Consider the following 144,179-nt stretch of genomic DNA (forward strand, 5'->3'; position numbering starts at 1 on the left):
GACTTGTGACACGGTGCGTTGTCTTGATGAAAGATGACTTTCTTCTTCTTCATGTGTGGCCGTTTTTTCGCTATTTCGGCCTTCAAACGATCCAATAACACCATGGAGTAGTCGCAGCTGATGGGTTTTCCTTTTTCGAGGTAGTCAATGAAAATTATACCATTCGCATCCCAGAATACGGACGCCATCACTTTGCCGGCCGACTGTTGTGTTTTTGGACGCTTCGGGCGGTTTTCACCGGTCGTACGCAATTCAGCTGACTGCCGACTTGACTCCGGGGTGAAATGGTGAATCCATGTTTCATCCACTGTCACATATCGACACAAAAAATCCTGTTTATTGCGAGTAAACAGTGCCAAACAGCTCTCCGAATCAGTGATACGTTGTTGCTTTTGTTCCATTGTGAGCAAACGCGGCACCCATTTGGAAAAAACCTTTTTCATAGCCAATTTTTGGTGCAAAATAGTAAATGCACTACCAGTTGATATGTTCACCATCTTAGCTATCTCGCGCAATTTCATTTTGCGGTCACCCATCATTTTCAATACTTGCTTGGTGTTTTCGGGAGTTACTGCCTCATTTGGCCGACCCAAACGCTTCGCATCATTTGTATCAGCACGACCGCGTTTCAAGTCAGCATACCACCGACAAATGGCTAACGTTTTTCAAGCCGTTGCTGAGCTTGAACAGTGTTTTTTCCCATTAGAAAACAATGTTTTATCAACACACGAAACTCGTGTTGGTTCATTTTTTCACGATTGCAAAGGTAGCGTCACTTTAACCACTATAGCTTTCTTGGTTATGTTTCGAATTACATCAAATTTTGACACATCTTATCTGAAGGTTGGTACTTCTGAACATTGGTATATAAATGGCATTATTAGCGCCATCTCTACGTTAGTCCCGGGACTTATTGAACGATGTGTTATATGCCACCAATGATGAAACGATAGAAAAATCAGAAATCCAAAAACCTCCCACCTTGATTGCTATGGTCGCCAAGGCCGTGTATTACCATAACATGCCCGAGTAAGGTGTAGTCAGCGCTCACATTGGCATTTAGATCACCGATCATGATAATGTCACCTTTAGGAAGCCTAATTATGGGTAAAAAGCATCCTTTTCCACTATATGGGAATTTTCCGTTGGTGCATAAGATTGTGATGCTCCTTTACCTGGGCCGGCATCAAGCAGTAAACGCCCAACACCAGACTTGCGTCTGCTACCACCTAGCTTTTCAGAGTACAAAAATAGATTGTCGCGAGTGAGAAGGAAGTACTCTCCAGAGTCCATCTTACTTCCCTCAGGCCCAGAATGCAGATTAATAGCCTACAAATTTCTATCCCTTTTAATCATGTTGTATATAAAGCAGGAAACACTTTGCATGTATTCTTTAAACCCAACTTATTCCCTCAGCTTCTTTATAACTTTCTCCGCGTAAAGTTGAAGCATTCCCTCTTACTGGCGCAATAGTGCTTAAGCCTACTTCGAAGGTTAGCATATGCGAAATGTTTCTTGCCGACATCCACTCTAGTCGTCTAGCGTAGCACGCTTTTGTTATGAGCCTAGTTTTTTGTGGTACCGTTTCTGAAGTCATACCATGGAGACGTCGGCCTTCCGACAGCATCCTTAAGAATTAAACCCTTTCAAATAATTTCACCCCTGATTTCCACTCTCCACCCGCGGTAATGTTCACCACGGCAGCGCCCATTGCGCCGCCGCATCGCCACTGTGAGTACAGTATTCGCTAACATAATAATTTAATATACGGCAGGCTATTGTGCACAAGTCTATCCTTGGAGACGTGGATATATTTCCAGTGTTTCCAAGCACTAGATCCAACTCTGCAAAACCTCAGGCAGAACATAACCCCTTTACAGTTCAACTATCCCAATCCCCATCAGCAGACATGATTTTGAGGCATCGAAAGCCAAAATACTTCGCATCTACCGTATTTTGCCATCATCGCGATTGGAGGAAGATAACGCCTGTAAATATGGATTAGATTTTCGGGAACTAAATAATTTCTGGGCTAGTTTGATTTGCACTCGCTCGTTGTCAACGTTTTGTAAAACTCGCTAATTATGACCGCATCCTTTTCCTCCCCATAAGTGGTCTGTGGGAGTAGGGCATACGCTGCCTCGCAATGGTTGAGGTTGATTTACAATCGCTGATCTCTTTCTTTCTGCAAAGTATGCATTCAGTTTCATTTTCTGAATACTTTTGACGTGTCACAGTCATCGGTGCAAGCTGTCGTTATGTGAGCAGATTCATGGCATGTGAAGCAGCGCTTAAGGGACACCTGCTCTCTGTGTCCGCTTGATTACGGGATCTTATAATCGAAACGGTTGGAATAATTTTCTAAAGCCTTAGTAAAAAATTCATCAAACTCTTTACATTGTTGCTCAGCTGGCCTTCAGCCTGCTCCAACGTTAGATTTCCTTTTTGGAAGCACTCATCTGACATTCTCTTCAATGTTTCAATAGATTTCATTGTTGTAAGTAGTTATGAGGAGAAAGACAATTTGAGTGAACAGTAGCCGAAGATTTCTAGCATTGTTTAATCTTGTATAATAAAATTTGCAAAGAGCGTCTGAATACCTCAGAGACTCAAATAGTCAAATATGGACTGATTGGCGAGTTTTGTGAGTGCATCGAATGAGACGTTGGTTGTAGCTCTATTTGACCAAGATTACCCCATTTCGATTATCTACCCCATCATCCCAGGAAGTACGCCTCTAGTTGAAGTCTCTCATGTCCCATCTGAAGTGAAGTAGAACAGGTTGTCGATAAGGATTTTCTAGAATTTATTGTTATTTCTGACTAACAGGACAACACTGGTGTTATGTTATATCCGTAATCCGTAATGTAAAACTGGCGTATGTTTGCTTTGAAGCATTGATGGTCATGTGAAACCAGGAAGAAAGAATTGAATCTTGTTACATTTAACTCCAGCCTTCAACTACTATTTTGAAAGCATTTATTTCTATAGAGCCTTCTGCCCCTTTTCCTGGCAGGTATTCAGAAATTTGGTTACATTAATATTATAGTGTATTCAAATGGCTCAGTGGTTAAAGCGCTAGGCTGTCGCCGCGGAAGGCCGCGATTCAAATCTCACTAGTGGTTTAACGATCATAGGTTGAAATCTGATAAGCTAGGTGTACTCTTTTCAAAAGTGCAGCTCTTACCATCTATAATGTCTTAGCGCGGCAAAAATTCAGCCGATTTTAATCAACTATGTTTATGATAGTAATAATATAATTCTCAAGAATTTTTTCAATAGCGTCACTTATACTTTCGTACTAAATAAACGAGTCACCTTCTTTTGTCTTGTCCGCAGCGCAAAATAAAGTTGGTGTATCCTTTGCAAGCCACGCCAAAGAACGCGGATGCAATTTGCATATTGCAACCCGCGAAAATATGCACATTGAATTTGGGCATGAAAATGTAAATCGTGATTCGCGCTCCCTTCGTGGCACTTGATACAATTTCAATCATACTATCAAATTGTGAGAGACCTCAGGAGTCATGAACTTCAAGTCATGCCAGCTATTGGACGGTAAATCAACAAATAGAAACTTTTCTCTCCAGCCTACCATTACGAAGTGTTCTTCGAAACTGTTCCGGATATCTCTCTAAAAAGGATCATCATCCGTACTTTTTTTGTGATTTCAATCTTCCTTTCACCTTACTCGATCACATTAAACATATTACTAGTTATTTTTTCACATATATTTTAAAAAATCTTAATTTACTTTAATATCCGAATCTTTCTTATAAAGATGCAGACGGAGTATCAATCAGACTTTAAAGTTAATTTTTATTCGAAATATGTAACAATATTACAAAGTTTTAATTTGGCGTCTAATACAAATTTAAATTTATTAAAACGTTACACGGAGGTCCCGCCAACTAAGGACGACGGACAAATACTGCCACCACCAAGTATAGAAGAAACAGTTCTTGCAATTCATCAGCTTAGAGATCATAAGTCGCCAGGAGCCGATGGAATTACAGCCAAACTCCTTAAACCACACCAAGCGGTTCATCAACTGATGCTTAAGGTGTTGCCCAGCGAATTAATGCCTGACGATTGGCCATGATGGGTTATCTATCCCATACATAAAAAAGGGGATATCACGCAATGGAGCAATTATAGAGATATCACGTTGCTAAGTACCATCTATAAGATATTCTCCGCTATCTCGCTAGGTCGGATCTGGACCGTCTTGACCTAAACCTTCCTTAAAATGTTATTTTTACGTTACTATAACAGATTTTCAACTTATGCTCGATTATTTTCAAAAGCACTTTATGGAACGAATATAGCAGTCTCGTGTAGTGGATTACAACAATCCCCTAACAATCATAGTCGTGCAATAGTACACTAAACGAGCACAAGGGTAATAACTAAGTGATTGTTAGAATGACAGTGTACTTTCAAAAACAAATGATCAAGGATTATCGCCGAAATCTAGTACTAACTAATCTAGTACCACAGTAACCAAAAATCAAATATGTATATAATTTCAGCAACATCATCGCGGGACCTACATACATCTCCCATTAGTTACGTTTCTTTTACAGCTAACACTTGGATTTGCAGGATTTTCAACTGAAAAAGGGATATGCGTTCATCTGAAAAGATAGACCATCCCTATTTACGTTGCTTCCTAGTTGTGGTAGGCAAAACCCTAAGCACTCATGACCTTATTTTCGCAATCTAATCAATGTTTCCCGGATGTAAGTTAGTCTGCCTGTGTGTAGGTGGCATACAAGATGGCTTTAAATGTTTGTAACGATGTTAACTTTTGATGATTTCTGCTTCAAATTCTCCTTTACAAATTCAATCCTATTCTCAGAGTGAAATTATGCGGTGTTTCCAACGATTAATTAATTGAGGTAATAAAAACTTGTTGTTTCTTTTTCGTTGGTGTGGGTATTTATTCTTGCAAATACCTTGTTGCACTGATGAAGGGAACAAGTGGTTCCCGAAATATCGGTATTTGCAAAAATAAATACCCACACCAATGAAAAAGAAACAACAAGTTTTTTTTACCTCAATCAATCATATTCTATTACCAGCAAATTTAAATAGTTTTACCCAGCTCCGTTTTCCCAGAATATCTGGTTCTCCTTCCTGTTAGTATGTAGCGTTGTCCAGTTTGGTTATAGTTAGAAAAAAAGATTAATATTTCTGTGCTAGTTTTTGGATATCAACAGTGGGTTCGACACCACACTGCATGCGTAAATGCAGAATGCCCCTATTCACAGGGGAAGCATAAAAACCTTCTGGATGGAGACATTTCTAGAAATCATGTAAAAGTATCAACAAGTGCTAATTTTTTTTCCACGAATACAATTCAGGGGACAACCTTCGGTGAGGTAATATCACCGCTAATGGAGAGTATAGTTGTTGGCGAACAATACGAAAAGCTAACAAATTCTGGTAGCCCAAATTACTGATACCAGGGGATAGTATGTGAATGAAGTTTCATTTCGATAAAAAGATTGAAACGCGATTGAGCAATAGCATAGATTCGAAGATTATAGCGATTAAATCAGCAACTAATTGCCTGATACACCGTTGGGGCTTCTCACAGAAAAAGGAGCAGGCGTAAGAATCATGGGTCCAGGGGAAAAGAACAGCATATGCGTTAGCATACCAGCATATTTAAGGCGAAAATATATACCATAGACAGGTGTGTCTAGTTGAACTTCCAAAATAACTGTAGAGGCCAGAACATTAAACCCTAACCGACCGCAGCTATCAAACCACTCAAATCCAATCAAGCAACCAGATCCATCTGAATTTCAGGCCATATCCCCCCACAAATTTAGTTTCATATACATTTTTTATGGACGAAATCCCCCATAACCCACTTTGTAAAAAAAAATCGGACAAATCGGGAAACTGGAAGCTGAAGGCTTCAAGTATGAAAGGTTTTTTGTACTTCTTTTATAAACACATGAACATTTGTCCCATTAGTACCTAACACGTAATGTCGGCATATATTGAGTGAGAATATTCACTTCGCGTGATATTGACATTTAAGATCTTGAATTTGCATCAAAGCGGCAATTTTGTTAATAATGGTGCGATTTCCGCCAAACTGGGCAGGATCATGCTCCATGTTATAGCTAACGTTGCCCAATTTCGTGTCTTAAGGGGGGTGCAGGCAATTAATAAAGATTATAGTAAAAAATAAGTAAATAGTACTAAATTAGTAAAAATTATAGTAATATACTTATTATATATATTATAATTTATTTGAACAGATGTAGGTATGGAGGATATTTCGCAGTCTAAGCACCATGTAGTGGAAGCCTCCTTATTTTTCGGTTGGGTAGTTTCTGAGAATGACTCCGTGAGAGAAATGATCACTTTTGACCCCCGCACTCCCGCCTTTCCAGCAATTTTCAAAACTGAAACCGGTATTGGAAAGTACTAATCGAGACCTTTCATTTGATACCCCACATGAGTATATTTCCTGAAAAAAAGTTGACACCCCCTTTTGCATATATGGGACTCCGCCCGCCCTTAAGTTCGACCTAGAATGATGTAACTCACTGTATGCGTGAGCATTCATGGTTCTCACCTTTCCTCAAAATTTGGGTGTCAATCGCTATAACCGTTTCTGAAAAACTGCGTGCGACAGGCAAACAGAGACAGACAGACAGCAAACCGATTTCAACAAGGTTTTGTTTTGCACAAAACCTTAAAAAGGAGAGACAAATCGAGGCAACGGTTGTATTGGATTTGAAATTGGAGCAAATGGACTGTGTGTTTATTCCTGGTAATATTTTGACCGATTCTTCAAGAAGCTTTGGGTCATTTCGAGTTGCTAGAGTAATTTCTCCGAAGTATTGGAACTTTTCATTATTTGCGAATGTCCGTAGAATGCCCCAATTCTACAAAAAAGGACAAATTTTCCAAACAACTTGTATTTTGGGCGTACTATATGCAGCGCCTACACACATGCATGGATATATCGAATATCTTCAGTGCAATACTCCTTGAATGTAAACAAAATGAATTCGTTATGGATACGTACTAAGTATTTCGAGAGTAAGCATACGAGGACGAGGCTGCAAGGAAGAAATATTTACTTTCTTACGCGAAAACAACATATGTATTCGCAACAAATAACAGATAAGGTTAAAGCTCGAAATATTGAATTTCAATTTCAGATTTTCTCAGGCATAGCAGATGCTAAAATCATGTTAATGCCAGGAAGCAGTACGGCATACCAATATGTAGGTACACACGCAGAGTGTGAGATTTTCAAAAATATTTTAAATACTTCCGATTAAGTGAAATTTCCTGGAAAATATTTACCTTAAGCATGTACATCGGCAGTTGTTCGCTGAGTAAGCGTCAATATGAGAAAAAGTTGAGCTATGAAAATAGTTGCCCTGGGAAAGGAAACCCTATCGCACGGGAATTCACACACCAACACAGCCATCACTGAAATTTCACCCGGAGCAGTTGCCATGGCCATCGCTCCTATTGCAAATGTAGGCGAAAGTGAAGTAGTGGATGAGCGAAGCAAGGTATCCTCGCAGCAAGGACCAGAGCACCAGGCAACCTAACGCCACAGCCCAGAGAGCATCGCCTTCCTACAGATTTTACATGCACAGCTATATAAAAAGATCTATATGCATATACACGAATACGCACTTTAGAAATTGCTTGCACACGTGCACGCACACCAATAGACCAAACGCAGAACTTTAACGCCATGGCATCTATGTCCTTTTAGCTTTCCCCTTTCTTTATAATCGTTCAACGTGAAATAAATTCTATTACATAGAGCCAAGGCAACGAACAAAAGGATGTTTGCGCACGTAGTATTAGTTCCTGTTCTAGATTGAATTATGCTTTTTGAAATGTTGTCCAGAACACGCAGAGCTCTTAGTTATTACTTATGAGGATGGATTGCATGTACACGCGTAGTAATCAGGTAGAAAACAGCAGTTTCGGGAAGGAGTTCGACAAACAAGCTATGTAGAAGTAAAATAAGGATTTTGTGCCATTGGAAATTAAATTCCATGGCTTAATTTATTTTTCCTCAAACTTTAAAGTGCATTCCTTTTTGTTAGCACCTTCGGCAAAATCCATCACCTAAAGGCTCTTAATCCAAGCTAGAAAAGGTATTCAGTATTTTGCAAATTGGAGCCCTCATAACCTCACGCATCAAGGACCCCTACCTACTCGTCTAGCAAATAAACACAATTTATCAAAAAAGAGATTAATGAAATTGCAAAAGAAGTATGGATGCTTTGAAATCTCACGCAGGGATGCTACTGATTATGATGGGGATTCATTTTACTTCAATTACTACTACAAAAGAGTTCAAATTGCCTAAGCAATCAACGAGCTGGTTTTGCACCCAAATTGCAAGTTATTCCAGTGACTCATGTTAGTAAAATAAATAAAAATTCAAGTTTTTGGCAAAATTTCGCATTCCTGAATAAAATTACGGCAGGTAAGGACAATATTTCATTGCGGATTACTATGTTTCCTAATATTTATTACTATATAAAAATTATGTAATAGTAGATTAAACCTCCCAATAATATGCAAGGATATGAAACTGCAACCACAAAACGGTTCAAAAAAGTCTAAATCTATCGGAGGTATGTATCATCATCCCATAAGATCGCGCAGTATCTTATCCGCCAATATTACATAAAAACAAGTCGGGAAACCGGAAGCTGGACGCTTCAGGTACGAAAGGTTTTGTGCATTTCTTAGTACGTAGCACGTAATATATGCATATGTCCACTTTTGGGTCATATTGACATTGATAGTCTTCAATTTTCAAAGAAGCAACAACTTCGACGTATTATAAATTTGTTAGTAATAGTGCGATTACCATCAAACTTGGTATGATCATGCTCTACGTTATAGCCTACATTACTGCAGAACTTCGTGCCGCTAGGATGAATTAAAGGGGGGTTTCCAGCCAATTACAAAAAATTATAGTAATATACTATTATTAACTTTCTTTGAACAGATATCGGTATGAAAAGTATTTCGGAGCCAAGGCACCATGTAGTGACAGCCTCCTGATTTTTTTCAGATTTTTCGGTTTGGTAGTTTCTGAGAATGGCCCCCTTAAAGAAATGATCACTTTCAACCCCCCGCACTCCCCACGTTTCCAAGAAATGTGAAAACTAAGACCGGCTTCGAAAAGTACTAATCGAGACCTTTAATTTGATATCCCACATGACTATATTCGATGAAAAAAAATTTTACACCCCCCTTTTGCATGTACGGGGACCCCCCCTTAACTTCAACCTAAAAGGATGTAACTCACTGTATGTGTGAGCGTTCACAGTTCCCACCTTTCTACCAAATTTGGTGTCAATCGCTATAACCGTCTCCGAGAAAAATGCGTGTGACGGACAGACAGACAGACAGACGGACAGACAGACAGACAGACAGACAGACAGACAGACGGTAAACCGATTTTAATAAGGTTTTGTGTTTACACAAAACCTTAAAAATGAGCTCCTAATAGCGGGAAAAGTTAGAGAGTATTTCACCAAACGATTCAGATGCTATGTTTACAAAAATAAATATGTTATTCCGGAAGAAGTCCGAGAATGAAAGTCACTGGTAGCGAGATACAACAGCTCATTGGCTTAGGTATAATCATGAATAGTGTAAGTGCTGATGCCCAGTGGTGGGTGATGATCTTAAACTCGAGCTTATGGGAGAGCACTTTAAATCGGTGCATCGGCCAAGAACGGATTTAGGGCCAACGTGACTTTTGGAAATCGTGGAACGAAATGTCCATATTTTCAAAATCAGCCTAAATTACATTACAGTTTTTCTGTTCAGTCCTGCGATCCAGACTGATCTCATACCGAGTGATAGTCTGCTTGATTACTTCGTCTCATGTGGGGAACCAACCAACGTGGTCCTCAGGCATTCACCAGATATTGCCATTCGGAATTACTGCATCCTGTAATGTAAGAAAGCCCGGGTCTTCCTGATCTTAAAGAAAGGGAAGGATTCATCCAGTCCTAAGAGCTAGGGAATTACATAAGCTCCAAAGGCTGGCTTGCGTGTGTATCAGTGGGGCAATGAGGATATGCCCAATGACATTCCTGGAGGTCCTTCTGAGATTAACCCCTCTCCATCTGCACATACAGATGCAGGCAAGGAGATCAATATTCAGGATGGCCGGTAGTATAAGTGAGGCGGGGAGCTGCCTAAATCGAAGGAAGATTGATATTCTTTCTAGGCGGTATCCCGAATTACTGATACCGAGGGATAATATGACAACGAGGTTTCACTTCGATAAGAAGTTTGAAACACGTTGGAGTAACAAGGCGAACTGGGAGAGCGTGGCTGCGACATACGGCTTAAACCAGCAACTGATACTTGGTGCGCTGACGGATCCCTCACAGCAGAGGGAGCGGGTGCCAGTGTCATTGGTCCAAGGAAAATGTACTTTGAGCCAGTAGGCAGGTATACTAGCATATTCCAAGCGGAAATATACGCCATAGACAAATGTGCCTCCTTTAATCTGCAAAGGAACTAAAGCGGGCAGAACATAGCTATTCTCACCGATAGCCAAGCAGCGATCAAGGCACTTAAGTCCAACCAGGTGAACTCTAAACTGGTATGGGAATGCCTTGAGAGACTCAATACACTCGGCTCGTCCAACAAGGTCTGGATACTTTGGGTTCCAGGCCATGCTGGGTTGGAAGGCATCGAGGCAGCGGACGAACTAGCCAAGAAGGGAGCAGGGACGCCTTTACACGGGCCAGAACCCTTCTGTGGAATCGGCAACGGTTTCATGGCTATGAATCTAAGAAATGAAGAGAAACGGTTGAGGGAACTATATTGGGCGGGCCTACCAGGGATGGAGCAGTCCAGGGTGCTTATTGGGGGATACGAACCCATGCGCACAAAGGATTGCTTAAACCTCACCAAAAAGAACCTCCGAATCATAGTGGGAATTCTCACGGGTCATTGTCGGCTAAACTATCACCTGGGAAGTTAGGGATATCTACGAACACTGCCTGCAGGTTTTGTGAGGAGGAGGACGAAACCTCTATACACGTCCTGGGACAGTGTCCGGCATTTGTGCAAAGTAGGTCGAAACATCTGCGAGAACACTTAATACCAGATGCAAAGCTGAAACATTTGGAAGTGGAGAACATACTAAAGTTCCTAACGGTTACGGGCCTGCCTGAGATACTATGATCAATAGGTACACTATAACCAGTAAAAGGGGCACAATAGTTCTTCAAGGACGTGGTGCGACTTTCCCTTAACAAAATAATAATAATAAGAGTTAATGCCCAATCAGTTTACTACCCAACATCAGCAAGGTATTTGAGGTTTTGGTATTGAAAACCTGGAACGGACATATCAAGAGGGCGGAATCATTGTCCAATGCGCAATGTTTGAGTGCGAAGGTTCTTGCCTTATAGACATGGAGAAGTCTGGTTGGATGGCCTGCACGAGTTTCCCAATCACCTGGTAGTGATGATGTCTGGCATGCTGTACGGCAAATGCTTTGTCATCACAGATGGAATTTCATGTTCTGAATGGATTGCCCCAAGGAACAGTGACTGCACTTACACTTTTTGCAGTATTTACCGGCGAATTACTTAATTTGTTTGAGTTCAATAAATCTCCGAAAAGGTCGTTGGTTGCCTTTGCTGACGATTTGATAGCCTACACGGCACATAAAAAGGTAAGTGAGGAGCAAGTTGAACTTCAGAAGATGTTCAATGACATTAAGTTCTTCACGAATAGTTGGCGGATGAAAATCAATGGGCAAAAGTGTGAAACGATTCTGTTTCGAAATTCCCTCGCGTAAACCAGTAGGAACTTGAAGAGGAATTTGAGAGATTTCCACATTGGCGCGAACGAGGATAGTTATGAGCGCATCCCCCATAAGAAGTGCGTTAAATATCTGGGTGTGCGTCTTGACGAACATTTTCAATTTAACGAATATTCTTTTATACTCCACATGTTAATCGAAAAGGTATCATTTGCTACCTTACTCTGGTTAGACCAGTATTCATCGGCGGGTATCCAATTGGGTTTAACTTGAGTGCTAGCCAGATAAAAAAAAATAGGGATCTTTTAAAGGAAATGTCTGCGCGCAGACACAGTGCTGAACATGGCTGCTTCGTCAAATGGTGAACATTACGTAATTAATGAGGAGATGTATGCAGTTGCTTCTATGCCGAAAATTGACACAGCATCGTATAGTACGATCCGCTTCACATGGGTTTGGGTTTCGTAGCCATTCTACCCAAATGGCATATATTTCCAGGAAACTCTAACGACAGGCTTCATTCCTCCCGCTTTCGTGTATCTCAATAGAAACGGTTTAGTTATCGATTCTGCCGGTGACCAGGTTGTGTATCATATATATAGGCGAGTCGCCGACAAGAAGGTACAATGTCCCCGGAACTTGACTGCGGGGGCTCGGGGATTCGGTGGGGCTTTGGGATGCCGACTAGTACTCAGTTCTGCCATTTGTCTCATGGTAAGACGGACGAGTTTAGATTTTATGCCTCTTTTCTCCAACTTGAACGAAAATTCTGCCGTAAGTGTAAGATGGCCATCCTGGGTCTAAGCGAAGTGAAATGCTGGGACTCCCTAGACGCGGAAAACTCTAGCGATGGTAGATGCGAATCCGATGACTTACTGTTGCTAACGGCCACAGAAAGGCACGCTCTCATGACCTGGGAATCAGTTTCCGACAGGATCTTGACTGCAAAATTCAGGCCCAGCTTAGGATGAATCAGAATTGTGCAGTGTTACGCAATAACGAAGATTTCCGATTTATAGGAAGAGGATACTTTTTGTCGACCGTATCGCAGTCAGCAATAGGTTTAGGTGTTGTCTTATAAATTCAGTTAACAAAAGAGGTGCTGATTCGCCCTCGAAAGCAACTATCATCTGATGATAACTCGCCTCCGTCTACTCGCCGAGGGGTAAGGTATTGACTTCCCAATGAGTGAGAAAATTTTCTTGCTGCGCAACCTTTAAACATGACGTTCTTAAATATTGGGAAAAGTCGTCATATGACCTGCGGAGAATTTGGTCTCTGTTGATCGTTGCAAACAGGATGAGTGCGATACGCTGAAGTTCCGTTGCCGTGAAAGAGTACAAGAAGTACAACGTGGTGTATACCCCAACAAAACGAGTTCCATCATTACTTTCATGGGGGAAGCCACAACTGCAGCACTCCGAAATAACTCACAGATGATCATAAGCCTTTCGATGGCCCTGTGGGAACTTGAACCGTAGGCTACTCAGCCGAAATGATGAGCAACTAAAGCGATCGAAGAAGCATGTCAATGCAATTCTCAATCGTATCACTTCCCTTAGAATCTCTCTCGCGGATGGAAAGTACCACAGCATATGGTACGCACTGCTCTTCCAAACAAAGCCCAGAGTTACCATCAACGTGTTTTAGCGGAGTGAAGCCGCCAGCATTGATGGTCTCATTGCGGAATTGTTTCTTACATCCCTTTCAATCTTCTGTAGAGTTACAGATTTGGAGAAGCAGGTGAATAAGGTCGAACTGAATATAAAAATTAACAAAACCAAGGTTCCCCGTATTTTCATTAAGGATCATCAATCTATATCTATGTCGTGTTATTGGAGTTTCCTGGCTTGAAAGAGTAACAAATGAAACACTGTGGATATCGACTGCTTCCCTGAAAATCCAAAGCCCATTTCAACCACGAATCACATCCTTCGGAGTAATACTGCTCGGATGTATTCCTTGGTGATCCGTGCTGGAGTATGATAAGGTCTGGCATGACGGTTTCGTCTATAAAATCAAAGAAAAGCTACCTACGAATAAGCATAAAATCCTTGTGCTTCATCATCAGAGGATTTGCTAATAAATAAAAGTGTGTACTTAGTATATACTGCCCACAAACGAACGCTTCTCTACCTAGTGTAAACACTCGAATCGTAGTGATGTATCGCAAGACTTTATGGATCACATGAAAGAAGCTGAGCAATGTTTGGTCCACTGGAGAATCAAAGTCAACGAAACAAAGTGTAGTCATGCCTCCTTCATTGAAGAAAAATGTGTTAAACTTAACGGCATTTCCATTCTCCTTTTTAAGGAAGGAAAATTCCTTGCTTTTCTGAAAATGTAAAACAAATGGCTGCTAACTCTTGATTTAATGACATTAGAAACGTAAAGAAAAGAATAAAAGCGCAACACTTTCGTGTTGAAAGGTTTGCAGAAACTGCCAATTCTCTCCCTCCCACGTCTGCCACCTGCTCTCTCAGGTGGTGCGCTTCCAAGAGAATCTATACATCAGCTCTGGGGTTCGTGAAAGTTTCACTCGATTTTCTTAGAGAGTCAAACTTGGCCGACTAATCCCTTTTATGGACTCAGCACAGCCTCAAACCTGACAGCATCCCTTTCCCCTTCCAGTTACTCATAGTATGCGCTAAAGTAGTCTCGCTTCTTACGAGCCTCTTATATTCGTACTGTGAGTTTCGAAAGTTTGACCAGCCTTCATTCTTATTCAGAAGTCGTTTGGTTGATTTCCTGAGTTTTTGCAGTTCTCGGTTATACCATGGAAACGGTTTGTCGCTTTGGCCTCGAGAAATAGGACAAACCTCTTCAAAGCACTCAAAGTTGCGCAATTCAAAGTTACCAGTTGATCTTTTATCGTCTATTTTCTGTGATTTTATTTGAATACACTCGAAGTCTTCCCTCCTTGTTGTAAGAGGCGATTAAAATAGAAAGAAATTCATAGGCGAATTTTGAAACTTTCCTGCTACTTAAAGGGATAGCGACTGACCTTTAGCTATCGAAAACGAACAATGATTGGGTTCTGGAATGTGCGCACGCTCCTCGACAACGGTAGCGAGGGTCCTCAGAATCCCCGCTTTCTCCAACTTCAGAGGGAATGAAAGCCAAAAACGCTACCGGTTGAAATTTAATGCGCAGCATCCGCAACCTCCATGACAGCATCCACTATAAATTTCCCTACTCTGAAAGCGAATTATCTTGGAGATAAGTCCCGGCTGGACGTATCTACTTCTCATGAGCTTTTGGAATATTTTTACGCATTTACTCGATCCTTGCCAACTTCAAACCTCTTGAATGGACCAGGTGGTAGGTCCAGCCAATAATATAGCAGTAGTTTATATACCTCCACCGGCGGGTACTGCTGCCTCGTCCTTGTTTTTCATAGAGAGCTCCAGCTCGTTCATCGTGAAAAGTGGCAATCTCCGCGACTTTCATGCTTTTGTCATCAACCTGAACAGGATCCGCAGGGAATAAAGTCGGTATCATTCGGCCCATCCCCTCGCCATTAAAGTAATAGGGTTTTCCGCATAGCCTCAATTTATAATCGTTTCCCCACAGATCCCCATCAACCTCGTCGGGTAGCTCCAGCCAGCAACAAGCTTTGCTTTTTGCTTATCGCGCAGCGGAATCTTGTTTTAGTTGATCTGTACTCTGCACGTTGTGCTAAACGGCGGAAGTAATGTCATTTCCGCAATCTGTCCACCCATAAATAGAAGGCTTAACACCTTCGGGCGCCTTACGGGTTAGAAGGTCCCACAGGCTGTCATTGCGGGGTTCATAACTGAATTTACAACAGGTCGAACTTCAGCGCACCCATCCTGAAGTATCCTCCAGCGCGTCTTAACATAATCCAAGAACTGCGGCGAACCTCCTGATGTTCACCTTCGCGATATTCCGTCACCGGAAGTTAGAGTTACAATACGAGGTGAACAAACTTTTCGGCCACTGTGAGTAAGGCACTGTCGTGAAGACAATATTCCATTTGCTATGCCAAGGGTTAGACAGAAAGCATGGAACTGTTAAAACAGATAGAGCATGAGTTTTTCAAATGCCAAAACACACAAACTAAGGATTTCTGATTCTTGTTGGAAGTAACGGGTGCGTGGGCCGAAGAATGTAATGACGATATTATTGATCGAAAGTCGCAGTCGAAGCCGTAAGCTCGCCTGTAAAAGCTAACAACAGACAACTCAACATAAATAATTTCTCCACTTCGTCATTTTTTGAGGGTTACTTTCCTTATTAATTCATAAATTATAAATTATTCGAATTAATACATACATATGTACAGTTATAGACATTCGTACTGATTTTTTTCGATAAAAATTAAAATGATTTTTTTAGATGAAACTATTTTGTATTGTAATATCTTCTTGTTACATAATCCAATTAAATTTTTTTATTTTTTATATAATAATTTCTTTTCTAAATAAAGGATTTAACTTGAAAACGCAATATAAATATATAAATAAATTATTAAATAAATAAATAATTTATTTATTTTGTTTATTTATTTATTTTAATCTATTAAAACTCCAAAAAAGTGACAAAAAAAGTTTTTTTGAAGTTAACTTCACTTAGTGCGGTTCCTTTCGATTTTTTATAACAGACAAAATTCGCTCAGGCATTGAATTTGCCAAGTTTTTTTGGCAAATTTGTTTTGATATTCGCTCACTGCTCCTTCATGGCGTTTCTGAGGTCATTCACCTAGCCAAATTGACGACTTTCGCCATAAACCTTCCTTGCAGCAGTCCTCACAAATTTTCGATAGGATTGCAATCTGGACTGCATGCCGGCCAGTCCATTTCCTAATTTTATTCGTCTTAAACAAATCTGTGGTCGCCTTCGTGGTGTGAAAAATATTTTTATATAAGTTTCGCTTGGATCGTACCACGTTACGTTGACTCAGGTTCATCAAGCTTGAACTCCTCTTCGTCTGAGAATGCGACATCGCACCATTCATGTTGAAACCAACGACAGCGAGGCGGCAGACGGACTAGTGGTTTCCAGCCTGGAAACCACTGCCGTCGAGCTGAGTGTAGCAAAACCCTCGACGTCAGAGAATCCCTCAAAAGTAATGACCAACAAAAACGTCGGTCACTGGAATCCGACTAAGAAGTGAAGGTGTCCTGCTCAAGAGCCAGTGCCAAAAAGCCATGCATATTTTCAGCAATATTGCTATGTATAAGGAGGCCGATACTGTCGACGGGCGGGATGAAAATGACCTCGTTAAATACCAGGTAATTTTTAAGGAATATAACAGCAAACGCCTGGCAGACGAGCAGAAAGCGAAGCCCACCGCTCAAATCGATCTCAACACGAGGTCGAATAAAAACACAAGCGGAGCGGAGTGCGCAAAAGCTCGGACGCTAAGCTCTGGAGAAAAGTAAGCAGCAACAGCCAGCCGATGGGCCACAAACTGGAAAATCTTTCAGCGACGTGACCAATTCTCCAGGGACTTTCTCGATTTGTGTGTCGCCAAGATCAGCGACGCCTGAGACAAGATTCCCAATAGATCGGTCGCTCGCATCCGCTACCGAGGATCCGTATGGATAAGGGCAAACTCAACCAAAACCTGCACTTTGAAAACTCCTGGATTCCCGTGGACGACTGGGTAGTTATCAAGAAGCTCACCTTTTCTGCTCCGTATAAACGGAGAGTTCCTGGAGGCACTGGAAAAGATAGATTATAAAGTGCAGTTCGGAGTCAGAAACGCAAAGGTGAAACTGATCCGCCCTGCAAAACTAGATGACGACCTGGATCCAATCGACGCCACCAACGAGTTGTTCGAGTAGATGGGGAGCGACGGTCCGACGGAGATTTGGAGAGATATTATAATTTATTGCGCAGCACAGGAGGCGCAGATCAGGACAGACCTAGAGCATGCATCCTAGCGAAGAAGAGTCTGCACGCTTTCCTGTATCCGGACCTGAGTTCCAGCGACCTAGTCGTAGTCAAACTGGAGCAGGCGAGGGCAGAACGTATATTTATCACCGGCTTATATGGCTCACAACAAACAAACCTCTTAATAGGCTACGACGCCAATGCAAGGCATAGGCTTTGGGGCAGTTCGGACATCGACGGAAGAGGTGAGTCATTCTTTGATTTTATTATTGCTACAAACCTATCGGTGTATAACAGGGGCAGTACACCAACCTTCCATTTCCCCAGCTTGGAGAACTGATGGTTGGGAAGAGGACCTTGATATCACTCTATTAATCGACAATGGAATTCTTAGAGTGGAAAGCTGGAGAGTGTCTGACCAGAGATCCTTCTCAGATCACAGTTGGATACCTCTCAGTCTAGATCTCGCTATAGAGGTCTCTAAACCCTTTAGAGACCCCAGGAGGATCGACTGGAGAAGGTATGATTAAATAATTAAGAACTGACTCTGCGGTACGCAAATTAGCAAGATTGACACGACAGACGAACCGTAGTCAAAGGTCGGAAAAAACATTTGATACCGCCTTTGAAGCCTCGTGCTCTGCTAAATACAGCAAGAAGACACAGCCACCATGGTAGAATGATGATCTCTCCAACATCAGAAAGGTGACCAGGGAAATCTTCAACATCTGCTACAGGTATAAATGTTAGCAGCCACACAAGGACTGGCTAAAGAAGTACAATTCGGCCATCAAGATCTACAACAGGACTATTTTCAATATATCGAAGCACCAGCCAATCTGCGAGGCTTAGTAAGATTCTGTCCAAGGAGCCCATCATTTCTTAAAAAGTCGGAAGGCTCCTGGACGGAATCTTCTAGTGAAACCTAAGAGCTGTTGCTTCAGATGCACTTTCCCACGAGCGAGGAAGACTGTGTGCCAGAGTCTTGCTTGGAGGGTTTGCTGCCACCCCAGCCGTGGCAGACTATCAAATCGTTAATTACCGAGGATAATATCGGCTCGGCTATAAACATAATGGCATAATGCCAGTCATGCAACAGAAGCAGCAGGAAAGGGTTGTGCCGTGGTTTGTTGAGATTTACCGGATCTGCATCTGTTTAAGATACATACCAGTCTTGGAGACGCGCACGAGTGGTTTTCATACTGAAAGCGGGCCGTCGTGGGCATGGAACCGCGAAAGACTTTCGACCAGTCACCCTCACCTCATCATGGTGCGTCCAATCCCAATAATAATAAATAATCGTTGGCACAACAATCCATATTGGATCAGGGCCTTGAAGTGTGTTAGGGCACTTCATTCAAGACCGTAACGGTATACTACAGTACACTGTAGGAGGCAATGTGGTCAGCATTGCGCTCGCCCGGGATTATTACCCTGATTTGACTCAGGTACTCATTCACAGCTGAGTCGACTGGTATTCGACGTCAAACCACGATACAAATCCCATTGCCACCAGTGAGATTTGAACCGCGACCTTCCGTACGACAGCCTTGTGCTCTAACCACTGAGCTATCCGGACACTCCTAATGTCCAATCCTAATGTACGGCTCTATTGTATGATGGGAGGCTTTGAGCACAAAGTACAATAGAACGAAGCTTAATACGATTCAAAGAACCATGTGTGCAGGTGCTGCTGGGGCTCTGCGGTCCTGCCCGGCAGATGCTGCTAGTTTACTCCTGGATCTCCTCCCCCTAGACCTCCACATTAAATACCTTGTAGCGTGCAGTTTCGTCAGACTACGCGAGTCCGGTTGCTGGACAGTGAAGTCCTTCAGCCATAGTAACATCCAAGACGGCGTACCTCGAGAAATCTGGGCATTCCCCAAGGACTCTGCCACACGCAATCTGAACTTCACGAGAAAGTTGGTTGTGAACTTTCCAACCAGGGGAGAGTGGAAGACCAGAGGCGTGTGGCAAGGTGATGACACAGTATTCCTCACCAATGGATCAAAGATCGTCTGTGGAGTTGGTGCGGGAGTTTTCTTAAAAACACACAGTATATCCGGGTCGTATGGTCTCCCAGGTTTCGCCAGTGTATTCCAAGCGGAAGTACTGGCGATACTGGAAGTCTGCCAATGGTTCAAGCATGATCCGAGCGCCAAGCGTAACATAACCATTTTGACCGGCAGCAGTGGCCCATAGGAGACCATGTCGCCAGATTCGGCATACTCTACAATTCACATTGCCGAAGCTGCCGAGAAGATTGTCCAAGTCGAGCTAAAGTCAGGCTAATGACACCGGGTAAACCACTCTTTGGGGACCTGAGGGTATTTCTAGTTGCAGGGTGGGAGAGCTACTTTCCTTCGTGAATGCTACACGCTGGCTCTGAAGATTTGACCTGGCTGGGCTCTGCCTTCTTGCTCTCATAACAGCAGTCACGGTCTTAGGGAGTTTGTGGCATCAAAACGGCGCTAATTGGTCTGTTCGGAGCAGCCACCTACCATAGAAATATTAAAAATTATAAAAAATCAGCATTATCCAAAAGTTTTTGTTTTTAATTTTCGAGCTGGTGCCGTATAACCTACGTAGTTTTCCTGGCTTTAAAAGTTCTCACCGTTGGTACAAAAAGTCTCCGGGTTCACTTCAACAGTTGAAATAAAAGGTGCTGAAACTTGTATAGGCAACCGACACTAATTTTGTGCAGTCCCAAGCCAAAGGAGGCAATATTCAGGACATTGTGTCCTGCCGTTGACTTCCAGTCAGTCCCGCTCAACAGAATTATCAACTGGTCGAGCGCTGCCAAAACTCCGCGGCAAGCAGAAATGCATGCACTGCCGAAACCTAGACCAACTTCGCCAGCTCCTCATGCGCAACCCGCTCTTTCGGCTTCTACGCACTTGCTAGGTGACGGCGGTACATATGGACGTACATATGTACGCGAGTTCGCGCATATCATCACTCATCGCACTCCATCCCCTCGTGATTCCAAAACTTGTCCGCTGCTCTAACGAGTCAACGAAATTAACAAATGCAAGGGGAACTACACGCGTAACTCGTTTCTGCATAAGTACGCGCGGTGAGCGCGGTCCGGCCATACACGGAATGGGAAGCATTCACAAAACAAAAACGAGCCGAGCCGGCAAATAGGCGAATGCGATAATACATCACCGTCATATGTTCGCGGATGTTTACTTCTTTTTTCCCACACCCGAGCCGAGCGGCGAAGAGTGCGGCCTTCTCGCGAAGAGCCGCCAGCTGAGAGAGCCGAACGCCCGGCGAGCTCTCTTCGAGGCATTTCCCGAAAGCTTGCGGCCACTTAGCTTTTCTGCACTACTCGAGCTCGAGTACTTGCCTCCCATGCGCCCACTTGCACACAAGCACACGATTTGCGTTTTCTCGAGTGCGGTGTGCGGATGTGCTGCGACTTGCGATAGTGCGGCGGATGCCATATGCATGCGCATGTACCACCCTGCTGCCAAGCCGAATGAGATCAACGGGCTTCGCGAGGGTACAGGTGTAGTGGTGGCCGATTGCCGAAATTTGGCATTGAATTTTTGGGAGTTAGGAAACTTTGTCGGTGTTGCCCATCTGGTGAGAAATGCGTTGCATATATTTTCACTAGGATTTTTCTTCAGCTGTAATTATACGCTCCCTGAAAGATGGCAGCTTATCAAAAGTTTTAATGAATGAAAGTGAAAATGTATTTTTGTAGTTTATTCTAAATGACAGCATTTAGCTACATTAATGCAACGATTAGTGGTATTTGAGAAGAAAAAGATCTCCAGAAGTATGTTAAGTCCACTCAGCAGTAAAAGAGGGTTTGGAAAAAAACACGAAAGCAAGATGACGTTTTTGTTTTTTCAACACATGTTTATTGAATTCGAATGAATGAAATTTTTAAGACAACTGTCTCACAGTTGGAGGATGGAGATCTAAAACATGGTTGAAACCCCAAACTAACTTTAGAGTCATGCTAAATACAGTCAATATAATGGACTCGAAAATACGACTCAGTTGGAAGGTGGAGAAGAATAGTGTATTACCAATTCCAGTAAGAGTTTATAAGTCACATTTCTAATGTTGGTCAGCAGAAGAAGGGAACAAGTTCTTCCCGAAAAATCGATAAATGTTTGGAATCATTATTCTGCTGAAACAGATAACCATGCGAACAATTGAAATAAACTTCCGTTTACAGATGGTTAAAACCAATGGCTGAAGTGAGGCCACGTCCGACCTCCAACAATTTCTTTTTTCAACCAAATTTCGGTTGACAGTATCATTGACAGTATCTTTACCTGCTTCTGTCTCGAGTTCAAATTCCACTCATGAATAGTTATCGCAGTTTTTGTAGTTCTCTCGTGGCCAAGGGCTTACCACAGCTGATAAACAAACTGAAATGTTACAAAATAATCCCTAATTTGCATCGCTTTCGATGTGCTGTTATATTCATGAGAAGGAGAAAGATTAACACCATCGTGAATTACAGCGCTCCCAGAAAACAAAATTAGAGTCTCAGAAAATGTTCTTCTCTGGATCACCATTTGAAATAGATGGATACAAAAAATATCGGTCCAGAATCGAAGATCTATTGGCACCCCAATTTCGTTTGTTATATTTTCCCTCTAGCAAATTTCACCATGGTGCAACGTACTCCAGAAAACTAAGCAATTTATTGCTAATAATGAGAACATATATTGAAACGAATAATCATACATATCATACATATATTCGAGACAGAACATAATACGAGCTCATTAATATTTCTTCATCGTTGATTATATTTTTGGTTATGAAAAGATATTACGAAGATGCAACCCTGAAATTATGCGGAAGCGCCCCATCTTGGTAAAACTACATCCAGCTCTTTATGTCAAGTAGCACATTTTCTAATAAACTGAGCAAAACATACCAAAAAAATATTGATACCCTTCTACCCTTATAGTGCGATTTGCAGGAAACTTTCAAAGGAATATTATAGATTATATTATGAACTGCGTCGGGAACTACATCCATTCAGATTGAAACGGGTCCGGGTCTTTTCGGCCAATTGTCATGCATTTTTTTTTTATTATTTTCACTAAAGCTTGGTTTGTGCGGATCTGATTATGGTAATTTTTAATTTCAACGAAATTGCATTCAAAAAGAGGACATAAAAAATGACTTCTTAGACGCCATGAAATGTTTAGATCATTTTTTTTTTACACAAAAGAAACAAATTAACTGAATTTTATTATTTTGGTTAACACTAATGACTGGAAAACATAACTTCGGAAATTATACTCAGATTTCTTCAGAATGGCAATCGTGTAATTTCTAATTTTTTTAGTTAGATGGTTCCTTAGTCAATAGCCTTTGACTTCTAAATCCCCTAGTTTCCAATCCCATAGAAACTAGTCGTTCAGGCCAAGTATCATACTCCACACGGGTATATTATATATATTTGGGCAGAAATCGGCATAGGATATGTTGATGATTCTTTTAGGATTCTCGTAGGCGACTTGCCAGATAATCAGAGATCAGAATAAACTTCAAAGTTAAATATACGCCCTGTTTTTGTATGCATGCGTGGCATGACGCCAAAATTGGTGGCCTGAAACGCTGCTAACTGGAGTGTGTACATCCATATTATTATAATCAGCACCAGTTTGGACGCAGAATCTTCAAGTTAAGGCGTGCAAGAACAAACTATAGGCAGTGCATCTTCATCGCGGAGATTATGCCTCCGACTTTTTAGCTGATAAGGTGCAAAGATTGCACGGTTGTAAGATACACGACGACCATAATGCCGAAGAGCGCCAAAGGGAGGAGAAATTGCACGGTAAGGACGTGGCGGGACGCTGGGACGCTCACAAAGAAAAGTGGACACACAAGCTAATTCTGCCTAATTCCAAATATTTTGACTGGAAATTGAAAATACCAGCGGTATTTACATCGTTTTTGGGCGGTAGATCTAAGTAAGCATCTATTTTTCGGGCATCCCAGATTTACCAGTGAAAAGATTAACCCTATATCTATTCGCAGGTGATAAAAAAAAGTCCATGCCATTATCGGGATTCGAGCTCGAGTACAAGGTCGAAATCGCGAAGCTGTTGCACTAAACATCTCAGCCATTGCGTCGTCTAGGGGATGATCATTCAATAAATGTTCAAATCTCGAGAAGCATGGAATGGAATAAGTTTCACAACGAGCTGTATTCAGGAGGAGCATTCGAAGAACAGTATGTGTCCGCGGGAATAAGCAGGTAGAAATATATCCCGCTCGCAGGATGTAATGTGAATTCATAGTTCTGGGGCGCAGTGGATCAAGAGGGGTGGTTCCAAACTCCCTTACATGAAAAAGAACAAAAGCAACAGATTGGCAAACAGACAGCCAAATAGACAAACAGGGAGTAAATCGATTTTAGCGAGGCTTTTTTAAGCAAAACCTACTATTTAAGACAGAATAAAAATAAACCCAAATATATATTATTTTTTATGCTCATTTGTCTAATGCAGAAATAAATTCTTGGTTGACAGTGCGATTTTAGTACAATATTCGGAGCCCCAATGATTCTATTATCTATTTTTTTGTTTTTTAAAATCATACCTCATTTCAGATTAAAATTAATTAATTTATCAAGAGACCAATTGAGACAGACATGCCGCCAAATTCTCTTTATCAATAATTCGAAATTAGATAAAGTTCCAAATTAATCAGTGAACTCAGTTTACTTCATTTTAATTGTTATTCATCGTAATTGGCATTCTCAGCTGCCTGGGGGGGATGTGAATCACAATTTATCTAAGAATAAAAGGAAGATAAATCAGTATCGCAAGTTTACACTTTTTACACAGTTACATTGCATTAAATGCATCTAATCAAAGCTGAAATCGCTAACAACCCGATGAGCTATTGACCGTAATCGCCGATACCATTTCTCGCCATCCAGTGATTCCACTCAACCGCGCAGCTCCGCGCCAAGAGTGGTAACTCTTGCAAATAGTGTTTGATATGGTTGCCGTGCTTAGGGTAGGGTTAGAAAAAATGCCACGGCCGAACGTGTATGCGTGCGTGCATGGAGCAGGCGGTGGGTTCGTTTCGCGGGCGCGACGGCCGAGCATTTCGCGGGCACATTGTGCATTGGGATATTGGGAATTGCCAAACGAGGCGAGAGTGGCAAGTTGGTGTTTGGTGGACCGCTGCCGTCCCTCTCTAGCGATTTTTGGCCATCGTCACCGTCGCAGCGGCGAGGCCTCCGCGCGACGGCGGCAGCAGCATGCAAAAAGCATAGGCCGCATGCCTGTGTGTTGTCAAAAAATCGTGGTGGCTTTTTGTTGTTGCGCTGCTGTGTGGACGGCGGCGGTCGGCGCTGCGTTGATACGTTTTTTGGCTGCTTGGCGTGGATCGAAAACGCACGGATTCGGGGAAGCCTGGCATAGGCCGCGGCGGCTTGTGAATGGCAAACTACATGCGAGGCGAGCCCGTTGCCGCTGCCTCGTTTCCATGCGAGCTTTTTTCCAGTATGGTTGGCATGGCTCGGGGGGTGCGTTTGTGCTGGGCCTCGAGTGACACTGCAACGCCCGTCCCCGCGCGCCCGGCGTGGAGGGTCCTTGCGGATGGAAGGATTCTGGCGACCCCTGCGCCGCCTGCTCCCCGTCGAAGAGAGCTGCGAGCGGGCAGGCCTGCTGGAACGCAGTGCGCGGGGGCCGCGGCGGAAGCTCGGCAGCAGCGTGCGGCGACGGGCGCTACGGCACATTCAATTCAACAATACTCTCACTCTCTTGTGCCTTCATTTTCGGCAAATTCGTACACAGCCACTTGGTGAATTACAAGCATTTCTATATTGTGTATGGAGTATTATAGATTGAGGCAGAATATAGTTGCTATATACGTAGATGTGTACGTGTTTTTCATTCACACGCATTTTATGCTATCGCCCCATCTTCCTCTATCGCATTTTCGGCAGTGCTGGGCCGAAAAACGCAGCTCTCTAAATTCATGTTTGTCTATTCGGCCCTAGGTTTTGGAGGTGCTTGGAGCGTGCACTTGAACATAATAACAAAAAATCTAATATTATTATTATATACTACTTTATTTTGTTTCATCTTGTTTTCACTCAGTAAAAAATAAGTAAAAATAATCCGCGAATAAACAACCTGAACCCCGAGAGTTTTCAGTACACAGTTCCCACAGCAGCAGGAAGATCCGCAAAAGGAAGTCGAGCATAGTTGAACGGTGCGCCCTGTTTTGCAAGTCTCAGTGAAATCCGCGAATTGCATTTGGCGGTGAAGGGAGACTATTGCGCCTCGGCCAGCACTGACCGGGCTCCTTTCCGCAAGTCTGTTCCCAGCTCCACTTTCGCGGCTCATCTGTTTTCGCGGGCTCTTCCCAGTTTGCATAGCGCGAGTTGCACTTGGCGAAAAAAAGCAAATCGCATCGAGTTCTAGCTTCTAGCGAGTTTCGGCAATCGGCGTAGTGTGTTTGGTGTGTTATTCGCATTTCGCGCAAATATCCAAGTTCAGTTGTTCACTGCCCAAAAGTGGCGGAAGTGCATTGAGAAGTGCGCGGTATGCGAGCTGTGCGAGGTCCTCCTCTTACCCAGTAACACTCAATTCTTCCCTGTCGGATGCAGGCGAGCAGTTTGCGAGTTCTGTGCAGTGCCGTTGCCGAGCAGTTGCTGGACCTTTCAGTGAGAAACGCAGTCTCCAGGCCCCGCGCGAGGACATCCTGAGAGTTCGAATGCACCCCCGGATGCACCCTGGATTCATATATGCGCCGGAGAGTTATGTGCGACCGTGGAAAATTTACAGTGCGAACTACCCTCTCGAGTGAGGAACCGCGATGTGTCGACTGATCCCCAAATGCAAGAAAAGAAAATCTGTGAAATGTTCAGTACTTGAGACCGGAAATGCTGGCAGTTGCCGAATATCTGTGCCAAAATGCCTCGTTCGAGTTTTACTTTTCTACCGGAAGGATGCCAATAGTGCTGAGGATTGCCCGATGCGCGCTAGTGCGCGGTCGAGATCAGGGATTACTGCGACCGCGAATTTGCTTAGCCTTTTTGCGATGGTCTGCATTGGGTTTTCGCCTTATTACGTGAGAGTGATATGCAGTTCTGGATGAATTTCGGTTAGAGTACCCCCGGGCGCTAGTAACTGGACCGATGCAAACTTAAATCTTTCCGAATTTAAGCCAAAAAGTTTAAGATAAGAAGATTTAGGTCGCCCAAAAATGTTTGTTCCTGTTTTGTGAAGTTGTTGGGTGGAGTAAATCAGAACGGACTCAAGATAGGAAATAAAAATAAGAAATCACATCCACAAGTGACTTTAGCTCCAATAGTCAAAAGAGCCTTGGGCTCCACACACATCACTTAAACTTAATTAGCTCAAAGTTTTCCCGTGATATTGATCAATGCAATTACTTTCAAAATTGCTTAATTGCACCCGAGAAATTTTCATGAGTCCGCCTTTTTCTAACTTCTTGGACCACCCACACCTCTTCACAAAATCACGAGGGAATTCCCAGTTCGCTGAATAATTGTAAAAACAGCGAGGCCACGATCTAATCACACGCACACTTTGCTCCTTTTGATCTAGATCCCAAATTCACGCTGCGTCTCTAATTTTAAAGGAAAATACATTCACATCTGATAGTAAATCAAGGCAAATATCGTATGATACGATAATGTACTTATCAGATAGATTGGCGGACTAGTTACTGATTCGCTTCGCGATATTGTGCCTTTCTCATTTAGCAACCGCCACTCTAGACAATATTTCGCAGACAGGGTATAATGCTCTATTATTAGGATTCGATGGACAGCGGGAAAAAGTTCAGATACGAGATTAGATTGGGGAGTATGTAGGTGATAAGTGAGTTCCAAATGAGCCGTGTCCACTCCAAGCATCCGCTCTTCGCAAATAGGAATGACAAACAAGAGGTCTTGCTTTAAGCAAACTAAGGAAAATTGTTTGGGATGACATTGTACCTAAACTACATATATTTCAGCTTCCTCCACTTTAACCCTGTGCTATTTTGTTGATCCTGGCTCTTTTATTTGGTTGCTTCCCAGCGATGTGACCTATACACCTGAATCCAATCTATCTAAAATCTTCCAGAGTTATGCACTCAAAAAAAGGGCTGTTTATGTTCTGGTACTTGAATTGGATTTACGGTATCTCTGAGTTTGTTTATTGGACATGGCAAAAATGTGCTTAAAACTACCAACGCCATGTAAACATATTTTGAAAATCACTGACGTTTTCCGGAATACCTGCTGGACTAAATATGTAGCTTCTACTCTTTTACACTAGCTACTTTTCTTGGAATTTACTTAATTGAATTCAGGTGGTTCCATCCTTAGAATATTCCGTGCTATATGCAAAACCTTTCATATAGGGATATGTTCAAACCTAATAATAAGGCATCGCAATTCGGCTGGTTCTGCGACCAAGATATTAACTCCTGAAAATCCGAACAACCCTTGGCACTATAACTTCCGCGACAGAAAAGTATTTCACTCGAAATTTCTATAACATGGTTTATCTCTTCTTTTAAAGGTTAAAATGTTTTCATTAAAAATTTTAAAACCCAGAAGTTACAAGTGAGTGTTTACAATTAAATCGAATTTTGAAAATTTTCTGAAAAAAATAAAAACATTTTATAAATTGGACAAAAAATTGATATAATAATGCTAAAAGTTTGTGAAAATGAAAAAGACGCAAGACTTTTGTTTTCCTTGATTTTTCGACGATAAACAGTAGTGGTGTTTTGTCTTGTTCTTCAGCTGCAATTGCATCTACGAAAAATTGATTCAGCAGTTCTTCCGAGGAAAGTGCAAGTGAATCAATTCTTTTGCAAATGAATGCCACACGAAAGAAACAACGCAAATTTCTACAGCGAAAATATATAAGTAACAATTAATAATTAACACTCCACGAAAATGGATTGAAAGTGGATTGCATTAAAAAAATACAAATTCAAAAAAATCATATAACGTCAAAATTTGATTAAAAATTTGAAATCTTCAAAATTTTGGATAAAAGGTGATTGTTTGGGCTTAAAAATTATACTTTTTTCTCCTTTAAAAATTCTGACTGGTAGAAGAATCGAAATTTCAAAATTCAAATAGATGCCTAATCTTCCCATTGACAAATAAAATTCTTTATCAAAATCTGTTTTGGATCATAAAAAATTTATAAGAAAAAAAAATCACCTTGTAAAAGTACACTTTTCGGAATCACGTTATAAAGTTAAAAAACCAAATTTCAATTTAACGAAAAAAAACATCAAATTGGGAAACAACAACCAAACAAAGAAACGGATATACTTGGAACATACAGAAATAATTTTGCGATAAGAGCGAACACATTACGAGTCATAAGGTAAGTCAAACTTTTCTTTATGAAACAATTATATATTGTCCTTCATTTATCCACAACGTTTTATTAAGATTCAAGTAACAAATGCAATAAGTACTCCCTGGAAATGGAAGCACTACATTTTCAATTGAACTGTCTAATTCCATATTAATTAATTTTTAATAACATCTAAGTTATTCGAAATCTATACGATGTTCACATTCTATTAAAATCTTTCGAAAAACATTCATTTATTCTATTAAAAATTAGATGCTGGGTTAGTAGATGCCTATCTTCTTGAGAAAATTGTTCACGCTTTACATCTTATCCTCAAACCTGAATGACAGCTATAAAGTTTTTGCTGTCGTCTAATAACTGTGTTCAAGTGAACCTATTCGTTTGAATTTTCCAGTACTTCCTCAACATTGGGATTCTTGTCAAATCTTCTATTATTTCTAGAACTATTCATTATAAGCGGCTGAAATAGGGTGTGTTTTTCATATCGGATTCAGAAGGCTATTCGTGAGACTGTTGACAGCATCAATTGAAATTGTCAAGTCTTAGTGCCGCTAAGCTATTACCAATTGGAATTATCAGATCCTCCTGGATCTGTTACGGAAATTGTCGGAACACTAATATTTAAAAATTCAAAATATTAGCTTAGGTTCTTGTTGTTATGTGGGCCTTAACCTATTCGCTGACAGTTGAGTTGTGCCACTCAGTCCAATCCAATATTTGCCATCGGCCTCTTTGAAATTGTAGTCAAAGCAATTCAAGACATAAGAAACTTTCTGGTTTAAGAGAAGATCCGAGTAGAAATATCTTTGTTTAATTCTAATCTTAAAAGAAAGTTTCAGGTGTCTGGCTCTGTTGAAAATTACTCGTAACCGATTTTTAGTGGTTTACGTCGCTTTTCAATCTTTACATCTCGGGGCCGTTTTTTAGTTGGAGACGTAAAAAACTCCTTTTTGAGTTGCAATATAAGAATGAATTTCATTAAAAATATAATTTATTTTATCTTTTATCAGAGGCAACTCTTTAGACGCTGTCCTAAGAGCGGCATGCTCGATACCTGTTACATCTATTATTTCTTCCATTTTGATTGACTCATAGACATGTCGTCCCTGTAGAAGATATCGGGCGATACCATTATGGTCAGTTCTTAGCTGCCCTGTCCCTAGAAAAATTACTTAGTTGTTCCCATTTACTTTTTTTGTTAAATAGTAATCGGTCCCAAGCGATAAGTATACTCATTGTACTACATATCTTACTCTCTTTAGACAAATATCCACCACTGTGACCGGGATTCGAACCCAGGGAACCAGGTCCGGATCGCGAAACCGATGCGCCAACCACCTCGTTCATCGTTTCATCTCATATCCCCTTAATGCCCAACTAAACCAATTTTTTAGAAATTGTCTCTCTTACACACTATTTAAATTTCAAAAAGTAGATGAAGTAGTCCTTCAAGGCAGAGGCAACATTTTAGATGCTATATATTTTTATCGGAAATTATTATTGGGTTGATTTTTGTTTTTAAATTATTAGTGTTTACGATTACAAATCTGGACGTGGTATTTTTTTATCTTCTTCAGCCCAGAGAAACAAAAAATACACAAAATTTGAATAAAATGCAAATTTTACTACTCCACTAAATATTTTGAACTGCATTAGAGTGGAAGCGATTTGTATTGGTCGCTTCAGTGGCTTGTGAGAAAAACTAATTGGAACGCGCTATCTCCACATATAATCATTTGTAAAACCAGACTCGTCTCCCGTTTTTTGACAGGAGGAATCGCAGTTCTAGTACTGAGGACTCTAGGGATAGATATTTTTTCGCTTTAGACAATCACAACTGGGAATCAAACTTAGGGTATGAGGTCCAGATCGCAAAGCTCATGTCGCTACCACTTCGGTAATTTCAAAGTCCTACTCCTTTAAGTACTAGAGTAATTTGTAATTTTTGAGTTCATTCACTTTCATTCTCCATGTCGATGATATCAACTAAGTTCTTCCGAGATACAAGGTTGCGTTTCATAGGTGCAACAAAAGAGTATTGCCTTGGCGGATTCCTAGATATATAATCGGAAATGAATGGGATTTAACTTTAGCAAGAAGAATTTTTAGAAGCCAAAATAACTCTTTGTGATGTATCGTCTTGTGCTAAAATATATGTTAAATTTGGTTGCATAACTTAGCGGGAGTTTGGTTAGCTATAAAATACAGTTCTGGGTAGCACATTTTTTGTCACACCTTATTTGTGAAATCCTATAAACTATTCAATTCACCGTATGAAAATATAGCAACTTTGTCTGCATCACATGCAGGACTAAGCGAATCCTAGGGCACATCGTTTTCGTTTATTGGTCGATTTCGTTAGTTTTTCATTCCACTTTTAAGGATATGCGTTTTGCATCTCTTGCGGCTTATCAAAGCGAACAGTCAGAGGCGACTACAAGGAACAGACGACTCAAAGACGACGGTAATCTGTTTTTATTGGTAATTAGTGTTTTGATGTTTGGGCTTTTGCTTATTATCCTCTCTTGGTAATTTTGCAACGTATGTGATTTTAAAAGTCTTGAACAGATTAGAGTTATTGTTCACAGTCCAGAAAACTACTTCAAAACATTGTGTATTTTTACGCTCATTTTCTTTCTAACTTTATGGGGAAATTGAAATTACATAGGAGTGGGCCAAAGCAACTTTTGTCTAGTCTGGGTTTTTTTACGAACTTGTCTCGTATACCCGCAATCGCTTCTTTCTGTTCGTTTTCTCCTAGTAGTTTATTCTTTTCCTTCGGTGTCAAGCTTTCATCAAATCATCTTTGAAAAATCTCAAAATCTCAATCTTTTCGAATGTAGGAAAAAATATTTTTGCAAAATATTGAGCAGTTTCAAAAAAGCAACATAAATGGGGAAAAGTGAGTCTCGACATTGTCAGCTCATCATTTATTTGTTATATTTCTCAGTTAAATTTAGAAAAAAAACGTTTAAAAGATTGATTAATACTACAGATACAGGTGTCAAAAATTGTTGTGAAAGTGAAAAACCACAAATTCAATATGGCGCACATTGCTGTTTGTTTCAAGCAATTTTTGCAGTTGGTAGAGCTAATTGTCAGCTCGATAAAAATCTCAAGATTTTATGTTTTCTTTTACATCTCTATAAAAGCGAACTTTGAAGCATTTTTTATGATTGTTTAATATTGGCGGTAAAGTTTCTCAGATACTCCTGAAAAGGTATCGTATTTAGCAAACTCTAGAGACCTATATTTCACCTGATCTTCTTGTACCTTTATCAGTTGTATAGTTGGCGAGCTATCGTGAAAATTACAACACTGTTGAATTAAGGGGCAGCCATGTATATATTTTAGCCGCGTTATTCCGATGGTTTCTCCACCATCATTAGATGCACATTGGGCTTTTCTTAATTTTCTCTCGTTTTATTCTAATGAATTCGATCCTTGATTTCGTATCAATGTCTATTTGATTCTGTCTGTCACCAAAGGATCTTTTTAAATCTAGGCCTGAACTTTTTAAAGTGCACTATTTCATGGTGGATTTGAATTTTGAATTCGTCATTGGTAATGGGGAGTATTAAAACTTTGACTATCATCCTGGTTTTGGTTTGTCTTGTTTTTAAATTACTTTCGCGAATATATATTGTTAGACATTTTTTATTAGATGGGATCAGGAGTCGAACTCCGGTGTTTGAATCATTCCTTTCAATATAGAGAGAAGCATTGTGCTTGTTAACTATGCCGGAATTGAAGTTTGTTTTATTGAAAGTTTGAATAAACATTATGAAGACATAGTTAATTCTGGGATAAATCTCCAAAAAAAAGTTTGACGTGTCTAAATTTTTTGAAATTTGCCATTTACTTTACAATATATGAGTCGAGAAGATATCGGTAAACTTAGCATATCTGGAGACATTATTGTATTGCCCGGAAAGATGTCTACTCAGATACTATATATTTGGGTCATATTTATGGCTATATATATTTGTTTACTTACTTTTTTCTTCTCTTTCCAACAGTAATCCGAATATATACATGTTGGAATTACCCAAGTGCAAATCGTTTTGGACAATATTTTCATTAAATAATGCAGAATTTGTGCATTTGCTGCTCTTGATTTTTTTTGTGTGGGTGGGGGGATAACATCAAGCTGTTTTACTTAGGTACTTTAAAAGGCTGAGTACAGCTAGAAAACAAAAAAAAACATTTCTCATGAAGAAGATACGGAATGATCTGAAGGGTATAAGCAATAAATGCAACTGCATTTAATTTTACTAGTTGAGGATAAAATTGTTTTATTCCTGAATATCGGAGATAAGTATTATCCATAAATGCTCAAGTAGTTTGTCTCCAAGATTATTAAAAATACTTTTCTGCGATGTATAATTTAGCCTCGTATCCCACATCTTTAGCTTAACAATTCGAACACCTACTTTGGTTTTTTTGCGTACTTCTCCTTATATTCTTCGCAAACTGTAGGATTTTCAGGTGTTGGAGAATATGTTGAATTACTATATATCATACTTTAGGGTAGAAATAGTTATTCACAGCCAGCAAATTTGACTGTTTATGTCAGTTTGTCGTTAAACACATGCGAATTCCCATAGCTCGTTTCCCTATTCTAGATGTTAGCGAAATTTGTCCATGCTTCCTGGTATCCAGGTCCGTAGTCTGGGTTTCCGTATCCTTTCTTCTAATGAAAGACATTTAACAATAGAATTGATTGTATATTACTTATGCAGGATTTTTGAATGGCACAATTTCCAGTGAAAGATATCCAAAAATAACGTGGTTGTGAGGTTTATTTTTGGAGGAAATTTCGTTCTTCACTGCTAGGCATTTTAAAATTAATCAATTTTCTAGTGCGGTTATTCTGGGCAGATTATAGATTTGACACTGCAATCACCTTGTCACCAAGAACTACTTCCCCAGTGGCGGTTGTGTTTAACGGTGAAGTGCTCATTATCATATTTCGAAGCTGGAGATGCAGTTTTTTGGTTAACAATAAAACTAAATTTACGAGTATGCCTCTATTAATGTTGATTTAATTACAGGAAATCATATCTCTCTCCATATTCCAAATATTTTGAGGATATGAAGGTGAAACTGGTTAAAATCTATTCCTGGCTTAAATGATTATATCATTCAATATATGTATGAACAGAGCAGTTAAAAAATTTTATTGGTGATAATGTTGTTTATCTGTTCCAAGGAGATTATTATAGTTTCGGTTATTGTTGCCTCTCTCTTTTCATTAATTTTTGCAACACTATTTTAGATTTGCATTTGAAAGCAATTTAGGATGTATGCGATTTTTATATTTCGGAATGGGAATTGCAAGTGTGAAGTGTAGGCCTAATCCGAAAACTTAGTTTTTAAAGATACAGTACCCATTTTATTTTATTAAAATCCAATTGCCAATCACATACAATCCTTAAACTTCTTATCGAGGATTCTGATTGTTTGATTGATAGGCTTTCAAATTTTGAAAATACCCAAAGGAGGGAGAGAGGGAACAATAACCAAAAGAAATCAACGGTTTGAAAATGTATATAATGAAAAACTGATATCCTGTTTATATTATAATTAGTCATCATGGCTTTACGTAGAACTTCACTTCGAACGAATGAATGAATGAAATAACGAATGAAGTTTGTTTCTGGCTTATTTTTGTCAGTAACGAAATTTCATCCTTGGAATTTTTTATATATTCCATTGCATAATTGGACTCCTTTAATCACTTTTGAGGAGCCTGAGATTCGAGATATTATTTTGAAGACTTTATAAATAACTGAATGTAAAAGATTCGCTTTTGACAGGAATTTTTTGATTGCAATTTACCTTTTGAAGAAGTGGGGAACTTTGTGTTTTGTTGATAGGAGTGTAATGTAAAAAAAATAATAAAGGAAAATAAAAATTTTTCAATCACATGGCATTTCAATTTGAATAATTTTTCTTATAAACATTATATTCAAAGTTCTACTTAGCACTACTCTATCTATACGTCATTTCGCTAATTCACTACTTATTTGTAGGTTATTATTTTGTGTAAACTGCTATCTTCGTTATCTTATCTGATATTGTTGGGGGAAAAATCTTAAGATACGATAATGCAGCACAGAATTGTGGAGCGAAATTGAAAACTTCTCAGAAACTTATGAGACTATAAATCAGCAGCGGCCATATGCAGTTACAATTGTTTCGTACAGTTGGATATATACGTTAATTGGAAAAACTTCGAATTTATTATACAATAGTTTGTGTATTTTTAATTTTTATTGAAGTGAGTTCACAAGAAGATAATTGTTTGCAGAATTGCTGGTACTAATAAGAAAATATGCAGATGATAATGAGGACCTACCTGAACATCACTAAAACTCAGAATAGATTATTAGATTCTGTAGGGATTTTCTGAACGAAATGTGCCGCAAGACGATCCACTTTTAATCATCATCCCAACTATATTTTTGGCCAATTTCTATGATATCCGAGTTGCCTAACATGTCATATGAGCTTTTACTGACAAGTCCTTTTGATTACTTTGTAAATTTGTCGTTTCATTGGTTCACTATGCTGCTAAACAAAGCAGATAAGACACCGATGTGCCTCATGGATTGATGCTAGATTTCGGTGTTCCATCCCTTCTAATGAAAATTGAGTTTAATTTTTGTTTTTATGGCACTGCAATAAGAAGAGTTGAGAGAATGCCTAGCTTGTACCAGCGTTAATTCTAATGAAATTTTTCCATTATTTTGAAGGTTAGGTTTGACTATTTGGGGAATAGGATGCCTAGCTAAATACGGATTTCAATACCAGGTTTTGTTGAAGCTTTAAACATAAAGAAAAAAAGCAAAATGGCAGAGACAAAGCCGCCTGATTTAGTCACTGTTCATGCTAGACTGGGTCGTTCATTTTCCTCTTTCACTCCTACTCCATGGTTCTATAACTATTTCTTGAGTATCTAATATTATCCTAATACTGAAGATACTCAAGTTTCAAACAATTTAATTATAAGTTTTGTGCTCATAACTATTTTGATTAAATGTTTCTATAAATCGACAAGTTTTCTTTGAAATGTTTTTGAGTTTTTTTTGCAAAAGCAGTTGTTCTGATTTAAATTATTTGGAAGTAATTTCGTGTGTCTAAGCTTATCCCGATAAAAAATAAACATGAATTCTTATCGAAAACTATTCCCTCTGTTCCAAATGGGGGCTGCATATATGTTTTGTCTAATTTTCAATTTTAAGTTAGCCACATGGCTTAGCTTTGCATAGATGAATGCTCTTGTAAATGAGTCATCATTTATATTTGGATGTACATACATATGTGGTCACGCAAAAAACGCCGAATGAAAAAACGCATGCTGCAAAATACAATGATAAGTATATAATGCTTCTAACACTAATGAAACCTTTGCTAGTGCTGTTTGTTCGCATACAAAATAGCGCAATTCCGATTAGTAGTGTAAGCTAGGCTGCGTTTATTCTGTATTTTATAAAGAACTGCGTAATTCATTTTGGTGCATAGGATTTTTGAGGAAAAGGAAGTAGATAGAAGTGGGCAGTATTTCAGTTAAGGTTTCCAAGGGGATTCACCGGTGGGTTTGATTGATGAAGATTATTGAAGTTCGGCGTATCGACGTATGTAGATGATATGGTTGAAAATCAAATTTCCGCCATCCATGACAAGTTTAAGCTGTTGGGGTGATTATCTTAACGAATTCAAATTATTTAAGCCAGGAACATATCGTGGCCAGCAAAAAGTGGTTGCGGCCTATCCGCATAGGAGTTGTTTTTTTGCTCCAAAAGACCTTCACGGACCGAGCATAGAAAACTGGTGGCATGCTATCATAAATACACATACTCCCATGTGGAATTACGTCATCTAAAGAAGCTAGGCGACTTCTATGGAATTCTTACCAGCCATGTCGTTGAAAAAGCTTAGCTCGTGCATTTTTATTGCTGTTTTCCTATGTACTAAGCACATATGTGTATATTTTCAAAACTTAAAATTCATCAATGTATTAGGTTCAAAGTTTCGCCTTGAAAGATCGTCTAATATTCGTCGCTTCACTTATAATAATGATGACTTTTTTCTTGTATACCAAATCTATTCCGTACGCACACTCGTGCAAAAACTATTGCAAAACATTAGATCTGGGCACTTATCGCCTTAAAAGAAATGGATTTTGTTAGCTTTGTGTGTGGTTCCTCTCAGATATATTTCTGGAGCTTCTAACCTTCCCAGCAACTAGAGATAGTTTCGATCTTAGTTTAGTAGTTTCAGTCCGAAAGCTTGCAGTAGTTCTGCGCTAGGCCTGTTTTCTAGTTTCTAGCGGCGCGAAATACACACGAGAAGGTATATACAACTGTGTGTATGTGCGCGTGGCGTGCATGTACGCATCAAACGCTTGCGCCCGCAACTTTACAATATCGAAATAACAGACCAACTTGCAGCACACAAAAAGAAAAACCTTGAAGCTGTTTTTTGCGCGCAAGAGCTTAAGGCTTTCCTAAGTTTAAAAATACTAGCGAAGAAGATGAAAATATGCCTACTATTTTTTTCTAACGCAATGGCATGCGTGCCATTGTTTTGATGTATTCTATATTTTCGGAGAGCTTTACGAATGCGTTCCTTCTTGGAGTGTGCGTAGTCTGTCAGTGTGTTACATCTAAATTGGTTAGGTTGGGTTAGTATCTTTCTGATTAGACATTATGTTTTCTAGTAGTACTATCTATTTCTTTGGCGCTTTGCGGAGATGATGAAAAAAGTCGCTAATACATCCTATGAAATTACTACAACTGAAACAAATGGTAAACGTGGAATTGCATGATAGTCGTGAGTTGAAAAAATGTGATTGAAATTCTGGACATTACACCCTTTTCAAAAATTATGCTCTTTTTTGGGGCTGCGGAACATATTTTTAGTTTTTTACATTATCGACGGAATATGTTTTTCGTTCTTTACTTTTCGATTGTTCCCCTACGAATTCTCGATCGGGATTTTAGTCGATTTCGCATTCTATTTAGTCGCTACGTTGCCAGGTTTAAATCTGTGAGACAGTGTCTAGCTTTAATCCTGTATCGATGAACGAATACCTTAGTAGATTTATAGATACTATATTTGATCTATGTGAATATGAGTGTGTATTGGGTTTGCACGACAATCTCCACCTTCCTAATTAGTGGTTGCTTTTTTGTCTGTTGGCGAATATTGCAGCCTAAATTGCAATTAGATTATCAAATACGGTCGAATAATGAAAATTAAATCCACGGTGTTAGTATATATTTTTAAAAAAGTGAAATTGAATTTGAGAAGATCTTAATTTTTTGATCACTATATTCTACCATTAGGTGTTTTTTTATATTTTATCGACGTTTTCACAAATGGCGTTAGCGGAACTGCATGCGTGTAGTTTAATGATGGTAACGCACTTACGTACAAAAAAGTACTGGATGCAAGCTTGACATTTATTCAGCGTTTCTATAGTATAGTTCCGCAGTGGAAACCTTTTTTTCTAAATATGTTGTTTCTTTTTCTTCAAAAAAGAGCACAGATTTCTTTAGAGGGGTTAAAAATAGTGATCCAAGCTAGCCGCATCATTAGGAGTTGACTACAAAACAGTTTCCAAATAGTTGAATATAATAGGTGTAATTGAAAATTGAAAGTTTGAGTACCGTAGAAATTGAAATAGACTAGACTAATAGCTGTCGAACAGCTCCATTTTATTTGTGGACACTTACTTCAACGACCCTTCGTACTGGGAAAGTGGTTACATTATAATAACCCTAAACTCAGAAGACGGTAATCCTGCTCAACCCGAATGAATCTGGATTCAAATCGCCCACAATTGATGCGCTTGAACCGAGAATTCGGTCGCTATATGAGTAAAGACAAGATAAATTGGATTTACTATATGACTACGGTCAGCTCCATTTTGCACAATCACTGAAAGTGTCTTAAACGCCTTTTTTGGCTATTGTTTTTTTCCGATTGATGACACATGACCTGGCTGAGCAGTGCTACAGTTTCTTACAAAGATGAAAAAAAATGGATGTTTGCCGCACCTCGCACCGGCACCTCGATGAATCAGATATGAAGGGTTTGGTGCATTATTATGTGAGGAAACTTTAGTGGATGGCTGCTCCACTTATTCATGGATAAGAATTCAATTGTGCACTTATTTTTAAGAACCGTATACACATCTAATTTGTTCTGGAAAGCATTGTACCGACAATGGTCTACTTCCGTTAGTATCTGGCTTGATTGTGAAAGTTAAGCATTATTTAGCAATCATGCAGAAATTCACTTAAAACATAAAAACAAGCCGGAATACCCGAAGCTGGGCACTTCAGGTATAAATTTTTTGTGTTGAATTTATGTGAAAAACTTTCTATGTGCATTTTTCTTTTCGCAGTTAGCTACAAATTCAAAGAAATCCTTCATATATTTCCAATCTTTCAGATATACATATTGAAGATATTATAGATATTATGCTCAACCTAAACAATCATTGTCTATTACCACATACTGATGTGTACATATATATGCGCATATACCTATCTAAACTGATAGCACGCACGTATCTACATATATAAGTACAAAAGTTAAATACCGCTGATATTAATGTAGATATATATTCATCTGGATGAAACACTACTTACAAAAACATTTTGTGGGTAGTTGGTTTCGATCACAATGTGGAGACGACCTCATCAGACGCTGCCTCGCGCCTCTATCCTACAAAGTAGCGTGACCGAAAGCGGCTAAAGGTTGCATCTTGCTTTTTTTCTTTTGTTTAATTCACAATCCGACAAGGGTATAAATTATATTGTCCGAAACCGCCAGATTCGCACCTAAACTGCTTTCATCTAATACAGCTACTTTGTTAGGGTTAGGTGCCATTCACCATTTACTGAATGGTGGAGCTAGGCGCTTCTTAAATTGGTGCGGCCCGCCATTAATAGATGCCGGACTCAGGACCATTGGAGTACAATGAATTCACGTGGAATACTAAATTTGACCTTCTTTTTGTATCGATGCATTACTGCGATTTTTTTCAGATTTCCCAATATAAGAAAGAAGTACTAATTGAGCCCTTTCGTTTGATGCCCTACATGACCATATTCTTTGAAACAGATGTTGCTCCTCCTTGCGCGTATATTAGGAGACCCTCCTTAAACCCAAATAATGCACGTGTAGAAGTTCAAATTTTGCGACAGTCGTTTCGGAGTAAATCTCGTGTGACAGACGGACGGACAGGTATTGAATCGATTTTAGTAAGGATTCACACAAAACCTTAAAAAAGAATGAGGAGCACCAGCTACTTCATATGTGGCTCCTTAATACTACATGCTACCTATTCAAGTTAATTATAACGTAAGCATCACATTTCCATGGCTTGAAATATAGTTAATTTACACGAAGGTGATAATGCAATTTTGTTACTAATTGTAACATTTGCAAGAAATTTTCCAACATTATGGGCTGTCCTGTTCTTTATATATCTGCATTTGGTACTTCTACGATTAATTTAAGCCGGTTTTGTGGCCCATTTTAAAAATTTGTTAATATACTATTATTAAGTTTTTTTGAGCAGAAATCGGAGTGGGATGTACTATCAGGCCTTGATTTCATATAGGCGCATCCATCATTTTTAGATTTTTGGGCTAAGTGGTTTCTGAAAATGAGTTCTATCTCACTTGAAGTATATATTTCTTTACCATTTACTCGCCTTTGCACTATGGTCTGAATGCTCAGAAGCTTTGGCTCTCCTCTGCCTCATACATCCTTATTTTGCAACGGAAGCCGAAATTAAAAACTGCCTGTGATTGAGGCCTCTTATTTGATACCTTCACGGATACATTTTACATCCTCCTTTTGAATGCATTGAGAGCCGCTTTTAAAATTCCACGGACAGTAAAGGGAGCTTAATAAGGTTTTGTTTTATACAAAACCTTAAAAAGAAGCAACTAGTGGTAGCCAATATTTTCAGTGAAATATTGTTTCGGCTGAAAAAAAATAGTGCGAACTTATTAAAAATGTGTGGGACGGGTTGATTTCAGGTCAAGTACGTTTGATATATGTACATTAGGGATAAAAAAGAAAGCAGCTGACTGATATGAAAACAAATGCTTATAAAAGGATAGTATGTGAATTTTTTTATTCGGCTTTTACGCTGCTTGTAGAATTGTTTAAAGATCGCAAGATTTTTGTTTTTCTATTATAAAAAAATTGTTCAAATGCTTTTCCAAACTTAGTCAAGAAAGCAGTGAGTCAAAGAAATGGAAACAGTCTCTTAGTACTTATTTTAGATGACTGATAACGAAAAAATGTCAAGTGATGTAAAAATGTTTATTGTAGAAGAATGTGAAAGAGGAGCAGGTTTGAAAGACGTTGGGAATGTTTTAGGGTCTCTCCTTCACCGGTATGAAGAATGCATGCGAAATGGGAAATTACTGGCACCAAACACAGACAAGAAGCATGTTGGCGACCATCAACATATCAAATAGGGATTCAGTGACCTTTAGTACGAATTATCTAGAAAGATCTGCCCAAAACTAGTACAGATATTCGAAAAGCATTGGCCGAAAACCATAATATTTAGGTGTCCAAGAATCTATGGTCCTGTAAATTTTGGAGCAATAACTAGAATGGCAATTATCCCAAATCTCGTTTTTTAATCCTTGTTGCATTGACTGTAAATTATCATTAATGTCACCACCAACAACAATATTTCTATGTACAAAAGCTCACATTTTATATTTTTTAAATAGATTTTTCGTCTCTATAACGAGAACCACGTAACTATGATGATAGAAGTGAAGCTTTGATAATCTACAACAAAAGGTTACACAAATTTATTGCAGCTTGCATAAAAGTAAATCATTAAATAAGTAATTAGCAATGTTCTTCTCTATCCTTCAGGATGCCGACCGACAGAAAAAACAATATTGGGTCTAATTCTATCGAGTCTGGAAGGTTCAGCTTGAGGCAGAACTGTCGATTGATGTGTAGTTTACTCGTAACCTTCATACCAATGAATAAGAGGTCTATTAAGCATACCTGCGGTTTTTGAGTACCAAGGAGGCCCTGGTAATTTACTGTCGTGTAAGGGTAAATACATGGCTCTCTTCGGAGATAGATTAATTGAGGGCTCAAATCAGAGCCCTGCCGTGAGCAGTAGAGAGGTACTGGATTATACTGCCAGCTCAGCATTTACAGTAGTGGATACGATGCTAATGTGACACCTTTTGTTGCAATTGAGGAGTACGGCTCGATTTGTAAAGCACAACTTTCACCATTGAGCCCGCGAAATGGGCTTAACCGCGCAACTGCCATAGCACACACAAGGTTGTCGAATTGATGATTCCCCTGGAGCATATCCTCTCAGAAGGTATTCCGGTTCCTTTGCTACCAGATAGCCTCTTGTAAGGTTTCGTGGCAAGTTCCACTTTAGGATATCGATATTCCGTTGGAAAAAATGTATAATTCCTTATCTCTGAGACTCGAGGTATTAACCAAAGCCAGCATAAAATTCCCAAAAACAGCGAATTGCAAAGCCGGAAATTAACTTTCGAGAAAGTCTGTTTTCGGTTACCCTAGGAATAAAACAATTTATTTAGGGTAGGATAGTTTTAATATTTTTAGTTTTTCCATTTGCTTATTTCGCCACGTTCGATGTTTCGTGTTTGTTTGTGCCATTCATTCACCCCGACCAATGATGTGATATGTTCTTGTCTATACATTCTTCCGGTAACAGTTAATTGAAACTAGGGCTAAAAATTAAACATTCTTATCCGTCTAGCATGCATTCTTTGTTTTTTTTCTATCTATTTATGTATAGACGCAAAGTTTTTTGTTGACTAATGTTGCAACGTATCAGCAGAATTGATTGTACCGAAAAAAGTGGGCCGTCATTAAAGAGTTAGCATCAAACTAACTCGTAGACCATTGTACAAAGCCTGCGCCGCCATAACAAAACGGTTCGCGGTTCAGAAAAAATAAAACTTATCCACTAGTAGACCGTCTTAATTTTGTTAGCAACAAAGTGCGTACGATGAGAATATTGTTTCGTTATTGTTGCCTAGTGCAAACCAGACACATCAAAGTTCCGTTAGATGCGAGCAACTACGTGTGTATGTCTATCTGTGGGAAATGCAATTATCAGGTTCTCGGTTCTGCGAGCAACAACAATGAGAGGTGCTAACATTGCGCATAGCATTTTAATTCCAATGCTGGGCGCTTGTAGGCTTGTCTCCCCAACTCATCGCTAAAATGCATGCTTTCTTATGTCACCAAAAACTTTTTGAGATTGTTCGGAGCGCTTACGTTGTTAAAAAATGTGCCTAAACTAGTGTTGCATATGTTAATTAAATTAGTATCCTTGTTGCAAACATTCTTACCTTATTAATGCCACTGCAGAGGCTACCATTTCATTTCTTTAATTGTTGCGTACTCTAGTAGCTTGGCATTGTTTCAAATTGCCTTCTAAATTATCATTCATTGCGAACCTTAGAGGTATGTACAGTAGTAAGACAATGGCAACCTCTTCTTGGATCCGTCCGCTTCTAAACTTTCCAGTTCCCAGTTTTGATGACACTCAATTAAAGGGCAAGAAGATAAAATATCACGTTTAAAGCAGTGCCCAAAGGTGAAATTCAGTGTAGTACGGTCGAGTGCATTAAATGCGAAAGAAATAGAATGCACGCAAGGTTTGTTATTAGTCAACATGCTTAGTCTATTTTCGTTGAATAGGTGCATATACCCGAAAAAAGCAGGAACAGTGGATGCATTGAAGACAAAAGCGTATTAAATTGACGGGGCCAATTTTCTGGAGTGCCAGCATACGTATTATGAAGTTGGTCTAGCATAACTGTTGTTATCCAACGATAGATTCTTGAAGCTAGTAGGGGTCCCAGCCAGTACTTTGTTTCCCATTGCGCCGTTGATTCGCTGGGATAGAAAAACTTTGACTTTTTGCCTTGCTAGCAATTTTAATTGAAGTTACTGTACCGTAAAATCTTATGCATTTCGTTGACTTCAATAGAGCAACTGGCGTGTTATAGAGATAGTTCTGCGACGACATTAGCTACAGCACAGGGAAGAGCACGAACACGATTGCAGTTAGGTTTTCGGGCCCTTTCTTAAACAAAGACAAAGTATAAAAATAACATTTTTCTTTGTCCACGTTACTGGCGTTCTTTTATGAAGTGAAATTTTGATTCTGAAATGTCACTCTATGTTTTTTTGTTCAAAAGGCCATTAGGAAGGCTAAAATATATATCATACTTACTATAATATATTTTTAGTCATGTCAGAACTCTATAGAATATATGTCATAGTAGGCAAATCAAAAATGTTTTCTGCTTTCAGCAACCCTTTTCCTTAAACTTAAAATTACTCACTAGATGTTTGTTTGTAATGTTTTAAAAATACGTCATTTGTAATTATTAAATCGTAACGCTTTTCCAGGCACCATGTAACTCCAGTGCGCGGCATAAATGAGTTTAGGGTGCTTTTCGTCTTGTAAGTTATATACATTCGCTTACCGCACCCCCACTTGCAAGTGCACTGTACATGCAATAATGAATGCGAAGTCTATTTTCGCCTTGCCAATTAGCAAATTTCTGGGAACAGTAGATGCGCCAGATACGACGAGTTACGATGGCAAAGTTTTGTAGTAAAAGTGAAAAACTTTCGCTACTTCAGCATTTTACCTTGAACCTGACTCCGCTACATGTTGGATGGCCTGTCGGGAAAGTCTGCAGTTGTAGCGTAGAGTGAGATCCATCCCACTCTGCGTCCGTGCAATGCAATGCAAAGGGATACGACTGGATCTTGTTTTGCACTCTACAGCTATATAACTTGAATTTTATGTTGGCCCTCCTTCGTGTATTATAGAACGATGAAACTACATGTCTAGTAGTCCTTGCATCTGAGCGGAGTTGATAGTTTGAGAAACGCAGTTTTTGAACATTTTTCAAAAACCGCCATCGGGTTTTTAACAATTACATATCACCAGATGTGTTTGTAGCAACGTATATTATGCAGTAAAACAATCAAGAGACAGGGGGTTTTTCCAGTGAAATTCTTAATTGGATAACAACACAGAGCAGGCGAAAGCATGCCCAATGAATTGAGGAATTATGGTTTTCAACTTAGGACTCGGACTTTCGTTCCGATTATTAGCAAAGATGAGAATTCCAAATAAAATGATGAAACAATAAAAATCCTCAAGGCATGCTCTTTCAGGGGTGGAGTAACTCTGCAGTGTACTGCCAAACTTTATGCGCATTTCGAGTGAATTTCATCGATTTACCACTACTGCAATGGCTTAGTGGTAAGTTAGTTTTTGGGGATGAAAATTTTGCATGCACGCTAACATTGAGTGAAAGCTAATGTTTAAAATAGCTTGAGTATAATACTTTTGGGCTCGACTGGTTGTGACTGGAATTGGTGGCATGTCCAGACAACGAGTTCCTTTTTGCTACTATTTGCACGTATTGTCGGCTATACAGCTAGCTTTGCGGATGAGGGTGTTTGCCGCTAGTCATTGCATGGAACTCACCTCTTCCAATATTTTTTCTTTTATATTAAAAACCAACTTTGAGCCTGCATAGGAGCTTCACTTTTGGCTATCGTCTGTCTGAAATGGAAAGTGAAAAAAGCATGCAGTGGGACTGGCTGATTCACTTTCATGCCGACAGTACGGGACTCATCCTTATTCTTCTATATCCTTATCCACGAAATGAATCTGTACGAACCCATTCGCAACTTATTGCAGATGTACATATTATGATTTGGGTTTGAATTTGTTAACCCGTTGGGTGTTTTTATCGCTTGTATATTTGCATTCTGTTGAAAAAGGGAATGATTTCATACCGTCTGAGACTTTCATTAAAAACTTCGCTTCAGATATTTGTACTGTTTTCATGAATTTTGTCTCGAAGCAATTTTTGGCAACTGCATTGAGACGGTTGAAAGATTAGTTTGCGGTACATAGCCCAGTCATTTGTTTAGGCCATGCGTGCCTCTAAATTGATATCAGGGAGAATATCTGAACAGATTTTACTTTCAATAACTTGAAAAAATATCTGTTTGGCTGTACAATGATTGGGAATCAATTAGGTTCGGAGAATAGACACCCCGCCTTATTTTCATTAATGGCGGAAATCATTTTTGTGGAACAATCTAACAAAACTCTCAAAGACAGTTTTTGGAAAAAACTGTGTTTGAAATTTCAACCAAATTCAGACTGAAAAGACGCCATATTGTATGACGTCACAACTCGATCCAAGAAATTTCAGCAGTCCGGTATCTCGCAGTTACTCTTTAAAATATAAAACTGCCAAAAATTGTCTTCCCGCGTGAAATGTCAAGGAGGGCGATAAAGTATTGTTCGTGCCTTGCTGCACAAATAACTTCACAGAAAGCTTTTTGGCCATCGTCTGACGGAATCCAGTTCGTTTGGAGTCAGGTTTAAATAGTGAGAATCATTTCAATGCGAGTTAACATTTTTCAGAATTTGACTCTAATCTTAATTGATAATAAACGATTGGGTTAGAATTTTATGTCACTATTATTCAAATTCAAATCAAGTGACAACCGGCCCAAGGTTCGAATTCCGCTTAGTGTAAATCGACTTTTATTGTGGCCTGTGAATCTTTCAGAAACGTACGTTTTATCGCTGCCTAGGAAAAGATGCGAGTGTAGTTTCTGGTGCACCTCTGTTCGGGCATTATTTCCGCCAAAGCCGGGTAAACATTGTCCTCGAGCATTAACTGCATTCCCCCCGACATATTGAATTTTCCGTTTTGACACCTTTATATTCGTGGTCGCTGTACTTGCCAGAATTTGCTATATAGGATTTCGTTTCAGAACCGAGGGATTCCTAAGTCCGCCATCCATTTAATGGTGGTTGGAAAGCAACATACTTCATCGGTTGTGATCCACAGAACTCTCATCCTTGGGCAAACACTCAAGTTGCAAAAAATATGACTTGCTGTTTCGTCTACTGGTCCGGCCCGCCATTAAATGGATGGGACACTTAAGAATCCCTTAATTCTCAAACAAAATCTTAGTTTAGCCTCGGCCGGCTTAGGCCATGAATTTTACACGGCGATTTTTGTCATCTTTATAATTCATAAATATGTCGTGTTTTCGAATTAATAGAAGGGAGCAAATACCAATTTATAACCACTTCGGTCACGCTGCAGGTCATATTTGCTATATAGTTTGTTACTATTACTGCCGAAACGTAAAGTAAGTTCACGCATCACCTTCCTACTTTCCTGTTAAAAACTGACTGATTACTTAACAAGTAACAAGTAGCAAACACTAAAGCAGATGCTTTCATGTAGTTAAGATTCAAATTGCTCGTTCGATGACGTCACATGAAGTGTCAGCCAATCACTGTGTTTTCTTTTCCGCCTTGTGAGAATTTAATTTTTATACCATTGTAATTAACAAATGAGTGTTCGGAATTGATTTTTTAAGTTCTATGTTCCTACCAAAAACTATCAGAGGGTGTCTGAGTTCTTTCTAGATTTCTCAATTGTTATTTTTGTAACTTGAGGTATTTCTAGGTTTTTAAACTGTTACGTCAAATTCAACGGAGGCATGTTGTTTTATTATATTTGCATTGTTGAGACTGTTTATTAGCGGCATTGCAATGATATTATCTATGATCTTGGTAGTTTTGCTATACCATCCTAACGGCACCCAACAGAGCCTATTTCAACTTACAAAAGCTGTTCCACTCGAAACGTTTCACCATAGAGTCAAAGCTTCTCATATACAAGACAGTGGTCTTGCCAATCTTCATGTATTCTTCGGTGAAAAGAATCTTGCGAAGAATTTTTGGCCCGCTACAGGAGGCTAGAAGATTTTATGTCCGATAACACGACTGTTTTGTTTTTATAAAATTCGGCAAATAGGCTCCGGTAGGCGGATCACTTCTCCGTGTGAGTGAGGATGATTTAACTCAGAAAGTTTATAAGGGTACATACTGCCATACTGGTAGAAATAGAAGACGCGGCAGACTCTGCCTTAGATCGAGCGATGGGGGAAAATAAGCGGGAAAATTGTGCCCTAATGTTTCAACTTGTTTGGAGGGCATTATTGCCTGAAATTGCATGTACCCAGTTCAGTGGACTGTAGATATTACCTGTATGAACTACACACCTATCCTGAGATTCCGACGACATTTCTAATGAGCTGCGATGTCATGCCCAGTGCTATTCGCTCCGCCAATAGATGTAATAGGTAGGTGAAAAAGTACTGTCGCATTTTTCAAGTAACTTCAACAGAATTAATCGAAATATTGTCCATTCTTATCGATGGTTTATTGCCAGCTTTTTGGTAGTTATGATCCCATTTTCATAGAATTTCTGTGCTTTGTGGGCAAAAAACTCGAACAAGTGATTTTGATAGTCACTTTTTGAATTCAATTTCTTTCCTTGTAGACAATTTTGATGAGACCGGAATAAATAAAAATATGAAAGTGCTAGGTCTGGGCCATACAGTGAGTGGGTCAAAACTTCTTAGCCAAGCTCCTCCATTTTTGTCGGGTGATAGAAGATGTGTATGGTCACGGGATTTCGTTAATTCCAATCACTTTTTCTTGTTTTGCTTATTCCCGTTAGTTGTTGGCAGTACAGTTCATGATGGATTCTTATTCTTACTTTTTGATCCTGGCTTTGCAACTATTTTTGGAGCTTTTGCTTGCTTTTTCCACGACCGCTTTCTTTGTGTGATCCATTACTCATCCTCATTCGTTCAATGGGTGATTGTTTTTGAATTTTTTCTACAGCTCATTGCATGCCGAAGTTCAGTCTTGTTGACAAATCCAGTGTAATGCAAATAGTTATATGATTAACGTTTAGCTCCTGAGCAATTTCGTGTTCGCATGTGAATTTTCATGCAGTTTTTCCAATATTTCGTCGACTTTTCTTGATTGGCCGTCCAAAGTGAAGTGAATATTTGACACCGAAGTTTCCTGAACAAAGTCGCTTGACCCATCGTTGTGGTGCACATATTGTTACAGCATCGTCACCATAAACTGCACAATTTTTTTCATGGGCCTGCGATGCATTCTTGCCTTTCAGGAAGTAAAACTTTTTCAAATTTTCACAATGGAACAAGCTCCAAAGGGTTCATCTAAATGATGCATTTTCTTGGCGCGAAATATTCTTCTGAAAATCGGTGCGGTATTGCTGGAATTGTGATAATTCGTAAATTGATCGAATATCCGTACAAATTTAGGGACCGGCCCCAGAGTTACTTTTCTTTATTTTATTTTACACTTCCGATAATTGATAATGCCGCTATTTCGTAACGAATCGTCAGTCCCTTGACCATACGGGATATCGGAATTCTACCGTATTTTTTTTATTTACCAGTTTTTCTAGGATTGCTGGTATTCGAATAAAATCAATTCTTATAAAATGAACCCCGCATAAGTATGCTAGTTTTTCCGGTTGCAGATATATATAAAATACCTTTATTTTTATTAATGGATATACTCATAAATTACTATAAACCCACGAATAGAATATTGCTTATTTTTCAGAATTTTACATAATTTGGATGATAGCGAAATTCTGCTGTTTTGCCAAATATTTTTATCCATCTCCCACACAAACGATAAGTGCATATATGTTGAATTGACCTTGACATAATTCCTCAGTTTCATGCTACGGTTTGTATTCTAAAAATGCCTCGTGTGCCACTGCGTTAAGCTGTTTCGTTATCATTCATCATGTGGTCCGATCACTCGACCCGTTATTCTTCCCTCTTCATCTATGAATTTAGAGCTATCAAATTTTGGTAACGTTCTTGAATTCCCCTTGAATAGTCGTCGAGCACGTGTAATATTTCTGTGGTGATATATGATAAAAATGAAACCACCACAATTGAGTAAAAGAGCAATGTTTACTCAAATACCAACTGCATCATTCCAATTTTATCGGCGTGCATTTCGCAGTTATATGCCCAGTGCAAACGCAAAAATACAGCTAGTGGATTCGACAAAAGAAAAAAAGACCTTATTGTTGGTTTGATTTAAGGGGGCGTTTTGATCAAACGGGATTGATTTTATTGGAAGTGAGCTCTGCCATGCTTCAATAAAAGAGTTCAAAAATATTGTTTATACTATGAAATAAGTGGGAAATACCTACATGTTTCTAAATGTATCTCTTTTTTGAAAAGTTGAATCCCTTGCTTTGTTAAGGTTTTCCTAGGAATATGAAAGAACATTTTTTTTGTAGTTTCAATTTAGTTTTTTGTTATATTAAAAAATTTACGCCTCTATGCAAAAGTTTTCCAAAAATGGTTTTCTGTAAAGGGACCGTGTATTTTTAAGCTAAGGGTCAAGCGTCTGATATTGCGATAATTCATTCTTTTCGCGAATTTCCTGCATTGTTTGCATCTTCCCCGAAAATGTATTATAACAATTATGACAAGGGCTGTTGAGTCATGGCTTTATACAAATGCAGTCTTCATTAGGCGCCAATGGAACTGATTGCCATTCTTCAATACACCTAAGCACACACAGTTTCGAGCCGGGAGTGTACTCACTTAAAAATTGACTCAGCCATGAAAACACACATGCCGCCGTTCACAGAAACACTTGCCTTGACATTGAAAAGGCTTCATCTTGTTTTGTAATTTCCTTCTTTTACCTTTATTTGTTTACCATCTACTCGCAAAGGGGAGGTGTTCGTTGCAGAATAGCTCCCAAGTTCGAATTGATGCGATCGGCTTTGCATATATGCAGTTGCGGTGCATCTTTTTCCATACTTATACACTCCCATGCTGAGATTATTCTCTTAATTGTGAACTGTCGGGCGTGGGGATTTCGTTTTCGCAAGCCTCTCTAGCGCCGTGGGGGGTCATAAGCATAGTTTCACTCCCACTCTAATACACTAGCATTTGGCACGGAGAATCAGGTTGCAGCTCCACCTTTTTGTACGTGAAAGCGAAAGTGTATGTGCAGCGCATTGCATTTTGCAAATTGCACATGCAGTCGAGTGCGTTCAGCAAATGCACTTCAAGACTATTATGTACTAAGCCCCACCGCTGGCGACAGACTGTTGTTGAACTGGTGGGGAGTCGTTGCTTGAGTGCCGCCCTTAAGACGTATTCGCACTTGTTTGCGTTGACCGGTATCGGACCGGTTCTCAGTCTTATGTATACAATTTTGCAATATTGCATAATACAAAAAACGGCTTAATGCACCAATTTATGTTGTGCTTGGCGGATATTAGTAGCTCACTTGGCTTTTCATCGGGGGAATGAATGCAAAATTCAGTGCTCGAAATGAACTGCGAGAACGAATACGCGCCTTTTGAGAGAAATTGATTGCATTTTACTGTGACAGTATTTTTTACTGAATGAAATTGAATGAAATAGGTTTATCTTAAGCTTGAACATGCGAATTATTTAACGGGCTATCCAAAGGGTGAATATGTATTCTCCAAAAGGTCAATGATATTATGAGTTCGTTTATTTAGAAAATACCTCATAGAAAATAATCGGTCTAACGTGCTCTTAAAAGCTGACTTCATGATCACGACGGGGATATCATTGAAATCAAATGAAAGGAAATGCTCAGATGATCTCTTTTCAATCTGCAATTCCATCCATTTCATTATGATTCATTGCGTATTTCCTGAGAAAACATTCAAAAGGACCGAAATGAGCATGCATTAAAGCAGGAAAGTTCTTAGACATGACATAGTCCAGGTTGATCCTCAAGTTGCTTTTGAAAAATAACATTATGAGATCAAGGCAAACCAGAGATATTCTGTTATAATATGAGGTGGAACTGTCATTGAACAGTTCTGAAACATTTATGACATAAGAAAGATGACGAATTCTTCCAAAGAGCATGGTGCGAAGGTTCGTATTTATGGCAGCTTCCCCGCGCAAGCGCTTGGTAAATTGATTTGTCTTACCAAAATTTTGAAGGCTGAATTGATTGCGTAAACTCAGTTTACTGATTTTTGGCGGCACTTTACTCGAAAAGGGCTCCGCAGGCAAAATTCGGTGGGCTATAATCCCCACATATTATGAAAGGGATGATTTCGTATGTATGTATGAAGTTTAAGGGGGGAGGGAGGGCAATATAAGCACGAGAAGGTGTACGAGTGAAATCCCTTATGAACCAAGTCTTGATATTGAATGCGTAGTGAGCGGGAAGGGGGGGGGGGTGTAATAAGTACAAACTTAGAGGAAGATGGGCATTTTCAGTAATTACCCAATCCAAAAATCTGAAAAAAAAAATCATTGTGATGATTGTGTGTCTATATGAAATCTAGGCCTGAAAATACCTCCCATTCAGATTTAACGTCTAGTGTGCTAAACACTGCTCTATGCAAATGGTATTTGAATATAATGACCTGCCAAAAGTGGAATGATCGCCTTTTGCAACACGGTCTCAGACTAAATCTGAGTAAACCAAAATTTTCAACGACGCACCGCAATGAAACAGGCACTATCACTGTCAGTAGGTTTAGCTAGAACTGAGCTTAGCTAGAATATCGCGGAACAATGCTATCGGCCCATGGTGAGCTGTATTATGAAATTGCTTCACGCATCAGAGCAATTTAGATGAAGTGGTGTTCCGCAACTGGTGTTCTTTGTGACCAGTGCATCAACGAACGTCTGCAATCACCAATTTATCGCAATATTGTCTGTCTTGTAGCCATTTATGCTATAAAACACAATAAACGAAGAGACGAAGATTTCGCATTGGACCATAACTACATTCGAAATGCGAAAAATCGCGTATTTACAATTAACTTCATCTCTAATATTTTGGCACAAAATCATACCGTTATATAAAATGTAGGCCTCAAAATACATCTTGACCAGATTACTGTTAATAATACTACAGGGTGCGGCAGCATAACTTACTTTTTTCAAAACTCAATAAAAACTATTGTATGTATCGGAAAATATTTATTCATTTTTGATAATGTAGGTACATGTCTAAAGTTTTTATTTACATTGTTTTGAAGATCAAATCTGTTAGGTGACGTCCCCCATTCTCCATACATTGCGTAAACCGATTTCTGACGTTTGTCATGACTCTTGTTAGCATAGCAGGTGTTATGTTGGCAATTTCTTCTTGGATGTTGGTCTTCAAATCTTTGTAGGGTTCTTGGACGGTTCACATAAGCGCGGGATTTCAAAAAACCCCATAGAAAAAAATCACAAGGGGACAGATCGGGAGAGCGTGCCGGCCATTCCAAATCGCCTCTAATTGAGATAAGGCGCTCTGGAAAGTGTTCCCTCAAAACAGCCATCGATGCTCTTGAAGTATGTGCTGTTGCGCCGTCTTGTTGGAACCAAGTGTCCCCCAAATCCAAATTTTCTAGCCGTGGGAAAAAAAATTCTGTAGCATGTTTACATACCGGTCCGAATTCACTGTCACTGTAACCTCATTTTCCTCAAAAAACCAGGGACCAATAATTTCAGCTGAGGAAATTGCACACCACACTGTGACTTTGGGTGAATGCAAAGGCTTTTGATGCAATTCTCGAGGGTTGGTGTCAGCCCAGTAGCGCATGTTTTGTTTGTTAACCGACCCACACAAATGAAAATGGGCTTCATCGCTAAAAAAACAATAGCACCCTCGGGAACGGCATCAAGAAGAAGCTCACACGCGTTCATCCGAGAATTGAAGTCACGTTCTGAAAGTTCCTGCACTATCGCCATCTTATAGGGATGAAAATGAAGATCACCACGAAGAATTCTTCTCACAGAACGATCGGATAGTCCAAGGGCAGATGCGTGTTTGCGCGCAGAACGCCGTGGCGATCGCAACATTGACGCTCTCACTGCTTCAATGTTCTCAGGTGATCTAACGGGCCGAGGGACTCCAGTTCTTCCTTTTGTCGCACTTGCAGTTTGTCTGAATGTAGTGACCCATGTAACAATTGATTTGCGGTCTGGGACGGGAGCCAACGGGGCTGTGTTGCAATAACCGAACATCCGCTTGAAAAGTAAACCTCAACGGCAAAGGCACGCTCCTCACTATTCCAACGCATGATGGCGACTGAACCGTGTCGGGACAAAACTTTACAGTATCCCCTCTTGGACATGGCCACTAACGCTTAGCTATGACATCAACTAAACGGAGTGGCGCGCATTTTAAAAAAGGAAGTTATGCTGCCGAACCCTGTATATTACCAAATTTCGAAAATTAAGCAAAAAGCCATCATATTGAACACGATACTGAAAATTTTGTTAAAAATCCTACTATCGTTAACAAAGTTAAAATTGTGTGAATTTATTATATCCAAAGGTCATACAATGATACATTAAATTCACACACATTCGCAAATTATGCCCTACTAGCTATGTACATTGCATTGTCCTGAAATATTCTTATATGTATTTGAAATGCACAAAATCTCGCGGTTTGCCAACTTATACTACTTATAGTTCAGTAATAATGCACCTAGTTTCTCAATTACTATTTAGTTATAATAGACGGTCGTTTCTTTATTTTAACAAAATCTAATTTCAAATCAACCTATATCTTTAACTTTAGATTTTAATCCTGTAATTCCAGAAATTAAAAAAATGTAATGAAGAGCGCACAAAGCAGGTTTACTTTTTAAGCGATGCCTTACATTTTGGGGGTGCGACAGCTTTACGGTCAAACAGACTCAATGAGCCTCAGATTATTAACGTCACATCTGGTTAAATTATAATATGGTAATATGGTATTGCTTGCTATACTACTCTTTGAAATATAATTCGGTCCATCGATCTAGTTAGTAGATCGTCTAGTTATCAATGTCCAGTTTTACATGCTGGTTTCTTGTTGACTTGTTTTTTGCGCTCGTCGTTATATTTTTTTCATTACATGGAAATACTGTTTTGTTGGCACGGATGTAGGCTATGACTATGGAAACTCACATCAGTATCATAGTTTTAATATTTTTTCAGATTTTTAATTTCTATTTGAGTCCTACTGCCCCATATAGTGTCTAACTTATGTAATTTCTGAAGCAGAAAGTTAAATTCTGCATTAATATTCCATCTTGACAAAATAATAAATACTATATGGCACGATGTGACACAGCTTTGTTGAAAACAAAACTTTATTAAAATCGGTTCATTGTCTGGCTGTTATACGATTTTTTTCAAAAAGGGCCGCATCCATTGCTACGAAATTGTAGGAAGGTTGGAATTGTGAACCCCCACACATGCGGTGAATTATATTGATGCATGTTTAACTGGGTTGATCTCCATATGTTCAAAAGAGGGGTGCAAAATAGTTTTTCATCGAATATGATGTAGGCTATCAAATGAAAGGTCTCGAAGAGTACTTTTCGAGCCAAGTTTTCGTTTTGAAATTGGTTTCAAAGGGAAGGAGTGCGGGGGTCCGAAAGGGGTCAATTACTTCAAAGCCCATTCTCAGAAGCTACCGATCCGAAAAATCTGAAAAAAATTAAGGTGGTCCATGCATATGTTATCTACTACAAAATACTCTCTATTGCGATATCTGCTCAAGTAAGCTTAATAACAGTATATTATATTTTAGAAGTTTACTGCGAACGCCCCTTAAATTTATCCCAGATCTGTAAAATAGTGTAGGCTTTAGTATGAAGCAGCCTACTGGTGAAAATCCTGCTATTGCAAACAAAGTTGCGATAGACCACTTTTACCCCTTTTACCTCTCTAAGAATTAAATTGTCAGTACCAAATTGAATTGAACATCGGGTATATTCAACAGACATACAATACGAGCCAGTATAAATGGAACCATTGTGTATCTCAATATTTTTACACTAAAGATCAACAAAACCCTTCATACCTGAACCGCCGAGCTTCTGGTTCCCCACATGTTTTTAATTAAGACACTTCAGTAGGGAGTATTCTCTGTGCTCAGGTAAAAGTTTCAATAATTCGTCTGCCAATGTTTATAAATCATATCCTGGAACTATGGAAATCATTTGATGAAAATTCCTCTTTAAATGCTTCCCGTGAGAAGTCACCACTTTCGAATTATTTTCAGGAAGGTTCCGTATGATTCTAAGTTTATCATTTAAAAGCACAATAACTTTGCACCAATAACTTGCAAATTCAATTTAACACATTTGAAACGGTTTTTGTAGATATCCTTGCGCTTTTTACTAAACAGTCACATGTATTATCGAGATATTAGGGTGACGAACGGGTAGAATACGCTGCAATATGTGCATTAGATACGACCTATCCTTTTTCCATAATATTTTCGGGTCTTTCTGGTTTTCTTACTGACAAATATTTGGATATTCTACCGTGTTTAAAATATATAAAAGGAATTTATAAAAAATAATGGAGTTATATGCATAAACCGGATAAGCTTTGATGGAACTTGCAACAACTCCCGCTGCATTTGCATTTCTGGTTTTCTCCTTGATTTCACTTTAAAGGAGCAACTGTGGGCACGTTTTGGAGAGCTATTTTCAACATTTACATACTTGGAGGATGGTTCCGATAAGCTGCTAGGTAAACCGAAACCTATTTGCACGCAAGTCCATTAAATTTGTGTGATATCACACAGTGCCAGTGCGTTTCTAGTGAAGGCGCAGCGGTGGAGCTGGCGTTAGAACGCACTCCCATTTCAGGGAAACGTTAGCTAGCAGAGCCATAGCTGTATTCAGGACCATATACATTGGCACTGGATCGATAAATGGCATATACTTGCTTTAAAACTATACTTGCTTTCTATTTTCCAAGCAGTTGTGTTCTCTTCTACAGTGCTCACATTTGTACATCCCCCAACCACTATGGGAGAAGGTGGCCAGGGCAAGTCGAATAGTATGAAGTTGATGAGTTGAGGAAGAAGTGCGTAGAGCGTTGCGTTGCGTGTAACACGCTTTGTGCTCTACTTCTATATTTTCGAATTTTGTACACTTTTCCTCCTTCGAAAATGACGACAAGTTTTACTCTTCTCACTCGAACATTATATAGCTTAGTTCATTTTATAATGCAGTAGAGAAAAAGGAAGTACGAGTGACATTCAATGATATTTTGGAATTTTATTTGGTTGCTGGAGAGAAAGGTAATTCACCTGTTTCTGATTCCTTTATCGTACATGTAATCTATATGCGACTATATATCATGTGTTGTTCATTTTAGGTAGGTAGTGCATAAAACCAATAGATTTTGCATTACTGGATGGTTATGGTTTAGAATTAATAGAAAGAAGTATAAGATTGTTTCAAGCTGTAATATTTACGTTTATACATTACGATTACACACTCAAAACCTTAATGTGTAATTATAGAATGAACTTTCAACACCAAGGCTCTGTTTATTAACTGTGTGATCTGAAAGGAGTAATAACATAAAGATTACTAGTCACGCCGTTCAGAGCAATTATGATCCGATTCTATTTTATGCCAGAAATACATTCATAATTCAGGCAAAGAAACTTCTCATCAATTATTCCTCCCAAATCTTGATATTTCTAATGAAATGAAATTAGCCCAAACGAAACATGGTATTTATTTTCCTTAAATTCAGGATGTCTTCATGTAATTTTTCTTGTATATCAGCAAGTGATAACCCTTTTACAAGAAGACAAACACAAGACAAATTGATTCGGAAGTCGAATCCTCAACCTCAGATCGAGAATTCGGAACTTAATTCAATTTGTTTCCGAGGGATGGATTTTTTATCTGCGAGATTTTTATAAGCTCTCCTTAGACAATACTATTTACCTATAGATTTTTTTTTCATCTTACTATGTTACTATACTTACGATCGTGGATCACATATAGGAGAGGAGCGATTTCAAAATTGTAGTATGTTGAGGTGTTGGTTTTGATGTCGCAAACTATTTTGTACGGGGTAGGGTATCTTTCTGAATCTTTATTTTAAAGGTTGATTGTCGATTGTCGATGTTAAAATTGTTTTCTCTGAATGTTTTGGGATATAATCAGGTCTTCATTAGTATATATGAGTTCCTTGCGGAATTGAGAGGTCAACAAATATGGTTTTACAGAGAGATTCATTCTCAGGAAATATTCAATCGAAAAATCGGAAAAAATCCTTACATAAAATAAACAAATTAACTTCATTTTAAAAGTACAAATTGTCGCAACAATATTAATCCTAATACATGGTACGACACAAAATATTTCATAGCTGAAACGCCAAGCTTCCGGTTTCCAGACATTGTGTCATTAAATGCCAATAGTGTCGAGGATTTACTGAAAATGAATTAATAAAATTAATTCTTGGTAGTCTAAGGAGATCCTTTCTTTATCAATAAATTTTAATTATTAATTCAAGTAGTTTAAGAAAGAATTCTCCTGCAGTTTCTAAATTTTCGCCTTCATCCCCCGACTGAAGAATTTACAATTTCTTTGCTTTTTTTTAATGAAATTTTCCTAGTTTTCATAACACTTTATATTTTGTGAATAAACATATTTTTATTAGGGTTAATTCCAATCTCCTATCTTCTTTAAATGCATTAAAGAATTGGAAATTACAACTTTCCTGGAAATAGCTTCAAACGCGAAAAGGAAAATTTTTATTCCACACATTCTTGCTGATATTATACAACAGGAGTGCGTACATTTTCCAACTGAAGACCCTGAATGCTATCTATCGTATCCTGCACATCTAGGAAGAAGCTATTGCACGCACAACGAATGGTAGAAGTTGCGTGTAGTCTACACACCCTGCGCTATATGGTGATAAGCCCGTAATGCATACAAGGACGGCCGATTTTAATATCTATAAAATGGCAAACTGGTTTCTTAGCAATGAAAGAGATAGGGCGATGCGAGCCTGAAATTGTGGAAGTACATCGAACGTATTTACAACTACCGATAAGGCCTGCACCAAATGCGGAATTTTCGCCAAACGCGCACAGGGGTTGCACATCGCTACCCTACAATTGCTGAAGAGTAGGGAAAGGACGAGGATGAGGTGGTGAGTGTTCTAGTTTGTCGAATAAATTTTGTTTTTGGGAGGACCGCATCATTGTTCCGGATTTTTGGATCGATAGTAATTCGAAATGCATACGCACAAAGCTCTTTTCCCTCGTGATTGCGTTCCTACATTGATGGCAGTCGTTCTTTTGTGAAGGACATTTTGCGCCCTATCTTATTAAATGAAAATGCATTCAAATTTTGATTTTTTCTGCTTCTGAGGGGCAGCACGTGCAGGGAGATCTGAATGAAATAAGGGAAGTGATGCGTTGCTTACATTTGAATTATAATGCTTAACACTAGTCTCTGTCAATAAGAAATGCATTTTGAAAAACCTGATTACCACTCTATCTTTTAACTCAATAATTAGTGTTGGACGTGGTAGGTCTACTCCTTGTGTTACTTGTGAGAATTGCTTCGACTATGTAGATTTTTAGTCGTATTGCATTGTAACTGAGGCAGATACTTTAGATATTCTGCTGTTGGAATATCTTGTTTGTTTCATTCGGGATGCATTGATTTTATAGGGCTCGTTCGTTTTCTTCTTAGCTACCTTAGTTATGAGAACAACTTTCAGTGAAATTCTAATTCAAATTTTCAGTGTTCTTTTTTGCCATACCACCCGCGCGCATACCCGCACTAATTACGAAGCATACATCCATATCTGCAAACTAGAATTATATGCTGCGGAGATTTACGAGTATTGTACGTTTGCACCCTTTCATTTCACACTCCCATTCCATCTACTTCCTCCCTTATTCTGTTGTCATTGTAAACTTAAACTGCAAATGCGACTGAAAGCGAAAGTAGAGGTGAAAGTGAAAGCAATATAGTACATAATATAAACTTTTGCGAGCATGCACATGATAATATTACAACTACTTGCAAATACCATTACAGCCGTACAAGTCCTTAAACCTGAACGAATGGGAAAATTCCAAGGTTTCTATGTTTCCGCTTTCACTTTCAGTATATACGTTGGCAGGGAGCTTTCCCCATGATTATTGTCCACATCTCGTCTCTGGAAGTTGCAGCGAAAGTTTTCCTGGAAAGTTCCCCCTTTGCTCAGAACGTTTTCACTTTCTGTCGAATGGATGAATTGCGTGGGGTTGAGTTGGGCGAAGGTAAGGCACCCACACTGTGAAATTTTTCCAATGTATTTTGGGAGATGGGAAACGGTGGAAACTTTTAGCGTGAGCTGCAAAATTTATATTTATTGAATGATTTTTCCTGCAGAATCGAAGTAAAAGTGAAAGTTCCGTCGCAAACCTTGACTTCCTCCTCCCCTAGTGGACCTGAAAAGCAAGTATGTGGGCAGTTGGGTGAGGATGTCGCGGCTCCGTAGCTGTGTTTGTGGATGCGTTTTTACTTCGGCATTTTCAGAGAAGAGAAGTTGATGAAGTCCTTGTTTCTCCCAATACTTGAACTGACAACCGACATGGTTTAGGTGATGCGAGTAGTGTATCTAGTATCTTATTTTGAGTGAAAGCTTTAGTAGTTCCACGAAAGAGAGGGGAAAGGATTGTGAACATAACATCGTGTTGACGTAGTATTGGAGCGATGCAAAAATATGGATAAGAAGTATAAAGAGAAGTAGGACATATCTTTCCGTAGAGCATTCCGAGGAGATTGTATTGTAATTATAAAATATCCATGATTTTTCACCGTTTGAATGTACGTCATACAAAATCACTGTGGCCAGAAGAATATTTTTTAGAGTAGGAGTTGTTTTACCTTCTATGGAAGCTATATTTGAAATTGTTGTTGTCATTTAACTGGTGCTGGCAGTAGTGCTTTAAGAATGTCTTCAAATTCAGAACGGATTCATTAGTGCCCCAAAAAATACTAATTATGCTATTTTTTGCATGTATCGCTATACTTTCAGTGATTACAGGGTTAGGTAATCACAATTAGGGGTTCAAATTAGTAGGCAATTCGTATCTTCATGTATTTGCATAATTTATAGTAAATGGTGAATTTATAGTTAAGTGGGGGAAGGAATATAGGAAAATTTGTACATAAAAAAATGTGGAAGAAATCCAAGCTTCTTAAAATTTTGTTTCAATACATTGAAGAAAAGAAATAAATTTGCAGATTTTAATCCTGCCAAGCAAAAGTTTTAGTTGGTTTTCTTGTGAAGATATCATGCACAGATGAATTACTGTAACATATTCCAAAACATATGAATGCTTTCAAAGCCCCAAATTTCATTTTGTTCGTGTTTTTTATATCAGCAATTGATATCCTACTATTTACTAAATGACGGATGACCAAATGTCAGGTATCTATTTTCGTTTATTAGGATAGCTTTTCTCTGTATCTTCCTCGTTGAACTAAAAAAATCCATTTATTCATTAATGTATCGAATGCTAAATGTGCATAGTCCAGACAAACGGAGATGGACGTGGAAGATAAAATCAACAAAAATTTGCTTACTGTCCAATACAGGGGGTATAAAATGTGTTTAAAATGGACGTCAACCTGCGCACTCCATACGTGAATATATGTACACGTAAATCAATCCATCTAAACATATATATGATGTGTTCTAGGGTAGATAAGGTTTTACCCTCAGCACAGAATGTTTGGGGAAGTATTTACCAATTTAATCGAAATACTCAAGGATGTTCCTAATCAACCATAGCATCGTGATACGCAGCTAAAATATATATAGTTGAAAATTGACTGAATTGTCCTTCTGAAAACGGAACTTCAAAAGTAGACTAGACCACATAATTTAACAATTGCGTAAATTGACACTAGCGTTCAATTCAGTGGAATCCTGTTTTTATTTCTACCAGGTTCTGGAGTCCGAACTCTCCGAAATTAAAAAGGTTATTGAGGGGCTACTTTGTGATGGGTTTTAATAAATTTTGACAAATATTTTTAAGTCGAATCACACATTCTTTGCCTGCAGGATATTTCTTCTCTTCAAGTTCATTTTCAGTGATAAGAGTGAGTAGATGATAGTTTCCAAATAACTATAATATTTATGTCAATTTATTTCCTACGATGGCTAGCGTGCTTCTCGGAGAGGTGTGATGCGATTGCTAATCGTTATATTCAGGACAAACTCCCTTCTCTTACTACCTTGACAGAACCATCATGTTTTGTTGAAAAAATAAATTTGAGTTGGGGATTTGCTTTACCCTATAGCTACTACCATTTACCAAATGTATTGAAACAGACCGGGGTGTTCCTTCCGGACTATTTTTTTCTGCTTCGAAATCAACTCTACATGACTAGCTTTGGATTTCTGAAAATCGGGTCCGTATGAGTCTTGACGATGACAAAATTTCAAGTGGACTATGAGTACGATAAATAAACGTTAACTTCTATTCAATTGAAAGTTTTTGTTGGAGCTCTTTTTTATGTTTTAACGAGGAGAGTGGACGTCAAGTCATCGTATATGTGCACGTTACCAAGTCCTTTTCCAACATTTCCTGGTGCAGAATTTTTCCCTATATCATAATTCCTTATCATACTCGTTCCATGAGTCTGTGCTTCGTTTGCTGTCCGTCTAGGGATAGATTAGGAGCAAACTCAATTGGGAATGGTAATGGAGATCTGATTTTTACGAAGTTTTTGTGCAAACCAAAAGATATGTTTGTTATATTCTACATTCAATCTTTGTTTTAAACTTGGATATACATTTCTAACTGATTGGTTTGGTTTGGAATTGTACAGAAGAAATTAAAACATTCAAAGAAGGGTTATGTGAAAGGACAGAATCGTTTACCTGGTGTGTAATGTGAACAAGAAAATGCAAAATTAACTCTTCTCTAGCACTCTAGCACGATCATAGGCTTGAATCTCATTCACATGATTATAATAAATAATATGCGTTCAAAATACAATGACAATTCAGGACTTGAAAACATTACAATTGTCGGAAGAATATGTTCTATATCATCTATTGTTATGTTCGCAAATTAAGATAACAGTGTGTGTTGATACTGGGAAATTGCTAGCTGTTGTTTGCAATTTGTTATTGTGCTTCGTATACAACATTGACAAACGTGATACTGATAACCAATAATGAAAAAATGACGAAAAGTTTACTTTAATTGAGAAAATGTTATAATTGTAACCATTGAGCATTTTTTATTGATGCTTGTACTGTTTTATACTCTTCTATTATGGAATTTACAATAAATAGTTAAAGTATATTGCATATGGACTACATATAAATAAATTACGATTAATCAAATTGTTTAATTATTCAATTGTTTTCTATTTACAGGTACGTACATTGATTCCAGTATATAAATTACTAAATGAATCGGGTGAATATGCTAGTTTTATAGTGTTGTGTGTATATAATTTCTATATAATATATAATTTCTAAATAATAATTACATTTCGAATTTCAACAGTTTTCTTTGTCATTCTGTAATACTTTTGACATTCCATTCACTTTTGTTTATTATCTATAATTTAAGATTTGTTCCCTAAGTGTCTTTGAACTCATCTTTCAACTTAAGAAGATTCTTTTCGAAATTATACTATTTACATTTTCCGTGCCCTTGACTACTGTGCTTTTTTTGAGGAGATTTTCGGGGTTGTGTGCTGTGGCCAAAATTATTGCTAGATGTTTCTCATTAAACTTTTGGCAAGGTTCTGTGCTTTCAGTAAAGGATGGGAAAAGGTTCGTCCTTATTCCTTTCAACTTTATTCTCCTGGAAGAATACTAATATATGATGAGAAAATAAGTAACTGTATTAAGATGAAATAATGTAGCTGTACGCATAGAACTAGAAGAATATTTTATGGTATTTATTTATTTAATCAAAACTGACGAGACTGAATTACTATTCTTTCTTTCAAATTTTGTATATTCTTTTATTTACAATTTCATATGGAAGTATAAGTAAAAGCCGTATTGAAACAGAATAAGAAATTAGTTGATTTGCTCGAATTAAAAAAAATAACTAAAAGTTAGGGAAATCATAGAAGTCAAATTTGGAAATGAATAAAATAAATGTAGGAAACGGAGAAACTTGAGATATGAAATGAATTTATTTGTATAACTCACCTTAACTTAGGACACTTCGACTTAAGTTATTTCATTATTTATTATTTTATGGGACCAATTACTGTCCCAAGTCGACGTATTCCAATATACAGTATAAAACATCCGTTCTCATGGTGAGTTCATTCTTGCCGGTACTCCGCTAGAGATAATGCTATGCTATTATACTATTCACATTTTCCCAATTAAGAAAGTGTTTAAATATATTTTACATTTACCTGTGTCCCAGCTAATTGAAAGTGTTTTTTTTTTTACTAAAAACTCGCCGTATTCTTAAGTTACCTCCGATTACGTAGTACCCATATTTGCAATGCATTAGTTTTGGTGTTGTGTAAAAATCTTTTTGTTTAATAGTGTCGATCGGTACATCCGTTTCTGAGAAAACCATCATGTCTGATAGTCTCGAAAATAAAACAAAACGATCGAGGAAAGGGACACCTGAAAGTCGGGATTGATGAACAAGAAGGTGCTCTTTTCCTGGATATTCAAGTGAATCTTCCTCTATGAACTATTCCACGCATTCTTTACAAGTAATCCTTATCTCTATTACCAGCATCAGTCTTATAAGCTGAATGAAAGACGTAGAAAATTATGGAAATTTTAAGGTGTTATCATCCAGCAGCACAATATGAGGCTACAAGTATTTTCGGTGGGTTGCCAGAAATAAAAATTTGATAAACAAACTTCTCCATTTTTGGAGAAGTTTTATCTCTGCTTGGAATTATACTTACTTCTGTTCTACATCTGCATAGGGCTTAAAATTCACTGGCGATTGAATAACATACAAGTACAATGGGCCTTATAGGTTCGCTCCAATTTTAATCTATCGACTTTGTTTGCTGCGACGAATCGGGTCTTATTGAGCTCAAGTTGGGGTGCATAAGTTGCTCACTGTTGTGTTTTCGATGTTGAGCTTGAAGCCTTTCGCGCTTTTGTGGATAGATTTGGGTACTGTGTATTTACATTTCTTCCTAAAGGTACAAATGTTGCGAGGACCTACCATGCAGTCTTCGATTGCTTTAGGTGGCTTGTTGTGAAAACATAAGAGTGTCGTCAGCGAATTGGATCAGCTCTATGCCCCTCAGAAGATCAAATCTCAGACGTGAAGATTTTATAAAAAGTCCTGAGGAAGTGAGCAGCACCCCACGTTAATCAGAAGCTGCTATCTCCAAAGAAAGAAACTTATAGCAAGCTATAACTTGTGGGTCAAAGACCTTTTGCAGATTTAAAGAACATGCTGATAAGTTACATTAACCTCAAAGTGAAACACTTTATGTTTGCATTTTCATAATAAACAATAAGGAAGAAATTTATTTCGTAGTATTAGAAATCACGTGCAACTTGCTTCTTTTTTTGGTAGGCATTAAACCCTAAAAGTACTTCCCTTTGCCCTTTCGATGCGGCAGAAGACGATTTCGTTCGTTCGTGTAAATATAAGGTGACTAGGGTTGGTTTTTCACGCAGAATGTTGATATTGTTGAAAGTATTTGGCATTGGTGATCAGGCCAAGTTTCACAGAGAATCTTCCTTTCATAAAAAAAGGGGTTTTGCCATTGAGGGATAGGGTAGGGGCAATCAATTTAGTATTGCTTACCAAGTTCCTTTCGTTTTGAAAGTTTTGATTCAGTATATCATGATTGGAGCTCGCACAATTTAAATTTTTTACTTGACAAACAATTCTGCCGATTTTGTTACAGCTTAAACGTTCATTTGCAAGAATTTTAATTTTATTAATTAAATTAATAACGAACTTTAAGAAAAAAAGCCCATTCCAATCTAATAAATATGTCGGTCTGTATAGATAGAGAAAAGAGAAACAACAATTTCGAGAAACAACAATTTTTATTCTAACCTATAAAAATACAATGCTAAATTAACCTAACTTAAGTACTACCTTAACAGCCTAGCTTAATCTAAGGTAAAATCTATGGCTTAAACTAACTTATCGCTAAAGAATAAGTGAAAAAATACATATCATGATATCTGGAGGAAAAGTCGAAAAAAACCTCCATTAGTTGACTTTTTTATAAAAGCGGGCGGGCGGGGAAGGAATTAGGATGTGGGTTGGGATGGGGGGCATGCGGGAGGGGTTTGGGAAAGGAAGCTAGGAGTGGCGCTAAGGATGGGTAGGTTTAGTAAACTGGGATGAGGAGTAGCTACCGTTGTAGAAGATTACTCTACCGCCGGGGTCGAAAAGAAGGTTACGGGCCTGGAGAGATAAGAGGATTTGTGGGAACAGATGAGTTCGTAGAAGATTCTCTTCGACGATCTCGATCTGCATGGCCTGGGAGATGAGTGTATTTGGGTGTGATCAGGATTTTTCCAGGAATTTGAGGGCATGACGGGCTAGGACGGCGTCAATGCGGGGTGTTTGAGAGGAGTCGTAGAGGATCTGGTTGGAGATGTATTTGGAGCGGTCTTCGTTCTTATAGATGTTTGTACAATGGCGGAGGATTCTGCGCTCTTTGAGGCGGATTCGTTCCATTTGGTGAGGGGAAGTGTCGGACCAGAAGATGAAGCCGAAAACGAGGAGGGGACGGATAAGCTGTTTATAGCAAAACAGCTTGACTTTCTGAGGAGTTGGGCTGGTGTATTTTAGGATTGGGTAGAGAGATTTGAAGGCACCTGTTGCACGGTTCAGTGCCTTCGTGATATGTGGGACGTGGGATAGGCGGGAGTTGATTGTCACCCCAAGGTAGGTGACTTCCTTGACGGTTGGGATGGTGTCGTTGTGGATTTTCAGGGATAGGGATGAAATGTCGTTTCTCATTTTCGGCGTCATCTTAGCGGTACCATGGAATACGATGGTTTCGCATTTTTGTGGGTTCAGGGACAGTTTCCAGCGGGTGAAGTACCGGTAGAGCTCGTCCAAATAGGAATTCAGGCGGGCTTCCCCGGCAGGGATGTTTCTGGTGGAGGTGTAGAGGATGAGATCATCCGCGTATTGAAGGATTCGGATTGGATTTGGGTGTGGAGTTGGTTTGGGAAGGTCTGCGGTAAACAGGGAAAAGAGGGTGGCGGAGAGGACTGACCCCTGAGGGATGCCAGCCGGGCTAGAATATGGGGAGGAGAGGTGTTCTCGGAGTTGGACTTGGGATTTCCGCCCATCAAGAAAGCTAAGGATTAGCTTACAGAGGTGCGGATGGAACTGGAGGACTTCAGAAAGCTTGTATGCGAGACCGTATTGCCATACGGAGTCGAAAGCCTTCTTTATGTCGAGGAGACAGGCTATGGTCGGAGCGTTCCGGTTGAGACCGAGAAGGACGTCCGATTTGAGTACGAGCAGCGCATGCTCGACTGAATGTTTGGGACGGTTAGCGAATTGGAATTGTGGGATGGAATGATTGGAGTCACAGTGCTCGTCGATAGAGACTTTGATGATCCGCTCGAAAATCTTGGCGGAGGAAGAGAGGATTGAGATAGGCCTGTAGCTATCGGGATTTAGTGGGTTTTGGTTTTTCTTGGGGATAGGAACAATTCGAGCACTCTTCCAATCTGTTGGGAAGTGGGCGTTGATAAGGCAGTGGTTGATGATGGAGGACATAATGGGGGCGATGCTTGGGGCGCATTTCTTAAGGACGATGGATGGGATTTTGTCAAGCCCGACTGATTTCTTGTTTTTGGAGGCGGCGATGGCCGCCTTGACCGAGTCTGGACTGACAAAGTGGATGGGGGGGATATTCTCTCGCTGACTTGGATCGGCGAGAGCATGGTTGAAGGGGTTTTGTGTGGGTTGGGGACTGAGGTAGGAAGGATTGGTTAGGAGTTGGGAGATCTTTCCGTTTACCTCGTTATCAAAACTTGGTTCACGGAAGTGGAGGGTGCAGTGGTGGGCTTGCAGGAAGTGGTCGGCGAGAACTTTGACCTTTTCTGTGGGCGGGATGTTTTGGGGAAGGATCGCGTTTTGTTGGACAGATTTGCCCAAACGCGGGCAGGTTTTTCTGAGTTCCCTGTATGTGCCAGGGTTTAGCTCAGTGTTGGAGAGGCGGTTGTGGAGATATTGGGTGTACAGGGTGAGGATTCGTTCGCGAATGGACTTGTCCAATTCGCGGATTTCTGTGAGGAGGTGAGAGGATTGCGGAGAGTATCTATTCCTAAATAATCTCCGTCTGAGGGTCTTTTTATATTGGATGTCGGATAGGATATCATCGGGAAGGGTGATTAGGTTGCGGTAATTTAAGGGACGGGAAGGGATCAGTTCGTCGCATACTTGCCGAACTGCTTCGGTGTATTGGCGAACTGTCAGGTCTATGGAGTCGTTAGGAACTGTACAGTTGGATGGGAGTAGTAGAGGTTGAAGTTTGGACTTGAGGGCAAGGTTGATGTGTTTCCAGTTTGCACGCTGGAAGTCAGGAACTGAGGGTGGGGTGGACCGAACGACTCTGTTGGGAAGTCTTATTTTTAGGATTACGGCATCGTGATCGCTGATGCCGGGGACCGTTTCGAGGAAGGGGAAGGTGTTCGGGTTGGGAATGACCGTCAGGTTACTGCTGATCAGGAAGTGGTCTAGGTAGGAATGGTAGTGTGATTTATTGAAGGTCGGGAGTGCCGGACTGAAATGGGCTAGGTTGATATTTGGATTTGAGGTTGTGAGAAACAGGTGGAGCTGATCCCCGTTGTGGTTCGACCGTGCATCGAACCAGGACGGGTGTCTGGCATTGAGGTCTCCACCTATGATAATGGAAAATTGTTTACCGGGAGAGCGGTGTAGGGACGCGCAGAAGGATTTGATGCGGAGAAAGTCTTGGGTGTCGAGGGATTGGTTGGGGCAGTAAACGGAGGCAACGAAGACCGAGGTTGATTGGGATTCGAAGGAGACCAGTGAGATTTCCATGGATCTGAAGGTGTTGGGAGGTGGGTGGATTTGGGTGACGAGGAATTTGTCGGAAATGAGAACGGCCGTTCCGCCACAGGTATAGATAGAGAAAACTTGCTGAGCTTGTTTTTATATCTTGGGTAACCAAGAAACCCACTACATTTGCCGCCAAAGAGACGTAGAATATGTACATGTAGGAGGTGAGAACGGACTAACAATGCAACAAACGGCAAATATTAGTGCAAAAACAATGAAATGCAAGCAAAGAAATTTCAAAAATATGCATATATATCGTGAAGTACAAAAATATGAGGGAAGGAACTAAAGCTAAATACATGTTTTTTGTTGATCATGACTAATCAATATCTCAATCTTCTTTTGCTCACATTGTATACGTGGAATTAGTGCACTGAATTTGCACTGTCACTAGTTATTTAACAGAAAGTGTTGTGTTTTAGCTTCAAAAATGCCTCCTGTTACATATCAATTTATAAGGTGAAATGGTCTGCCCATGTGGCCGTTCAATCCCATCGACAAATGCAGTTTCCACTCGCTTACATGATTAACGTAAGTTCAATTATTCAGGTATCGAATGAACTTGACCGTGGCAATGTAACTCACGACTCTACTACCGATACCTGCCCGGAGGCAATGCGCGCTGGAATGGAACTCTACTGCCAAACCATGGCCAAATTAGAGTCAACATTTCCAACACGTGTGGACTTCAACCTCGTCGGTTTTTTAACTCAATCTAGCAGTGGCGTTGAAGTTCACAATACATTCAACTCATGGCTAAAACATTCGAGTCGAGTTTAATTTTGACAATAAACTCGGAAAATGCATACTTGCTGTACACTTAATGAGTATCAAGATTTTCGTGAAGATTCCTAGTTTTGATAATGAGTGGTGCATAATGAGTAGTGCAATGATGTTATTAAAACGGTCCACAGACGTGTTAGTTATATCAAGCTTGAATGATACCTCACATTGTATGAACTCTGTACTGCCCACTTTAAAAATTTCCATAATTTTGCAGGACAAGGTAATGAATAAGATGCGCATCTAGGCGACTAATATAAAACAGTAAGCTTACGATCTAAATGAGATAATTGTCGTTCGAGTTTACGTCACACTCCCACATGAAACATAAATTTATACAAAAGTCATTTTTAGGTGCCATGCATAAGGAAAAGTTTTTTTTTCAGTCAGGCAGACCAGTTATACTATTACTTTTCACGTGTCGGTTAATTTAGCTCCAATCCGTACTTATTCGAAAATAAGTACAATTTCATGATTCTAAAATTAATTGCAATTTCAGATACGAAATGTCTTGATGTATGGACCCGTGTATAGAATGCGCTTCAGTGAAATCGCTTGTAAAAGATATCTAGAAAGATAGTTATTACATACATATGCGTTCGCATTACAAGGGTAAAATACATGTACAATTATAACGGAACCACATAGTTGCAGGCGAATGCACGAGCTTTGATTATTATCACGTTTACGAGTAAATTCCATCGTAGAGAAAAGCCATAAAAGATCCAATGAAGAGGAAATACGTCAAGTGCGTCATGGATGCGAAGGGTAATCACGCAAAGTTTGGGGAATAAAAAAGAGTGCGCATTGAATGCAACACGGAAACAACACAAAGAATAAAACAAAGAAGGAGGAATATAAGAAGCTATGCATACAGCTTACATACATACATTCACTGGGATTGGATTCGAATAAATTCAATGCCGAAAACATAATAGAACCCCTGCCAGTTTACCTGCAGGTAAAACGCATTGAGCAGAACGATGCTTCTTATGAAAACGAACAAAGAAAGAATTAAGAAAGAAACCTTTTTACTCTGAGATCACGCATTTTCATGGGGAAATTTGTGTATGATAGGTATCTTCGCACCGTAGTGAAGTAGATTTTTGCATCTCTAAGTGTAAGCATCATTTTCATCTGACGTCATTTCCTATGACGATGAAATCGTGGCTAGGAGGACGATACATATCCTAGGTGGTAGAAATACATATGTATCTTTGCGGTATATGCCCGGTAATATTTATTAACTGCCTCTTATATCACACCTAGAGATATTTACCAAAATATTCGGTTCTAGCCCCTAAACCTGCTTAACTAAAGATATTTCAATTCCATTAAAACTCTTAAAAGCCCTGCATGGGAGTATGACAGATTCAAAAGATAAACATTTTTCACCGAGGCAATGAAATAATTAGCTTCTAAGGTCGAAAATATGTTTCTATTCATTCCATGGTAACATCTAGAATTTGGATTTCCATCCCTTGTATCTGTAAAATCAACTTCTGGTATTGGAAATCTATGCTGTGTGCTGAGTGGTAATACCATATTGAAAGAACTTATAATTATAATGTATAATATAATGAGTATCACAAAGATTAGGAAGTGAAGAAATAATTTATTTTAGATTGCCTTTTGCTAGCTTTTCCAGACAAGCTTTTGACTTTGTCTCCAACATTTTGTATGTCAATGGCGGTGGGGCTAAACCAGCCGACCCCGCCTGTGAACGGGACAAAGGCTGAAGAAAAAGAAGAATGGCGGTGGGGCTAAAGGTGGCACTGTCGCAAATTCGGTTATGAAACTGGTAACGGAAGCCTGCGGGACTTCCACTCCAAGGGGGGTACCCAACCCTGACAGACCTTCATCCCTGTTTGATGGAAGGCGCCGAAGGTTGCGCACTTTGCACCATGAACTACCTTTCTATGAAAAATGAGAAGTCGCCAGGACAACCATCGGCCTGAGTTGGTGCATTCAACGCTTACCTGAATTGAGGTATTTTCGTTGTAGCTAAGGCAAAGAAGACCGTGTGCCATTGTCTACATACCGATGCTTGAAGTGGCCTGGAAAATTCTCGAAGAGGCACAAGTCAGCGGGGATTTATTCCCTAGGCACTTCGGCGTTAAAGTAGGGAGATCCCCAGTGGATATTACTGTAAGACGGCCATGTAACATATCCTAGGTGAACTATAAAATTCATTCATTCTTCTCGGAGTAGAACAGGTTTCCATCCCAGGACCGGATCGCTGTAACGCTTTCTACGATAGTCTGCTAAGATTCGGCACGCCAGGAAAATCGTGCGTGGTCGATTATGTGGATGACGTTCTAGCACTTGTTACACGTACTGTTGAACAGGCGCGAAGCACACTTGGCATATTGATGCGACGAATAAGCGAATCGATGACGGTTCATAGTTTCAGTCTTGCGGTGGAAGAAGGGGAAGTGGTCATCTTCACTAAAAATGGAATCCTCACCCCGCTTTCTATATCGATGATCATAGCCTCAAAATCAATAGCACCCTGCTGAAATACAGAGACGGGGAGCTTTGGGCATGGCATGGTGCCGAAGATTGGGAAGCCACGATGCTTTGACTGTGTGTTATGCAATTAGTTAGTGGACGACGCCGATCACCTTTTTTTCTTGTGGAAAGTGTAGTATGATTCGTCAGCAACTTTACGCAGGTAGATGATAGTTCTCTCCGAATAACAATTATCAAAAGGTTGCTGTCGAGCATTGACAGATGGACCCGAGTAGATGGTAGGAGGTTTTTTAAACTACACAACTCTCTTCCATTTGGTGAAAGGAATTCCCTGACTTGCAGGGTCCTTGAGGCAAGAGAGCGGGAGAGCTAGTCAGAAGTAATGTTTTAAACGGTAGAGGCTAGTTGTATGATGACGAGGAAGTATTTAGTTGATTGTCCGGCGAATCGTCGTTACGGGAGTCCAACATTTAGTGGGTAATCACATTCATCTATCCTATCAAAAGAAAATATAGGAAAAAGGGGAAGTAAAGCATGAGAAAAAACTTTTCAAACAGAAAACAAAATTATAAGCTTTGTAATTAGAACCGTTTATTCAATTTCAGAGCGGGACATGTAAATAAATTGTATGCTCTAATTTTCAAGCTTTTCTAATTTCTGAGAATTTTAATTTTCGAGCGGCTACTGAATAAGAGTTTCTAATGTTATTATGAAGTTTTAATTTCTATACGCGAAAGATGAAACGTTATATTTTAACTTCGCATGATCTAATAGATGTTACTCAATTTGTATTGAATCCAACAATAGAGGATGCAAAAATGCGAACAATATGTTATTACCATGTTATTCAAGCAGTTTTTGTGCCCGGTTAAATTAGGACCTATGGATTATTTCGTTTCTTATTCTCCTGTTAAGAATATATCAGTATCCCTTGATTTTAAGCAACAAACTCGGCGGTGCGTTATTGGGATTCACAATCCCGGTCCCCTGTTCCGGACATCAATCCTGGCCACGATCATGGATGAAAAGGTGGAACTACGGTTTCCTCCCCTTAGTAAAAAAAAACTATGGTAATGCCATTTCGTCTTCCGAAATTTATTGAAATACCGTCTGCTGACAGAAATAGGTTGGAATTGTGGATAATCCAATCCACAATGTCTGCGCTGAACGCCTGATGTGGAAAGCACTTAAATCTCTTCAGTTGTAAGCAGCTTTTTTTTACATTGAAAGTATCAATGTATTAAGGCGTTACCGTATCGATCAAAGGTTTTCTGTTGCTCAAAAACAGGTTTCGACAACTTAATTACACCGTTATTTCGGACATTGGAGAGACTCTATTGATGGGCTGGTCATTTGCTAGGAATAGAATGTTATTTTGCTAAACAGGTACGCTTTTATAACAATGATTCTATCCTACTAAGGGACAGTGGACGCCACTCATATGTGCCATTTCACGAGTCATTTGTAGACCTCAAAAAGATACTCCAGGAAAAGAAATTTCATTCAGATGAAGACGCGATTGCCGGAACTGAGGCCTACTTTTAGAGCAAAAACAACGGATGGCGTTTTGCTTGGATGGTGAGACATTGCGAATGGGAATATTGGCCGCTGTAGACTTTAAGATAGAGATTGATTTTAAGTTGGAAACCATTTTTGGTATTATTTTCATGGCTTTGCTTCAAAAGGAAGTTGTTTGAGGTTTTTGGAGATTAAGGGTTAGTTTCCAGTTAGTGAAGCATCGATAGAACATGTCAAATATGTCTTCAGACGAGTTTTTTGTAAAGATATATATATTATGAGGTTATCGGCATATTGCAGGATCTTGATTGGGATGGGGTTTTGAGTAGGCGTAGGGTTGTCCGTTGTGGAAAGTGAGAACTATTGTTGATCTTCTGCTGAACGGGTGACCTTCGCTTCTGGACATAATAAATGAAGTTGGGATAAAAACTTGTTTTATTTTGGTTTTAGTTTTCTTTTAATTTAAAAACTAAAAACTAATATTAGTTTTAAAATTATGAAATCGCGTCAGCAACATTATCAAAAGAAGTTAACCAGAAACAGAAAATCATCTTGATGTTATCCAGCAGGATAGACGAAGACATAGTTATGTGAATGCATATATGGTTACCATAACTCCTTACGTGTCGAATAGTGCGTTATGCTTGAGCGTGTGGAAAAATTTCATCTTGATGGTGCACTTCCACGGATTTAGCGCTGTTTACGTGCACATCGAATTCCAGATACGCTAATGATACGTTCTCTCTCTCAACATTAATGCAAATGGAAAGAACGCGTTGATCCAGCAAGCAAATGCAATCAGCGATGTCATCCTCTCTTCCCAATACTCATTTTCATTTTATCCATTAGAGGTAGTAAACGGCTCCTTTTGCAAAAAGTGGCTGCCTTGTTATCGTGGTTGAGAAATCTACTGTTAATATCCATCACTGAACTAAAATAGGGCGTGCAGTTTCTTTCGTGGTGGGATATACGATGCCGAAATCGTTCTTATTTCTGGTAGTATCTGCTTTCCTGATAATGATAACTTTTCTTTAGTCAAGGCTGGCGTACATTACATTACATAACTTATAGAAATTTTATTAGAAACTTGTCGGTATTTAAGTCGAGGTTGAAGTTTGTCGTGACGTCGCTGATTTTGCAACGGAGTCAAAGATACTGAACGTAATTTCACTTTTAATTTTTTCCTTCACGCCTAGAATTCTATCCACTAGTCTGTAAAAACTCATCAATTTCTTAAGATAATTTAAAGTAAGTTGCCACCCCGATATGTAGCAGGGAAAACTCATAACAATTTTAGGAAATAGGAAGTAATGTAAGAAAGAAAAGAAACAAGGTTTTCACAGCACCGCTCGTAGGTTGCAAGACTTATATCTAGCAGTTAGTGCAGCCCAAGGAAACCTTCAGGGATGGATGGTAGCATTAATGTTCTCATTTAAATTGCATCATTTACTATCTTTAGGAATCATTTGCTCGTCTGCCACATAAACGCAAATGCATGCCACGATGATCCAATACAAATTGCAATTTGTTTTGTATCGCATGTACGAATTCTCAATATGCGTTTATGGATATGTATGAACATTTACAGTTTCCGCATGCAATCCCGGTCGCAATTGGCTACCAGGAACTAAACTTGTCCAGTCACGGCTAAAAATATAGTAACAGTATGTAATGCGGAACTACCAATGGGATGAGTTGCGAAATGTCTGCATATAGTTTGCCCACATGTAGTGCGTATGCATGCCTCGCACACACGCTTGTGCCGTGCAAACACAATATTACAGAAAAGTGCGCTTGCAACGGCTGCGTTGGACATAACTTTAAAATAAACTGTGTGGCTGGAAAATATGATAATGAGGGGTTCACTGGCAAAGCTTGGCGCTTGGTGGAATGATTGTCATCGGAAACTAAAAGCGAATCGTACGCATACGTGCGTATATTTGTAGCGCGCTACATATGGCGGTTTTCTGGCCTCCTCTATTCCATTTTGGTAATTTTCAACAAAATTCACGACGGCTGTCGTCTCTTTTAAAAAGTGCAGTAAAACATTTTCCTTTCGTCACATTAAAATGGTGTGCACAGCTAGTTTTTAGGTCAAGTATATTTGGCATAGTTTTTATTTGACGAAATATCATGCGTCTTGGAACGCATAGTCAGATTCATGAATTTACGTTTCAACTTGAAGGGCTACGAAGAGAATTGGCTGTGTTGTGACTTTTGAATATTCAATTGGCTTTCGAGCAGTGGAACAGACGGTTTCGCTTTTCGCCTCAATACCTACACATGTAACCTTACATTTCATAGGATTGCCCTTCGAAATGATTAGATAGACGATAAAATGACGTCACCTTAGCCGAAATAGTGTATAAATATATCTAGAAGCTGGCACCATAGGAGTCCCTGAGAAACTTTGAAGTTACATAGTATGTACTTTGGCAATAGTGCCGATCGTTGATTTTCCGTATAGAATGCACGCATGTGTTATCCATATGTATGTATGAATGTCCGTACCTATTGAATAAACCGAACCTTTGAATTCCGGAACATTTGCATCTGAGTGTGTTTTGTGTTAGTGCGCATGATATTGAAGATTGCGTAAGATCATCGAATGCAGATGCTGTAGGCGGGATGGAGTTCCACAGCTCAATATTTTTTTTATTGCGTCACGTATGATGCCTCCGTTCGAATAACTCAGTGAAAAGCGGAGAAGCTCCAGAAATGCAATCGGTATATTTACCATTGATTAATTCAAAATGGGACTTGATACATATGATAATTTTATTACTTTGATCCGTCTGCATCTCACAATTTTTCGGTAAGTCGGTGAAGATATACATATGTATAACCGTTTGTCTGGTCGGGGGAAGTATTTGTCCATCATGTTAACAATGTCACCAATTGGGTCAAGGTGATCAGACTTTTTTTTAATGCATTTTCGCATATGTGAAAGTCGCGAGGCAGTTTATACTGTGGATTTTTCGTGGTTGAATATTGTAACGAATCTAATTAAGGTGGTGTATTTACAAAAGGTATGTCCAATCGTCGGCTTTATCTTTGGCCCAATATGAATATTAGAAGTTGCCAAATAATCTCAAAATTATTATGAATTTGACACCGAAGAAAAATCTTTGGCTTTGACAAGGACAATTTGCAAGGAAATTCAAGAGCAGCTTAATAAGAAGGTGTAGAAGCAGCTTGGAAAGTCATAAGCAAATATTGACATGATCGAAATGAAGTTAATCATTGGTTAATAGTACTGCTCCTCTTTTAGCGAGGTCAAGGTGGAAAGTGCGATTCTAGCTTTGAAATAGGACGTACTTCTCCAGGTTTCCAGTTGAGGAGCGAAAAAATGTTAGGTGCATTAGTTTGGCGTTCAGACAATGAATACTATAGTGATAGATAACAAATTGGAACAAACCGGGAGTAAAGAAGGTTTGGGATCAAACTTTCACCTATTCTTATAGGTGATTCCTTAAGAGTCTTTGTGCGAGCGTTTGCGGCCGATCTAACTTTTGGCAGATTCGCGTTCACAATATTTGGTATTGCATAAGTGCGATTCTACAGATGATCCCCCTTGATAGATTGACTCAGCATGGGTCAGGTTCTACAATGTTAAGTGTGCATTGTAGAGTGAAGTCGCAAGGATTTACTCAAAATACAGAAATATCAAAGTGTTGTGACGGCAAGCGGAAATCTTTAACATTTTTGGTTTTCCCTCAAGGAAGTTTCCCAATCTTTGGCCTAAAGAACAAGGTCGTTTCTGTTTACATGAATTGAATTGAATTACAAAATAATTTTTTTTTTGTTAATTTTGCAATGTTAGTAATTAGTTAAAATTTTTGTATACACTGTGAGCGGTTCAAGGAATGCATTGCAAAATCAGTTTGATTTTTTTAACCATTTTGTTGTAAAATTTTATATTTTGATGTGATTGATTGCGTTGAGGACGAGAACCACATACGTTTAAATTATGTGGTTTATATTTTAGGCAAAGTGGTTGACTATTTTTGGAAAACTTACAACATAACATTCAAAAATGTTGCTTTGAAGTAAAAGGGTGTAATTTTTTCTAACGAAAAATCATTGATAATTGGAACAGTTGTTTTCACAAACAAATCCAAATAGCGCACAGGATTTTTTAAAAGTGCAAACAAAAAATAATTTTTAGAATAGGAAGGACATGAAAATAAAAATAGCGCTTCTAACGTGGCACTACTTCCTAAAGTATCATCTTGAAAAGACGTGGAAGACGATGGATGTCAAGTAGGTTCATGCTATAATATATTATCCTTTTATAGACAATCTCAAATATCTATAACTATGGGCGGGTTTCAAAGTAGGGGGGCAAATGTGTGACGTCACAACTTCCTTGGACATGTCATCGTCTAGTTTTCGTTTAGTAAAACTTCTGTTATTGTTTACATTCATTTGAAAAAGGGTCTAATTTGAGCCGAAATGAATCGGAACGAAAACCAGAAGTATCGCTTTACAATAAAAATGTACTGTGACGCGTTTATATGTATCCAGTTGAGTACGTATGTACAGCTTAAAAGTAAGCAAATCACTTATATATTTATATCTGTTTACAATCAATTTCTGCTTGAAGTGTCAAACATTTCTAAGATAATTATGCCACTACAATTAGGCAACTTTTTAAATGGCAATTTCACTTTTATCCTTCAAACTAACGCCAGTAAGAACGTGCTCTACTCTCGCACTGATGCCCCTTCGTATTTCACTAACATCTGAAACTTGATCCGTCGTAGCACATCGTTTAGCCGTGAATGCACAAGAATTTCGCCTAGAGTGCATCGATAAACCGTAACGTGAGGGCATAAAGTCGTTGGCTATATTAATAAAACAAAAGTAGCTATTTACAGTGACTCGTAACCTTTCATTTACTATTTTAAAATCAAAGTTGTTCATTTCTTATCCAAAGAAGATTTGACAATCCACAAAGAAGCAATTAGAAAGTATCCTGGTGTTCAAACAACCATCTACCACTTAGTGAACAATTCTTAACTGTACTAACGATTGAAATGAACCAGAGGTTCGTGGCTCTGCTCAGAGAATACACGCAGCTTGAATTCGTTTGCAATTTGCAGAAACATCCTTAGCTATTACTGCAAATCATTTCAGAGAAATTCGATTCGTTAGCTAAATGCATTGACTTATGAATCAATTGAAAAAATCATCTCGCTTGTCATCAGATATAAAGACGTTCCATGCAAAGTAAATTTGACTTAGGTTGATGTAGCACTGATAATTTGATATGAATAAAAAGCGAATTCGTGTGCAATAACAGCAGCGCTAACATCAGCTTCACCTTTTTCCCAGGAATTGCTTGCGACTTTTTAGGCGGCCGTGTGATTTGCAGGCCGACGCATCACCTATGCTTTATTTATGCATGTACCGGACGATATTTGTAGCGAAACATCAAATTATAAGAATTCCCTCGATTAGCCAAATTCTAAGAAAAATGCATCCTACATCGATTTTTTCGTTTGTGGCGAATAGGCATGCGGTGCAATAGTCGCAGTCAGTCTTCACAAAAATTTAGTGGACATCTTTACAGTAAACACAGTCTAAAGACATCTATGACTTTTATAGAATCGGGATTTTTATATATCCCGTTATCTTATGGTTACTATACCAAAAATCTAGCTTACAAGCGAGAATTCATTGATAGCGGATGTATGGACAAACATCCTTGCAAATAGGACGGGCCTAATGTCATTTAAATAAAACACTCTGAATTATAACGAATTCGAACGTGTGCAGATCCCTAATATCAGATGTGTAGGTTATATGAAATGCTCGGACAAGGTTGTCTTTTTCCGATGAACACGATGAGATTGCACAGAAGCATATTGATGTCCAACAGAACAAGGGAAAAAATTGCAAAAAAGTAAACTGTTTTTTGCCTATCCTGTTTTCTTTTGATCAGTTCACTCCTTGCGGTCTTCAATTCTGGGAATTTTACGACTCATATACCCCTTAACGGAAGAAAAATCATCTTGAGGTATAAGGATGAATGCTGGGAGTTTCGATTAACACATGAATTTATTTTAGAAAATCAAGTGGTCATGCGTGCTTGATTCTGTCTCCCAAAAGCTATTCGGTTTGATAACAAGTGTCAAAAGGAGTGACTACAGAGTAGGTGTATCTTGGCGTCCGATTGGATTGTTTTTAATCTTACTTTATAAACATAGCCATTTATTCTCTGAAATTAAGAAGTGAAATAGATTCATATCCAATATCCATTGCCAATTGTTATTGTTCAAAAGATTGAATTGTAATGAGGCAACAAAAAAATGTCTTTTTCTCGGGTAATTGTATTCATTTAGTGGACCTTTAAACAAAATAAAATCAAATTAGGACGAAGAGAACTTTTGGTGTGATAGTTGATACAAAATACATATAATTCCATCCAACGATTCCTCTTTTTGGTTTGCAAGAACCCTAGGGGAAATTGTTCTCAGTTTTACCATGAAGTATGTTTCAGGTTCGCTCTTCTGTGAGTATAGATATTTCAGTTCCATTATCATTACATTTAACGCTGTGGAACTGATAAGTTTATAGTAACGCAACACAAAGGCGATTAAGAATATCCATGACTAATCGGGATTTGAATCCGGTCCAATGAAATCGAGAGCCGGCCTCTCAATCAATTCGTATCGAAGGGCGGTATGGATATGTCTTTCACGCTGACGAGAAATTACTTGCCAAGATTAGTCTGAACATCGAAGTCGATGGAAAGTGACCAAATGGCCAGTCGAAACAACGATGGCTCCATTCCATACAGATTAGCCCTACCACCAACCAACATGTCGTAATCAATCAAGACGAGCCAAATTTGGTGTCAACCGTTATAACTGCCTCCGAGAAAAATGCGTGTGACGGACAGACAGACGATTTTAATAAGGTTTTGTGTTTACACAGTTTTGGTGAAATAAAGAATTGCCGATCGATTTTAGAATTGTCGATCTATTATTGGCTACATAGTAAGTGAAAGGGTTCAGTTTCGAAACACATCTCTTCCACTCTGAACAACTAAACTTTTTCTCCCAGATTTTGCGATCAGATCGCGTATTTTATGATCAGCAATGCTATGGATGATACCAAAAGATTGATCTCGACATCTACAAATCTAGCAGATTATGGATGCCACCTCAAGGTGACCATAATCAACTCTTAAAGTTGGTTAGTACTAAATAGCGATCGACATATGACAACGATACTTGGCTTCGCATAAATCACACTTATAGCGACAAATATATACATGCCCCCTCCTCTTGCGACTTTTAAGCATTCAAATATGGCGATATGTGTTTGGGGTTGTTTTTTCTTAATGTAGAAATTTCGTATTTCATTGTGATAACGAACCGCTTAATGATATTTTATTTTACAATATTATCTTAGTTTATAATTTCAGCGGTTTTCACTGCCATATTTATTCTGCCTTGAGATATTTGGTACTTTTAGCTAGATTGTTTTAAAAGTATGAAACTGATGCCGTTTGATATTCAATATGAAAGGAACAATTTCATCCTCGGTTCATGCCTTGAGCACAAAAGAACAAATTAGAGACATCAAAGAGAACTTACAAACAATAATTCTAGGAACGATAGAATGCTTTCGAAAGCAAGGAAACTATAGATTCTGTGGGGGCGGAAGCTGTTGGTTTCTGGGTTTTATAAACTCTATTGCAGAAAGTAGTTGTATAACACTAAGTTTAGCACACCTCATTACATATATGTACTATGTACAATGTATTGTTCGCATCTATTTGATAAGATGAATTTAAAAAAAGGATAGGAAATTATTCAGGCATTCGATTAAAAACAATGAAAACAATGAATTATAATATTAATTTGTGTGTAAATGTTTATTTTCCTCCTTGCTAATAGTCGAAAGGTCTCTATTTCCAGTAACTAAAAATATTGCCGCAACTCCAAAAATGAAAGTTTGCTTGTTAATCCATTCACTTACCATTAATTGATATGTTACCATTAATGTCTATGTTCCTAAGAATACCATTAGCGCGAATGCCGTTTTTGAAAATTTACTAATTTGTTCTACTTCATCATCAGAAGCAATAGGTACATTATATTCATTACCGCCAACAAGAGGTTCAGAGGTCCTTCGGGGCTAAAATTTCTACCTAGAGTTTCTTCATGGCTTTCCCTTGGCTTTTGTTGCTACTCTGAAAGTGGAATTTTCTTTGTTCGATCAGACTTCCTGAGGAAACGTAAGTCTAATTCAAGCATTGCGAAATGATGATATAATCATAAGTTTCAATAGCAGAATGTATTTAAAAACTCGAAGATGGGATTCTTAGAGTTGAAAGATATATAGAATGAAACTTTCAAATGATTCACGCGTCACGTAAAATTAAATTTATAAAGCTCAATCAAACCTTAAGAATGGTGGCTGCCTTTGTGTGTAAATTTGCAAAACGGTTGTAATTTCTTTTCCTTTTTTCCGTATGATTTATTTATTTTGACACGCAATGTTGAATATGAACGGGGTAAGTGGGATTTCAGTGGACGACATTTCCTATTGCAGCGATTATAGTACTAGGCATGATATGATATGATACTAAAATTTTATTTAAGTTACTTATTGTATACTGTAGAGTTTTGATAGTTTCCATTTTTTCCAAATTTGTTACAGGGTCCAACTTTTTGGCGGAATACATTGGCTTCACGGGGACTCGATGTGCAATTTAATTTTCCAAGTGCATACAAAATAACGAATCGCATATATAGATCTTCTGAGTAGTTGTTTTTTCATTAGGAATTACAAACTACAACACGAATAGAAGATCTAAGAAATTGCGTACTAAATTGTCGTAAAATAAAAGCACGGAATTTCGCGAAATTTTGGAGAATTTGTAAATTTTGACAGTAGCGACGGCGTAAGAATTTTAACTTTGGACAAAATGGACCCGCAACAACAATTCTGTTTAAAATGGAATAGCTATTCGTCAAACTTAGCAATGACATTTTCTAATTTATTCAAATCGGAACTATTGGCTGATGTCACGTTGTCATGTAATGGTAAGTAACACTTTTTTTTCTTTAGCATAGTCCTAGTTAACTGAGCTCGAAGTCAATTTGAATATGACAGTAGACACCGTGAGAAGGAGAGAGCCCTCGGCTGCTTCAGTGTACATTTTATAAATCGGAGACTGATGAGACACAATCTATAGCTTACACAAAATTACTCTGTGTCAAAGTTCCTCTTTCATCCTTAAATGGAAACTGATATTTTCACCAGCCTCTTCCTCCCATTATGAGCAAATACTGCTTTCAACCTCTGATTTTTTGAGAGAAGGACCTAAGCGAGCCATGGAAGGCAAAACGACATTATGAATTTAGCTTCTGTCCGTTGAAATAATGCCTAGGATAGAAGTGAATAGGCGGAATTCAAACTTCAGTGGTATACGCAAATTTAACTGTTAGATATACTACGTATGTATATGAATACACCTGAACATTGAAGGCTGAGAAAGGGATCTGATGGTTTGGGAAAGGAAAGGATGCTTTTATTAGGATTAAAAAACAAAAGTCCCATTGTAAGAATGGAATTGTTATGTTGGAAGTGAAGCTTACATATAGGATTCTCATGTGAACGATACACATATGTGTGCGCTCATATGACATGTCTGCAAAATTAAATACTGAGGATTGTGGTCCATAACGAACGAAAAATAAGAATGTACATATCAGGTAATTATTTTATTTTTATCTGTATCTATTCTTATCTGTATACTGCGATAAAATATTTTAAACATGGTGCCGTATATTCGATAAACTTTCATTCAACGGAAGTGAAAAGTCATTACCAATTATCCTTCTAAAAGGTGTGAAAATATGCATTTTCAAATTTCAGAGTGTTTTTAATACTTTCAAAATAGTCGCCTATCTCTGCTTAAACTCCACACGCTCTCTGGGTATGAACAAAATGTAGTCAAATATAGAATCCTTAATGTGAAAGCTTCAAATAATTTGCGTTCACTCAGAGGTACAATATGAGGTACACTAACGTGTGCATCATTTCAAATAGAGCGGATTAAACAGTGCTTATCAAGAGAAACACAGGCCTGAGTTAATTTTATGGCTTTATTTAATTATGTAATTCTGATGTACTATATATGTATAAGTATATTCAGTACATGCGTCCAGCTTTGATTTGAATAAGACATGTTTAATTCTCAGATCCGTCTAATTATCTGTTTTGTTTTGGACCTGCTTATGTAGATGGCAATATGGAGTAAATAAGCATTTTATTATTTGGATATCCCAAATGATATTTGCAAATAATCTATATTAAATTAGATTATACTTACATTTTTCTTCGAGCCGACCCCGCTTGTGAACGGGACAAAGGCTGAAGAAAAAGAAGATTATACTTACATTTTTCTTGTGGTGAAAACATTTTAGAAAATACATACAGTTTTAATGAATGTGCGAATATAGCTGGACATATAGAGGAAAACGGCTCTTTGGATGAGTTTCGTGAATTTGTTGAGATTGCGAATTCGGTGTCGAATCACCTTGGGAGAAGCCTATGTTGCACTTGCATTCAATAATGTGCAATCTGCGGCGAACATTAGGGTAAATGCACATTATTAAATGCATTATTTAAGCAAATTAATTAAGAAAGAGCCGAATGAGATTCCGCTCCCGTCGCGAAGCCGCTGTCACTACACATAGATATTGCCCTTATCGACTTTCCGGGTGGGATCATCCTCATCCATACGGATTAAGTGACCCGCCCGCCGTAACCTATTGAGCCGGATTTTATTCACAAGCGGTCATGGTATCGCTCATAGATTTTGTCGTTATGTAGGCTACGGAATCGTCCATCCTCATGTAGGGGGCAAACAATTCTTCGGAGGATTCTTCTCTCGAACGCGGCCAAGAGTTCACAATTCTTCTTGCTAAGAACCCAAGTCTCCGAGGAATACATGAGGTGATGAGGTGAGACGTTTCAAGCGGAACAGTTTTTGTAAGCTGAAATAGGCTCTGTTGGTTGACAACAACCGTGCGCGGATTTCCTCATCGTAACTGTTATCGGTTGTGATTTTCGACCCTAGATAGGAGAAATTATCAGCGGTCTCAAAGTTGTATTCTCCTATCCTTATTATTCCTGTTTGACCAGTACGATTTGATGTTGTTGGTTGGTTGGTTTTCGATGCTGACGTTGCCACCATATACTTTGTCTTGCCTTCATTGATATGCAGCCCAAGATCTCGTGCCGCCTGCTCGATCTGGATGAAGGCAGTTTCTACGTCTCGGGTGGTTCTTCCCATGATGTCGATATCGTCAGCATAGGCCAGTAGTTGGGTGGACTTAAAGAGGATCGTACCTCTTATTACTATGTTTTTGAATTTTACCGGAAAACCATTCACTCATCCCAGATGTAGAAAATTTGACACTATCATAAGCGATAATATAGGACACAATTCTGGAAAGTTTGAACCCGATCTAGTTATTATTAACAAAGTTATAGAAGGTCAAAATTTCGCTTTTTGGGGAAATTTATTGCATCCTAAGACTAGTATGATTTTATCATCTTATAAAATGAACTTATATGAACGATGAGGTCCCTGAGTATATTTTAGTTCTTCTTTGGCTTTTTTTGTTATTTGCTAGTAAAGCTTGCGGGTAGTAACCAATATAATAGAAATGTCTGTTCCCAGCGGTTATTAATTTATGTACGTTACATATTTATGTATGCTTTTGTGCACGAAGTAAAGTGGAAATGCGTGAAAACAACAATTTTGCGAAAAACAACAACTTTTATTTAACCTATAAACATACAATTCTAAATTAACCTAACTTATGTACTACCTTAACAGCCTAACTTAATCTAAGGTACAATCTATAGCTTAAACTAACTTATCACTAAAGAATAAATGGAAAAATATATAACATGTTCTCTGGAGGAAAATTCGAAAAAAACCTCCATTAGTTAATTTTTTTATAAAAGCGGGCGGGCGAGGAGGGAACTAGGATGTGGGTTGGGATGGGGGGCATGCGGGAGGGGTTTGGGAAAGGAAGCTAGGAGTAGCGCTAAGGATGGGTAGGTTTTGTAAACTGGGATGAGGAATAGATGCCGTTGTAGAAGATTACCCTACCGCCGGGGTCGAAAAGGAGGTTACGGGACTAGAGAGATAAGAGGATTTATGGAAACAGATGAGTTCGTATTTGAGTGTGACATGGATTTTTCAAGGAATTTGAGGGCATGACGGGCTAGGACGGCGTCGATGCGGGGCGTTTGGGAGGAGTCGTAGAGGATCTGGTTGGAGATGTATTTGGAGCGGTCTTCGTTTTTGAATATATTGGTGCAGTGGCGGAGGATTCTGCGCTCTTTGCAGCGGATTCGTTCGATTTGATGAGGGGAAGCGTCGGACCAGAAGATGAAGCCGAAAACGAGGAGGGGACGGATAAGCTGTTTGTAGGAAAACAGCTTAACTTTCTGAGGTGTTGGGCTAGTGTATTTCAGGATTGGGTAGAGGGATTTGAAGGCACCTGTTGCACGGTTCAGTGCCTTCGTGATATGAGGGTCTTGGGATAGGCGGGAATTGATTGTCACCCCAAAGTAGGTGACTTCTTTGACGGTTGGGATGGTGTCGTTGTGGATCTTCAGGGATAGGGTTGAAATGTCGTTCCTCATTTTCGGCGTCATCTTAGCGGTAGCACGGAATACGATGGTTTAGCATTTTTGTGGATTTAGGGACAGTTTCCAGCGGGTGAAGTACCGGTAGAGCTCTTCCAAATATGGATTCCGGCGGGCTTCACCGGCAGGGATGTTTCTGGTGGAGGTGTAGAGGATGAGATCATCCGCGTATTGAAGGATTTGGATTGGATTTGGGTGTGGAGTTGGTTTGGGAAGGTCTGCGGTAAACAGAGAAAAGAGGGTAGCGGAAAGGACTGACCCCTGAGGGATGCCAGCCGGGCTAGAATATGGGGAGGACTGGTGTTCACGGAGTTGGACTTGGGATGTCCGCCCATCAAGAAAGCTAAGGATTAGCTTGCAGAGGTGCGGATGGAACTGGAGGACTTCAGAAAGCTTCTATGCGAGTCCACATTGCCATACGGAGTCGAAAGCCTTCTTTATGTCGAGGAGACAGGCTATGGTCGGAGCGTTCCGGTTGAGGCCGAGGAGAACGTCCGATTTGAGCTCGAGTAGCGCATGCTCGACTGAGTGTTTGGGGCGGTTGGCGAATTGGAATTGTGGGATTGAATGATTGGAGTCACAGTGCTCGTCGATAATGACTTTGATGATCCGCTCGAAAATCTTGGCGGAGGATGAGAGGATTGAGATAGGCCCGTAGCTATCGGGATTTAGTGGGTTTTGGTTTTTTTTGGGGATAGGAACAATTCGAGCACTCTTCTAATCTGTTGGGAAGTGGGCGTTGATAAGGCAGTGGTTGATGATGGAGGACGTAATGGGGGCAATGCTTGGGGCGCATTTCTTAAGGACGATGGAGGGGATTTTGTCAAGCCCAACCGATTTCTTGTTTTTGGAGGCGGCGATGGCCGCCCTGACGGAGTCTGGACTGACAAAGTGGATGGGGAGGATATTCTCTCGCTGACTTGGGTCGGCGAGGGCATGGGTGAAGGGATTTTGTGTGGGTTGGGGAATGAGGTAGGAAGGGTGGGTTAGGAGTTGGGAGATTTTTCCGTTTACCTCGTTATCGAAACTTGGTTCACCGAAGTGGAGGGTCTAGTGGTGTGCTTGCAGGAAGTGGTCAGCCAGGACTTTCACTTTTTCTGTGGGTGGGATGTTTTGGGGAAGGATCACGTTTTGTTGGACTGATTTGCCCAAACGCGGGCAGGTCTTTCTGAGTTCCCTGTATGTGCTAGGGTTTAGCTCAGTGTTGGAGAGGCGGTTCGCGAATGGACTTGTCCAGATCGCGGATTTCGGTGAGGAGGTGAGAGGATTGCGGAGAGTATCTATTCCTAAATAATCTCCGCCTGAGAGTCTTTTTATATTGGATGTCGGATAGGATATCGTCGGGAAGGGTGATTAGGTTGCGATAATTTAAGGGACGGGAAGGGATCAATTCGTCGCATACCTGCCGAACTGCTTCGGTGTATTGACGAACTGTCAGGTCGATGGATTCGTTAGGAACTGTACGGTTGGATGGGAGTAGGAGAGGTTGAAGTTTGGTTTTGAGGGCGAGGTTGATATGTTTCCAGTTTGCACACTGGAAGTCAGGAACTGAGGGTGGGTGTGGAAATGCGTGAAGATGCGTTGGGGCAATTTATATAGCAATATGCCATATTTGTTTATTTAGGATGAACACAGTATTTATGGTGTTGATATATGTACATATGTTTGTGTATGTTGGAGTTTGGCAAAACATGACGGAATATTTTATATTCTTAGCAATGTTCGAATGGAAAATCTTGCATGGAGGCTTCCTCACATAATATGAACACAAAACTTTTATATTCAAAGCGCCCAGCCTCCGGTATCCCGACCCTTGCTAATAATGTTGAACTCATGGGTATGGGGGTATGGGTAGGGAATTAGCTATAATCGATAGAGTACCTTGCGAAGCAAATTATTTGTGTAAATAGCTGCTAACGCAGTTGAATGCAAATGAGTCCAAGTGACCACGCACTCAAGATCCACGTTTTTTGTTATCGATTGATTACCCAAGGTTTGTGTGGTCCACAATGAAAAATTATTTTCATTTGTGATGAGTTTGAGGATATTTGCGGCCTTGAAAGGGGGTCAAAGGGAATTTAGCTACTCTTATTATGTATACCTTTACACCTGACTGATAAACCTTTTTGGTTGGATCGATTTCGAAATATTGTTTATAATTTATTATATTTATATGAACCGCGCAATGCTGACCACATTGCCTCCTACAGTGTATTGTAGTGTACCGTTACGGTCTTGAATGAAGTGCTCTGACCCACTTCAAGGCCCTGATCCAATATGGATTGTTGCGCCAACGATTATTATTATTATATATGAACCACAAATCTATTATAACAAGTTTAGTAAAATGCCTTAATTTAAAAAGAATATTTGAAATTACATTATTCTAACCTTAATTTCTATCTATACATCTTCATTTGCGGTTTCCGAGGTTAAACCATCTTTTAGTTGTCTATCGATTATCCTCTCTTCACACATCTTTCGAATTATTAAGGAAGTCAATCGGTCCAAAAGATGTGTATATCCCGTTCAGAAAAATTTCTCGAACCACGAATAAAGAAGAAATGAAAAATGAAGAAAGGAGAACCAAGTGATATCATAATACCCGTGACGTAACCGCTATCGTGAAGGTTATGAAAATAAAATTAAGGAAGAAGGTTAGTGTGTCTCGTGATAATCCATTCATTCATTTTATGACATTTACAACCCATCGTTTTTCTTCCGCCATGAAAACTCCTTCTTATCCTTTTATTATTTCCTTTCGAATATTTCCGAGAAGGGAAGTCAACCGAGCCGAAGGACGACAAAAAGTAGAACAAAAACAAGCGAAATCTCATGAAGGAGCAGCACAACTAAAAGGAGGGAAAATCGTTGTTTGTTTTGCTTGTCTCGTTTCTGGCCTTGGATTTCTTCTACATACTGCTACCCATGCTCTCAAATTTTGGGTGCTTGTCAACCGCACCACGGCGCCTATTCCCGCTTCATTTTGTTGAAATACTTTTCTCCGTTACCACGGAAATTTTTTCATGTCTTCTGCCCGAATTGAAAGAAGCAGTAGGAGTACGATATTGCCGGAATTTTATAAGGGTTGGGATGTTTTTCTCTGATTGCTTACGCTTTTCGTGCTTTTCGTCGGTCGTGGCGTTTCCATCTCTTACGATGATATCTGCCATTGCTTCATCTTGATTTTTCCCGGACCTTCTCAACATGCCTTTATTGTATTGCTCCTTGCAAGTCTGCCTCCTTTTTCTCATTCCTTGTTGAATTCTGGCTAGAATGTTTTGGGTGTGATGAACGTGAATGTGTACGTAAGTATGTAAATATTTCTGTAGACATTTTTATATTATGAATCTTATACAACCATAGGAGAATATTATTGAAATGTGAGTGATATGGTGTAAATCGTTTATGTGGAATATAAACTGGAAGAATAGTAAATTCTTTCCTCACGACATGTATATTGATGCATGTGATCTTCATCATTGATGCTTCATCGAATTCTATGTGAATTTCATGAACGTCATCGGGTCAATTGATTTCCGGAACTTTTTTTTTGTGTTTTACCTTATTTGTGTGATCTAAAACCTTAATTCAGAGCAAAAACGATTCTCTTGTTTTTCATTGAGATATAAATGTATAAATTTTCATAAAGAGTATCTTCAGAATATATAGAAATAACAAACCATTAATCTCTGGTACGTGTTAGAAAAGTCAATCAATACAATAAATGTTCATCACCTACATACCTAGGGATGGGGATGTTGAGTATAAAACGTTCACAAAATATTTTTATTTTTTTCAAGAGCTCCTAGAGTTCGTTTTACCTAAGAGTTTTCAACTATTTATCTCTTTTTATTTCCATTTATGTGAATTCCTTTTAATTTCCATCCCTTAAGATTATTTATCTAACTTCTAAGGACGATCATCAGGGTAAATAGTGATATTTAGGATATAGTTTAATGTTCTACTTCAAATGTATTTTCCAATGTGTTGGAAAACTTCAGTCAGAGCAGATCTGTCTTTCTTGTTGATGATTTTTTCATTAGGAACTTTGGAACGGTGTTGAGATAATTCAATTTCCAGGTTTTGCACAAAATAGTGAAGGTTTTTAGCGTACATAAATGATGACGTTTATAGCATTACATAAATAAAAACTGTGACACAGACAACGAATTGCAACAAATTTTTGGACGTGCAACAGTAAATACAAATGCAGTATATATGTATTGTGCTAAGTCTGTAGCTTTCTTTAGTTTAGTTTTGGTTTTAAAGGGGTAGAAAGTGTACGTCGTCATCGTTGAATCTTTACAGTCCCATTTCGGCTCTTGGTATTCAGGATGTCCTTTCCCCCAGCAGTCCTCCGAGCAGTGATACGTTGTCTTTGTAAACAGAATCTGATCAACGCTTTCGGGGTTTTCCTACCGTCAGTCATTAGTCTTCCCTTTGAATACCCTGTCGGGTATCCGAGTGTCGCCACACGCGCTGAACGTCGCCAGTCCATTGCAACTTCAGAAGTTTTATTAATTTCGACACTTTAGGATCGTCAAATATTTGGTATAATTTATGCCATTGATCGGCCTCTCGTTTAGCTTCTATCATTCTCCTCAGAACTCTCCTCTCGAAGGTATTGACTAGTTTTCTGAAGTTTGCGTTAGGGTTTACCTTTCACATCTGTAGCAGAGCATCTGTGCCTATTATCGTTTTGTATACTCGGAGTTTTGCTTTCCTGTGTATGCAGCTGGCTTTTCAAATCGGTAGGAGCGAGTAGGAGGCTTTGTTTGCAAGCTGAATTCGTCGTTTTATTTTGAAATTTATTTCCATTTTTTGTCAATTGAACATCTAAATATATAAAGTCGTCTATATTGTCTATGATGTATTCGTCAATCATTATAGGTATCTTCCCCAGTGGGCGTCATTTTTCTTGTTTGGGTCATAATCTTCGCCTTGTGTTAATTCGTAGGCTAACTTCGTTTTCTGTTTTATTGTGGTTTATAAAAATTCCCTTTGCTGATGTGGAAAATCACCACGATCATTATATCGTCCGCATATGAGACGGGGTGGACTTATGGGGTAGCGTTCGTCTCGCTTAATCTGCTCCAGTGCTAGATTGGACAGTAGAGATGCCCTATCTCCTTGTTGTGTTTGTTGTGTTCGAACTACTGGAATTTCCAAGTCAAGCATTACTTTGTTCAGTACATTTCGGTCAATACTGCCATGTGACAAGTCAACATGTCACTTTTTTGTGAAGAGGTGATGGGAAATGTACAGTTATTTTAAATTGAAGCTAATAATTACATTATTATTATTATTATTAATTACATGAAATAGCTGAATTAAAACAGAATACTTCTCTTCTCTCTAGTTTACGTTGAACTTGAACATGAAGAGTAAAATTTGAAATCTGATAGTTATATCAAAACCATGTCCCTGCCAGTGTTCATCACAGAGGTGGTTCTCACTGTTGCTGGGACATCCAACGTCCAACCCCTTACACATTGTTCTATGTAAATGATGTTTTCCTAGCGTCTCACAATAAAGCTAATCTCGAGCAACGTGTCCAAAATTAAGCGATCACCTCGCATAGTACCTACCAAGCGAGCGATTTAAGTATGTCACATCAATGCCATCTTCCGACGGTGTTCTATGCTATGGAATTACTTTAGGCAACTTGGATGAAGTTCCACAACAGGCGTTCTTTTTGTGACTGACGCTCCAACGAATGTGTCAAATCAAAAATCTAACGCAATGACGTTTACCCTGTTACCCTCTATAGTTCTAAATTCTGGTCGGCTGTCGAAGACAATAAGTGCGATCGATATAAGGTTGCTTCCATCGTTGAAAAATTGATAGATCATGTAATTCATGCTGGCGAGAATTGTCTAGCTAAGATTGGCCTGAATATTGAAGTAGATTAGAAACGACCAAAAGGCAAAACAAAGCGACCAAAAGGCGGAGTAAAATAATGACCGTTTAATATTTAAGATACTAATTTCAAGGACTCTCGACCCCACCGAAAAAACTCGCGATTTTGGTCGACACAAGCGACCACACTAATGAACGGGACAAAAGCTGAAGAAGAAAAAGAAAATTTTTAACATCAAATAGTAACATATTCGTATGAAGTTATCTTATATGAACTTTAAAAAATAATCTTATCGCAAGAGCCTGCAAACACGTGTTTCCTATCAATGAAATTTTCAATCGAATAGTATGTACATTTATAGAAGAAAATATGTACATATGTATACCTAATACAATCATATCATCATATTTAATTCTACAATTAATTAGTATTTAAACTGACGAGAAAACATTGTCATGAATGCTGTATTTGATAAACAAAACATGATATGATTCATCTTGATCAAATCTAATACGGATACGGGTTATTCACGGATAAGTTCGATATATCTTTTTTAGGAGTTCGATTTAAAAAAAAAAAGCATACCACCCAGTAGAGATTATAAGAAAATTATAATATATTGAATTCGTATGAGTTCAATAAATAAGAAAAATTGCTCAATCCTGGGCAAAAATATTTGGAGTCAATATTTTTATTTATCTCGAATTAAATTTGATTTTGTTCGCGAATGCATGTTTTCAGTGTGAAACAAAGATTACATTGCGGTGATATGGGAGTTGTAGAGAAAAGCTCCTTTCGAAAATTTGAGAAAATTTTTATTCGAGGGTGCCAAATGTTCTAATCAAAATTGGCTGAATCAACATTGCATCAATGATTGAAAACAACAACAATTTGTTGGATGTGGCGTTTTTAATTTTGATTGACGCATTGTAAACCGGCCTTTGCTAGAACGGCAAGTGGTCATCTCCTTCGGCGCTTCGGATATAAATGATTTTATGTTCTTAGATGCACAATTTTCTGATGTGCACGTGGCCCAAAAAGCAAATCCAAGCCTCTCATAATGTCGTGTGGGGAATAGAAGCAAATTGCCAGGAACTGACAGCGATAATGCGTGTCGCTCAATGCTCCTTGCAGGAGGAGTTTATGGCAACCATTATTATACATAGGTCATAGTTTATGACCCTCGCTATATTGACAACAGTTTTCTAATGAGCGTGGTATATTACTATAAAGTTGTCTTCAAGAGGGTAATTGAGTATACTTTCTGATAAGAAAGCTAACACATGTTTCTTTTAGAAGCGGTAATCAGGCGTTTATATGCTTAAATGTCAGTAGAAAACATTTTCATGAATAAAATAAAGCGTCTCAATATCACCTATAACGTTAATTTTCCCATTGGGGTATCTTTTTTTTCCAAAACGACCTCAATGGATCTTTCTCAATCGAGTAAAATTGGTACATCTTCAATTGCAGCTCTCGAGAGTGTGCTCGGTTGGCAAGATGTTTGCACATTGATAGTTGACTTTCGTGATTGTGCTCTCGTGAGAGGTTGATCGCTTTTCAGATTTTCATCCTGGGTGTCTTTGTCTGCAAAAATTTGCAAAAATTTCATCGACTTTTTGTTTTTCAAAAGCCATTTATTTTATTGACAACCGAATAGGGTATTCGTTGGAACACTAAACTGGCGCAACGGAAGATCGGGATATAAAATGTCGTTGGTGGCAAAGGGGTTCGTATTGTAGGCTGGATGCCGGACATCAGCCGATTCAGCTATTAATGAATTCCTAAGAAATCCAGGTAGTAATGGCGGCCAAGTACAACACTAACGACATTGTCTTCTAGCGTACTGTTAGGGGAGCTCTAACTCAAGTTCCTTCCTCTGCCACTAAAATATTTATTATATGCTAGGAAAATGCGTGCATTATTTTCGAAGGTTGATTTTATTCAAAAAACTTTTAAACTATTGGAATAGACGGGAATGAAATGTTGAATTATGAAAGCTGTATGTGGATAAGTATTGCCAAGCACTATCTACGCTAGGATGAAAATTTTTTTTTGTCATTTTTCGATAGCTTATACCGTGTAGAATATCCCAACTCCAAATAGTTTTCAAGTGCTAGGGGTTTATATAATATAGCGCCTCGCGCTCAAAAAGGCATTTGGTAGGAGAATGTCTTATATGACAGCTCATCCTGGCAATACTTAGAATAGCTACATAGAAAAGTTATAATGACTTTCTCTGGAACTTTGCACCGAAACCCGTTCATAATGGAGCAAAAACTGTTCAATTTGCTAACTCTCTTGCTATTCCAATTTTTAATAACGGCTTTAAAACTATTTTGAGAATGTTAGAGAGAGTAACTATCGGCCCTTTCTTCAATACATATATAATAATAAACAAAGGTAAGCACAGAATTTACCAAGCAAGCAGGCGAAGCAATAAGTATTGGAAAGAAACTCGCACAGCTAGAAGAAAAGCTTTAGCGAAGATCTTTTTGAGAAAGAGATAGGTGAATTGTACCGTCCAGGAATAACGGATTTACCGTATAAAAATTGGTAATTTAAATTTTCAACGCGCTTTTCTCGAAATGATATTATTCCAATTTGCTTCAACTGTAATTCAAAAACGAAATATCCGATCGGTTTACAATTTATGAAAAGAAGACAGCATCTTTTAGACAGATACCATCAACAAAGGGTTTTTCGATTGAATTAAAAATGCTAATTTGACCGGTGAGAAATCGATCTTTTTAAGGTTTTGTGTAAAACAAAACCTTTCTAAAATCGGTTCACTTTTTGTCTGTCCGTATGTCTGTTTGTCTGTCCATCACATGCATTTTCTCGGAGATAGTTATAGTGATTGACACCAAATTTGGTGAAAAGGTGGGAACTGACTTTGAACTCACAGTGAGTTAAACCCTTTTACGTCGAATTTAAGGGGCGGGGGTCCCCATACATGCAAAAGGGGGTGTAATTTTTTTTTCACCAAATACGGTCATGTGGGGTATCAAATGAAATGTGCTTTCCGAAACCGGTCTTAGTTTTCACATTTGTTGGAAAGGTGGAGAGTGCGGGGGTCGAAGTTGATCGTCTATTTAAAGAACCCATTCTCGGAAATTAGCCAACCGAAAAATCTGAAAAAAATCAAGATATTGCCACTATATTGTGCATTGGCTCCGAAATACCCTCCATACCGAAATAAAGTTAATAACAGTATAATGCTATTATTTTCAGTAATTGGCTGCAAAATCGCCCTTAAGTTCATTTTAACACCGTGCAGTAATGTAGTAATGTAGGCTATAACATAGAGCGTGATCCTACCAAGTTTGATGCAAATCGCACTATTACTAACTAAGTTATAATAGGTCAAAGTTGTCACTTCTTTGCAAATTCAAGGTTATGAATGTCAATATCACCCTAAAGTGGATACTCTCACATAATATATGCATACATTGCGTGCTACACACTAATGGACCAAATGCACACTCATATGTCTTTAAGTAAGAAATACACAAAACCTTTCATATCTGAAGCGTCCAGGTTCCAGCAGCTTCCGGTTTGTTTATAGAAAATTTCAATTTTTTCAATATTTTTCAAAAATCCTAATTGATGGTCCAGGAAATAACTTATATTTCAATATTTTTCGAATATATATATATATTCATATATTTCGAATTTCCATGCTTCATGCACTCTATCATTCACAAATACTGCAACAGTGGGGCTACAATTTGTGCCTGTAACAAATCGAACGTTAGAGTGCTAACACTGTGGACCTACTTGTCTCATCATTTCCTGATGCAGTTGTTATGCTTCTTGAGTGTAATTATTCTATCGACTTTATCCTTTCGTCTGGATTTGTTTTTCGATTTTGCTCAAATATACAGAAAATGAAAAGATCTTTTCCTCAATGTCCGAATTAATCGTTAAAATTAACATCGCTTGCGAGTGCCTGATTAATTTCTCAGATTCAATTTTGAGTTTTTCAACTTAACGGTGGCCTTCAACAATGTGACAAATGAGATAATAACGAAAGTTTACGATGTAGTCTCTTCCAATGAATACCGATATTACTTTGAAATAATAAAAACTTGTTGTTTTTTTCGTTGGTGTGAATATTTATTCTTGCAAATACCGACTTGTTAACTTGTTAGCACTGATGAAGGGAACAAGTGGTTCCCGAAATATCGGTATTTGCAAGAATAAATATTCATACCAACGCAAAGAGAAACAACAAGTTTTTATTATTTCAAATAATTAATCGTTGGAATCGCATAATTTCACTCAGACAATATTACTTATCTAAGTGTAATTCTTATCACAAATCATTGTTTTGCTACTCGGAAACTAGAATCTGGAGATCGTTTCTTTGGGATTTATCTACACAGGTAGAGGAGGTATGTATAAATGAGCACATTTAAAAAGTTGCGATTACGCTTAAACTGTAAGCTATGCCCATTCAGCAAATTATTTTGAGTTTTTTTCGTCTAAAATGTAAAATCTCACACAAACGAACCAGCGGGCTGCAAAAATCAGCAATGCTAAAATCAAATTCAGTTGGCCGGAAAAATAGCGCGATATGATAAAATATACGACAAAGCTGTCGAAAAACTAATCAAATAAAGCTCTATGAATGTGTTTGACACACTTTTGGCTACACAGAAATAGGCCAGTGCGGCGCAGCATGTATTTTTTTCTAAACAGTTTTTTGACGGGGCCCCGATTGTATTTCTACATAAGTATAGCAGCTAGCCATATGCAAGCGGATGATTGCGCGTGCATCAGTGATCCGTGTGTGCGTGCATCCATACACAATTCGCTTAATCATAAATACTGAAATGTATTTTGACGAACCGCAGAACATTTCGAATAAGTGACAGAAGAAGAATTGAATGAAACGAATGAATGGAGGTGATATGATGGGGAGCAGCGAGAACAATTTACGCGTTTCCACCTCGGCAGAAGACCAGCTAGAATTCATGAGCGCCGTTATGCGTTGCAGCGGTACAGCTGCGCTGCATATGCGCACGTACTGAAGAGGTCGCGGTTATAGCCTCTGCATACGAAATGTGGTCAATTATGACGCATTTCCAAATGCACTTGTCACGTTCTTTCTCACACCTGTGAGCTACTTAAGATTTGGTTGAAATTGGACCGCAGATACGTATCCACAGATTTCAAAGATCCACTAAATTAAGTGGAAATTTCAGCAAAACATTAAAATTAGCCACTCTGTTATCATTGCCCTGTTCGCTCAGCAGATTTTTTCTTCAAATGTTCAATGTTCCAATTAGTCCTGAATTACTAAATTTTATTTTACGATAAAAATTTAGGATATGGAAGATGTATATTTACATTTTTTACAATTACAAAAAAGGCCCTCAATTGACGTAGTCAGGTTCATTGAGCTTCGCTAGTGCGAGCGGATACCCCGTTTTGGTAGCCTATTGCAGTATCTTTCTTTAGATTGGGAAACTCTGGCGTTTGATGGTCGCTTTTCTTAAGGAACATAGAACACACAATGAAATACAAAATCTGTGAATAGTCCAACATCTTACTCAGACCATAAGCACCTATATGCATTTATTTGCTGCAAATATTTTTCTAGCATTCAAATAAAATTCATATCATAGACACATATAATTATTATAATTAGGTGTGGTAGCAACAAAAAACGATTAATTAGGGTGTTATGATTTTGTATTAACTAACAAGCAGAAGTTAATGCACTGTTTAAGCTGGTGAATAATACATTTTTAATTTTCTTCAATTAGGAGTATATTCGTTTAAGACCAGAGAATTACAATTATGGATAGGCATTTATTTGTGCGATCAGTAGATACTACCATCGACTCTGCCTCAACTCGGCACTGGGACAAGGTGGATTTAAGAATCCCTCGATTCTCAAGCAAAAGTCCAGTTAGTGATTGTTATTTTGTAAATTTTTAAGAACTGAAAGATATTTTATTATATATTTTACTATTTATTATATATTATATATTTATATTTATTTATATAAAAATAAAATAGTAAATACGTATTTCGAGATCTACTTACTCTCTTCCTCAGTACTTAAGCTACGAGAGTAAGTAGCTCTCGAAATACCTATTTACTAACTATTGAAATATATTGTACTAGGAGAAAGCTACCTAGTTTGATTTTTTTTTAGAAGAACTACAAGCATCGGAACGATAACTATTTTATATATTTTGTTGCCAGTTACTCGGCATATCGCGTCAACCATGCCTACGTACCATCATATACAGTCCGCTGAAATACACTTCAACTCCTTCCAGGATTTTCCAAGAACTCTAAACTCTAGTGTACCCTTATAGCGATCACACATGCATGGCGTAGTAAGCAATGGTATTGCCCCTCCTTAATTGTGATGGCACATCGCAGATAAGTGTTGAGAAAAGCTTAAAGCTTTTGAGTAACAGTTGAGGTCACTTCCCATGTGCAACCCCCGTACAGTAACACAGAAAGATCATTAGAACAGAACAGTATCAACTTGATCTTGGTGTTGAGATAACTACATTTCCGTATTTTAGACAAGGCGATGAAGCGGGTCTAGACCTGCAATCAGTAGGAAGGACGCTTCCCAGAATCTATTCTTTGCCCATTAATACGGATAGGGAAATTGCGATGACCCGTCAAATTGAGAATCTTGATTTTCATTTTTGAGAAAATTTCACATTTTCTAATTTGTGATGTGTGATTATCTAAATATTTGGTTTTTAAGTATAAACTGCCGAGTTCTAATGAAACTCCTCGAACTCAGGAAAATTCTTTTAACTGATTCATGTTTTAAAAACTGCCAAAAAAAAGAAGAATTTGATTCTTAGATTTTACGATCGTTGTTATTCGTCCTTTGTTTTGATTGTTGCTTGTTATTTAACAACAAGATTTCTCTTCCTAACATATGACTACATAGGAGTGTTTTCGGTTTATAATGGCCGGCAGATATTCGCATTTTTTTCCGCTATCATTCCAAAAGATATTTTATTGGCGCAATGATTTTTAATGTGCAAGGTATTGCTCAAATGAAATTACAGGGACTGTCTACATATACAAATGCTTTTCCATGCATCTGATGTTGAAAGTAAATGTGAAGTTGTGAAAATATGAAGTCCTGTCTTGCCCTCTTTTATTTGTGTTCGTTGATTCTGGGGTGTGCTTTCTCATAGTATGTGTTAAACATAACCTTATTAATATCGGTTTACTGTCTGTCCGTCTGTCTGTCTATCACACACATTTTTCTCGGGGACGGTTATAGACAGCAAATTTTCCTTTTCAGGTGGGAATTGTGACGAAGCCGGTCTTAGTTTTGACATTTGTTGGGAAGGTGGAGACTGCGGGTGGTCGAAATTAATCATCTCTTTAAAGGACCCATTCTCAGATTAGTACTTTCCGTAGTCGGTCTTAATTTTGACATTTGTTCGAAATGTGGTAGAAAGTGATCATTTCTTTAACGGATCCATTCGCACAAACTATCCAACTGAAAAATCTGAAAAATATCAAGAGGCTGCCACTATCGGGTGCCTAGGCTCTGAAATACATGCCGATATCAGTTCAAATAAAATGAATAATAGTATATTACTATAATTTTCAGCAATTTTCTGCAGAACCGCCCTTACGTTCATCCTAGCACCACGAAATTTTGCAAGAGTCTAAAATATAGAGCCTGATCGTAAGTTCGTTGGAAATCGCATTATTATTAACAAAGTTATAATAGGTCAAAATTGTCACTTCTTTGCAAATTGAAGACTTTAGATGTCAATATCACCCGAAGTGGATATTCTCACATAATATATGCATATATTACCTGCTACGTACCAATGGGACAAATTTACACTCAAATGTCTTTATAAAAGAAATATACAAAACCTTCCACGGGACCGAATAGTATCGCAACAGTCTATGGACCTCTCAGCCGATCATAAATGAAAGTTTATAGTAACGAAATTGGAACGAAAATCCTTCATGTGACCATCTTATTTAACGGTAGATGTTTACTTTTTACCTGTGGAAGATATCAAAAAGTATAACGAATTTGAAATCGAAATAAATGCAAGTGTATGTATATTACACAAGCTTAATCAATCATATACTTTCAGAATTCAAATTTCGAAAATTTTTGTGAATCTATTCCTTTAGTTTGCTATTAATTCATATCTTCGCAAATAGCAAAATCATATTTTTTTACTTGTTGTGAATGTAGCTTTTAAAATCTATCTAAATGTAACATCGAAATAATTCAGGGGTGAATGTTTGCTGTTTCCGGTCAAGTGTTTAAATTATAGTAAAATAGCCCTATTGCTGTTGAGTTATTTATTGGTCATATCTGTAAATACGGTCTATTGTGACAAAATAGATGTAATTTGTAGTGACATAAGGGCTCATTCTAATTGAAACCCTTTGTCAGTTGAGCCTTGTAAGGAAGCGTTTTATGTAATATTGCAGTTAGATTAGTAGTGACTGGTTCTGATGTTGGTGGCGCGACGATAACATATGCTTACGACGATAATGTGTGCTCTAACTCAAAGTTCTCATTGTTACGAAAACAAAGTGAGCTCTGGGAATTCTCTTAACGCTTTGCATGGCCTGCGTTTCTTGTACATAATCCTGTTTTTCTACTTTGTGGTGGTGACTCCAATGCGTTTTGTTATCAATCATGATCCGTTTCGCTCTTCTCCTTTATAATCGCTGTATCTGGGTGTTTTCTTTGTTTCATATAAAATTTAAATGAAGAAGGAGAAGTTAATTTTTATAATCTTATTATAAAGAACACAGAATGTGCCTTCATTATTTTTGTATGCTTGTACATATATATTGGAGGCGGCTAGAGGACGATTCTCATAGGCCACAGTCAAGTATAATTCATAAGGCAATGTTCCACTCAAATCTAATGACGTCTTTCAATAAAAAACTCCACAGCGATGGGGGATAATTTTGTTTAAGCCCGTCGATTCGTTTTCGTTCGGATTCTGTTCCGAAGCAGCTGATTCCGCATCTTTACTTGAAAGCACGATTGGTTCATTGTCTAAAGACTGGGGAGTGCTGACGTCCTACGTCCTATATAGAGGTTTTATGACAACTATATAATTAGTTTGTCTGAGGCTCCACATTCAGACAGTATTGTATATAGTATATCTCTACACCAAGCCTGGTACTATTTGTGTTCTTCATTTTCAATGCTTATTGACACTCGTCCTTAAAGGGCTCGCCAAACAGACAGCAGATTACATTTATTAGTTTAGCAGCAGAGTTTTATGCAAAAAGTGAATGAATGAATGTTCACCGTTACGAATTTTATTTTAAATCTTTCGTTTCCCTTGCGTCGAAGTACTTGTCCGTTATTTGTTATTTCTTCCGTGCCCCTTTTAATCACGGATCTTAGCCCATTTCACTATTTCTCACTATGAATGAATATTATCGTTTTCCTGACGCTCATTTTGTGTCTGAAGGATATATTATCTTCTAATGTTTTGATATTTCAAGGCACCTTCTTCATCTACTGGCTTTCCGACATCAACAATTTTAAGGAATGATTCGGGATATTCCAGGCTGTCCGGGAATATGCCTACCACATAGCCTGATAGTGAGAATAAGTCTAATATTCCCGTTAGTTGCTACCCGTCGCGATTTGCTCCGTGATATGAGTGTACATTCAGGTTATTAGACGTTTTTGCTTTTAAGTGTTAACTTAGTTTATTTGAGTCTATTTTCCCACCATCTGGTTTCGGACCACGTTGACCTAAGAGGAAAACATGTCCAGAAATTGAGAAAATTTTCATTTCATACGAATGCCAGTCTACCTCCACTTTCATTGGTTAGGTGGTGAAGACTGCGGCCCTCAATTTTCCACGACAACGAGGCTTTTTTTTCACCTTAGTTTTAAAGTCATAAAATTTAAGGGCACCTAAACGTTGAAAAATATTCTTTTCATCAAAGCGTATACATTATTTCATTCACAGCTCATTTGTTTTTTTAGACGCAGCGTACGTTCGTTTCGAATTTGAATTCAATTTTCCGATGCCTTGGTTATCGTTGATAGGCATAACTTCGAGTTCCCTGACAATATGATTTCTTTGAATAGGCTGCTAGCCGCTTGCACAGCTCCTAATCTGGAGGATTAACAGCTGTTTCCTTATCTGTCTGGTTCGGTACTACCCAGGGATTATCAATTAATGTTGCTTTCGTTTAATTCTACATCAATTTCTATTCATTCTTATTTTATGACTCCAATATGCCATCATAATATCTAGAGTTAAATTTATTATTGTGAATTTTAGGTGTCCCTACAAATATACAAGATCCTACTATAGGAGGAACGTTTCAAGTTTATCGCTAAAATATAAGATAGGCTTTACTATTACATAATTGAATTTCTAATTCTATACAATTCATTGACCGGATAATATACAACATTTTTTTCAGTCTCATATCGTGATATTTTTGGTAAACCGCATAATCGAAGTGGATGACACAGAATATGCAAAGCAGGTTCACCACCCATATATCATATCTACGTACATCTTGTTGCCATAAATATTTTCAAAACTTTGTAAAATTGAAATCAATCTCATCAAATTATTTTATGAAGATGAGGACATCTATGTGTTTCTTTGACTGTCATTCATGATTTCTTGGGAAAATGTTACCTCGAAAATTTTGTTTCCATACGTATCATGTGTGTATACACAATAAAGTTTCCATTATTGACACGATTTTTGAAGCTCTGACGATGCGTTCAAGATCCTTTTCAAGGTCTTTGCTATCGTATCTAAGTGAACATACACACACTCATGAAGAAACTAAATAACAAGAAGCTAAGGAAATAGGAGCGTTTACCTTCTCGTACGCATGTATACTCCTTACGATGGGTAATCCGAAGCTGTAACCAAGCAACAAGTTGAAAACCATGGTGATGCCGGAGAAGTCCTTAGATGTTCCTAATGTTATTAATAGCATACTTTGTTCAATGCATATACAAAGTTTCGTAGATACCAATGAATTAGTGTTGCATATTCGTTGATAATCAATTTTGTTTGAATCTAAATATGGTTTATACGGAAATTCCAATGTTACTAGAAGAGCGGGAATGAGGACTTTGTATGTTCAAGATATAATATCAAGTGTCGTCAATAATTTGATTTGGAGGATGTCGATTTTTTTATGTCTAAATATAGATCTTACTCCTGTTTTAAGTCATTATAATAGAATACATATGAAAGTATGAATGAAATATTTGTTTGAATTATTTTTTAATAAACTGGGATTTTTATCAAATCATCCCGAATCCCACAGCAACCAGTTGTGCTTGCTACATTTGCCCAGGTTAATAAAATTGATCCGATAGAGAATCCGGCAAACTGAAAAACTGCTTTCCTAAGCAATTACACAATAAAATATGCCTTGACTTATCCATATGACCACCTGTTCATACATTAGTAATTGTCATTGAAAGTCCTCGTTCATTTCCGTGCCTGTGTATTGCATATAGAATATTCTAGTTGGAATGTACATATATATCCATCTTTATTCTATATGCTCACAGTTCAATAGCTGAGTTTTTAGGATTGTACTCAAGGTCATTTTTTCCCATATCTAATGGAAATTACGATTTAACTAAATAAATTGTGGAGAACGGCGTTAAATTGAGCAATGAGTGAGGGTTCTATTTTGACTTTCATAGACTCTGTTTGAAATTCTACGACTTTTGCACTTTACATATGGAACTAATGCTTGGTTGTTGTTTCAAATGGTAAATATAAAAAGATAAATAAAAAGTATGAAAAAAAAAAACGATTTCTTTCTTTTGCTAAATTGATCCTAGAAAGCATTCACCCTTTTTTATACATTAACTGAGAACTCTGCGTTTCCTCTAATCCTTTTCCCTAAACAACTTATTTCAACCGATAGCCTGACTGCTGTTGTTCATTCCTTGTTGCTATAGTTTATATTGAAAGTGCTGATCTTCCCATCATTATAAAAACCCTTTTAGCATAACTCTATACCTAAGATTTGACGTATTAAACTGTGAATTGTTGTGTATTCGATGACCTGGTTTTGAATTAGGTGGGGAAAGTGTGGACATTTTGAAGTACGGTGAGAAAAGCACATTTGGTAATAGTTGACTTCAACTTTACTATAGTGGAACGTGTCCATTTATGTCACGTGTAGAGATTGATTAATATCTAATTAACTCATACGGTAGAAGCAGCTACACAATTCGAGATATAGGTGCAATCTCGGAAAATTTTGGTTATTTTTACCCTTTATAAACTCTTATATTGAACTTGATGTCCTGGTATTCGATCAATAGTTTAGGTTTAAAATGGCATATCATCCTAAATATTGAAAGTAGCTGCAGATTTAAATGAATGCTCATATCAAGATTAATAATTTGAGATTGATCCATTATCCTGGTCGATTATGAAGCATGATAAGATTGTCGTTACATTACATTAAATTTTACATTAAAATATTTCTTTTTTTTATTTCAGGTACAGTATTCAAGGCGCACAAACTTATTTTGGCAGCTTGTTCGAAAAAATTCGCTGAATTATTCGAAGCAGCACCACCAACAAATGGACAATGTGTTGTCATTCTGGAGGCTACTTCACCCGAAAATATGTCTGCATTGCTAGAATTCATGTATAAAGGTGAAGTTCATGTATCACAAGAGGCTCTAAACAGTTTTCTCAAATCAGCAGAAAATCTGCAAGTGAGTAAATTCATCTAAAAATTTTCTTATCTTTAGTTTAGAATTTCGTGATTAGAATATTTTAGTTGATCGAACAATATTGTATTCTTACTTATTGAAAGAGCATCCAAAAATTTAGGGGTAAAAATGGAAGTGTAAATTTTGTAAAGGAAATGACAAAATCATATTTTTGATTATATAAATTCGCATAATTTGCATCCAAATTTTATGATATTGAAAATTATATGATGATGATTTCGAGGGGGGCTGCCAAGATCCAAAACGTTAAAATGTATGGATACGGTTTTTAAGGTTTTTTTGGGAAACAAATGGTGGTAATTTTGAGATTCGATTAAGTTGCTATATATAGTATATTACATGCATTACACCTAATTGTTTCCGAGCACAGTAAATATTAGTGGTAGTCGGAGGGTGGTACGTCCGGAAAATCTGATGGATGTGGCAAAATTTCCTAGCCTAGCTCTGCCATTATCGTGAAGCAATTTGATGTCCTACCCATTGAAGAAGGTGGTCCTCTTTTCTTGGAGTTTATTTAAATTATCTGTGCCTTTTTGAATTTTGCTTTTCGCCCGGTTTAGCAGCTTGTAATCTATCGATCCTCGAAAGTTCCATCATATACACAACGCTCTTTTATTTAAGCTCGAGTTGGGCTTAGGGGTGGAAGCGGCGGATTTTCCGGGGTGACAATATGCCCTTTTCCTTTCGATGTTTTCGAAGGTAATCCGCTTCTCATCTGTAATTATTCTCCGGCTCAAGAAAGATTCGATTTTGTAGTTTACAAGCAGGGCTGTGCATGTGATAGTCATCATTCAAAGTTTTCTCACGGAATTCATGTGGCATCCATCACAAATATGTTCACACAAATCCTAGTTTCCGAATATGACCCAAAATGATTCGTTGAGTTGAATTAAGTTTCTTCGAGATTTCTGATATTCTTGGAAAATTATTTTCATTTAACATGGTCTTCAAAATATCTTTCCCCAGAGCGTGGCTTATTTGAAAGGTCGAAATCTCTTTCTTCCAATTTCTGAAGCCATGTTCTTTATGTTCTGATATAAACTTTACCTTCTTCAAACACTTTCACCAAATTTCTACGTGCTTCCGTAACATTTCTTCCCTTCGTATAAAATACAGAGGCGTAAATAAGCTTTATCAATAGCCATCATTACACGATCGCTTCTCACTTAAAACTGACATGAATCATCTTCACTTTAGGTATAGTAAATTCACGCGAAATAGAAAGCGTTGGCCTATTATTATTTTGTCAATAATAATAGGGCCTCCACCTAGTATTATGCCTTATATTATCATTTAACCTAATGTTCATTTTTGTATTGCTAGGATGAGTTTACGGAAGTTTTTGATAAATTTGTAAAATATGCTAATACATATTGTGTCCGGATAGCTGAGTGGTTAGAGCGCAAGGTTGTCGTACGGAAGGTCGCGATTCAAATCTCACTGGTGACAGTGGGATTTGTATTGTGATTTGACGTCGGATACCAGTCGACTCAGCTGTGAATGAATACCTGAGTCAAATCAGGGTAATAATCTCGGGCGAGCGCAATGTTGACCACATTGCCTCCTACAGTATATTGTAGTGTACCGTTACGGTCTTGAATGAAGTGCTCTAACACACTTCAAGGCCCTGATCCAATATGGATTGTTGCGCCAACGATTATTTCTATTACTAATACATATACTATTATTAATTTTATTTGAGTAAATATCGAAATAGAAAGCCTAGATTTATCGCGATTTTTTCCGAGTTTTGGTTGGATTGCTCTGAGAACAGGATCTATTACACTTTACGGTGCGTGCATTTTGGCTGCTGTCTTATCTTTAAGCTGATATTGAAAGCTATGATAGTTTTGAAGAGTGATAATTGACACCTTTCATTTGATACGCCATTTGACGAGATGCTGAAAAAAAGTCGCACCCGTTTTCAGATGTATGGGGATCTCACCCCGTTAAATTCAATCCAAATTCATACGAATTCACATACCACGCAACCCAATCAAATTTCGTGATATGTTCAGCCGTTCCCGAGTAAAGTGAGTATGTCAGACAGGCAGACATCGACTCGGTTTGTTTAAATAATTTGAAATCTTCTGTTTGTCTAATATTCTTGTTATTCTCTTATCTAGAGTTCCATTATATTTTTAAAAGGGATGCAAAGCAAACAAACAATTGGTGTACAAAATGCGCATACTTATGATTTACATTCAACGGTGTGACGATTGCAATAAAATTAGGCTACATCTAGGATCAGTCTAGACTGATGTTGGACTGAATGTGATAATTTGCATAAATGTGTCTTTGATTCCTATCAGAAAGATTTGCTTTCCACTAGTTATTTCTAACGGACCGTATTATTCAAAAGCGTACTATAATTCTCTCTTTGTTTTCTTATTAGGTTAAAGGTTTATCAACGGAGCATGGCCGTTTGGCAGCCGCTCAATCTCAGTCCCATGAACAGTCACAACAACACATGGACTCGACTCAATTGAGTGGCAGGCGGCAACAACGTAATAGTCTGTCAGGGACAACTTCAGGTGGTAACTCAGGATCAGGAAACTCCAGTGCTCATTTAGGTTTAAGCAGTTTAAAACAGGAATGTGATTCCTTAATGCATCCAAGCAGCTCAGCACTGGGTGGAATGCCACCATATTTGCCACCTATTTATCGACCGCTATCCTTCGATCCACCAAGAAAAAGACACTTACGGAGTCCCTTTTCGGAACAAGAAACGCGAGGCAGTGTTTTACGTGATGGTTCGAAGGGTAGTGCGGAAAGCGCAAGCCCTATAAATAAACCTTACAGGTAATGATTGAGTGCATAATTAACTTCAAATTGATCGATTCGATGCTTTTATAGACCATCTAGTAGTGCATCTTCATCAGCGCCCACGGAAGCAGACACAATGCAAACAGAAAGAGCTTCACCTCAGTCCAGGTATGATTGAATATTGTTTGAAGTTAGAAGAAAATTTTGATATATTTTCAATGCAGTCGATATGAAAATCACAGTCCACCAAGTACGACAGCTTCGGCAGGAAACGGAGCAGGATCGTGTCAAGAACGGGCTGAGCGAACAGAACGAAACAATGGAAGTACAAATGAGACCAATGAGGACGACAAAGAGGAACGGGAATCTAGCGATGTAAGGATAACTAGCGAAGGCAGTTCACAAAGTTTTGCGCCCAAGGTATCTTTTATGCTTAAGTTTTATAATTTATATATTCCTTTCTCTGTAGTATCATGGTTTTCTTCACACTCAGTTTTCATTCATTTTTCATCGACATTGTTTGAAGCATGCATTTTATGCCTCTGAAATGTGGGATCAGAGCTTACGATTGGTTGCTATTTCTAGGAATATGTTTGAGGGGACAGCTTTTTGATTAAGGGAAAACTGTTTTCCTATATATTTTTAAAGCAACAAAATGTTTGTCGCAAAACGTTCTTGAAAGTTTACTGAATTTTGTGGCGTATTTTTCAGCCTCTGCGGAACAGTACGTGTTTGTAGTGAAAGCTTTGGGGGTACAACATGATTTTCATTGAATATGTTACTGAAAAGGTTTTGTTGTAAATTTCGCCTTTATTAATCACGTTGTGATTCAGTCGTCCTTTTTGAGGAGAACCCAAGTTGAAGTTTTTTTCTAGAGTTGCTAAATTTGAATGCGCTTAAGGTAGATAATATGATCCCACCTAATTTTACCACAATCTCATTCATTTATCATGACTACATTTACCTCCACGTTTTTAACATTGAAATTTTAATGTTTGTAAATAATATTTTTCTCATATATGTATTATGTGATTTATATTTTTAGGTTAGTAGAATCAAAATCTCCAGTCAAAATTTACTTTTATTGAATATCTTTGGCGCAAAATTATCAGTATTTATCTGAGTAGATATTTTTCAAAATTTATTGTTCAATAGTGAAATTTTGATGGAAGAAATGTTATTTGATTTTAATTTATTTATATTTTTCATTAGAACGGAGCCGAAGACTTGAGGGTAAAAATGGAGGATTATTCACCGCAACCACCAACATCGAATACAGCGCCACCTACTCCTACGACGTTAGCAGACTTCAAAACAGAATCAGGTGGGCTGGCAGGCGGTTTGGCGGCCTCCATTGCCCCAGCGGATATGTTGAACGTTTGGAATGCTACGAAACTGAACAATAAAAATAGTGGGACAGTGAATACAGCGGATGGTAATGTTTTAAAATTTTTATTTTTTGTATGTATATGGTAGGAGTCTACTGGGAACCATTTCAGTTGTTATTCTTCTTGTTACTGAAAATAGGGTTTGTATATGGTTGCTCGTTTTCATCGCAGTACAGTCTGCTCCGATCCCAAATGTGCTGGTTTCATTTGTTTCCATAATGCTAATAAAATAATGCACTCGTCCCACATCGAATGACCTCTTTGAATGCTTTCTGAACCTTAACTTATTCGATGTCAACTATTTTTTCCTTGAAATTCTTTTGAGAATATTCTAGCGGCTCTTCTTTCTTTGTTCGTTAACAGTTTTCTTAGAACCTTCGCTGCCCTATGATCTAAGTATCGCCCAAAAGGCTGTTGGCAAAGTTGTAGCAGTTGTACATTGCTCCAATAATTCTTTGCAAATCTAATTTTAAAAACTTTTAGTACTTTTTAAATCTCTGGTTAAAGCTTTGGTCTAAGCAAACTTTATACCATAAGTGCAATATTAACTTCTAAGACTTTTTGAAACGAATTCTAAGATTTCGTTAGAGGCACTTTCGAGGTTTAGTAGCATTTAGTGACTTTTGGCTTCGAAGTGCATGATTTGGAAATTACTCTATCGAAATATTTTGCATTCCTCTTGCATTTTTTCTCAAAATTGATAGATTCCACAAGGATTTCAAATATCTGGTTGCCGATTCGTTTCTCTACGATTTTTGGCGTATGCTTAGAATTATTGTCATTTTTAATTATGGCCTGGTGACGGTAGTTTCCCATTTTTTCAACCGCAGCTGAAGGTTATCAACAAGAATACGCAAATAAAACTAATTGCGAATTACTCGTCTATTTTAATAAGAAATTTAACTGCTAATTCACATTCAAACCATGTAAGAACGAACACGGCTTTACACTGTAAGCTGCACATGTGATGGGTTTGAAGGATATCATTACTTTGCCGTTTTATTTTGGTCTTATCGGATCAATTTATCTAATAAACAATAAACAAATTTTTAATTCGCGTAAAAATTTTAACTTATCCATGATTCTAACTTTTTTTCTAAAAAGGAATTCTTTGTTTTTTTTAGATTTTCTTTCGTGGAAAATTTTTGGTTTTTCTTCTCCACAAAAGCTTTCAATTCAACGTCTGTCCCTTTCAATCTACCATCACTAATGGGGACATTTGCAAGAGTAGCTACTTTAGTTCTTTTCATTCTACTAGAAACGAATGTCGTCCAAAAATACGGTAGCTGACTCGCGAAATCTCGTGCGTCAGCTGCCGTAATCTTTTTGAACTCCCTTATATGGCGTGGGAATTTATTACGGTTTAGTCGGATTTAAATAATTAATAATTTTGATAACAGATTTGTGGCCAATCTAGAATAATTGTTTCGGCTTGATCAGCTTCGATTTTTATTGCGATGCTAAGGGCTCTCGTTGCAACTAAATAATATTTTATGGCTTAGCACGTGTTCAAAACTATAAGCTTTTAGCTTGATGCAAAATTGATTCCATGCGGTACAAGTATTATCTATTTGGACGGAAGGAAAGAGAGGTTTAATTTCAAATGGAATGGATTACTACCACATTATAGAATATGACAATATTCAATTTTCTGCTAACTTCAACATATTGGCTATAATTATAAGATTACGAGATTGCGCTTTCCAACAGCATTGACTTATTTCGGCACCATACTATACATGGCTAAAGAAGTACATAGAATTTTTCCGATGTGTCAATTTTTGCAGAAAAACAAAATTTCTAAAAATTATTTATTATTAAAAGAAAAATTATGCAATGTTTTTCAAAAATCCTATTTATTTCCATGCGAAATGTAATTATGAGTATACAGTTACAATTTCAACTCAATCGGTCAAGATTTGTTCGAATTATGAGTTATAGTTTTGAGAAAAACGCCTTTTAACTTTCCCATATGTTCGCATCGGAGTAAGAGGGGTTGCGCCCAAATTTTATATTATATATTTAGATACTTTCCCCTTAGTCCTTTGAGTATTTCATTTCTAAGGAGTTAATGCATTTTTTCGACAAAAAAGAAATCCCTTTTTTTTAAATTTCAGCAGTGGCTTAACCCCTTAAGTCCGTTATGCTCGCAGATTAAGCAACGATTCTCCTTTCTTAAATTCGTAGAACGACGAAGATTCCTTATGAACACACATGTGCATTCCTTCTCAGTTTATTTGCATTGTTTTATACAGTTTTCTTGTTCAATTAACATCGCATTTTTCTTTCTAATTTCTTTTCTCGCAACTTTTAACTGATTTGTGAGATGAAGTACGTAGCTCTCGGCGTTCACAGGTTGAAAGTTATGAGGTGTAGTAGCTTCCTTTCTCTTATATGATGGTTACATTGTTCCTTTCCACTACTGTACTTCAAGATCAAATTTAATCTGATAAACTGAAAGTAAGTTTTTATTTGTTAATTGACCCTTGCTCGATGGTAAAAAAAGTGGTTCCTTTTTGCCGGCAGAAGAAATTGTCGAGTTTTTCCATGCAGTTGTTCACTCCGCCTAGCTATTGTCACTTTCCTTTTTCTGGCTTGCTGACTTAGAGGAAGTATATACTAACATGTTTGATTGGATTAGCATTATGAATTTATTTAGTTAGGGCTGTGGAAATTAGGAGAACTATAATGTTTGTTGTTTTTTTTTATAAAATTGCTTTGGAACATATTTCTTGACAAATTACCTTTTTTACACATTTAGGAAAGAAACTTAAGTGCCTGTATTGTGACCGTTTGTATGGCTACGAAACAAACCTTCGAGCTCATATTCGTCAACGCCATCAAGGTATACGAGTACCATGCCCTTTTTGTTCGCGAACATTTACTCGCAACAACACAGTACGACGACATATTGCGCGTGAACATAAACACGAAATTGCTATGAATCAACTGCAGGGACAAAACCATAGCCAATAGAGAAGTGCTTTACCCCAAAACTTCTATTCTCATCTAATATCTGTCAAACAAAAGTCCGAGCAACTTCAACAACAACCACATCAGATACAACTCGAGCAGTTACTCCTCAATAGAAATCAACTTAAGAAAAATTTCCGAAAAATTGTAAAAACAACCAAAGTAAAAGTGGCGAAAGAAAACAGTCAAAAATATTGAACGTTTAAGAACCAAAAAGAGGATAAAGTTGAGATTGACAGCGACATATTGCTATTGATCCTTAATCTTTAACAATGGTTTGGAAATTTTTCTTAATTCAGTTGTTCTTGAAATTTTGCTTTATACTGTGTATATTTTTCTTTCACTATATCCGACTGAAAATGTTTTAGGGTGCTATTAAAATGAACTTAAACATACAAGAAAACAAAGGAACATAATAAAAAGTAAACTAATTAAACAGTGATTAGAGGAAGTTAAAAAATAGTTAAAATATTTGAAATACAAACTGTTCACAAATACATATAAATACAGCGAATGAGAGTACAGAAAATATATATTAAAGCAGAGGTCGGAACGTTTTTGACTGGTTGAAACAATAGTCTATCCGTTTTAAAAGAGCACAGCATTTATTTATATACACCGTTTATTTTATAATTTTATTTTTACAGACCTTATTTATTTTTTACAATTAACAGCCAAACTTTTTACTTTTTATAAATATCTATAGTGTTTACATTCACCACAAGTGTCATTAAAATGAATAAAGTAATTGAATATTTATTGATTGAGAGCGAAACGGAAATCTGCAATCATTTGTTAGAAAGCTGCGCGAGTTACTTTTACACAAATGACAATTGATATGAATAAGACGCAAACGGACATTTGAATGCAACGACAAAGTTGTCCAGGAGCCATCAGAGGGACAACATGAGTTACTGAAAATTCTCATTGATTCTGCGCTTATTTAAATCAAAATAGTGAAAACTGATATTTCCTTTGTTTCGCTGAGCATGCCTTTCTTTTAATGACGGTTTGTATCAAATGATTTTCTCAAGATATCCAGACAAAAGAAGTAGAAGCAAGGAAAATATTCAGCTATCACTATACAGCTCAATAAACTTCATTGAAAATAGAATATAAACTCAAGTACCTGTCACTTAAATAAATTAAAGTAAATAACTCTAATGAAAAGATATGCAAAATAGTAATTTAAATATAATCAATAACGGAGAGTTTTTTTTTTCTTTTTATAATAAAAAGCTCATTTGATTCACGTCAGTGGCTCCGGACCCTTTTTATTATGAAAAGAATGGCACGAACAAGACAACAGACATAATAATTAGTTATAATAATAATATATAGATTACAGAAAGCTGTTCTTAAAAACAAAACAATAAGAAGAATAAATTTTCATACCAAGAATGGAATGGAATGGAGAAAGCATCTTAATTGGGAAAGGAACTAAAGCTTGAAGAATGAAAAGGTTGTCATCGCAAGGCCCTTAGGTTAGATGTTCTTTCATTGAGGGCTGTGGCGGACCGCTTACTTATATTCAGTCGAAAGCAAGCATTTTTTTGCTTCCCACATTAAGTTGTTTTCCTATTTCACTACTTTCTAGGAATTTCTGCTAGTTTTCCAATAACAAAAAATAACGATTGGCATTATCATATTTATTGTTTGTTTTTAACTACACAGTATCCTACAAAGCAGAGAGCAAAAGTATAGGTGAATACTTCTACTTTCATGCTGCTCTCTTCTCTCAAATCCATCCTCTTTATTGCTACCTCCAAGTATCAAAAACTCCATAACCCGGGTGCCTGAAATCAGAACAATATTTTATTGATCTACATACATCTACAACAGAGAAAAATGTCTTATTAACAATATCTCTTACTGTTACTACTACTTTATATTTGATCTCAATAGCAATAGAATATTTAATACAAAATGCCGTTTAACTACTACTACATTTAGAAAGGATTCCTAAAAACAAACACTACACTACAATAGCAGTTGTCTTTTTATATGATATTTTGGAAGCCGCCATCTATCAAACATGTTTTAGAACCAAACCAATCAAAAACGTTCATTTTTATGAGAAGCTAGTTTTGTTGAACACTAAATAATGATAATAATAAAATAGAAGAGTATTGCATGAGCACAGATTGATTTACATCCTGAATCAGAGAAACTTTAAGCTAGCTCCGGCTCATTACGAATGAAAAATAGTCTCGCCATAATTCTCAATTTCAGAGATTCTGCAATGCGAAATTTTCTAACAGGAAGATACATATTTTGTGTATAGTAAAATAAATAACGCTAACAAACAGTGACTATTGTAAAATGAAATTTGCGAGTATTTCCCCGAACAATTTATCTTTCGATAAGACAATGTAGTACAACGAAATCGTGCTTTTATTTATAAAAAAATTAATCTTTTAGAAATGAAAAAATGGAAAGTTTACATAAAGTCATATGTCTTCTACATCTAGTTTCGTGTGAAAATAAAACAAACTTTTATCCATCAACAATGATTTATTAAAACAGGAAAATTTAGTTATTTCCAAGGAGGGAAATATCAAATCATGATTAACATATTTCAGTTTCTCTTCGTCTTAACAAACCCTCGATGGAGTTTTTGGTTTAAATTATTATTCGATTCATTTGCATTTTTTTTTAATGCAGTTTACAGTTATTCAATGACTAACATACAGATGATAATTAGGGAAAGAATGTAGTATCCACAAAATTCCCATTGCCTAATACTGCAGAAAAGAAAAAATCAAAGATACATTTCGTTGCACTACATATTAGTGACAAGAAGATTGGGAATCACAATAAATTGGGGAAAGTTTGATTCAATGAAAAGTCTATATCTGAAAAGCAATTTATTCTCCGAGACTATCCAATGCTTATGTATACAAAGTAAAAAAATATAAACTGAAAACCTTAAATGCTATTACCCATCAAAATTCAGTACTTCTGTGATATCCAAATGGTTGATATCGTGCACAATATCTCTTGGCATTCGATGAGACAAGTACTCATAAGAAATGCAATTCGAGCAAATGGATACATTGAAAAGCATCTAATGAGTTGATTGATCTGTATAACTTTTTTTAAGTTTTTGAAAAACATTATATTCGGCTTCTATTTTATTTTATTATTATTTAAAAACAAAACTTGATTCGGAAATATTTTCGGAAATTAAGCAGACAGCAGCTCATATCTTTTCCTTTCTTGTTATAGACAAAAGCAAAAACCTAATCAGAAAAGAAATGGAAATATATTAAGTGTTAAACTCATTTAAGCATTAAACGATCTACATGAAAATAGCGCTATTAAAAGTAAGCGAAATTTAATTATAATTTACTTTTTTGTTTTTGTAATAAGGACTGTAAGTATTTTTCTCCGCTCGTAATGTAAAAATCTGTAATTATTTCTATCTGTTGAGTAAGAACATTGTAAAATATATTTTTTATTAAGTTAACTTTAGAAAATTATAGTAATAGTAAATATAAGTTTTATGCAAACGGCTTTAAATAGTTGCTCTGTTGCAGAGTCTGAATTACATTTTATTTTTTAACTTGAGCTACTATTCGAAGCTGTGCCTGAATGTAAATTTTAATTAAGGGTAAATATTGATAATCTTTTTGTTCTATTATTTCTATTTTTGTACTCTTTAATTTGTTCTGTTTGATCATAATACTGTTAAGAATTTTAGACAAATATTTTTAAAGCTTTTTTTGTAATTTTTACAATAACCACAGAATACAAGGAAAATTGTAAAATTAACAGACGAATGAAAAAGTATCCAATAGTAACTGATATACCTCATTTTTACAAATATTTATAAATCATAAACTTAAAAAGTAAAAACAGCAGAAATAAAAGACAACATTGACATACTTTTGCAATAGACAGTAAATCAAATTGAAACGAAACTACCTCAAAGCAGATGGCATTTTTATACTTTTTCTAGTTGATTTTGGTGCGTGATTTCAAAACAATATATCTCAATGACTTTTTGTTAAATATTTTTTGTTTTCTTGATCTATTTTAATATTTTCTGTTCAGAGATTTTGTATGAAACTAATAATAACTAATTATTAAGAAAATAATCCCATAATTCACCAGCTTTCTCTGTGAGTCAAGAGATACCCTTAAAATCAAACAAATCTCAGCCATAATTGAGTGGCTATATACACGTTTCGGTCAATCATATGAAAACCATCTACTAGAGCACAGGAAAAGAACTAGTTTTGTTCTGCAAACTCAAGAACAGTTTTAACTTTGTCCAACTGACAAGGCTAGAATGTTTTTAATATAACATATTGCTACATTTGTTTTGTCTTAATTTGCAAACATCCATAGGCTGTAGTAATGATGAATGATTGTTCGACAAATCGACAAAATATACTTGGTATCCGTCAATATTTTCAGTTTTCAAATAATCACTTTGAATTCAGCATCATTCAAAAAGTTTCCTCGAGAACCTGCTAGAAACTCTGACTGATTTTTTTTAATCTCAAGAAGCACAAATTATGTCATATTAAACCCTCATTCCATTTCAGGAAGTTTTTATAATAAATATTTACAAAAAGCACAGAAATTCTTCCAATGAAGTCTTTCAAACAGAGGATACTATTGAAGTAATAATTCAAAATCAAATTTCAAACGTAAAATGGTGACATTTTTTTCTGGAAAATCGATAATAAGTTCAAAAATAATATGTTTAGTGTAGTTCGAAATAACATTAAGTGAGAAGGAATAAGCAAAAATAAGCACCTTAGTAATATCACGCGTAAGAAAATACAAAAAAAAAGAAACTATTTTAAAGCTACACATAACAGGTCATTAGGCTATTTATACATGCAAGTAAACATTGAAAATTATATTCGTACTATGAAGGCTACAATGCATCTTTGGATATACGAACTATTTTCTAAATTTGACAAAAAAGTGGAAGCTTTTTGTTTTCGGGGTAATAAAAGTTAAAATATATATATTCAAATTGGAAAAAGAATAAAAGGACAAATGTTTGACGTAAATTGATTATCTTAAAATTAGATTCGAAAATATTAATACTTAGATAGGATTTTGTATATATCATATTTCAAAATTTGATGAAAAGCGTAAAGAACCGTGGAGGTTATACATAGTTGGACACTTTGAACGCAAAAGTTAGCAAATCATACAACTTTCTTGCAATATTTCTAAGGATTATACATTTTTGTTTTTTGTTTTCTGGGAATTATTCGGTCTAAATGCGAGATTCATGGAATATATAAATTAATTAAATTTTTTAGCATAAATGAAATCCCATAAGGTACTTTTTAGGCACAAAATTTGATTATATTATCTTAAATTATACTAGGCAAAAGTGTTGACAAAATTATATTGATCAAAAAGATGACGAAATAATTCTTTTTAGATAATTTTAAAAAAAACTGAATGAACATTTTGACCAACGGAATAGTTCAGTTTGTGTGAATTATACGCGAAATGAATAACTGGATACAAATTTGTCGCCATTTTGCATTTTCAAAATTATGTGTATTTCCTTTTGAGTCTAGGAGTTCGATCTAAATATTGTAAAAACTTAGTGAAAACTTGAAGCATGTCGTTATTCGTATATTTTGTTTGCTATTATAATTTTTACCATTTATCGGATGATTGCTTGATGTTTACACCTTGCAAGAATTCAGTTTATCAAAAATAAGTACTTCCATAATGCAAACGCTTATGGACAATCTGAGAGACGTAAACAAGTTTCTAAAAATTAAATTGACAAGTGGTAAAATCTGGTGGTAAGTGTATATATCATGAGTTTCCGGGAGAATTAAGTAGTGTATAAGAATACTACGAACACATTTTCAAGTTTTCTTTCCACTTTGTAAAATGCATTCTTACTTTGTTTGCAAGTTGATTAATACTTCCAAGTACTTTTATCATCTGGTTTTTCTTGATTAGTAATTTGGATTTATTTTTTTGTTTTTATGAATCTTATTGATAGAAGAATTGTTTTGTGAAAATAAATTTGCGGGCAAATTTGTCTGGATTAAAGTAATACTGGCGGCGTAAGCAAATTGGAAAATTAAAACAGCCAAAGCAAATTGGAAAGCTAGAACAGGTGGCTAAGCGATTGTTTTTCAAACTTCCTAGCAGAGACATCAAATTTCGGTGAAATGTTCATCGATTTTCTTTTCACGTTTTCACTGTGTTGAGCACAAAAGTTTCTCGATTTTCTTCCAAGTAGTTGAGTTGTGGTTGGTTATACGAATGGTTACTATTAAAAATAGGTCATCGGCTGAAATAAAAAAATGAATATTAACCAATAATACTATTACTACACCATTCTTGCAGTCATTTTGCTACTCTCAAACACAGTAAAACCCCGGGCCATATGATACTCCTAAGTCTTCCATAGTAAACACATTATTTAACGACCAAACCAAAAATTATTTCGAAATGTTGATTTTCGTCAGTATGCTCAAATGAAATGAAACGTTTAACCTTGGTTGCCAAGAGTTTTTGCAATAGTGACACATAATTTGCCAGTATATCTTAAGTATCTCCAGTAAATTTACCTTATCCTTAAAAAGTAGAGTAACGTAACATAAAGTAAATAACTCAACTAGTCAGATGTGCAACACACTCAGGTACAATACATTCATAAAATCTAAAAAAAAGAATAAGAAAAAAATTTAAAATAAATCAAGTGAGCTTTTTCTAAAAAGTGGTATAATCTTTCTGTTATTTTAATTCTGTATATTTGTTTTATGGAAGTAATATGAAATAATAAAGTTGAAGCTATCAAGTTACACATTTTTATAAAGCTCTTAGTGGATAAATGTAAGTAAAACAATAAGCCAAGCTATTATTGTATTTTATGTTCAACATATTCTCCTTTGATTTCCATTTTCTTTTCATTGGTTAAAAATTAAAAAAAATTAAAATGTGAAAAAAAAATCTAATTAGTGTTAACAAGCATTGCTAATAACACATAGCTCTATGCGTATAATCTAAATTTTTGCGCACGCATTATTCTTTTTAGTTTTAGTAACAAATGTGAAAATAAAACGAAAAATGAGTTCTTAACTCTTATTAGTTTGTGACATTCTTTGTAAGAAGATTAAAACAAAAGTTTTTACATTTTAAGTTTTAGAAAAAAAATTAATAATCTTCATTGCCACTACAGGAAATTTGAAAAACCTAATGGTGAATTTAATGATTTTATTCGTTTCATTACAAATTGTTGATTTTGTTATTAAAAATTATAATATTTTATTTTTGGTTGGAACTTTCTGTTTGAACTAGAATTTCACCTTTTCCAGTTACTGAAAAGCATTTCAAAAATAATTAAACAGAATGATTTTGGAAGAAATGATTCCGCTGTGGGCAATTGTGGAAAAAGAAAACAAATAATCATGCTGTAACACATACAAATCTAGTCCGAAATGAATACATATAAAAAGATTCAATTTGTAAAGTAGAAGAGAATATATTTTCCCTGAAACATTTACCCGCAAATCTGTTTTCTATTTATATATGTTTACCATATCATCTCATTTGTAAGCCAGCACAATCAAATCAGTAATCAGTTCTTCAGCAGAGCTTGCATTGTTCCTATAATAATATACAGTTACGATAGGTTGACCCTTTGTAAATACATAGTTTCTTTATTATTAGATTATCGCTATTAGTATGTTTTGTTAATAGTATTTAACGTAAGTTATAATAACAATCAGTTAAACGATAGATGTGAAAAACATCCTTATACCAGATCAGCCTCGAATATTGTACATATTTATGATTTACCCATCAGCATGAACGGTCTCGTTCACGGTTTCCTTTTGTTGTAGTCTTCGAGTTCCCAAGGTCTTTCTGCACATATATTTGATTCACTGTACAAATTGGATCTAAAATAGCGTAATTGAATTGAAGTAATGGAAAACTTTGAAAAATAGATATATGCATACTTTAACAATAGTTCCACATAATATATACATGTATAGTTAAAAGCAATAGCTGTTAAAATGAAACTTTTTTAAAAAAAGAATAATGTTGATGAAATAATTTTATATTTAAAACAGGAAAAAATAAATTTAAGAAAAAATGAAAAAAAAAGAGAAATGAAAAATGAAAAAATATAAACATTGTATATTTTCAAAGGATCAGTTTTTTTTATTTGTTACCTGTTTTATATAATTTATGTATTGGGCTTGTTTGGTTTTTCACTGTTTAGTATATTTTATGTCTTTGTTGGTTAAGTTCCTTCTTTTCTGCACGTATTTTGCAGACAAAGGAAGTTCGTTTTGCGTTCAGTAGAGAAACGATAATGTCCCTTTTAGGCAGAGCAGAACTATACATTCGTTAACTTCAGCTTCTGAATTTCTTTAGAATTTCCTCTTCCACCTTCCATGGCCAGCTCTGATGTTATGCATATGGTGGGAATCGACCAGAAGAACCGGAATCCTATTAAATCATGCCTTAATACAGTTTCCAAGACAACATTAAGTAGTTTCGATATGTTATATGATTTGAGTTCTATTTATTAGAAGATTTTCTAAGCAAAAGAATTTTTTTATAGGGGAATGAGGTACGGGGAGGGGGGGGGGGGTTGGGGTAGCACGTACAAACAAAATGGTAAACAGTGATACGTAATAAAAGTTCCCTTTAAAATAGATAGTTGCTTCTAATATAACTCTCGACTCTTCTGTTCTTTTGCCATTTAACCATTCTACATATTACCATCAAAAGTTATTAGTGGTTTGACAATTGTCCTACTATCCTTTATCGAAAAATGCACTGCGTTTTCGGCATATTTTATAACGTCCACGGCTAGAAACGGTAATAATCTTTAAACTTTGAAAAATTGTAAAATCTTTGCCTTGTGTAGAGGCTTGTGCGATTTTTGAGGTTGGGTCTTATTAAAGTCGGTTTATTATCTGTTTGTCTGCCTGTGACACCTATTATCTACTTGATAGAATGGTGGGAACTGTGAAACGACTTGTATGCAGTGAGTAACATAATTCCACGTTAAATTTATAGAGCGAGCCAACACACATGCAAAAGCGGGGTGTAAATTTTTTTTCATCAAATACAGTCATGTGGTTTATCAAATGAAAAGTCTCGATTAGTGTTAGTTTTGACATCATTTGCGAAAGGGGTGAGCGCGGGGTGTGAAAAGTGATCATTCCTTTCACGGACCCATTCCGATAAACTAGTCAACCCAAAAATCTGAAAAAATCATGAGGATACCGCTATACAGTACCTAGGCCTCAAAATATCCTCCATATCGACACCTTTTTAAATAAAGTTAATAATAGTATATTACAATATTCATAATAAGTATATTTTTTGGAAATTGAATGGGAACCCCCTTAAGCTTATTCTAGAACCATCAAGTGCAGTAATATAAGGAACACTATAGCGCACACCACTGCTAAGTTTGGTGGAAATCGCTCTATTACTAACATAATAAGAGTTATGTTTTGTGCAAACTTATTGCATTCTAGGACTTTGAATGTCAGTATCATACAAAGTGAATAGTCTGACAAACTAAATACATAAACATTACCAGCTAGGTACAAATGGGGACAAATGCCCACTCAAATATTCTTATATAAGAAATTTACAATTCAGAGTAGCCGGCGTAAAGTTTGTCTGCTAGCTGTTTTATTTAAGGCCATTTTAGATTGCGATCGATAATACTCGAAAATTTTCGGATTCGTATTACCCACGCAAAATGACATAACAAACCGGTTGGTAATTATACACATCGGTAACTACAAGATATTCTTCTATTTATGTTGAGGATCCGAATATTATGAATATATAATAATCAAACATTAGCGCTTATTACATATGTACGCAAAGTGGAAACATCGGTTAAAATAATTGTCGCTTCGGTTGGTATGTGCACCCCCCATCTACGTACAGGATACGACAAGATTCTCGTGAGGAAAATTTAGTTAGGATGGTTGATTTCTCATCTGTCGATAAACATTTGTTGCCACATTGTTTGTTTTCCGGACAAAAATTCATTAAAAATCGAAGTAATAAGGGGGTTTACATAATTTTTACCTCAGTCCTATATAATTTCAACCCCGAGCACCGTTTTCCTCATAATTTTTACCTCGCGCCCAGACTTTCTCCCTACGGTCCTGGTGGTGTACTATCGGAATTTGTTAGAACGGTTAGTTGACCTAGTCTTATTAGCAATAAGACTTTCACTTTAGTTCAGAGTTTAGGTCGCCGAAGGTTGCACGATAGTTTATTCGTTTAGGTTAGCTTGTAATGATGAACTCAATAATATGATAACAATAATTTTCTTGGAAAATGTGTATACTAAAGAATATGCTCACCCTATAAATTTCTTTGAGTGGTAACTTCAAACTCTATTCAGGAGCGATACAAGCGATATCATAATTGGCCCAAAGGTTGTTTTAGGAATTTGAATATATGTTATTAACATTAGCTGGTTTAGTTGCGATATACTGTACACCGCTTGGTTATTCTGCACACTAACTAACTGAAAGTCTATATCCCTTGGAAGATTTTGGATAGTTGGGCGGGTTCGATACATTTTGTTGATTTTCCATATATTTTTTTAATATACTTCTGACTTTTCCTGTTCACATATAGTGAAATTATCGCCTGTGGTCGACTGAAAATCCATATCTACATGTCCTCCTTGCTTCCCGATGGCATATATAAGCATTTGTTGCCCCTACTGAATGCAATTAATGTAGAATATTTTATTTTCGATTTTGGTTATTTTTCTTTACAGTAGTTTACCCATACAATGTAAATAGTAGCACTATTCATTAATTTGTTTATAAGGTGATAAGCGATGAAAATAAATAAAATTATTTGAAAGAATTAAATGAAAAGAAGATCGCCGAGGAGTTAGTTAAAACTTTATTTGAGAAGGGGGTGGATCTTTAATCTACTGCAATCCACAAAATTTTGGACTTGAATTATAAAGGAATGTAAGTTCCTAAGTGGTCTACTAATTTTAAACTGTTTACACTTCTAGTGAATTCTGATTGGTGGAATGCATGTCAGATTGGGGTCATCCTACCAAACTGAGGGTTCTAATGCCAAACAGCAGATGGTTTCTCAATAAAGTGTTGCGCGGCTCTTTGGTTCTCATATGTGGTAGGACGTTCCGTCTTATGAACGGTAAACGCATCATATACATAACAAAAACCCGTCCATAAACTCTCATCATACAATAACTATCAGATATGATTTTTCTATCATTTTTGAATTGAGTTTGTTTCATATATTCATTCACATAAATAACGTTTAGTTTGCAAATTTCTATTTTAATCAATGTAGCCTGGAAAAAGTTTTGGTGAAATACGTATACTGAAAAAATTGTAAATAAATTTACGAATTGAATGGATTTATGAACATAGCTGTAGAGCTAAAATGCAGTTCAGAACAAAAAAAAAATAATGAAATTATATTAAGGAAATTAAATTTAAGTATAAAAAAGTATACATTTAGATGGTAAATAAAAAGGAATTAATCAGAGAAAAATTCGTATGCATTATGAAAACTCATAAAAAGTAACTCACTCTCTCAGTTTGACAGTCTATCGTTTGATTTAATTTCAAATCACAGCTAATTTGTAAGTGGAAATTAATATAAGGAACTAACAAATTTGTACATATTATTTGGGCTTAAGAACAGAAAATGATTTACTTTCTCCAGATGAGAATTAATCTGCATCGTGTATGTTCGTCTTTCGATTAAATTGTTGTCACCGTGGTGAAATTCAATGGCTTACAGAAAATGCTAGTAAGTAGTGAGTACAACATTTCGCAAATGGATGAAAATATAAATAAAGTAAGATTCGTACTAATAAAGAAAGAAGGAATATCAATACAAAATTTCTATTTCGGAACACCATCAAAAAAGTACAAATTTAAACTAAACATACGAGCAGTACTACGTTAAAAATTGCGACGCTGAAACGGCTAAATTCAAAAAGAAATTGTATGTTAGCATTAAGCATACCAATAATATACGGAAATCTCTTTTGCAAAGTACAAAATTTCAGGGTTTATTTTCGGCATTACATTTAGGATAAAATTGAGAAAATTCAAGCTACTGGATAATGCGGACTAAAAATCTAAGGAGGAATGTTTTTTCTGTTTTAAATTTAGATTAAAGTAAGTACTGTTTGGAACAGCAACTGACAAAAAATACCTAGTAAGTGCAGAAATTCAAGAATACGTAATTCAAGTGAGTGTAAGATATTTCAGGATTTATATATTTAAGATTGTGACTTATTCGGATTCACATTGATTTGCAAGTGCAATATTTAGTTTGAAATTTAGTTAATTCCGTATTTTTTTGAAACTTTAGAGCAGAGGTGAATATCGTTCTGAACTGATCCGATTTCCTGGATCAGATGAGTGAAATCGGAGTTTTTGGACTAAACCTTTAGAATATTTAAAGCTATTTTGCGTTCACTTAAAACTGAATAACTTTCTTTAGTTCTTGTGATGATTTTAATTGGCCTAGCCTACTTTTATTAAACAATGTTTTCGCCGATTTTATATATAAATGTCATAGTTTGGTAATAAATCCTTAATATGAAAAGAAAGGTATGTATAGAAAACATTAAGTCTGTGATTTTAAATTATTAATATGAGTATAAAAATATTGACAATTTACAATTATTAATGGTAAACTAAGATAAAGATGAAATTTTTACCAGACTGCGCTTGGTACAGCCCGCGGGTTGAGTTGTACGTCTAGTATGAATTTGATCTTTCGAGGAGCACAATGTGAATGTACGATTATTATTAATACAAAATAGTGGAATAAAATAAAAAAAGTCATCTATATATACATACTTTAACAGACAGAATTTGAAATATATTTCAATAATATACACGACATTGAAAGTAAGCCCTACAAAAGTATTCACACAATGAAAATTACACGTAGATATATTAAGTTGATGACATGTTTAGAATATATATTTACATACACTTATATGTACATTAATATATTTAACAAAGGTAAAAATAGCAGAAAATCTTGACATGGGGAAGGGTACGAGCAGTGAGCATGTGGTTTTGAACGATGGTAATCCAGCGAACGCAGACAAACGATTGCTTGAATTCAATTTCATAAATTCGAATTTAGTGGTTTGTAATAATTTTGAGGAATTTATTCCCTTTGTTCGATATCAATTGATTTGATGTCGTCATATAACTGAATTTGCGCGGAGAATTTCTCCTAAAGTCATTACAAACTAATTTTTCTAGGTATGTTGTGTAGTTTTATATGCGTTTCAAACACTTAACACTGAAAGTGTTTAAAAATACCAGTTAGTGACGTTGAGTAGTTTTTTTTTTTTGAAAGTATGTGGTATAAAATTTGGCTGGATTATTATTATGATATGAATATTATGAGGTATAATTTTAGTAATTTAAGAAAATTAAGTAAATGAATTAACTGAATTGATATATGTAAAAAGATTCGAATAAATCAGAAGGATCTTCGTGAAAAACTCAACATGTAAAATTTCATTCTGATAATTGATGGACAAAATTAACTATTGGAAAAAGTGAATGGCAAAAAGTGAAGTAAAATTTAATTTGTTGCTGAAAATTGTTTGTTTTTATTCCACCATATTCTGTTGAAATCGTTGTTATACTATCAATATAGCTAAATGCACATCAACCCGTGTCATCTAATATTATCCTCCTCTAGAGGTCCTCATATTACAATATGAATGCTTTAACTCGTGCTTCAATTTCAACGCTGCTTTGGGTGGCACATTGGCCTACACCTTTGATTTGGCTTATTAATCTTCAGCATAAAGATGAAGCCTAAACATTGATCCGAGTGGAGTAGAGAGGCTCCCAAGAAAGTGTCAAGTTATCGTCGTTTCGATCGGCGACTACACTATCGAATATCCCACTCTCGTAATTTTCCCACCGTGCTTCCAAATTCATAACGACCACGGAAGTCTTCAATTCGGATTTGGTCATATCGTGTTGCTCCATTGATCCGAGAATCGCTCAATACTCGTGGGTCGTCATTCAGGTCGGTCGTCAAAAGCGCTGTTTTATTCAGCCACAGACCATGTTGCATGAGACTATCATTGCGTGCGTGTGTTTGTATGAAGTGGGGAGAGGCTCTTATGGTCTATTGTATTCGGAATACCATGAATTCGTCCATGTATCCCAGGATTTCCGTTAGTGGATGTGATGTCACTCGCTGCAGTTAGAGCACATCAGCACCAAAAATCTGATGTTTGATGCGAAGGCGGAGCACTGATATAGAAACTTTTCCATGGATCCCGTTTCCTCATTACAGGATGGATACGTATCATCTTGAAGAATCCCTATTCTGAACAATATATGTAACTAGTGAATTATGGCCAGTCAGAAAGCTCCTGCAAGTCTTCTTGCTTTTTGATAGGACAAAGTTTTCAGTATGTTTATTTGGTTCTGACAGAAAAAGTTTGGTGCGTTTGAACCCTCTTTTGCTAAGACATCAGAGATTTCATTTCCCTCTACAGCGCAATAGCTGGGTGTCCAGAGTAGTTCCACCGTATTGAACCTGGAAACCGAGTTCAATCGATTTCTTCAATCCTGAACGATTTCTGAAATGATGAAAGACTGCTCAACGTGCACTACAAAGCTCTAGACAAACCTGGCTTGATTCACAGTAATTAGGACGACATTGCGAATGCGGTTGCCAAGAAGTACTAAAAAATCTTGATGGTATGGGATAACAATAAAATCGGATGATAATTTGAACATCCTGCTGCACTACCTTTATTTTTCCACATTTGAAAGGTTGCCACTTCTTGTTAATCAGATGGTATTCTACTCTCCCCGATAACGCGATTGAAAGGTGATGATTTTTTAACGGACCCATTCTCAGAAACTGCCTAATCAAAAAATTTGAAAAAAAGCTGCCTCTATACATATCGATATCTGCTCAAATTAAGTTAATAACAATAAAAACCCCCCCTTATGTTTATCCCTGGACTATGGAAATTTTTATCAAAATCGTGCTATTACTAACAAAGTTACAGTAGATCAAAGTTGTCTTTATCCTGTAAATTTACTGCAACCCAAAGTACTAAATATCAATATCACACTAAAGTGGGTAGTCTGACATGCCAAATGCATATACATTAAGGGCTACGTCCCAATGGGATAGTTCTGCACTCAAATATACTTACATAAGAAAGAAAACGAAAACTTCCATTCCTGAAGCGCCGCGCTTCCGGTTTCCCGACTTATTTGATTGCATATTCAATTTGTGTAGCGCTGGCAAATGAAATTATTCCAATGGTTTTGCAGTGCTTGTAAAAGTGGTGGATGTGCCTGTCGGTCAGTAAGCTATGTACGGTTGTTATCATTAATGTCGGTCTTTGACATTATGATAAGTGAATGGGGAAGCAAAGACTAATTCTTATAAATTTGTCAATTGATTAGTATTTATAGATGAGAAACTTATGATAGATGAGTTTCCTCCTTCATTTATTTGGACAGCGTCAATTCAAAGTTAAATATCTCGCTTGAGGCTTGGTGATCCCGAGGGTCGCATAGTCCGATTTGTGCAGCATATGAATCCTGCGGTCAGTTGGAAACTCTATTAGCTGGTTGTCGCGTGACTTCTTTGGCGTTACGAAAACCTTCTGAGATAGCAATGCTAATATTATATTGAGTGATGGGGCTCGACATTGAGTTTTTTTTAGAGCACAGATACCGATGTGCCTCTTCCAAAGAGTGTTTGCGAGTTGCTCCGTGAGTGTCCAGGCACGGATACGTTTAGAAAATTGGCGATATGGGCATAAGGAAGGAACCAGTGGCATTCTTGGACAAAAACCAACGGTGTCCATTTCTACAGATGTTACGTTCCTCCTAATCCAACAACAGCGCAGTATGAGCTGGTGCTATACGGTTTCGTGCTGTACGCGAGATCCCACAACCCTAAAATGATTACCGGCGATTTGTAGGATTGAGTATTATACTAGCCGACGTTGATTGACTTACTTCAGTAATCTGTCGCGAGTGGGATGGACACACAACATTGGAAACGGAGGAGGCCAAGGTCGAAAATGCAACAGAATTAAACAAACTAAGATAACTGGATAGTCTGCAGGTCCGCGCGGCCCTAGGAGGAAGTCACTAACCGAAGGGAATAGTACGGGAAAAGGTGAAAAAGGTGACAAAATGGCAGCGGGTAACTAAGGCATGCAAGTACAATTTCGCGACTATTAGCCGAATCAGGAAATCTTGCTGTTGAGATCATGGTCTTTGCGTGCAAGGAAACTACAAAGGGCAAGAGGAAGTCAGAATATCGGTGACTTGGAAGAAGAATACTAAGATCTTCACACCATTCTTGAAAAGACTATACGTGAAAGTAATCGGAATTGCTACGGGCAATTGTGTTTGATATAAATACAGACCTGTGGGGCGCTGCCTACGAGGTTGTATTGAATGAGATTCGTGGGCAAAAATTAGCCCAAGTGACGTGCACGCAACTCTTGTGCAAAATAATTAGAATTCTTCTCGCGTAACACGAAATGGGTCTCAATCCACCGTTTAAGGGTGTCATCCCGTGTAAAGGCCGTTTTTTTTTTTAAATTTTTTATGAAGAACAGAAGAAGAGTATAAAAATGAATTTTTCAGAATATATTTATAAATATTTGAGCATCCGTAGTAATTTTTCCAGCTCGATAGCATAGTTCATTATTGAAATACAGAGCAACTTATGCACCCATCTCCAAAAAAAGGTGTGTTCCTGCTACCAAGCTAGAGGGCCTGTGACGTGCGGACTTAACCACAGTTCGCAAACTATGATTATTAAAAAATATTTAAAGCTAAATTTTTGGTGCCTTTTTAAAATTTTTATTTTGTAAATTTTGGTGTTTTTTCAAGACTTCTTTAATGAATAAAAAAAACGACCGAATGAATCGCAATTATCCTAGTTTGCGGACCGTAGAAATATGTTCTGAATAAGTCGTGAAAATCTCAAAGAATTTCGTTGGATAGATTTTGGGGTATGGTTATAGCAGATTTTCAACATGCAGTTTCGAAAAAAACCCATTTAAAAAGTAGAATGTGATTTTTAACCATAAACACTTAACTGAATATTAATCTGCTATACCTAGTCCATAAATCTTAGGTTTCTTGAAGAAACGCATGTAAGGCCTTGACTTCAATTCTTATGATTTTAGTGAAGTCACTCAAACGTCATTCGGACTGATAATCGTGGACATTGAAGGGACATTTGACTGTGCGCCCTTCCAAAAGATCGGTGATACCGCCAGAGAGCATGATGTTGACGAAATTTTAATTAAGTGGATCTATGCTATGCTGGCGCAGAGATTGATGTGTGCTGAAGCGGATATTCATCGCTACATAACAACGGAAATGACGAAAGGTTGCCCTCAAGGAAGTGTGCTATCTGTGGAGTATGTCTGTATGATTATTCGTCCATGAATTCCAGGATCAGCTAAGCGGCAATGGTGAAGCGTATGTCGTCGGCAACGTTCCTCCAGAGGAACATCAGCAAAGGCGTCAGAAAACGGGCCCATGGAACTGGAGGAACTATTGCATCGCCTAAAAGAAACGGTCGAAGTGGAGGAGGTGATAAAGCGTCAATACCCGGATAGGTATCACATCTGTATATGCTCGACGCCAAAAGCTCGCCACGGTGGAAGTCCTCGAGCAATATGCGAGTAAACTATTTAGCAGCGGTAAAATCAGAACTGGATGGGTAATATACTGGGTACGAATGCGGATAGCCCCCACCAAATGCAACAGGTGTCTGGACTATGGACATACGTCTGCATACCGCCGCTGTGTATGCTTGATACGTCCGGGAAGGTGCTCGAGAAGCTCATCAGGAGTAGACTCACTGAAGCAATTCCGGTTCAGAACAGGGAGATCTACAGTGGATGCTTATAAGAAGGTCGTAGATACGGTCCATCGAGGCAAGGCACACAGCCGCCGATTTTGGCGAATAGTGCTCCTCATAACAGATGTCAGAAATGTCTTCAATTACGTAAGATAGACAGATATGCTAGGCACATGAAAAAGCTCATTTCACCTGCCACGATGCGTCTTGCGGATATTGAGGGATTGTCTTAAAGAGCGCTCCCTGCTGTCACAACAAATTCTTTCAGTCCGTCATGACGACACGTACTAACGACTGACGCCTCCTGGACCAGATTCACGACAATTGCATGACCATACGGCGGCTCCAATAGACGAAGCCAGATCCACGACCAGTGCTATCGCAGAATATGCTAAACGAAACTCATATATGTGTGTGTGGTGTGTGAGATGAGGGGAGGAAATAATCGATTTCCTCGTCCCAGATTCGTTTATGTATCGCAAGATTTCCATTAGTGGATACGATGCTACCTGTTGTAGTTGGAGCACATCAGCTCCAAAAATCTGATGTCTGATGGGTCCATAGTCGGGGTGTTCACATAGAAATGTTCCGTCGATTCCGTTTTCTCATTACAGGATGGACTCGTATCATCTTGAAGAAGCTTCCTTCTTTTTGTAAATAATTCCATTGTAGTTTTATTTCGATTTATTGAAAGTATTTGCCCGAGGTGGCAACTGTCATTGAAATCAAACAGCTAAGTGATCCGCATAAGCTTGAAAAATAATTGGCATATTTTGCAGTTCACATAGTTGTGAGTCGATCAACATACTCCACAGATAGCACACTTCCTTGAGGGCAACCTTTCGTCATTTCCGTTGTTATGTAGCGATGAATATCCACTTCAGCACACATCAATCTCTGCGCCAGCATAGCATAAATCCACTTAATTAAAATTCCGTCAACATCATGCTCTCTGGCGGTATCACCGATCTTTTGGAAGGGCGCACAGTCAATTGTCCCTTCAATGTCCACGATTATCAGTTCGAATGACGTTTGAATGACTTCACTAAAATCATAAGAATTGAAGTCAAGGCCTTACATGCGTTTCTTCAAGAAACCTAAGATTTATGGACTAGGTATAGCAGATTAATATTCAGTTAAGTGTTTATGGTTAAAAATCACATTCTACTTTTTAAATGGGTTTTTTTTCGAAACTGCATGTTGAAAATCTGCTATAACCATACCCCAAAATCTATCCAACGAAATTCTTTGAGATTTTCACGACTTATTCAGAACATATTTCTACGGTCCGCAAACTAGGATAATTGCGATTCATTCGGTCGTTTTTTTTATTCATTAAAGAAGTCTTGAAAAAACACCAAAATTTACAAAATAAAAATTTTAAAAAGGCACCAAAAATTTAGCTTTAAATATTTTTTAATAATCATAGTTTGCGAACTGTGGTTAAGTCCGCACGTCACAGGCCCTCTAGCTTGGTAGCAGGAACACACCTTTTTTTGGAGATGGGTGCATAAGTTGCTCTGTATTTCAATAATGAACTATGCTATCGAGCTGGAAAAATTACTACGGATGCTCAAATATTTATAAATATATTCTGAAAAATTCATTTTTATACTCTTCTTCTGTTCTTCATAAAAAATTTAAAAAAAAAACGGCCTTTACACGGGATGACACCCTTAAACGGTGGATTGAGACCCATTTCGTGTTGCGCGAGAAGAATTCTAATTATTTTGCACAAGAGTTGCGTGCACGTCACTTGGGCTAATTTTTGCCCACGAATCTCATTCAATACAACCTCGTAGGCAGCGCCCCACAGGTCTGTATTTATATCAAACACAATTGCCCGTAGCAATTCCGATTACTTTCACGTATAGTCTTTTCAAGAATGGTGCGAAGATCTTAGTATTCTTCTTCCAAGTCACCGATATTCTGACTTCCTCTTGCCCTTTGTAAAGTTTCCTTGCACGCAAAGACCATGATCTCAACAGCAAAATTTCCTGATTCGGCTAATAGTTGCGAAATTGTACTTGCATGCCTTAGTTACCTGCTGCCATTTTGTCACCTTTTTCACCTTTTCCCGTACTATTCCCTTCGGTTAGTGACTTCCTCCTAGGGCCGCGCGGACCTGCAGACTATCCAGTTATCTTAGTTTGTTTAATTCTGTTGCATTTTCGACCTTGGCCTCCTCCGTTTCCAATGTTGAGATTGCCTGGTGGTCACTGAGTGTAGTATTCACCCACCTGCCAGACCATCCCACTCGCGACAGATTACTGAAGTAAGTCAATCAACGTCGGCTCAATCCTACAAATCGTCGGTAATCATTTTAGGGTTGTGGGATCTCGCGTACAGCACGAAACCGTATAGCACCAGCTCATACTGCGCTGTTGTTGGATTAGGAGGAACGTAACATCTGTAGAAATGGACACCGTTGGTTTTTGTCCAAGAATGCCACTGGTTCCTTCCTTATGCCCATATCGCCAATTTTCTAAACGTATCCGTGCCTGGACACTCACGGAGCAACTCGCAAACACTCTTTGGAAGAGGCACATCGGTATCTGTGGTCTAAAAAAAACTCAATGTCGAGCCCCATCACTCAATATAATATTAGCATTGCTATCTCAGAAGGTTTTCGTAACGCCAAAGAAGTCGCGCGACAACCAGCTAATAGAGTTTCCAACTGACCGCTTAGCTGATCCTGGAATTCATGGACGAATCAGCGCTCGCTCGGGGCAACGCGGTCTACTAACACCAGTTCAATGCGCAGTATCTGACCAGGGTCCCGATGGGGCTGGCTCCTCATACACGTCGCAACTACCACCTTGGCGGAGCTAGGCTCACATCATCCCATCGACGTCGACAGAGAGCTATCGACGGCCACGGGGACTCCCAGTATGTACCGACGTGTACTGGTCATTCTTTACCGAGAGGCTTTCTCAAGGCTATTACCTAGCAAGCAGGTATACTGTCAGCTAGGGGTCAGAATTACTTACTCGGGCACCTCGGGGACGTCACAGCCCGTAAGCGACCCCTTAAAGGTCGACAGCCTTGGTGACCCTGCTGGTGCTAAGCAGAAATAAATAAACGCATATTGAGTGGTTACTAACATTTTAATTTGTCCACGTTGGACCTTATGACTTCGGAAATTCGATTTGGCGTTGAGGCTATTAAATTTTTAAAGTATTTTCTTCGATTTGGTCCCAGCATTCTAAAACTTTTGTCATTAACTCCAGTACGGAGCTAAATTGGCGTTCATTCACATAGACTTTCCTTGCAAGTATCCCCCATATATTCTCTAAGGGGGTAAGACCGCAGATAGCCCTCTGCAAAGTGAACTGGGGAAAAAGCGGAGAGAGGACGACGTGCCTGAAGGAGACTTTATCGAAGTAGTCTCCAAGGCCCAAAAAAAGAAGGCGAAAAAGGATAAAAAGAAACAACGGACTCCGTCGCCAGAGACACGTCTGTCCAAAAACAAGGACGCTGCCAACCCAAAGCCAGTAGCGGAAAAAACGAGGAAACGAAGAAGGACTAGACCGTCGGCTCTGCTCATTAAGCCGACGGAAGGCAAGACATTTGAGGAAGTCCTTAGTGAAATCCGCTACAGGATGAAACCCGAGGAGAACGGAGCAGAGGTGTCTTCGATATGGAAAACGAGGAGTGGTGGAGTTCTCGTCGAACTGGGCCCAAAGACGACCAATAAGAGCACGTTCTGCGAAGCGGTCAAGGGGCTATTGGGGGAGAAGGCTCTTGTTTCCAGCCTAGAACCCATGTGCTCTCTAGAAATACGAGATCTTGACTGCCTCACAGAAAAGGCCGAAGTAGAGGAGGCGCTAAACCGTGAATGTCCAGAGGTGACCAATGCCCGGGTAGGTATTACTTCTGTAAATGTTCGACGCCAAAAGCTCGCCACGTTGGAAGTCCCCGAGCAATATGCGAGTAAACTATTTAGCAGCGGTAAAATCAGAATTGGATGGGTAATATACTGGGTACGAATGCGGATAGTCGCCACCAAGTGCTACAGGTGTCTGGACTATGGACACACGTCAGCAGCTTGCAAGGGTCCGGACAGGAGGACAGCATGCCGGAGATGCGGCCAAGCGGGTCATCAAGCGAAGACTTGCAAGGAAAGTGAGAGTTGTCTTCTCTGCAGGGATCGTCGCGCGTCTGGCGAAAGCGTCGCACACACTGCGGGCTCGGGACGGTGTCCGATCTTCAGGGCGGAATTGGAGAGGGCTAGGGTGCGAACGCCATGATCCGGATTTTGCAAATTAACATGCACCGGAGTGCAACCGCTCACCAGTTGCTAGCACAGTTCGCTGCGGAAGTAAATGCTGATCTAGTGCTGATTAGCGAGCAATACCGAAACAAGGACCCGTCCTCATGGTATCTCGACTTATCCGGCACCGCTGCCATCTGGGTTCGGAACGACGTTCGACTTCGTGTTCTTGCCGAAGGCCGGGGGGACGGATTTGTCTGGATCCGGTGTTTAGGGATAACGTTTTTTAGCGTTTACCTAACGCCGAATGAGTCGATTCTGGCGTTGTCATGTTGGAAATTCCAGTTAATGTTATTATTCTCATCTAAATGCGGTATCCAAATGGCTTCCAGAAGCTCAGTATAAATTGCTGAGTTCATTTTGGTTGGTATGATTCCCTGTCGAATGTTACAGGGAAAACAAAATGCCCCCCAAATCAAAGCACTGCCGCCTGGACTGCGATTCATTCGAGGAGCTTCACTTTTTTTATATCGTGCCAAAGTGCGCTAAATCCAGGGCGGGGGGGTCGTAAAGCTTGAATTTCTTCTTCTCCGAAAAAATTACTACCTTCCATTTTTCTTCCCATTTCATCTACGAGCTATCCAATTTGAGACGAGCCTTATTATTTGTCGGTGTTAAATGAGCTACTTTAGCAATTTTTTTATAGTTAATGCTGTTATCAGTAAGGAAAATCTGTTGCGATCGTTTCTTTTTAAAAGGAAGAAGTAATTTCGGCATAATCTGGAACGAACCAAATTTTATTTCTAGTACCTTCTTTTTTACTCAGGGCGATTTCTCTTTCCCCGATGGTTTTATTTTCACGCCGATGCTTTTTTGTATCATATTTTCCTTTTAATCTAGAGAAATTCCGTACAACTCCGTCGGATCTACTAATTTCCCTCAACACTACTCTTATTGTGCAGCCCGAATCTTCCATTCTGGCAAGTTGGGCTTTTTCTTCTTCGGTTAACATTTTTCCACGAGGCATCGCTATAATCTAAGTTAAAAAAGTTAAAGTTGTGCACCGTTTTACGTAGAACACTATAACATTTCACGTCACACCTTTTAACTAAAAAAAAAACTTATCAAAAGTAATTTTATAAACGTTTTGCTTGCGTATATCGAAATTGCACGCTTGCATATGATCGCTTTCGATCAGAAGCAAAATATCGTACATTTTTCAGCTAGACCAAATGCCGCTGTCCTAACGAATTCTCAGGAAACCAAGCAACTTATATTCCCTTCAATTGTTTCACAGAATCTTCGCATTCTATGCATTTTCTAAGAAAAAGAGGAAAAATGTGAGTGCGTATATAGAAATCGCGCTCACTGTTGCAAGCAGGTATACTGTCAGCTAGGGGGTCAGAATTACTTACTCGGGCACCTCGGGAACGTCACAGTCCGTATCGCGACCTCCTAAAGGTTGACAGCCTTGGTGACCATGCTGGTGCCAAGGAGATGCAACGTTGGATTCTCATCGCAACAGAGCTGGCGCCCTACGTGGAGTCACAGTTGTTGCGTACGTAACAGAGTTGGCGCTCAACGTGGGGCCCCGGTTACTGCATACGCAACAGCTTGTTGATTACATTGAGAAAAACGCAAGCATCCAATATTTTTTCACCCGAACGATTATTTGTATTTATTGTGAGCAAGGGACTCCGCGATTAGATGATTAATTGAGATTCTAAATGTAACTTTATAAAGTGGTAATATATTACCATTATAATGTCAGATCATAATTTAAGATTGTTCATAAAAATACAAAATTATAGGAAAATGACAAAAAATTTCGGTTTTATGCTTTCAAGAACGAGGTAGTATAAGGATTTTTATATTGTTTCACTATTAAATGAAGTCAAACATGCTGAGTGGTTACGAAACCTACCTCAGCAAAATAAATTCTTTGAAAATTATTTTCGCGGAATGGTGTGTCAATTGTAACCTCGATGCCTCCTGCTTGGGCGTTTTGAAATTTCCTTCTAGCCCGATTTCAATCTCCAGGATTATACAAAAGTTCCTTATAATCATTTAGTAGTATTTATCTTGATCTTTTTAGTAAGGGAGATACATTCCACTAAATGTGGTACAAAGGTCCAAAATCTACGCCAACTATAAGTTTAACCGGAACTGGAACACTCCTGCAGAAGAACATCAAAACCCGGAGTATAAGCGAGAGGAAATTCAATTGAATGAGTTCCAACCGAAAAGTTTTCTCGCCTATGGTCTTGAATTGGATTCTGAGAAAAATTTCACTCAAATCGTAGCACAAAATGAGTCTGAGGTGCTATAATTTAGTGGCGGAGGAAATGTACTCATTGCGTATTTGAATGGGAATTATTCAACACACATGAAAACTAAAAATGACACTATTTCAGGTTTCAACCAGAAATACGAATGGAATTATTCTAGGCACCAGAGTTTGGACTGTGTTGCCCTTAAGGGCAACGCTGGAAAAACAAGAGAGGGAGCCAAAACATATCTAAAAAGAAAATGCAGGTTTGAATATTGGCTATCGACAGTTTTCATAGAGAATACTTTCAGGCGATTAGAGTGGTTTGTGGTTTAGAGTGGTGGAATTACAAGTAATTTTATAATACCTGTATCTAGACACCAGAGTGAAATTGGAAGAAAAAACATCCTTGCATTATCATATTTACAAATACTGTACATACTGTATCGTTTTGTACGCGTAGCCTTCTGAAATAAAGAAACCTGAAATAAATCGAAGAATACCACACAAGGAATATAGGGAAATTCGAAATCATGTCTCATCAGTGATGAAATGATCGATGAATCAAATTAAATAACGTTTCCCAGTATGGTCGGAAATATATTTGAGTATTACAATATTTTGTTTTAAAAACTTGTCCCCAGAGGTTTTTATGGAAATTTTGGATCCGCGCTGTGCATACATTAGATATAATGATATTTACCTTGATCAAATGTTGACTATGTTTTGAATGTATGTCATTGATGTTATTTGCTTCCCTTTTTTGTTCGTATACGGAGGTGTAAAAATAACGCATACTGGTCTAGCTCAGCTACGCTAGCGTCCGAATAGATAGAGCGAGTGTGGCATTCGCGCCCACCAAAAATCACCCCAGGTCTCACTAACCCAGCTCCGCGGGACTTACTGTTAAGGCATTACGCAGAGAGGTTTCACGTATTCGTCGAGCTGGGCGACAGTTCGCCTTCTGCTGTCCTGGTGGTAAGGAAAGAGAGTGGTAACAATTTATTTTAGAAGGCGTGGATGGTCACCTGGGGTGATATTTGTAGCCCTATCATTACCAAGCCCTCTCCAAGGGTTTATGTTGGAGTTTTCGCACAACTGTTTCAAGCAGTTCCTCTTGCTTTTTGGGATTGCCTCTTTTGAGTGGACCCACAGTTGTCTGTATGCCTTTTGTCGATCGTCGCTGCTGGTTTTTCACTTGAGCCTCTGATAAAGCCTATTTGCTCGAAAATACGCGACACACAAAGCTGCAATTTCGTTTTTCCACTAGTAGATGGATTGCCTACTGGGGAGCAGTCGCATTCTGGAAGCATATGCTCTCAGAGGGCCATCTCGGTTCCTATGGTGCCAAATAACCTTCGGTGATGCAGATGAGTCCCTGGCAGACTAGGGTCTGAATGCCCTTCTGGAGTAGGTGAGATGGTACCTCCGACATTTCGTCAATGAAGTCTTCCCACTAGTCATATACTGCTCTGTGTACAATACAATACAGAAGACGTTACGGGAAAATACCAACAAAAAACTGACTGTCCATGGTTAGTGTGGTTATTCCTTCATCCTACTGCCGATAAAACAGTGTGAAGAAACTCGTTGCATCGCCTGAAGGGGACACGCGCTAGCAAGGCGGCAAGGCTAACATCAAAGATACCTTCCACAACATGAATGCATATGTTTTATAGACTGCTGCTGGGCAGGTGCAGATAACATATAACCAGTGCTTTGAATCTACCTCACTTAGAACGCAACTCTATCTCAATCTTCTAGAGACTTATAAAAATTGTTCGGCTCAGTAGCGACTTGAATGAAGGTAAGGGTAAGGTATTCTTGTAGAAGTTGGGTTTTCTGCTACAGCTTGAATAAAACTACGAAACATGTTCTTGTACTTCGTTGAAATAAGGCTTGAAGGAACATAGCAGCTATACACATATATGCCGCCTATCATGTCCGGATAGCTGAGTGGTTAGAGCACAAGGCTATCAAGGTCGCGGTTAAAATCTCACTAATGGCAGAGACATTTGTTATCGTGACTGGTTGTCGGATACCAGTCGACTCAGCTGTGAATGAGTACCTGCGTCAAATCAGGGTAATAATCTTGGGCGAGCGCAATGCTGACCACATTGCCTCCTACAGTCTACTGTGGTGTACCGTTGCGGTCTTGAATGAAGTGCTCTAACACACTTCAAGGCCCTGATCCAATTGGATTGTTGCGCCAACGATTATTATTTTCCGAGTTGTCACAATTTCGGCAGATGCCGGACTTTACATAAGTGCCAAGCATTTAAGCTCGGACGATCCTACCTACTTAAATTATAAAGGGGCGTTGGTGGTGGTGGGCGATGGTGAGTCAATGGGAGAATCACGTATGCAGAATGGTATATTTCAGCATGGTCTGAACCAGACTGTGTGAGAGTCCTAGAACATTAACGAAGGCGTGAGGGATTGAGGTACAATACCTGTAGTTGACAATATAATGGGAACTACAACCACCCGCTCGAGACGCCAAATTTCTTTAATTTCTCGAGCCAATGGCTCATAGTCCACCTTTTTCTCCACTTATTTCCGTTCGATGTTGCTATTATTGCTATTATATACGCGGAGCGACCCGTCTTGGCAGCACGTCAAGCTTGTTGTGTGGAATATGGCGATCAGTTAGAACTTGCCGCTTCCAATACATGCTGTAGGCAGAACTATCAAGTAATGCTTGCCGCTCATATCGGTAAACTCGAAATGTTCCCGTGATCAGTCCATGCTTGTATGCAAGGTTTTGATGGATTATCCTACATACGGCAGTATACCTGGTGGTGTACTGGACCGCATAACAGTGCAGCCAGAAATGGGATGGTCCAATGACCTTAACGCCGAACTACATATTCGCCTAGACGTCGAACCGCCCTACGACTAGTGGTTTCGATGCCGTGCTGTCCGTTACGAGAGCCCAACCCAGTTACCAAGTTAGACGACTCCCGCCGGTTACCCGTACCGGACCTCAAATTTCTCCTTCTTCTCATTTTTGGGTTTGCATTTTATACCTAATTGTCGGGTGTGGTGCTAGCTTCCTCAGTGTGTAATCTGCAAGACTGCAAAGTTCCTGCACTTTTCCCACCTACCTCCTAAAATGCTGCGGTGGCGTACAGTCACTCAGAGTAAAGCTATCCATCCCTCCTAATTTCACAACCGGGCTTGGGATCGGCTACGGCGGGGTTATTATTATTATCATAGCAGAACATGGATTTAAATTTCTATCGCAGCGTTTATAAGTATAAGCAGCACGGTAAATCGAGAGTAAATACGGCCGCCATTTATTTGTATTTTTCCACTCGTTGTAGTAGGGCTTTTATTGTCGCTGGTTGGACAGGGGCCGCGAGTACCAGGTGTCTATAGAAGACTTCCGATTCCACTTACGAGGTCTTTGCCATTGATTCAGTCCCATTGTCTTCCCTAATTTCTACAAAATAAACTGAGACAATATTTGATATGTTGCCCCAAACCCTCCCTGTACCTGGTTTAAGGAAAACAAGGCTGGGATGTTTGGAGCTTTATTAAAGTCGGCCTAGATGGGATATCAGCTGTTGCGGCATTAATAATGATAATTTACACTAATGGATGGATACTGCGTATGCTGTGAAATCAACTGCAAGGATTCGACAAGCAGATCTCAAATTTGGTAACTTTATTTCGAAATAATTCTATTTTTGTTTGGGGTGCAGTATGCCATTTTATCTGCGAGAATATACATACATAGAAAATTATACCATCGGGATTCATGTCTTTGACCGGACGACCAAAAGACTATGGACCACCTGCAAGTGCTCTGTGATCCAGTCTATAGTTGAAAAATTGTGATTTTTTTTTGCAGATTCCGCGATCACTTTCGATGGCGGCACGGTTTTTCTCAATATTCATGTCTGTCGTTTGACTACCAAGACAGTTTACCCTTACAGGGTACTACTATCACCGATAATCTGGGGTATAGTAATTGATGCATTCCTCGGAGAACTTATTGGATATAGATCTAGGTTTACGCTCACGACATTATATTAATCTGTAGTTACAAATATGAAGACATACTACTACTACTGGATTGAGGATTGCTAGTACTTGGTGCAGAAGGGCGGGCTGCACATCAAACTAGCCAAGGCCACCATTCACTGGAATGAAAAGCTGAATCAGCTTAGAGCCAATATACCAAATTCTATGGAGGTTAAAGGTTGAAATTTAGTATATTTTCAAGTACCTCATTACTTTTTCTCACCTGTTGAGTCCGCAGTGTCGTTTGTCCTGTCACCCACACCCACTGGTAATGAGGACAATTAACGGCGCCTTGTGGTAATAGAGATTATGCGATTGCACTGATTGTGGAAAAATTACAATTGAGGCGTCTCCGATTGTATCGGCATACAATTTGCGCTAACGAGAACTCACTTGCCAAGACCGGTCTGAACATCGAAGTTGATGGGAAACTGCCAAGAGGTCGTTGGATTGATACACTGAATAGAACACCATTCAAATTAGATCTTTGTCTGAACAAAATGACGAAGCCAATTACGGTTATGAACGGGATAAAGTCTGAAGAAGAAGAAGATCATGTGCCGGAAAATTTAAACTTTTAATAAAGTGATCGAAAATTTGAACTGCAGAAATTAAAAGTTTGAAAACAACTCTACGTCTTTCGCGATTCACAGAAAAGTGCGTTTAACAACGCTACCAAATTGGAGGGAAATGTTGCGACATGCACAGGTAGGTTTCCTTTTAGAACAAACGTATAGTTTTGTGGGAAGCGAAGTTTCATAGGTGCGCGGGCAGAAAAAAAAACATTCACCATCATCGTCAACGACGCAACAACCTCTATCCGGTCTAGATCTGCCTTAATAAGAAACTTCAGACATCCCAGTTTTGCGCCGAGGTCTACCAATTCGATATCCTTAAAAACTGCTTGGCGTCCTGGCCTACGCCATCGCTCCATCTCAGGTGGGGTCTGCACCGTCTTTTTTTCTATCATATATGTTGTCTTTATAGACTTTTCAGATGGGGTCATCCTCATCCATATTGATTAAGTGATCCGTCCATCGTAACCTGTTGAGCCAGATTTTATCCACAACCTGACGGTCATGGTATCGCTCATAAATTTCGTCCTTATGTAGGCTACGGAATCGTTCATCCTCATGTAGGGAGCCAAAAGTTCTTCGGAGGATTCTTCTCACGAACGCGGCCAAGAGTTCGTTATTTTTCTTGCTAAGAACACAAATCTCTGAGGAATAAATGAGGACGGGCAAAATCATTGTCTTGTACAGTAAGAACTTTGACCCCATGGCGAGATGTTTCGAGCGGAACAGTTTTTGTAAGAAAAAACCATTAATCTCGGAAAATAATCGAGAAAACAACTTGCCTTTGTGAAAGAGCATGCTATAAAAACCTTAGACTTTTGCTATTCCGTTCTGAGGTTGTTAAAAGGCCAATGCGGGGCTTTAAACTCACGATATACATGCAACCGTCAAGTTCGATTTCTTCTCGGCACGATAATGTTTCATGCCAATTCTATATGCTTCTCCAATCGATAAAAGTTAACCTGATCGAACATCTGTAGAATTTACTCGAAGCTCAAGTCCACAAACTGCATATCTCTCCAAAAAATGACTATCAGACATTGTCGTACTGTGCAAAGCTAGAAATGAAATTTTCATCGATGCAATACCTTGTAATCCCTTTTCAATTTGACAGATCGTTACAGTTATAATACATACGTAAGATCAAAATTGATGGTTGATTTTCATTAAAATTTGTTAAATTTTCTTGTTGTGTCAATACTTTTGGTGTCTTCTGTTATGTCAATTTTCTTTGCTTTTCTTGCGTGATCTGTGTTTAATATGATTGCCAAGAGGTAAATCTTGGGGGTATAGTGCGTCAATTACACCTACACGTCGTCGCAAGCGGTTACCTAAAATGCGCTTCAGCTCCCCCAACGGCTTCCCGGGACGCAAGCACTCCTTAGCAAGAAGAAATAATATCGGTGACAAGATGCAACCATGTCAGACTTCGTTTAAAACATCAAAATCTTCTGAAATTCGGTGCAACACGTGACATCTGTAGTACTGTATCTGGAGGGGCAACTCCTGCGCTCAGTACTCCAGATACACACTCTGTTCACGACATTAAAAGTTTTCTCAAAATCTATGACGATGAAGCGAAGGTCTAAAATCCGCGCACTGTTCCAAAATGATCTGTAGGGAGTTGATCTAGTCAATTTAGGAGGATCCGGAGAGTAAACTAGTCTGCATTCTGTCAAGAAATTTTCAAGATGTTCTTTGATGCCGTCTAGGACTATTTTTCCAATGTACTATCTTTGCAACGGTAGGGAGTATACAGATACCCTTTCAACTGTCACAGCCAAAACGAATGTCCTTCTTTGCATTATTAACGATCATTCTCCTCTACTACTCGCTGGGAAAGGTCTCGGATTTCCAAGATTTCTGTATGAAACCGAAACTGGTAAGGGAAGCGACTTCACTCTGTTTGAGTTCATTGATTGCCGAAATGACATCTCTTCTGCTTGGAGGAAAGATATTGAACTTGTGGAGTTATAGCTCCCCAACCCTGAGAGAGTTAGCGGACGCAACACACAAGCGAACACAAGCGAGTACTAATACTCGCTGGTGATCCCTTCCGAGGCCGATGTCTAACCTCTCTACTTCTATAACAAAGTAGTCGATCTGATTGTTCGTACAATGTCGGTCAGTTGAAATCCAATTTACTTTATAGCAACCTCTGTGTTTGAATAACGTGCCACCAATGACGAGGCGGTGGAAGCTGTAGGAATCTAGAAACCTCCCACCATTATCGTTACGGTCGCCAAGACCGTACTTCCCCAACACATGTCCGAACAAGGTGTTGGCGTTCAGATCACCCATCACGATCACAATGCCACCTTAATGAAGTTTGCCATGAACTACGTCTAATTGCTTGTAGGAAGCATACCTTATCATCATATCATATCCGTTGGCGCATAGCACTGTATAATTGTGATGCCTCTTAACCTGGGTCGGGATCTTGTAGTCAGAAGTCTGTCAGAAACTGGTCCCCAGGTCAAGAGAAGGCGCGTTGTAGCAGACGTCAGAAACATCCCGACGCTGGATTCACACAAGGCACACATTGCTGAGATCAATTATAGCCCGTTTTCGAAAGCCAAAGATCGTAGCCGTAAGGGCTCCCTATCCGAGGCGTTGTTGATCTTTCGGTAACAGTATAGTTTCAAAATTTGTAGGCTGCTAGCCCATAAAATTCCATCCTTTTAGTAGCCTTTTACGACAAGCAGGGAAGATTTTAACTCTATTACGTCGGAACAAATTATTTGTTTTTTGGAACCTAACTAGTTTAGTTTCGGCGTGCCAACACCTATTCCTATGTGCTTTTGAAGTTGGATATAATTCGCATACATGGCGTTTTTGCGAATTAATATATGTGAGTAATTAATACCCTAGAACAATTTCGGTCAGGAGATAAGGCAGTGTCTAATGGGTTGTCTTTGCTCTAGACGAAACCGGAGTCCTCTGACCTTGTGGGAATAAATGTTTCGGTCTTTTAATTGTAACCTAATATTTCAAACCAGATGCCAAGCCGAAACATCTAGATGTAGGGAACATGTTAAAATGTCTATCCTCTGATCGACAAATTGTAAGGAGGTGCACTATACCGAGCGATGCAACTTCCTTTGACACTATTATTATTATATTGCGTTTTCTTCATTCTGTTG

At 38.1% G+C, this 144,179-nt stretch overlaps 1 protein-coding gene and 1 long non-coding RNA gene across 6 annotated transcripts; one reads left to right on the top strand and one right to left on the bottom strand.

Annotated features, from left to right (window-relative positions):
- Window positions 1-24,811: 24,811 nt before the first annotated feature.
- On the top strand, window positions 24,812-118,358 carry LOC119658453 (zinc finger protein chinmo). 5 transcript variants are annotated; one of them, XM_038066038.1, is made up of 10 exons: window positions 25,674-25,882; window positions 28,207-28,250; window positions 28,348-29,031; window positions 82,304-82,689; window positions 104,690-104,910; window positions 107,324-107,730; window positions 107,785-107,862; window positions 107,919-108,114; window positions 108,907-109,129; window positions 111,844-118,358. In XM_038066038.1, the coding sequence occupies exons 4-10, from the start codon at window positions 82,572-82,574 to the stop codon at window positions 112,056-112,058; spliced, it is 1,458 nt and encodes a 485-aa protein (XP_037921966.1). In that variant the 5' UTR covers window positions 25,674-25,882; window positions 28,207-28,250; window positions 28,348-29,031; window positions 82,304-82,571; the 3' UTR covers window positions 112,059-118,358. The 5 variants fall into 5 exon arrangements, with proteins under 5 accessions (XP_037921911.1, XP_037921966.1, XP_037921831.1 ...); XM_038065983.1 differs by lacking the exon at window positions 25,674-25,882 and adding an exon at window positions 24,812-25,546 and having other exon boundaries at window positions 28,207-29,031; XM_038065903.1 differs by having other exon boundaries at window positions 25,674-26,534; window positions 28,207-29,031.
- On the bottom strand, window positions 81,581-82,387 carry LOC119658700. Its single transcript, XR_005250275.1, has 3 exons — window positions 82,250-82,387; window positions 82,047-82,186; window positions 81,581-81,833 (listed from the first exon to the last, which is right to left on the bottom strand). It is a non-coding gene; the product is annotated as an uncharacterized LOC119658700 (long non-coding RNA).
- Window positions 118,359-144,179: the final 25,821 nt, after the last annotated feature.

Source organism: Hermetia illucens, chromosome 1 (genome assembly GCF_905115235.1).
Source record: "Hermetia illucens chromosome 1, iHerIll2.2.curated.20191125, whole genome shotgun sequence".
NCBI classification, from domain to species: Eukaryota; Metazoa; Arthropoda; class Insecta; order Diptera; family Stratiomyidae; genus Hermetia; species Hermetia illucens.

What these genes read in the sequence shown, in the direction of transcription:
- LOC119658453 (XM_038065983.1), top strand. Translation starts at nt 82,572, where the DNA reads ATGGACCCGCAACAACAATTCTGTTTAAAATGGAATAGCTATTCGTCA. An exon ending in CCTATAAATAAACCTTACAG is followed by an intron (nt 107,731 to 107,784) that starts GTAATGATTGAG and finishes ATGCTTTTATAG; the next exon opens with ACCATCTAGTAGTGCATCTT. An exon ending in CACAAAGTTTTGCGCCCAAG is followed by an intron (nt 108,115 to 108,906) that starts GTATCTTTTATG and finishes ATTTTTCATTAG; the next exon opens with AACGGAGCCGAAGACTTGAG.